This window comes from Triturus cristatus, chromosome 1_2 (assembly GCF_964204655.1).
Source record: "Triturus cristatus chromosome 1_2, aTriCri1.1, whole genome shotgun sequence".
NCBI lineage: Eukaryota > Metazoa > Chordata > Amphibia > Caudata > Salamandridae > Triturus > Triturus cristatus.
Window position 1 is genome coordinate 917,247,509 of NC_140580.1, and position 144,179 is coordinate 917,391,687.

Genomic DNA, 144,179 nt, shown 5'->3' on the forward strand with positions numbered 1-144,179 from the left:
GTCCCCCAGGCTTGCTGCACTGCTTGGGGGACCAAAATAAACTACTGACAGCAGACCTACCATTTCAGACTGCAGGAGCAGTGAAAATTGCTCAAACTCGAATTTACCCTCACCATGTGTGGCAGTCAATGCACTATCTTTGATATATGCCCACCACTCCTAAGGAAGGCCTCTTCAAGCCCAGGAGGCAGGGTGCATTATACCAAAGGTGTGGACATGTAAGTGCAAGCTCATATTGTAGTCAAGACTATCAACTTATTTACCAGTATTTATTATTATTTTTTAGGTCAAGCCTAGCGGCAGCATGCATACATGACTGCTGTAGTAAAGTGTGGGAGAGAAGCCACACCCACTCTCCGTCCATATTTTTCATTGGCTTGTATCATTGTCTTTCGTAAATGCTGCCTTCGGATTCATTAATTTACTTGTTAGTCCCTCCTTAGTACCGCCTTGTCTTCATTTGTAACCTCCCAGGGCTACTGGCCCCTTTACTTCAGTTATTACACGGGACCTGTTATTTAGTCTGAAAGCACTATTTACTTTATTGAGTTTCTCTTACTGCAGGCTGGACATGCGCTGCATCCGCTGAAACAGCTTGTGTTTTTTTTTTAGCAGCATGGCCACCCGCTTTCAATCACTTTAACCTGGCATTATCTCTGTCTGTTTCAACCCCCACATTAAAATGGATTTAGAAATGATTAGCAAATAAGTCATGTGAATTCCAGGTAGCACATATTTGTGTGCTAATGGGCTGAAGCTGAGAACAGCACATCTGTGTTACATGCCATCTGCACTAAAGCCACCAGACAGGTTGTTTGCAAAAGCCTGTTTTATTAATAACACCACAACCACCACCAATACCACCACCTCAAATACCACCACCAGCAATAATACCACCACCACCAATACCACCACCACTAATACTACCACCACCAATCCGATACCACCACCACCAATATCAATACCACCACCTATACCAATAGCACCCCCACCAATACCGCCACCACCAATACAACCACCACCAATACTGCCACCAGTACCACAACCAATACTACCACCACCACTAGCTCCACCATCAAAACCACAACCACCAATACCACTGCCAATACCACTACCCCAATATCACCACCAATACCACCACCACTAATACCAATCCCACAACCAATCCCACCACCACCAATACCACAAATGCCCCCACCACTAATACCCCCACCACCAATACCACCACCAATACCACTAATACCACAACCAATACCACTGCCACCACCAATACCACCACCAATACAAATACCACCAATACCACCACAACCAATACCACTTCCACCAATACCACCACCACCAATACCACCACCACGAATACCAATACCACCACCACCAATACCACAATCAATACCACCAATGCCAATGCCACCAGCAATACAAATACCAACACCACGACCAATACCGCCACCATCAATACCACCACCACCAATACCATCACCACCAATACCATCACCAGTACCACCACTAATACCACCACCACCAATACCATCACCAATACCACCACCTCCAATACTCCCACCACCAATACCACTGCCAATACCACCACCAGTACCAGCACCACCAATACCACAACCACCAATACCACCACCACTGATACCACCACCAATGCCACCACCAATGCCACCACCACGAATACCAATACCACCACCAATACAAATACCACCACCAATACCACCACCAATTCCAGGTAGCACATAATCAAGTGGTAATGGGCTGCAGCGGACAACAGCACATGTGTGTTACATGCCATTTGCACTAAAGCTACCTGATGGGTTGTTTTGAAAAGCATGTTTTATTAATAACACCACCACCACCAATAATACCACCACCAACACCAATAACACCACTACCACCACCACCAATCCAATACCACCACCAATACCACCACCACCAATACCACCACCAATATCACCAATACCACCACCACCAATACCACCACTACCTTCACCACCAATACTACCACCACCAATACTACCACAAGCAATACCACCATCAATAACACCACCAATACTACCACCACCAATACCCCCACCACCAATACCCCCACCAATACAAATACCACCAATACAACCAATACCAATGCCACCAGCAGTACCAATACCACCACCAATACAAATACTGCCACCACCACCAATACCAAAACCACCAATACCATCACCAATTCCAGGTAGCAAATAATTGTGTGGTAATGGGCTGAAGCTGACAACAGCACATCTGTGTTACATGCCATCTGCACTAAAGCCACCTGATGGGTTCTTTTCAAATACCTGTTTTATTAATGCCACAACCACCACCAATACCACCACCACAAATACCAACCAATACCACCAACACAAATACCACCTCCAATACCACCACCACCTCCAATACCACCACCACCAGTACCACCACCAATACCACCACCACCAATCCAATACTACCACCACCAATATCACTACCACCAATACCACCACAAATACCACCACTACCTCCACCACCACCAATATGACCACCACCAATAGCACAACCACCAATACTACTACCACCAATGCCACCACCACCAATACCACCACCACCAATACCACCACCACCAATACCACCACCAATACCACAACCAATACCACCAATGCCACCACCAATACCAATACCACCACCAATACAAATCCCGCCACAACAACCAATTCCACCAATAACCCCACCACCAATACCACCAATGCTACCACCAATACCACCACCAATACAAATACCACCACCACCACCAATACCACCACCAACAATACCACCACCAATACCATCACCAATTCCAGGTAGCACATAATTGTGTGGTAATGGGCTGCAGCTGACAGCATGTGTGTTACATGCCATTTGCACTAAAGCTACCTGATGGGTTGTTTTGAAAAACATGTTTTATTAATAACACCACCACCACCAATACCACCACCACTGCAAATACCCCCACCATCAATAATACCACCACCAATACCACCACCAATAATACCACGACCACCAATACCACCACCAATCCAATACCACCACCACCAATACCACCACCAATATCACCAATACCACCACCACAACCACCACCAATACCACTAAAACTACCACCACCAATAACACCACCAATACTACCACCACCACCAATACCCCCACCACCAATACAAATACCACCAATACAACCAATACCAATGCAACCACCAGTACCAATACCATCACCAATACAAATACCGCCACCAATACCAAAACCACCAATACCATCACCAATTCCAGGTAGCACATAATCGTGTGGTAATGGGCTGAAGCTGACAACAGCACATCTGTGTTACATGCCATCTGCACTAAAGCCAGCTGATGGGTTGTTTTCAAATGCCTGTTTTATTAACACCACAACCGCCACCAATACCACCACAAATACCAACCAATACCACCAACGCAAATACCACCTTCAATACCACCACCACCTCCAATACCACCACCACCACCAGTACCACCACCACCAATACCACCACCACCAATCCAATACCACCCCCACCAATATCACTACCACCAATACCACCACCAATACCACCACTACCTCCACCACCACCAATATGACCGCCTCCAATACTACCACCAATAGCACAACCACCAATACCACCACCAATACTACCACCACCAATGCTTCCACCACCAATACCACCACCAATATCACAACCAATACCGCCAATGCCACCACCAATACCACCACCAATACAAATACTGCCACCACAACCAATTCCACCAATACCACCACCAATACTACCACCACCAGTCCCAAAACCACCAATACCGCCTCCACCAATACCGCCTCCTCCACCAATACCACCACCACCTCCTCCACCAATACCACCACCACCACCACCACCACCAATACCACCACCACCACCACCGATACCACCACCAATACTACCACCACCACCACCAATGCCCCCACCACCACCACCAATGCCCCCACCAATGCCCCCACCAATACCACAACCAATACCAATGCCACCATCAATACCAGCACCAATACAAATACCGCCACCACAACCATTTCCACCACCACCAATACCACCACCACCAAAACCACCACCACCTCCTCCACCAATACCACTACCACCACCACCACCAATACCACCACAACCACCAATACCCCCACCGATACCACCACCAATACTACCACCACCACCACCAATGCCCCCACCACCAATGCCATCACCAATAGCACAACCAATACCAATGCCACCACCAATACCAATACCACCACCAATACAAATATCGCCACAACAACCAATTCCACCAATACCCCCACCACCAATACCTCCAATACCACCACCAATACCACCAATGCCACCACTAATACCAATACCACCACCAATACAAATACCACCACCAATACCACCACCTCCAATACTACTACCACCACTACCTCCACTAACCAATACCACCACCACCAATACCACCACCGATACCATTACCAATACTACCACCACCAATAATACCATCACCACTACTACCAACACCACCAATACAACTACCACCACCAATACACCCACCACCAATACCACCACCAATATCACCACCACCAACGATACCAATACCACCACCAATACTACTACCACCACCAATACCACCACCTCCAATATTACCACCACCAATACCACAACCAATACGCCCACCACCAATACCACCACCAATACCAGTACAACCACCACCAATACCAATACCACCACTGTGACCACCAATACCACCACCACCACCAATACCTTCACCAATACCTTCACCACCAACACAATACCATCACCTCATCACCTCTTGCTCACTAGTAATAGCAGGGGCACCGTATGAGGGCGGAGCCGCAGCCAAGACCATCCTCCCCTCCCTCGATGACTGCCATAAAGCACAGCTCGCCCTGCACCAGTAGGTGAAGCAAGGGCCCTACTACAGATGGAGTGTTTTTTATTAGGCCAAAGATAGCAATGACATTATGCACTGCCACACTGCACACTCGAAACACGGAGAGGGTGGTAAAAAGCCACCCCCCCGCTCTTCCTTCTGAGCTGCGACAGTGTAATCACAGAGCGAAAGGTGTCGGAGCACTTTGTTAGTGTTTATAGTCGGATCGTATGTAACTCTCACTTCATACTTTGTGTCTGTGTAATTTACAACACGTACAAATCTTCTCACTGCACTATTTATCACTACTTCAAAGACGCCGCAGGCCGGTCTCTTCCTCTGATATTTACAACAAGCGGTCGAGAAGGCCCTTTATTGCAATGCAATAGGTCTTGCATTTGCAAGAGTTTAAGCTATTACTATTGTAAATGACAATGCCTTTTATTTATGTTTTAAAACCCAAAACATAATTCAAAGGCATTATCATTTACAATGTCAATACCTCAAACTCGCATGAATGCGAGACCTATTGCATTGCAAATGCTTGTTTTTATATGCGGTTAGTTTAAACCATTAAAATTGTTTACATGTCTCTTAAATAATGTAAAATTTCAGATCGAAATATTTTCTCCAATAACACGTTGTGTATGAAAAACAAGCATTTTGTTAGAGCAAGTTACAGATACAAATTTTACATTTAACAGCAATGAAGAGGATGATGGCAGAAAAATGTATGTTTCAAATTCCATCCGAACATGTTGCTTAACACTAAAAAATAAAACTGTCATACATAAGGAACACACATGGTTTCCAAGAGTTTAAGAATAATAAAATCTCAAGTCGATTCAAAATTCACTCACGAACAGGTGTCTCCCCTCCTGTTTCCTGTCTGCCTCACCAGTGCTAGAGAGCACCTGAAGACCCCCCTCCCACCACCGACTACGCACCTCCTGGCGCAGGATAAAATTCAACTTTGGCCCCTCCATCGCAGCTCGCGGGCGGAGCCCAGGCCAAGGGCAGGCCCATTCGTGCCCGAAGGAGGCTGGGCCACCCCTCTCTAACCTGACCCCTAGCTTAAGGTACTGTATCCCTCTGCCCATGCCCCTGCGCTGCCTGCTACCCTTGCGCTGCCTGCTGTCCTAGCCCCTGTGCTGCCTGCAGTCCTAGCCCCTGTGCTGCCTGATGTTCTTGTCCCCATGTTGCCTGCTGTCTTTGTCCCTGTGTTGCCTGCTGTCTTTGTCCCTGCGCTGCCTGCTGTCCTCGTCCATGTGCTGCCTACTGTTTTTGTCCATGTGCTGCCTGCTGTCCTTGTGCTGCCTGCTGCCGCTTCTGCCCCTGTGCTGCCTGCTGCCGCTTCTGCCCCTGTGCTGCCTGCTGCCCCTGTGCTGCCTGCTGCCCTTGTCCCTGTGCTTCCTGCTGCCTTGCCCCTGCACTGTCTCTACCCCTACGCTATCAGCTGTCTCTGCTCCTGCGCGCTGCCAGCTGTCTCTGTCCATGCGTGCCGCCAGCTGTCCCTGGCCCAGCGCTTCCAGCTGTCCCTCTCCCAGGGCTGCCAGCTGTCCCTGCTCCAGCACTGCCTCCTGTCACTGCCCCAGCGCTGCCTGCTGTCTTGGCTCTTGTACTGCCTGGTGTCCCTGCCCCTGCACTGCCTGGTGTCCCTGCCCCTGCACTGCCTGCTGTCCCTGCGCCGCTTGCTGCCCCTGTGCTGCCTGCTGTCCCAGCCCCTGCTCTGTCTGCCGCCCCTGCGCTGCCTGCTGTCCTTGCTCCTGCTCTGCCTGTTGTGCTGGTCCTTGCCCTGCCTGGACTGCTAATGGAGGCAGCCGCACAACCACGCAACAGACATGCGCAACATGGGTGCTGCCAACGCACTCCTGCTTGGACAGTACCCATCACCAGGACCCCTGGCCCTCCTGCCTATGAGGGATCCTGCACCACTCGGGCCCACAAGACAGAGAACACCCTGCATTCGCTACATTGTATCCTGCTCAACGCCAGCTCACTCTGCATACATGCAAAAGAAATCTGGGATACCATCACTACTCAATCCACGGATGTTGCCTTCATCACTGAAACATGGCTCAACCCCTCCTTGAACCCCGACATCACCATCGCCACTCCTGAAGGCTACAAGTTGCAGAGGCATTGCCATCCTCTTCAAGGAAACCATCAGATACACCATCATCAGCGACGACCCCCACACCTCACATGGAACACCTGAACTTCCTACCACAAACCGACACAAAGACCACAATAAGAGATGCCCTCGCCTACACACCCCCATGACCACGAACAACATTCTGCGACGCCATCTCCAGCATCATCGCCCTAGCAATCGACTTTCCCCACTATGTCCTACTCGGCGACCTCAACTGGAGAGTATGCAACTGTAATAATTGCTCTGTACATCTGGCCCACAGTCTTTAGTTCAAATGTTTATTATCCTAAGTTGGGTCCTGCGTGATCCTTTTGTGGATCATTTGTTTTTTTTTCTCACTTCTCATTACAAAATTCAGTAAAATGTTTTCTAAGCAAAAAATTACACTTTGGCAAAGCTAAAAAATCTCACAGTTTAATTGGCATTATCTTACCTTTTGTCTTTTCCTGTGCCTTTTGCCAAAGCTGCTCCAAATTGGCTAAAAGAAAAAAAATGCTTGTTTGTGGATGGGGAACACGTTAATAAAAACAAACAAAATATCTGACGCAGTATTATATGTGCATGTCTGGTCACCCAAGCACACGTGTATCATAATGCATTAGCCATTCATTAAACTTTTTAACTTACAATTCCAAATTGGAGTATTTCAGTCTTGAAGCGGTAAATGTAAAAAATATTTATTATGGCACATAAAAGAGGAAGGAGCAAATTGCAGTTGCTGGGTCCATCAAAAAAGAAAATAAGTTAACAAAACAAAGCGAGGGGGGAGCGAGTTGGAAATGGATAGACGAGCGGGTTAACAAGTCCACAAAACATTCCAACCATCTGAATAATTCTGTTGGTGCATAACATCACAAGCTAGCTTCTCAGTGTGTAGCATCCCAAGCTATCATCTCCTCTCCATCTTTTCTTTAGTGTGAAATCTCTCAAGCTCTTCTCTTGTCGTAGCATGTTATTGTTCTACAACACCACCTTCCCATTCTTGCATCCCACCTTTTAGGCTAATCTATTCATACTGTCCTTTGTGATTCTCTTAAGAAACAAATAATTGTCATTCACATGGGTGAGAAACAAAAAAGACTAATTACATTGAAATGTAATTTCCATCATTTAACTTACAATATTTCACCTTTATTTAGTTTCAAAGCTTAATCTTTACTTTATAGTATTAAATGAAATCAATTATCTTAACACCCTCCCCTTTTTTCTGGTGAGGGGATAATGCTCACCTCCATGTCTTTAATAGAATCAAGATTTTCCTTATCTGGCCCAAAAGTTCGTCATTCTAAAAAAAACAAATCGCAGACGCTCCTAATATGCTAATTCAAAGCTTATCCAGCGCACCAAAACATTCTCCCTTTATAGGATTAAAATAAAATTATTTAAAGACTTAATCCCTCCACCATCTGTAGCATTCATATCTTGTAAATGTGTAACATCAAACAAAATGTGCACCAAATTGAGATGTCCATTCCTGCTTGTTGCATCACCTATCTCACCCAGTGAGCTAAGGTGGATGAAATCACTTCTTGATGAGGTAGTCTCAAGTTCTGTCCTCACACCCCTTTAGAAAATTGATCACAAATAGCTTTGGTTTTGTCAGAAATTAGGGACTGTATAATGTATTTTAATCCTCAAAATATTCACAAAGTTGACTCCTTCTGGGTAAAGAGACCGATCTATCACAATTGAAGCACAGACATTGAATGCTATTCAAAAAGGAATCCAGCACATTAGGATAACTAATTTTGCTAAGAGTTCTTTGAGGGTGAAAGCCTCATAACGCTCATTTAAAAAAATAGTTGCAACACCTAATGTCCAACATGTATACAATATGTGTTTGTCTTAGGAGTCGGTATCCTTCCTCCCTTCAATAATATACAAAGTAAATGATGCTTACTCACTCGAGCTCCATCCACTTAACTATGGCCTGCCAGAATTGGTGACTGGAAGGAGTTTATAGTCCTCATAGTTGTTTTTGTGGGCTACCTCCGGGAGAAAAGATAATATGTTTACCACAGCGTCTGAGGAGGGATTTGAACTCCACTCCAGGCACAAGCTATAACATCTAGACCAGGCTATCCTGTAACGTTTAAGAGTTTCCGGTGCCCATGACTCTACATTTCACAGGAGTTTCCCAGCATGTCCCTTTTTCTGTTTTTCCCTGAAATCTTCCATGCCATGAGACTCAGGAGAACCTCCTCTAGAAAATGGTTGTCTCCTAATGAATTCTTTAGAATTGTCACTCCACGGGGCAATAAGACCTGTATTGCCATGGGAAACACCAGCAGATACAGGTACCAGACCTGAATCGTCCAAAATGATGTGAGTAGGATTAAATCTACATATTGTATCCTGGCCTGTGCCACTTTCCTTGGAGTCATTCGAAATAGAGGAAAGGCATATTTTAATTACGGGCCCCCAGTCTTGAAAAAAAGTGTATATTGCTGAGGCTTCTGCCTTGGATTTCCTACTGAAGAATTAACTTACTTGCCAGTTCTATCTGTAGGCAAATAGATCTATTTTACATCAGTGCTCAGGCCTTTCAGCATTTGTACTATAGTTGTATCCATCTTCTATTTGTTATGATCCATTAATAGCATAACTCCCAATCTACCATGCTGTTAAAAAGACCCACTAGAATTTACACGACCACTGAAATTTGCAGATCCATGTAAGCACCAGAACCCTTTTGCCAGGCTGGTCAGTATCCTTAACTTCTTTCTCCCCCGGTCATGATCAATCTTAACAAAGCTTGGACAAAATCCACAGAGAATCTGTAAATTCTTTTTTTTTTTTCCAGTGTGGGGGTCAGTAATGATTTTTTCCAGTTTATCAAAAAACCCTGATATTGTAGCAAGGATTTTGCCAATGACCCCTGGATTTTCACAATGACCTTTTTTCCGGTGCCAATGAAGAGCATATCATTTGGATGCCAGATCATTCTAATACGCCGGCTCCTCAAAACGGCGTCTAACGGTTTGAAATGTTTTACAAAACACTGTGAGATGGAGGACAATCCAAATGGTAGACTGGAAAATTCCCATGTCTATTCGGCCCATCAGGATCAAATAAATTGATGGTGAGTTTCCCATATGGGAATTGTGAGATAGCACCCTTTAAAATTAGTCTCTCCATCCAGTCTTCCTGCCTTGGAACATCCCTTAAGAGGTGAATGTTCTCCATTTTGAAATGGTGATATACCAACAAATGATTTTATTCTCTCAGGTTTATGTTCAGGTGCATGTCCGCATGGTCCTTCCTGGACACCAACTGTATACTCAAAAAGTCTGCTGCTGCCAAATCCGTAGCTTAGGTTCTATTTTGTCTGTGTAGGTTCCCTGTGTGTGTGGATGTAGGCTCTCTTTCTGATATAGGCTTTCTTTCTCTTTCTGGTGCAGGTTCTCTTTCTGTCTCTTAGCCAACATGGCACAATTCATGTTACCAAGAAGAATACTGCTTATATGGACCGAGCTCATTAGAATTTCTGGATTGATACGAGTATGGAATCTTAGGATTCTTCCGCCAGGTCTAAGATTTTTGCCAGTGGGGCGCTGATACCCAGCAGTCAGTCTTGACCAGAGTTACATATGATTGAACAATTGAACTAAACTACTGACTTTGAAAATTGTTGCAGTAGTGGCTATATTAACCCTTTCCGCGCTGCGTGTATTTTCACGCTGTGAGGCTGTTTTATTGAGTGGGCGGAGTTCGGATGGCCCCCGGCCTTCCTCCGCACACTTCCACCGTGACGGGGGCCGTCCGAAGCACACAAGGGCTTAAAGGCAATCCGCAGTAATGGCGATATCTTGTTGGATTACTAGTAGTAGTGTACACCCTAATTTATGTCACAACATCTGAGTGATACCAAAATATATGCAGAATATTGACCAATACAATGACCTGAAGGTACATATATAGGTAAGTATAGATTTACTATTCGAGACTCCACATTTTTGTGCATTTAAGATATGTATATCTTCAAGATAAATGGATATGGACTTAAGACAGTTAATAAAACACACTTCATTCACTTAATTTCATGCTATTGTGGTAGTCTGTATTCTGGATGCAATATATTCGCTGCTCGATATTCAAATGTACTATAAGAAGAAAACCAACCCCCCCAACATATAAGACAGGGTTACTAAGAGCACTGTTAGGAAGCCTTGTATCATAATTAAATGCCTCTGCATGCCTAATGAAATAGCAGTAAGTGCCCACTGGCACCACGAAAACACTAAAGGCAAAGAATCACCCCAACTCGGTATAAACTATCATTCAAAGAGCAGGTTAAATATGTTTTGGAATTTTAATCAGTTTGTTTTCAAACATCAACATGTTAGTTTACAAAAATACATGGTTTTCTATCAAATATGCACTTTCCATTTTGGGTTAACACACTCAAAGAAAATATTGTCCTTTTCTTGCAAAGAGACCTTAAATATTACTATAGTTGATCCCCTAAATTAATGACTTTGCTGGGTTACACTTCAGGGAGTTACCTCCAAGGTACTGGCACACTACCAGTAGCCCCTGAGCTACTCGTTGGAAACCCCTGGTCTTGACATTTATGCCATGACCAATAGATTACTCTTGTGGGGTATCTGGCACACTTTGACATAAATGTCAAAAGCTGTGTAACCACTGCTAGGGTGAGCTCCACCTTGCCTACTATATTCAGGTGGGGGCACTTATTACAGGTATCTTTTCCTAGAAGCTTTCTGATCTCCTTGAAAACGTGATGTGCTATCCTGTGCAAGCGAACCCAGTTGAAGGATCTTGGGTGAGAAATTTGATCAGATACCAAGATTCTAATGTATGAGTGTTTTACCTATTTTATGTCATTGGGAAATGTGTTGGGCCAAAGCCCCCCTTCCTCCTCCGAAACCATGTTACTGCCTTCAGGGTTGGCATTCATTTTAGGGAATGAATCATAATTTTGAGGTGCCTTGGCTGAAGGGAAAAGTCCTATCAAGACTCTGTATCTGGCCCTGTGGAGGTTTCAGTATGATAATAATCTGTGCCCTCTGTATCGCCTTGCACATTTTGTCCGCTTCATTGTTGTCTGGCTATAATCTCCTATTTCCTTTGAGTATCTCACTTCCTAGCTCAGGGCTGCATCCCAATAAGATTTCTTTTAGTTTGTCAAAGGGGTCATCATATGATGAAGGTCCCCTTGGCATATCTTTGCCCTCCTATGCCGTGAAAGTTGTATTGAACCTTTTGAACTGTTGACGCAGCTTTTCTCTGTGCAACTCTCTCTCCTCTCTTGCCTCCTTGTATATTCGCCTTATCTCAGCTCAAAATCTTTAAAATGTTCCTTGGAAAGGTTCTGGCTGTGTAGACTTAAAGGTAGGCTCTTCAGGAGTGGCATATGTTGAGAAAGACCATCAAGCATGTGTTTGGCTCTAGATCTTCTGACACCACCCAGCACACTATCATCATCTGAGAACCCGTGACCTCTCAATGAGCACTGTGCTGCAACTCGCACCTATCTGTTTCTTCCGTGACACAGGAGAATGTTTTTTTCGCCCCATGCAATGACCCAAACAAAATGCAGAGCACCAGTTTGTGGGCTTTAGTGATCTTAAGGCAGCTCTGCACAGACACAATCTTGCTGAAGACTTTGGCTGTTAAGTTCTATGAAGCAAACAGCCGTAATGAATGACCAGGAGCACATCCTGAGTTGGTCCTACCCCTTGATACACGTGTTTGGCGGCCCCAGGCCTAACACAGCCTACAAACTTCCCAGCCTAGAGTTCCTCACTCATGATGCAATACACTAGCCCATTAATTACAAGCAATAATTTTGCCAAGCATAAAGTAATGACAAATACAATTCATAATGACAAAAAAGACCAACAGACACTCAGGGGGATGGGAAATTCTTTATTGTTGATTAATAAAAAACATTACAAACAGAAATAAAAAATACTTTGGGGGTTGCGTCAAGAACTTAATTATACCAATTTGTTCTGGCTAATATCATATCTTTAAATGTCAAAACATATATAATACATTGGGTTGAAAATAATATACATTGTGTTACAATTCCATATTTCACGCCAATTACATAAGACATCACTTCAAATTGATAATAAAAATGTTCTCGGTGAAACCACCTGCAATTCCCCAAATTTTAAAATTCATACTTAAAAGTACCATAATTAAAGCGCAATAGTTAAAGTGCCCTTATACAGTGTCTTACATCCAGCAGCAATAGTTAAATACACTTGTTTATACCAATTCGGTCTGTCTAATATCGCATCTTTAGATTACAACTACCTATCTACACTACCCCAATTTTAAATTCAAATGTAAAAAAATACCATAATTAAAGTGCAATAGTTAAAGCGTACCGGTGTAATGTTTTCCATCGAGCATCAATTATTAAAGTGCACTTATGCATTAACTTACAACTAGCAGCAATAATTAAAGTGCACTTGTGCAATTTCCAACATCTAGCAGCAAAAAATAATAATTTCTCCCTGTTTAAAACAGACCTACAGTAAACTAATAATTAATTCGATATTGGGATTTACCCAATTACTGCTGGCAATTAAAATCTTTTAAAACGTCTGTTTCAGAGCCATGCAAACTTCAAGAACAATTTATGGGATTACATTTTTCGTTTAGCATTTTTGATATTCAATAAAACCGATCATTACAATTTTTCGTTTAGCATTTGTAAAACTAACAGCATTATCCTGTAAAACCAATCATTAATTATCTAGGCATACATCTAATGTCAGGTATCACACTCTAAGAATAGCTTTTTTTCTGCGATAAGGATGAACTTTGCAAACTGTGTAGTCAGGCAAGGCGAGGTCCCAGAGAGAAGTTATGATAGCTTGATGACATGTTCTCTCCCCTAATTCAATAAAGACGGACTTTAATAAATTTTTCCTTTCTTCTAACAGTTGCGGACAAGTGGATACAAAATGCGTAAAAGATTCATTATAAAAACCACATAACCGACAACTGTTTGTAGGCCAATTTAGTTCCCATATAGGAATTCCATCCTTTGTGGGGTATCTCTCAAATCTTAGCAACATAGATCTGTCTCTTAAAAATGATTTTAAATGGGTTGTGAGGTACGATTGAGGTTCTAATTTAATGAATGAATTAATAACTGACCAAGAGTGTCTCTTTTTAGTGAACTCGTCCTTATCCAAAAGAATCGATAGAAAATTAGCTGAGCAATTTGTCTGTTTAAATACCACTTTACTCCTGGTTACATCTTCAAAGGGCAGAGACTTAACATTGTTTAAACTCTGTTAAATAAGCCCTCCAGCCCTTAGCATGCTCGTACCTCATTATCTCCTACCAACATTGGTTCGCAGGAGAGCCCTGGTCTGAACAGAAAAAAGAATATAACGACTTTAAAAAAGAAGATTCTATGTCAGGACCGGAGGCGAGGATTATTCTCGTCTTTCTTTTATTTCCATTACTCAGCAACTTCAACTTTAAGAACAAAAAACTACAAGTCCCATTATTCTTGTAGCCCACCGGGCAGTTTCTGTCCACCAATCAGCAGTGCTCATGGACCACGAGAGAGTGCAGTTGCCAATACCCTTCCTCTTTCTTTCCTGCTCTCAGCAAAGATAAGTACTGTTTTCTCTCGCTCTTCAGGGCGAGAGGCTTTATGTGTAAATTTAGTAATGCAGCGTAAATTGATATCATTTCTTTGTTATGAATTGGTAGTACAGCTTATTTACTGTTATAATTTTTCATCGGCTTCTTCTGCTTACGCGGTTGTGCGCTGTTAATCTGTCAACTTTGTTGGTCTGTCTCTGTTGACATTCTCTCCAGGTTTATGCGAGTAAGTGCCGATCGTATCATTTTCTCTTTTAGGTTCGAGCCGAGGGAGCATCATTAGCTCCGCTCGTGGCCCCCTCTCTGAGGCACGGTGCTGTGTTGCGCCTTTATTTTAAACTCATTTATATGGCGCACGGATCATCCCCAAGGGGATCTCTCGGCGCCTGAGAAAGAAAGACCCCATGTAAAGTAAGATCTTAGAATAGCCAGGTCGTAAGCATTTTTTTAAATTGAGGCAGGTTAGGGCAGGCACGGATTTGGTCAGCGAGGTCATTCCAATATTTGGGGGCCAGGTAAGAAAAGGCATGACCACCCATTTTAACTTTCCTTAGTATTCGTCTGCAGAGCAAGCTGCGATCACTAGATCTAAGTTGACGTACTGGTTGATACCGCTCAGTTTTATTGGTCAAGTAAGCCGGTCCCGTTCCATGCAGGGACTTGAAGACCAAACCTAGCAACTTGAAGATGGCTCGTTTCCTGACAGGAAGCCAATGTAGTTGGCGTAGGAGAGGGAGAGAGGGGGTTCGTGCCGGTTTATTCAGGGCAAGACAGGCTGCCGTATTTTGCAAGACCTGTAGTTTGGATAACAGATCCTCCCTAATTCCTACCAGCAAGGAGTTGCCATAATCAAGGCGGCTGATTAGGAGCGACTGAATGAGGGCCTTCCTGGCATTAAGCGGGATCCATGGGAAGATCTTTCTAAACATCCGCATGGTCCCGAAGCTGGTACCTGTGAGAGTCTTCACCTGTTCCTCCATCGATAGCTTATTGTCTATTCTGACCACTAGGTTCTTCGCCCAACCTCTAGGGGAGGGAGCTTCTCCTAGCTCTGATGGCCACCAGTCAGAAGTCCGCAGTTCTTCTGCCTTGCCAAACAGCAGTATCTCCGTTTTGGAGGAGTTAAGTTGCAGAAAGTTCTTCCTCATCCAGCTTGCTATGCTAGTCATACAGTTTATGAACTTAGCTTTAGTTACAGCAGGATCATTCTCTATGCGCACTATCCGCTGCGTATCATCAGCGTAGGATATGGTTTCAAACGCACAATTCCTGATGATTGAGGCCAAGGTGGCGACATATAGATTGAATAATGGAGGGCTCAATATTGAGCCTTGTGGGACCCCCTTATCCACCGCAGCTGTATGTGACACATAGGAGTCCAACTGGACACATTATGTTCTGTCTGAGAGATAGTTCTGGATCCATTTAAAGGCCAGACCTCCGACACCAATCTCTCGAAGCCTGTTCAACAGGATACGATGAGAGATGGTGTCGAAGGCTGCCGACAGGTCCAGCTGCACGAACATAACTGGAGAGTCCTTATCCAGTGACATCCTGAGCGTGTCAGTAACCTCTAATATGGCAGCCTCAGTGCTGTAAGATGCACGGAAGCCGGACTGAGATGGATCCATTATCTTGTTCTGTTCTAAATAGTTGGAAAGATGTTGGTTGATTAGTGTCTCCGTGATTTTAGAACAGCAAGGGAGAAGGGAAATAGGCCTGTAATTCTGTAGGTCCGTAGGGTCTGCTAGAGCTTTTTTAAGCAGGGGCTTAATATGTGAATTTGTGGCAGGGGGTGTGTGTCCGCATCTCGCTGATCTGCGACACGCTAGACGTGTCGGGATCAGAGAGCGCTGACTGCCCACCGTTAGATATTACCTCAAGCTCTAGAAGCCGTTACACCTGCATAGCTTGCAGGTCCGTATTGAAACAACTTGAATCTCTCTACGCCCGCGACGCGGGTCAGTATAAACGCCGGTAGGCAAGAGTTCTTGTTTGGTGACGATCTTTGATTTCCTGCTTAGGCGCATTCTCAGCGCTCCTTGGGAGGTTCCTGGGGCAGACCCAGAGCGGAGATAGCCTCTCGAAGAACAAGGGTGAGTCGCCCCTGCGGGTCAGGCTCATCTCACACTTGCTGTGTCCCGAATAGTGCCTGGTCACAAATTAATCTCACCCCCTGCAAAGTCGTTTACTACTAGCGTTTAGAGCGTTGGTGCTGCCAGTCAGTATACTTAGTGCTGTCACTCCTCACTATCTTCTTTTCTATCATTCTGGATGAGTATGCGGAGGAAGAGTCTCTCCAGGTCTTGCCCCTGGACGACGATTTCTGCGACAGTGTATGCTTCTATCCACCAAGCTGTTTCAGAGGCCATGGGGCCGTTTGAAAGGCGCATCATGCAATTTGCAGCCGTCTTTGAGGCGCAGCGCCCCCCGAAGCACAAGAGCACGTTGCATGTAGATTTGGGAGCCTTTGACCGCTTAAAAAAGGTGTTTCTGGCCAAATCCCAAGGGGATCCACCCCCCCCATCCTCCGGTCCTTCCCGACATCCCTCCCTTTCAGGACGAAGATGACGACTCTGTAGAAGAGTCCGCGGATGAAGCCGGCCCGTCCAGGCCTTGGAGCCCCTCAGAGCCCTCAGCCACTGATGCCCCGGAGGGTGAGGAATCTTTGGATATGTTAGTCCCCGAAGACCTCATCCACCCCCGTTCATGGGAATGGATTCCCTCCACTAAGGTTTCCACGTTTGTGGCGGGGCGCCTCTGCAAACCCCTTGAAAAAGGAGTAAGAGCTTGTCTTAAAGCAGAATGCCCTTGCTCTGCACTACCGGGCAAAGTGGCTTTGACCCCAGAGGTGGATCCTCGGATGGCCACCTTCCTCCAAAAATATATCCGGGACCCAAAGAAAGGAATTGACTGATCCTGGCAATCGTGTCAAGACAAACTACTAGATATTGCAGGGCCCCTTACCAAAGTCTTAGAGTTGGCGGAGGAAGCCAAAGCATCTAGCACCCCACTCTCTGCAGAACGCATCTTCAACTGGGCTCAGCGTGCCATTGTATTTTTAGGCAACGCTAATTGCGTCCTTTCAAATGAAAGGAGACGCTCTTTTTTCATAAAGGTCGATCCAAAGTAGGGTGACCTCGCAACTTCGGAGGCGGGAGCGGTGGCGCAAGTTGGTCTCTTCGGCGAGCCCCTTATAAAGGAATCAACGAAATTTGTGACCACCTTTACCTCGCTTGATAAAGCTCAGTCCTCTATAAAACGGGCGTTCCACCCTAAGCCTGTCGTTGGGGTCGGCCGTGGCCGAGGGCGCTCTGCCTGCTGCTTCTTCACACAGAGCCCTCAAAGAGGCACCCGTAGAAAGCAGCAAGACCTGGGCAGACAGGAATTCTTCCAGTCTCGTCGAGATTTCCAGTAGCCGCGGTGGCAGAGGACAAGGCAGAGGCAACAACGTGCCTAACTCAGGTGAGACTTCCTTATCTACCCCCTCTCCTAGTGGGCGGCAGACTAGCGTATTTCGGAGACAACTGGAAAGCTATTACCTCCGACGCTTGGGTGTTACAGACCATCCAGGGCTTCCACATAGAATTCTACGGTTCCCCAAAGGAGGATGTTCGTCCTCGACCGTTGGTTTTTGTACGTAATCAGGTTTCCCTCATAGACCAAGAGGTGACCGATCTGCTGCAAAAAGGAGCGGTACTCCCGGCACTCCTTCATCCCAGGGGTTTCCTGAACAACATCTTCCTAGTCGACAAGACAGACGGTTGGGCAGCGAACCGTTACCAATAAGAAAGATTTCAATCAATGGTTGGTGTATCAACACTTCAAGATGGAGGGCATCCATCTGTTACGGGACCTGCTCCAACCGGAAGACTGGATGGTCCGCCTGGACCTAAAAGATGCATACTTAGTGGTGCCTATTTTACCCCGCATTGTCGCTTCCTGCAGTTCATGTGGAGAAACCAGGTGCTCAAGTTCACCTGGCTCCCCTTCGGGCTGTCTTCGGCCCCATCGTGCTTCACCAAGGTTCTCAAACCGGTGGTGGAAACACTTCGCGCCAGGGGCTTCTGCCTAATAGTCTACCTCGACGACATCCTTCTCTTGAACCAGTCCCCAGTGCAACTCTCGTACCAGTTACAGGAGACGGTTGACCTGCTGCAACGTTTGGGGTTCGTAATCACTACCAAGAAGTCGGTCTTGACTCCTTCCAAACAGATGACTTTTTTGGGGTTCGTAGTGGACTCAGTGTTCCGCACCTTGAGCCTCCCGGCTCGGAAGATCTCCAAGGTATGCAGAGAACTGCGCCGTATGTTAGCCAGACAGACAACCTCACTACGAAAGGTGGCACGCCTAGTGGGACTTTTGAGTTCCTCTATTCAGGCAATCTTTCCGGGACGCTCCATTACAGTGCGTTGCAACGTCTGAAAGCTTCCCATTTTTGCAAGGGCCTCCAGTACTCTGATTAAGTCCCTCTGACCGACGAGATTCGCATGGAAATGACTTGGGGCCATATGTATGAAAATACATTTTTGCGATTCTCAAATTGCGATTTGTTTTTTTTTTTGCGAATCGCTATTTGAGAATCGCAAAATGCTATGTATGTAGGATTTGCAAATAATTTTGAGAATCCTACATATTCCTTAATTGCGAATTGCAAATTGCGATTCACAATTAAGGAACACCGCCCCATTCATTCCTATGGGCCTAGATTCCCATAGGAATGAATGGGAAGACATTCTCAATTTGCGATTCTCAATTAGAGAATTACAAATTGAGAATGCAATTTCGAGGGTGCCAGGGTGTCAAGAGCACACCCTGTTGCACCCCTGAAATGTGCATGTGTGCAAGGGCATGTATGTGCGCCACATGGCACTTTGAAAAATGCAAAAAAGTGAATTTTTCAGATAAATCGCAACTTACCACCAACTTGAAGTTGGTGGTAATTTGGGATTCCTTAAGGCCAAATTGCACTTTTTCTGTGCTTCTTACATTGCATTTAAGGAATAGCAATTTGCGATTCCTTATTTTGCGAGGCAGTTTTTTTTAATACATAACACGATCGCAATTTGGAATGATACACATGGCCCTTGGTGGTTAAACCACATGGAGTCCTGGAATGGACGGGCCATTTTCGGTTGCGAACCAGACCTCATAATAGAATCGGATGCCAGCAAATCCGGCTGGGGGGCCCGTTGCGGGGCCTCCTTTACTGGAGGAAAGTGGTCAGTAGACGAAAGTCAGCTCCACATCAACTGCCTGGAGTTGATGGCGGAGTCATTCGCGATCCAGTGTTGCACAAAGGAAGGCCTCCTGCAGTGTGCTTTGAAAATGGACAACGTGTCAGCTGTCAGGTACTTAGGGGGAACAAAGTCCAAAGCATTGGCGGATCTAGCCAAGGACTTCTGGACCTTTTGCCTGTTACGCAATGTCTCCGTGCTGGCGGAATATCTCCCAGGACAGTCCAACGTGGTAGCAGATAGTTGCTCCAGGAACTGGGCGGACATGAGTCTTTGGCAGTTACACCCTCCGACCTTTCAATGCCTCCACACTCTGTGGGGTCCCTTTTCTGCGGACCTCTTTGCGTCCAGGTTGGACCATCAACTCCCGCGTTTCTTCAGTTGGAAACCTGACCCCTTAGCATAAGCGACGGATGTGTTCCTTCAGGACCGGTCCAAAGACGCGGGGTATGCCTTCCCTCCGTTTGCCATGATAATGCGCCTTACGACTCAAGTCCAGAGGCAGCAGGCGCGGGTAGTCTTAGTCATTCCATATTGGAGGTCTCAAGTGTGGTCTCCAGTTCTTCTGGAACTTTCTTGGGATTCTCCTTATCCTTCTACCCCATGATCTCTTTCTCCTGAGACATCCTCAGGGCAATCCTCACCCGCTGATCCAGAAGGGTCGGATGCCCCTGGTGGCATGGCAGATTTCCGGAATCGCTGGAGAATTTCTGGCTTATCGGAGGCGGCTCGAATGTTACTGGGAGCTGCTTGGCCGACAGCACTAATAAACGGTACAAATCGGTCTGGACTAGATGGGTCTGTTGGTGTGTTCAGAACGACTAAGATCCCATGGGGTGCGATATGGTAGCTGTCATGAACTTCTTGGCCTCTCTGGCAACCCAAGGCCTGGCCTATCGGACTATACAATTCCTATCGGTCGGCAATCTTGGCCGGGCACCTCCCGGTCTCTGGAGCACTGGTGGGGGAGCATCCTATGGTTTGCAAATTAACGCACGGTATCCGTTTTTCGCTTCCCCCGGAACCCAGGTATTCTTCCCTGTGGGATGTTAATAGTGTACTACACTTGTACTGTTCCTGGCAAGCTAATAGATACCTGTCCCGCAAGGAGCTTTCTGCCAAGTTGGCTGTGCTGCTCTGTTTAGTGTCTTGCAGACGTGTATCGGACTTCTGATGGATACATCTGCCAGTGGATTCCTCACCTTGTGAATATCCCCTGTGCCAGCAACATTCGGAAACTTTTGTAGCTCTCCACGCCGACGAGGACGACGTCACAGAAGCACGACTTCGCTTGCAGCTCCGCTGATGTCACTGGATCCATAAGAGGACCTCGTCGGCGTGATGACGTCCGTTCCCTTTTTTCCGCGCCGTCGACGCTAACGGTTTTCTGAGACTCTCTGTAGCTTTGGCTAGTTACTTTGTGTTTCTGCTGGTGTTTCTCTTTCTTCTTGCTTCTTGTTTAAAGATGTCGACAAAGAAGTCCGGATTCAAGCCGTGCAGGGAGTGCGGTAAGCACATGTCCATCACGGATCCGCACGAGGACTGTGTCTGGTGCCTGTCGTCGGATCACGACGTCGAGGGATGCTCTTGCTGTTGAAAGATGAGTACTAAGGCCTTAAAAGAAAGAGAAGCCAAGTTGTTTATAGCAAGGATGAAAAAAGGGAAGAGATGTCGAAGACACTCCAGATCGAGGTCAAGGTCGAGGTCGAAGTTGACGTCCGGGCATGCTTCTAAGTCTAAGAAGCATAAAAAGAAGAGGCCTGGTTCTCGACACCATTCGGATAAGGAAGCGGCTTGTAAGGACTATGTTTCTCCCTCTCCTGTCTCAAATCCTGCTTCTCCTGTTTGCCTGACCTCGCCTGCGGCTTCACCGGAGCACTCTCCGGCTCCATCTCCGACGCCGACACATTCTCCGGCTCCAGTTGAAGAAGCTCGGCTCCTGATGAGTCTTCGACTCCGCTGGCTCCACCGTCTGTGCCGATTGGCCCGAGTCCGGTTATGCCTCAATCTGAGCCATATCCCCCCTTTCCAGGCCCGGGACAAGACCTATCGCATTATTTGAATGCAATGTATGGAGTCTTCACTAGAGCGATGTACCCCTCTGGAGCACCTTCGGGTCCCATGGGTCCCATGGCTTTTAATCTGGGGGTTCCTCAAGCCTACGCTCAGGCTCCATTTATGCCTTTTTTCCCGGTGACGCCGTCTTGGCATTTCCCGGCGCCGAGGACATTGACGCCGCTTCACACTTCACCGGCTCCAAATCGACTTCGTTCGACTCCGGCTGCTCCTCCGGACCTGTGTTCGACGCTGGCTCCGGCGCCGTCGGAGTCGGTTGCTGTATCGCCAACGCCGGTCCTGAGGATTAGGTCCAGGCGAGAAGCTCAAAGAGTCCTGGAACAACAGAGGTACCAGGTTGAAGAGATGGAAGAGGGTGAGCTCATGGAGTCTGATGACTTGTTTGAAGAGTTGAAGGAGGCTAGTGGTCTGGATTTGTCACCAGAGTGGGAGATTACTCCTCCAGCCGATACTCCCTCTAAAGATGTGGCTCCCTACCACACGGTCATTAGAAAAGCAGCGGAGCTTTTGGATCTACAGCTGCCAACTGCTGAATTCAAGCCTAACATCCTCACTGAGGTTTTACATTCTCCCTCCACCGTGACAGAACCCTTACTACCATTTAATGAGGCCATCACTGAACCAGTCTTGGAGGTATGGCGAAAGCCCTTTACAGCTCCTGCGGTTTCTAAAACTGTGGCTAGAAGGTATAGGGTGGCTCCAGGTGATCCAGACTTTCTTACTTCCCATCCTTCTCCGAAAGTCTGGTGGTTCAGGCTGCTTGCTCTAAGAGGTCTTCCGGTGCCTTACCACAGGTCCCTAATGACAGGGACGCTAAAAAACTCGACCAATCAGCCAAGAAAGTCTTCTCCTCGGCTAGTATGGCCTTAAAGTCGACAAATGCCACCTGTCTCTTGGGCTGGTATATCCACGTTCTCATGGATTCTGCTAAACAGCTGGCTCCTAAGTTATCTGAGGAGGACAGGCAGAATTTTAATGAGGTGCTGTCAGAAACTCAGGTGGCTGCGCGTCAGGTTATCCAGAGTGGCCTGGACACTGCGGACTATGTCGCCAGAATTATGGGCTCCTCGGTTGCCACAAGCAGAAGTGCGTGCCTGAAATCATCTGAGTTCTCCCCTGATGTGCAGGCAACGCTTCTGGACCTGCCTTTTGACGGTGTTCTGGGCTATTTGGTAAAAAGGCTGATGCTGCATTGGAGAGATTTAAGGAAAGCAAAGCCACGGCCAAATCTCTGGGTCTGCAGACACAGCCTAGAGGTTCTTTTAGGAGATACAGAGGCTTTGGAGGGTCGTCCTTTCGGACCTACAGGCAGCCCCAGCAACAGCAGTAGCAACAACAGCAACAGAACACCCTGTATAAGAGCTACAGGGGCAGGATCAGAGGTCGTGCTTGAGGTCGGCAGCTCTCCTTCTCCTCTTCCTCTTCCTTCATCCCTCCCACCACTGCAAAGCAGCCCTAGATCCACCATTCTGGATCATGTTTGTCCTGTGGGGGGCCGGCTTACCCATTTTCTACAAGATTGGGAATCGGTCACTTCAGACCTTTGGGTTCTAGATCTTGTAGAAAATGGGTACGCTCTTCTCTTTCGGGAATTTCCTCCAAATTACCCTCCTTGCCAAGGTGCTTGCTCGGAGGACCACCTTCTTCTCCTGCAAGAGGAAGTCATTACGTTACTAAAAAAAGGTGCGATAGAGGTGGTTCTAGAGCAGGAGAGGGGTCAGGGAGGCTACTCCCGGTATTTCCTGATTCCGAAGAAGGATGGCAGGCTACGTCCAATCCTGGACCTCAGGATCTTGAACCTTTTTCTGAAACAGGAGAAGTTCAAGATGCTCACCCTTGCGCAGGTTCTTCAAGCGCTGCAACAGGAGGACTGAATGGTGTCGGTCGACTTGCAGGATGTGTATTTCCACATCCCTATTTTGAAGTCACACAGGAAATATCTCCGTTTTACGGTAGGGTCGCAACATTATCAGTTTGCGGTCCTTCCGTTTGGTCTTACGACTGCACCTCGAGTCTTCACCAAGGTGATGGCAGTGGTGGCAGCCCATCTCAGAAGCTCGGGGATTCCAGTTTTCCCCTATCTGGACGACTGGCTGATCAAAGCGGAGTCGCCAGAGAAGGTGCTTCATCATTTGCAGGATACAACTCAGCTGTTGTACAAATTGGGTTTCTCGATAAACGTGCCCAAATCTCACCTGGTGCCCTCTCAGCGCAACCTGTTCATAGGGGCGGTACTGGACACTACTGTGTGTCGAGCATTCCCTCCCCCTCAAAGGATTCTCGACATACAGGAAATTATTCCCTTGTTTTACAATGGAGCGGTCGTTCCAGTCCTGAAGGTCCTTCGTCTGCTCGGCTGTTTGCTTCCTGCATTCTGTTGGTCAACCATGCACGCTGGCACATGAGGGCGCTCCAGTGGTGCCTCTGCAGGCAGTGGTATCAGCACAACGGAGATCTCAGGGAGTCTGTGAGGATCTCCAGAGAAGCTGCAGCGGATCTGTCTTGGTGGAGCGTGGAGGGCAATCTGTCTCAAGGAAAGCCCTTCCATCGACCTCCATTGGTGGCCACAGTGATAACGGACGCATCCTCTTTAGGGTGGGGTGCTCATCTGGGGGATCTGGAGATCAAGGGTCTTGGTCTCCAGAGGAAAGGTTGCTTCACATCAACCTTCTGAAATTACGGGCGATACGTTTGGCGCTCAAGGCCTTCCTCCCTTCCCTTCGCGGTCAGTCGGTTCAAGTTCTGACGGACAACACTACCGCGATGTGGTATGTCAACAAGCAGGGAGGAGTGGGGTCGCATTGCCTCTGCAGAGAGGCTCTGCGTCTCTGGTCCTGGGTTCAGGATCATCAGATTTGTCTGATGGCAAATCCTCTGGCCGGGGTTCTGAACGTGCGTGCAGACAGTCTCAGTCTGCAGTTCTCGGCCGACCAGGAGTGGAGGCTCCATCCGGAGGTGGTTCGTCACGTCTTTCGGACGTGGGGAACTCCTCGGGTGGACCTTTTTGCCATTCACGAGAATGCTCACTGCCCGTCATTCTGCAATCTCCAGTATCCGATGCAGGGATCTTTGGGGGACACGTTTCAGTTGAGATGGGACTCTCATCACCTTTATGCGTTTCCTCCCATACCCTTGATTCCTCGGGTTCTGAGGGAGATTCGCCAAGACCGGGCCCAAGTCATATTGATCACCCCGGATTGGCCAAGAAGGGTGTGGTATACAGATCTTCTCCACCTCTCCTCGTGCCCTCCGCTCCGTCTCCCTCTAAGGGCAGACCTCCTCTCGCAGTCGGAGGGGCTGGTTCTACACCCCCACCTCCAGAGCTTACACCTTCATGCCTGGAGATTGAACGGGGCGACCTGAATTCTTTTTCTCTCCCGCCAGATGTGGTAGATGTTATTTTGTCTGCTAGACATCATTCTACCAAATCTATCAATTCCTATAGGTGGTCCAAATTTGTTTTCCGGTGCGGAGAGAAGTCTATTGGCTCTTTGAAGGCTCTTTTATCCAACATCCTTCAGTTTGCTCTTTCTCTTGCTCAGCAGGGCTTTGCTGTAGCTACTGTTAAGGGATATTTGTCGGCATTTCTTTGCTTGCCGGATCAGCCGTCCCTGTTTAAGTCGCCTATTGTATTACGATTCCTTAAGGGCCTTACCAACAAGTTTCCGCCTACTCCTTTTATTGTGCCTCAATGGGACTTAAAACTTGTCTTAACTTACTTGATGGGTTCTCCCTTCAAGCCCTTCCACATGTGTCCCTTGAGGCTGTTGTCTTTCAAAACAGTTTTTCTCATTGCTATTACCTCGGCAAGGAGGGTAAGTGAGCTTCAAGCTCTAAGTTCAAAACCCCCGTTCTTGTCCATTCATGCTGAAAGAATGGTACTCAGGACCAGGGCTGCTTTTCTACCTAAGGTGGTAACTCCTTTCCATCTGGGGCAATCCATTACCCTTCCTACCTTCTATCCTCCTCATCACCCTTCCAAGGAGGTGGAGCGGCTTCACCGCTTGGACCCTAAGAGGGCGGTAAGCTTTTACTTCGATAGGACTAAAGACTTTTGAGTGGATGACCAGCTCTTCGTGGGCTTTGTTGGCTGCAGGAAAGGCAGAGCGGTGCACAAGAGCACCCTTTCCAGATGGATTATCTTGTGCATCAAGATATGTTACTCTTTGGCCGGTAAGGAACCTCCAGAGGGTATAAGGGCTCATTCTACCAGGGCAAAGTCTTCTACATCTGCCTTATCTAGAGGTGTTCCTGTGGAGGACATTTGTAGAGCGGCAACTTGGGCCTCCCTCCACACTTTCGCGAAGCATTACTGCTTGGATTCCGAGGTGAGGATGGACGGACACTTTGCTCATTCCGTCCTTCAGGACTTTCTGGTATAGAAGGGTGGACACCCTCTTCCAGGAGTGGGACTGCTATGGGAATCTTTTCACAAGGTGAGGAATCCACTGGCAGATGTATCCATCATCATTCCTCACTGACCCACCCGCCTCCCCGTTGTCCACCCTTGTATACCCACAATAGTGATGATGTTTCAAAATTCATTTATTACTATCAAAGGAAGCGTGCTATTTCTTTTGCCTTCCTGTATTATCTTCACACTGTGTGTGTTGTTTTGTGTATTATGTACTGTGTATACTGTGTATATATATTGCTGTCAGTCCGTCCGTATGCCTCGAAGGCACGGAAAAAAGGGCGGAACTGACGTCATCACGCCGACTAGGTCCTCTTATGGAAACAGTGACGTCAGTGGAGCCGCGAGCGGAGCCGTGCTTCTGTGACGTCGTCCTCGTCGGCGTGGAGAGCTACAAAAGTTTCTGAATGTTGCTGGCGCAAGGGATATTCACAAGGTGAGGAATCCACAGGCAAATTCTGTATCCACCAGAAAAAGTGTTACCGAAGGTAAGTAACTTGTTCATCAAGGCCCTGGACATTACTGGTCGCGTTTTTACCCCAGAAGGAGTTATTTTTCACATATCGCGCAGAACTAAATCTGATTCTAGAATTGTGTCCTATCCAGCTTTCGATTAATCTCCAAAACTGTGTGTTGTCAGATGCATCAAGGAGTACGAGAGCATGACGGAGGAAACTCGTCCCCCGGGTGAACGTCAGCTTCTGATTTCCCTAAGGAAGCCCTTCAAAGCTGTCTCTCCACCAACAATAGCTTGTTGTATCCGATGGGTGATGCAGGAAGCGGGTATAAATATCTCGCAGTTTGGAGCACACTCAGTACGAGGAGCTATGGCCTCTAAGGCTTTTTCATTTGGCACCAGATTAGAAGATATTCTAAATGCGGCAGATTGGTCCTCGGACTCTGTTTAAAAGATTTTATTTTAAACCAGTCATGAATATGGTGGTGGACAAGCTTTGAAAAAGCATAATCCTCGCCTCCGGTCCAGACATAGAATGAAAAATGTCCTAGTAACCATGACGGAAAGATTCAATTCTATTAAGGACGCGGAGGCGAGGATTATTCCCGCCCGAGGCTCAATGAGCACTGTTCCCACCCATATTTGCAGTGATTGTGTGGATCATCTGATCACAGTCATGGTGGATTCCTCAGTGTATGGCATAAGTATTGTCCTTTTGATTTCTCACTGATGTTCCTCTCTTGCTGGTTGTTCTTAAAGTAAACTCTGTTGCATTGTTTGCCTCACGCAGTTTGGAGAATGGTTTCATTTAGTTCTCCTTCTTGGCTTCCTTTAGGCTCGGAAGGTTCCAAAACAGACTGAGGATCTTTGGTGTTGTGATGGTCGCAGTCAAGAAAGAGGAAAGGTATTGGCAACTGCACCCCCTCGTGGTCCATGAGCACTGCTGATTGGTGGACGGAGATTTCCCGGTGGACTACAAGAATAATGGGACTTGTAGTTTTTTGTTGTTAAAGTTGAAGTTGATGAGTAATGGAAATAAAAGAAAGACAAGCATAATCCTCGCCTCTATGTCCTTAATAGAATTGAAGCTTTTCGTCATGGTTACTAGGAAATTTTTCATTGTCTTATCAGTTTGTCTTTTTAGACCAAATTCCAATCTGACCTTGGCGTGCCCGATATACTTTGAAACCCTCAAAACTGATTTAAAAACTTTTATTTTAGGTTATCGAGAGATTTCGAGTCTTCACCTCGGAAAATCACTGAACCATAAGCCAGAGAGGGAATCAGCTTTGCTTTTATTATCTTCAGTAAATGCTCATGGTTTGGACATTCCAACTTATCTCTCAATTTTCTAAAAGCAAAGGACAAGGCTGTAGCTTTTGCTTTTTGGTTGATAAAATGCTGTTTAAAAGACAGTCTGTCATCAAATGTAATCCCCAAATAGTTATAGAATTTCACAGTTTCAATATATAACCCGTTAATCTTCCATACTCTCTTGTCTAGTTTTGTACTAATAGTCATTATTTTTGTCTTCTTGGTATTCATTTGTATACCATTAACAGATATATTGTTAATATAATTGAATCAACTAATCTTCTGAGACCTATAGCAGTATAACTTAACAGTATGGTATTATCTGCATACTGTAAGCATTTAATTTCTTGACCTGAGAAGGTAGGCGAGTGGGCATTGACATCTTTAAAGTGTGACAGTAAATCGGCCATAAAAAGATTAAAAAGACATGGCGCCAAGACGCAACCTTGTTTAACCCCTTCCATGCTCATGACGGAACGATTACGTCATGAGCATCGGTTGAGCTGTGCTCATGACGGAACCGTTCCGTCATGGCCCCGCCCGCGCTCGAACCCTTCAGCGCTGCGCGGATTCCCCCGCGGTGCTGAAGGGGTTAAGACCACTACTATTTTCAAATCGACGAGTTGTGCATCTACCGTCTCTGACTTTAACCTGGACCCACGTATTAGTATATAACAATTTGATCATGTCGAGCAGTTGTGTCGGGATACCCCATGCAGATAACTTAGCCCAGATTAAATTATGGGGCACGGAATCATAAGCGGCCCTAAGGTCGACGGAACAAATGTATAACTTTTGCTTTTTATACTTTGCTCTTTCGGCCAGTAGAGTCAGTACGGTCAAGTTCGTGGACGTTGATTCGCCCCTTCGAAAACCAGTTTGAAATGTTGGAATGAGATCTTTTTTTGCGGCCCATTCTTTCAAGTCATTCAGCAGACAGCTAGAGAAGACTTTTGCTTCTACGTCTGTTAGGGCGATCAGCCTATAATTTGCTGGACCACTTTTGTATATTGGCTGTATTATGCTTCCCTGCCATGACTCGGGGACTATTTTAGTTTTAATAACATCATTAAACAAAGTTGTTAAAATCTCTGTCCAAAGATCTAACTTCGCTTTAAAAATTGAATTCGGAAGTCTGTTGGGGCCTGGCGCACCATTCGATCTTATCCTACTTATTGCCATTCCTACTTGTTCTATTTGCCATATCTCATTGACTTGTGGCTCGGCTTTAATACGATATGGTTCGTTCCTGAGTGCTCCACCTTCTTTAATGTTCAACTGGCTTAATGTTTGAAGAATGATGTTATTGGTAAAAGTTGTATCTGAAGAGGCCCCGAATAGGTGAAAAATAAAAGATGCCCAGCATGATTCGGAGACCTTAGCACTGTTCGCTCTTTTACTACCATTTTCAAGATTATTTATCATGCTCCAAAATTATTTCAATTTTTTTGTTTTGAAGGCAGAGTGCAACGTAGTCCATACGTATGTTTGGCTTTCCCTATTACATTTTTATATGAACTTCTCAGACATTTTAATTTGGGAAATTCTCAAGTCTTTAGAGCTCAATTCATTTTTCTATAGGTGGCTCTTATTGCTTTAAGTTCTCTCTTTTGTTGGAGTAACCTATTTGTATACCATCCTAATCTTTTAGGCCTCGTGATGGACCCTATTGTTGTAGTCGAAGAAGGAAAGCGATCCAAAAGGGAAGCACAAAGACAGGGCCAAATATCCACCATTGACTTCCCTTGTCCTTTCTCAGTTATTTCCATCTGATTTCTCAGGTCCCACACTAGCCTTTTCAGGCTGAAAGCCGTTGGCCCTGTTACCATAGATCTTGAATCGGGCAGGTAGGCAACTGATAAGACCAGAGAAACTGTTTTTGGATTATGGTAACTTTCTATCCTAGGGATCACATGATAATCAGCTCCTTTGAAATGATGGAATAATCAATAATGGAGAGTTGACCTGACTTTTTGAATGTAGGTATACTCTTATTGGAATGTTGTGCGTCTTCAAGTAGTAACATAAGATTATATTTGTTGAGCTGGGAACGGCAAATCTGAGTTAACGCTCTACTGGGTTTATTAGCGCGGTTTTTGATGAGCAAGTGCATGTTTAAGTCTCCTGAAATGATTAGGATAGTGGCTGGATATTACGATATAAGATTTTGACTACTTTCTAAAGTATGGTCAATTGGGATGTTTGACCATGGTTTTTGAACCTAGATAAACATTTATAAAAATTATTGGTTGTTTGAAGTCCATTTTAATACACAGAAGCCATGCTAGCTGAAATTCAATTTCATAATGTTTAATATCCAGGGTTAATGATACATAAGTAGGTAAGCAGCCGTTTGGGCAACCAAAGACAGAAATTTTAATACTCATAATATCCAATGAGAGGTTCATTATTAACCTTCCATGTTTCCTAAAACATTGAAACATCAAAATCCCTTAAAAATGTTACTGTATCTTGATCCTCTATTAAGGTTTTAAGGCCGTTGGTGTTCCAAGAGCAAATATAAAAAGTTTTAATTTTGTTGGTTAAACTTTATAGGCATCATTCCTGCTCTCCAGTATTCCCTTTTGTGAGTATTTTTGGAAGCCAGGGCCAGTCATCATTTAGTGCTGTATTTTTCTTCAACTCCTCACAAACTTGAGCACCCGAGTTGCAGCTTGTAACTTTGATCCCTGATGAGAGAGCCAGATTAAATGCCGGACCTATGGCTCCTTTTAAAATCCTGTTATGACCGCTTGATGTTACATATGTTGTGGCATTACAGCCAAATTGAATATTATGTTTGGTATAGAGGTGACTCCCGATGAAGTTTCAGATTCACTTAGTAGAATAAGCTCTTCTGTCACTTCAATCAATTTGAAATTACAACATCATCGAATCCTTTTTATGTTGTACTACACTCCAAATTTGATTTCTAAATGGGCCACTTCAAGTAATTCTATTAAATGTTACTGCCCCAAATGCAATGAATTCGCTGCAGATTTACGACATATGTTTGTGACATGCCCTAAGCTAGCTGAATTCTGGTGCGGGATTGCCCAGGAACTGAGTAAGTTAACTGGTAAAGTAACGTTCTTATCAGAGAAGGAAATCCTACTAGGGCTACTATTGGATACTGGTAATGTCTCAAATTCTTTTGTGTCAATATTTATGGCTTGTGCTCGTTTGACTATTGCTAGGGTGTGGATAGAAAAATCCAGCCCTACTATTATTGAGTTTTGGTTGCTATTGAGGGGGATCTACGAAATGGAATTAGCATTGGCGAAAGCAAGGCGATTGAGAACATTGGTTTAATTTGGACGGCTCTGGTCTTGCCTTCAGTGGGATTAAAAGTATTATTGTAACTATTTTTGAAACTCGACATTATATGATTTGATATAACATCTATACAAGTGTTCAGTCCATATATCCATCTGTATGTATTTATCTACTTATTTGTAAATGTATTTATGGTAACAGAAGAATGTCTTTTTGAAATGTATTCATTTGTTTGTGAATGACAAAATGATATGCACTTTGCTTTTTTTTGTTTTGTATTGTGACCGTGACCAATAAAGTTAAATATGAATTAAAAAAAAAAAAAAACATGTTGTGGCATTTATTGTAACAGGGCTCTTTGTCGTTTGCTGTGGAATCAATAAAGTTGGATATTGATTTTTGTTACATTTCCGTAGATCGATGCCCCATTTCTCGAATTGTGAGCTGTTTTCTAGGATTTTAAAAACTGTCTCATCACAGTGCCAAGTTGTACAAGACACCTCTTTAGTGGGATTTTTAGGATCTTGTTTGAATTCAACCGAATCTAAGTCATCCGATGTTAAATCCTTAAACTCTGGGATTGGATTAATCCATTTCAGAATATTACCACGATTCAAAATATCGTTAGGGCCCCTTGAAATGTACCATCGAGTGAATATTAATTTCATAGAGGAGACAGGATATTTGTTATTCATTGGTTTTCCCTTTTTAGGTCTCGTGCCCGCGTTGCAGTGCGCAGCACTGCTCGCGCAGCGCGAGACCTTTAGTAGTTGAAAAACGGGGTTTTATCACTGACCTAGGAATCGCACACGCTCGTGCGTGTGCTTTACCTTTTGTGCAACCCCATTGGCCTCTGCGTGCGTCTTTTTATAAAAGACTGCACGCAATTGGCCAAAGGCGGGCGCATTGCTCTGCCCATGGCCTATTGGTGTCTATTACGCGCTTGGTGCGCGCAATAGACACCAATAGGCCATGTGGTTTCAATTATCGTGCCCAGGCACGGGCGCGATAATTGAAATCAGGCTCGCAGTGGCGTGCGCACACCACTCGCGGGCGTGTTTGTTTTTGAAGCGGAAGTGAAAGCGAACACTTTCCCTGCCGCTTGTTGACTTCGTTACAGAAATTTAAGCGAAGAGATTTTGCCTACATCCTTGGACCCATGTTTCACATATGAAGAACAGAAGTACATGTATTTTCTCATTCCATATAATTTCAACATAGCAAAAAACAATCGGGAAATCAGTTTGATCCGTTTTTGGCCTTTTTAAATCATAATGCAACATGGTCCAAGTTCAATTTGGAGCAAAACCTGTTTGTTGCATTCATTACCACGTAAGCCGTAACAATTGTGCAAAATGGATTTTCTCCGTCTCTTCGCACAAATACAACATGTTATATAATATCAGCATGGGAAATGTTGGCCTGAGTAAATGGAGCACAAGTTGGGCAATGTAACTGTGCACCAACATTGGCACCAAACAGCAAACGCAAAAGTGAAAACTGCCCCAATCACCTTGTGCAAAAACAATGCTTTGACCGAAGACTCTCGGCAAAAGGGATGTGTTGCTCCAAGTAAGTTGGTGCAAATCTATTTACACTATGCTGTACCGATTTAGTGTTTTCTAATGGGACTCCTTTATGCACTGCAGCCCCGTCCAGTCTGTCAATGTCTGTGTTCCACCAAACCCCCAGACCTTGAATGGTCGGCAGCTTCCCACGTTATTTTGTCTAAGTATGTCCCTGTGTACATCCCTGTTTAAAGCTTCGGCCTTGTTTTTTTTATTTTATTGCAGCTTTCTACCCCCGCGTGCTTTTCCGCCTGTTGTTGCTTTTATTTCTTCTTTAACCATTAGTTTTCACGAGTGCTGCTCAGGCTCCTCCCAGACTGCAATGCTAACTCCCCCACTTGCTGATGGCCCCGCTTATTTCGTAGTTGGTCTCGTAGGCACGACACGCTCTCCCGCTGTGTGCTCATACTTTCCTACTTTCCTCATGACACTGCACTCTCTTGTAGATTACAGTTTAATTAATTACATGGTTTTGCAGCCCACGTGGCTCAGCGCTGTGCTTCACTTTTTTTTGTTTCTATTAACTATCCTGTTTTCGAAATGTCCGCTGTTTTTCCTCTAAGCGTTTACACATTCCTACTGCTAATACACTTGCAGCATCTGCAGTTGCCTTTCGATTTGTCTTTTTTTTAAACTCGTAATTATGGGACTGTGTTTGTTTTTTATTAGGAATGTATGTATGCAAGCAAGACTCGAACACTGTTCCCCTGTTCTACAGTCAGCAGCTTTAATATGCATGCCACAACCTTACTCTAAATATTCCTGGGCATAGATCGGTGTGTTTGGGTGGGAGTGGCAGTGTTTACGTTATATTTTTTGTTTGTTTCAAATTAAACAAACGATCCGGTCAACAATGTCTGTCCAAAGACAAGACTTGTATCTCCTTTCCAAAGCTCGTACTGTCCCGGACAAATCTCTACGTTCTTTGGGCTGCAGCAAGTCCGTAGGCATGACTCCAAGCTCCACACTGCTTCAGCAAGCGCTCCCAATTAACGTTTCGAGCTCCCTGATGATTTGCAGCTCTCCAGATCTTTCAGGTTCTGCTTTTACAGGTTTCCAATGTGCTTCCAAATTCTTCTAATTACATTTCCGATGAACTGTCCTGTCCACTCCCAAGGTCAAGTGTTTACAGTTTACCAGTATGTCACCACTTCCGGTTTACACTGTTCAGCTACCTTGCAGCCTTAACAATCGGGCTCCTTGGTTCTTAGCTGATTAATTTAGAAAACCTCCATATCTACAGATCTATTTTAGTGCTTGAAGTGATGAGGGCAGACAGCAGCTTGCAAGTATATGTTTATTAGTTATAATGATATCCCCAGCGGAAACGCGTTCTGTAAATGTTTTGTTAAAAATGGTAACCATCGCCTGCATTTGATAACAAGCTCATTGATTCCATAAAATAAATTACTTACGTACATGTTTTTGTATGCTGTTATGAGGCACTGGCCCAGCAGCAGTCAAAACGTGTTTCATTTGAACTGTTATGGGGCTTTTCCATGTTTCCACTTATGCATAATGTTTCTTTACTATTGCCAGATACTTAAACATGGCACACTTCTCAGTGAGAATGCTGTGTGTGCAGTCTTTTGGCTTTTAACGCTGTAGTGGCGTATTCTGCTTTTAGCAGATGTTTTGCAATGAATTCATCAAATTTAGATACTTGTAAAGTGATGTGTTCTTTCTAAATTAAGTTACCGTCATTTTCAACGCCAAGAGCTCCAACTCTTGCAAATGCAAGACCTATTGCATTGCAAATGCTTGTTTATGTTACCATTGCTCTCAAGTGGCAACTGCATGACTTGAGTGTTCCTGTCACCTGGTCCAGTGTCTACCTCATCAAGTGGACCTGAAGATACCGGAGACTTTATGTTGATTAGAATATTTTCTGGTAAGGCAACATTGTTGTCCCGCTTCATTCTGACCACATTTTGTACTGCACTCTGGTGGTCTCAACACCCTCGTTGTACTGGGCCTGATCCTAGCACTTGAGAATTGGATACTTCAGTTAGTTGTGACATTATAGTCTCATGAGCTGCATCAACGGGAAAAGATGACACAGCTAATCCGTTTGTGCAAGGAGTTAGCCCAGCCTTGGTTTCGCACCAACGAGATTCCCAAAATTTTAAGATTGGATAGATTTCTTTTGGATTAGGCTTGGTTTGTGGGCTGACGTTTATAGATTTCTTTAGTTTCTTTGTCTTGTTATGGGCTTTTCTTAATCTTTTTCTTGCTCTTTTGGTTAGTCCTTCTTGTATTGTATTAAAGGTTGGGACCAGGTTAGAGGTAGCTTGGGAAACATTAACATATGAGGCTAGTGATTGCTCAATAGGTTCGTTTCCATCCATCAAATCCTGAAGTTTCTGTGGTATGCTTTGTATAATCTTATCCCTTGCTGCTTGATTTTCACTTTCTTTCTCCTTCCTTATAGATACGAGCATGTTCTGTTGCTGGTCTTTATGGCTATGAGAGCCTTTTGTGTTTTTTATAGATTTTCTTCTGGTTCCATTTTTTTCCTGTGAATTCATAGTTTCACTTGGAGTTCCCACCATTATTAACGCTTTAGGGTCTGGTTGATGACCGTTATCTTGTGGGATTAAGCCTGCTTTGCCATTGTCTTGACCTCCGCCACCATAGACCTTACTATAGTTGGTAGCTCTGAAATTTTATCAGTCATAGGAGTAGCTTGGTATCTATCCCGGCTACATAGAGAGCCAGTGTGTTTAACAGGTCCACCTGAATGTTCAATTTAACTGAATAGTAGTTGGCGTCCATTGTGCTAAGCAGACTACCCCATATTCCGTTTTCTGGCTCTTTTAGCTTCTCCTCTGGAGCACATGCACCATCCTGAATGTTTTCACATATTTGCCTAATAGTAATGTCTGCCAAATTGAGAGGATTAATCAGAGTCGGCTTGCTCAGCCTTGCTATGATCATTTGAAGTAAGCGCATTCTCTATGGAAAGTTTGTTTGGGGGCAGAGTCTGCTTGTGGTCATTATTAGTGAGACCAGTTTCCATGTTTAGGTTAAAAGTATCCATTTTAATTGCTTCCCTACAGATCTTTTGGGCTTGAAGAGGCTTCGGGTATAATATTTTGGCAGCCACCGAAAATGTCTTGAAGGGGAAGGACAAGAGAGGGTATCCGAATAGAAGAAGACGTAAAAACCTTGTCACTTAAATTGTGGTCAGGGCCAGATGATATATTAATCACAGAATTGTTCAGATTTTGACTATTAAACTGATGTATTCCAGAAGGTGTACTTGCATTAGACGCTGTTGCTGACTTTATCTTCAAAATGGATAATGAAAGATCGAGATTTATTGCACCTCCGTGTCCACTGGATGAACTTGTTCGCTGTGATCCACCTATTTTTGCACTGGGGGCGTGAACCTGAACTTTTACCAAGAGTGGGCCATTGATTTTTGCTGTTACTGTTGGAAGGACCACATTGTCGCATGTAGGTAAAATATAGAACTGTTATCAGCTAGTAGGCGGTTACTGTTCACTTCCTTATTCCCTGAGAGAAATGGGTCAGTATCAGGCATACACCCCAGATTGGATCTGAAGCTTTGCGTTATTGCAGCTTTATTTGTAGATGTTTGGCTCCATCTGCTCCACCGGCAATAGTGTCTTTTCCATGGTCTTTGTGTGCGTTTTCAGGTTTCAAAAAGAAATATCCTGTAATAGTTGGTTGGCTACTCCCACTATGGCGTCTTAAATATTGGGCATCCTCAAGAGAAGTTAAGGATTGGGCTGCTAGATTGTCTGACTCTGGTTCTATATCTCCTGCAGGAATACTTAGACTGCTATGTAGGGTTCCTTCTCCATTCTCTCCGTTCTTTCTCTGCCGCTTTATTTGCTGTCGCGGCAATGTCACACGCAGCTGGCCTGACCGCATTGCATTGAGTACGCAGAGGATTTTATGGATTGGAAGGGTATTTCTACTGGACCGATTAGGCTAAGAGCGAGTGCGTTACCACTCCACTACCTTCACTTTAAAAACCCCTTTCCTTTCCTTTCTTCCTCCAGATCTGCAGATTATAAGGGCCAACCTTTTGTGGCTATAAAGATTTGTTGATTTTTTTTACCCGAATCAGGCCAATTGCCTGGAGATTTCAAGTTTTCAGGCTCTTCAGATGGGGCTATAGCACAGAAATTCTACACCACTTATATCGTGCTGTTAAATGCAAAACGGGAGGGAAATAGTGGCAAAGTGATGGTTGTCAACAGCCTCAACCCCTTGAGACAATTCGAGGGTGAAGACAAACAAATCTTCAAACCCCCCAGTGCTCCCCACAATAGCTCCAACACTTCTAAGCCTCACAGTACCCTGCTAGGGATTCTAGGGTACATGCACTCAACTAACTCTGACCAGCTGCCAGGCTTGAGGGAGGCTAAAGGAGGCGGGAAGCGGACAATAAATAATAAATATTAAAAATATAGGAATTATCAAGTAGATATTGCGGGAGGGGGAGTGGTCCAATCTGACCGCACAAGCCTAACAACCACCTCCGCATGAACAGAAAGGACCATGGCTCTAGCCACCACTCCCACGCCGGCTCTCCTGCTGGGCTTGTAGGCTGTAGGCTGTTTTTGCCGTGGTTTTCACTGTGGAGCACCGCACCAAAGCGGTCAGGGCAGCGCTGCACGCCACACTCCTCGTCAAAATCCACGTTGACCGCTCCCTGGTTATGTGCACCACAATCCGCCCGCTGAGCACACTGAGGTTCGGTATTGCTCGGGCTCCCGGGCTCCGAGCTCCAACTCCAAGCTCTGCTGCTGCCTCCGCCTCACACGTCACACGGCAGCACGTCCCACACGTCAGCACGATTCAAACGCCCCAACAGACACTCAATTCACTGACGAGCAACAAATAAAAAGACGAGGTGGAGATAGCTGAGGATTTTATAGACTGAGAGAAGGCTTCTATTGGTAAGAATGTTTTGTTTATTTCCACACCAGTACTCATGGTGGTTGTAGTGTATGTTCAAGGAAATGCTTTACCTTGTTGTTTCTGTGCTGCTGCTGAGTGGTACAGATTAGTGAAACCATAATGGGTGTATCTATGTCTTGTCATAGAATCCTAGATGCATTCATGTGAAACAGATTAAGACATGATTATTGAAAGGCACCACTTATTTGATCCTAACTAAGATACAAAGGTCAGCTGGCTCGCGTTTTTAAGTGTAACCCACTGCATACTCTGATTGTCTTTGCACCATGATGTGTTCTGCCTTTCTCGGTCTGATGATGTTGGAAGTCGGTGGGAAAATAATGTCATTCTCACATGAAAACATTCAGTGTGGGATGGCTACAGAGAGTTGTCTACATAGTTGTGGGGTTAACTCTCAAGACACACCGAAGGTACTGGACTACAACACTGTATGGATTACAGACCTTGGTAGCACAAGAGAATGTTGTGCAGAAGTAAGGGGTTGTGGGAGATAATGGATTAGCTAAATGCTCAATTCTAATGAAGTAGTGGATTATTAGCAGCCGTAACTGTCCTGGAAAGTCTAGTAAGGAGCTAGCATATTCAGGCAGGCACAGGGAAGGTGCCTTGTTGCTATGTTAAGTCTTTCCAGCAAAGTAATACACTTCCTGGGGCACATCTTGGGCATACCTTGTGTATTGCAACAGTTACTCTGACCGTCCAGAGGGGGTTTAACACCTTGTATTAGGTTGTGCACTCTAAATTCAAAGGAGTTCTTGTCAGTTGTAAAGAGGTCTTGCTCATTTTGGTGCAGATCTTAACGGGACCCTGCTGTCCTTGAAAGAAACATATGACTCCAATACTGACGCCCCGGAGCACTACAAGAATGTGGGCAGTACATACATTTCTCACATCACCAAAGGCTAGAATCATTTGGGGTGGAAATTTCGACCTAGCCTTGACATCTAGCATTGATGTAGCAAATGGAGTCCGGTGCTTCCCAATTGGTTCCCCAGCTTAATTATTGGAAGCTATTGAGTAGAGATGTCTGCTAATACATGGCATATCCACCCTGCTGTCCACTATAGCACATCCAGAAGGCACTGTTTATGTCCAGCTGGGTTGCCAAATGTGTTGCCTATAATGGGTCCCCTCAGTGCGAAGGCAATGGTGATTTAAACATTGATCTTTAAGCTCAGAAGCCAATTACAGGAGCACTCCTGTTTCACTCAGTCAGTTTGCTGAGGAAAACCCTGGAAACATGGGATCTTAAAGCCTGGTCACAACCTTCAGGTAAAAGCAGAGCCATTTCAAGTTCAGAAAGGAGCTGAAGACTTTACTGTTCTGCCAGACCTTCGCTTAGCCTACTTCTAAGTTGCCGGGCTACACTATGAATGCTGGTTAACTTGAATACTGAATATTGAAGCCAGATACAAATGTGTTTTAACAATTGCTACTACAGCACAATACAAGACAGCACTCTTGTATGGGCTCTCTCACCTTCCAGTATCACTCACAGTTGACAAGAACTGGAATAAAGTGCAGATTTACATAACTTTTGTTGGCTTTCCTGCGTTTCTCTTCACCCCCAGGTTTGCCCTATGTATCTCTCTTTATGTACATTATGTGTTAGTATTATGTTTGCTCTGTTCTAAACCTCATATTCCTTAAGGCAATATTTAGAAAAAAAAGTTTGCTTCCAACTTAGAATGCTCCACCGGTTGCCAAAATAAATACCATTACTTGCCTGGTATGGTGCTCTGAAGGTGCTTGTGAGAGTTCCAGCACTGATGCCGGCGAGTCTCTCGATGAACCCAACATGGCGGTAGCTTCAGACCAGCCCTGAAGTGAGCGTCACGCTCTAGTCGATCGAGCACGTCATGGGAGTGTCCAGATGCCAGCGATGAAACAAGAAGGCAGGACCGAGAACGTAAAGGAAGCGCTGACTTCAGGAAGCCGAGGAGGGAAGAAGCCGCAAGAGGGGACCGAGCCAGAAGAGAGACTGAGGACCGAGACCTGCATGGCGCAAGAAGCGGGGACACTGGGACCGCTGGACCCTCCGTCGGGAGAAGAGGAGGGCCCAGGAGCCAAAGACCGCTCTCGGAGCAACGCTCTAGAGACCAGTACTCCAGAGGGGAAAGTGGAGGCTGGGACTCCCCTCACCAAGGCCCTGGAGGGTTGTGTGTTCAGACAAGTGCCCAGTGCACGTTCGTTTGCTTTTAAGGGTTGGTGGGCGGGTTTGCGGGCCACACCGCCTTGAATACACTATTGTTCCCTGCACTTAGGCACCACATGGTTAGGGCACTGGTGAGAGTAGCACAACTCTTCCCCCTTTTCTTAAAAATGAGTACAGCAGCCTGACCCTCTTATTTTCTTATTGCTTTATGCTCCCTCCTGAGGAAGACACCCAGATGCTGAAGGGAAAACTTCCCCCTTTTCTTAAACATGAGTACAGCAGCCTGACCCTCTTATTTTCTTATTGCTTTATGCTCCCTCCTGAGGAAGACACCCAGATGCTGAAGGGAAAACTTGGTAACATGGAAAAATAGAGACAACACAGGCTATTCTCTCTTTCTGTTTGTGTTCTGGACTGCCTTTGATCCCCTTTACCACATCAAAGACAATTTATACAAAACCCAGGCTGCAACAAAGAATGTACCAAATAAATAATCCTACAACCAGGAACCCCAAGTATGTGAGGAAGGGAGGGCCCGGGGCACCCAGTGTAGCTACATCCCTACAGGGAATTCAGTGTCTAGCTCTTACATGATCCAGTCCATCACGATGGACGCCATGATTACTCAACTGGCAGAGGGCTAGTGCCATTTACAGTTAATATTTGAACAGCAGACCAAAATGACCCAGAAAGAGTGTGAAGCCCTACACGCAGCCCTGAAGGACCAAGCAACCCTCTTTATCACTAACCAGCAGGTACAGGACACAGCTATTCTGCGGTTAACGGATCCTTTTTCAAGTGCATGGGTCCATCCTAACGTATCGGGGTCTGTGATGCAAAAGTTCCAGGACAGCAAAGACCCTGATAATTTTTTTGTGAACTTCGAGCGGGTCGCCTCCACTGCTGCCTGGCCAGAAGAAAGATGTGGACAATACATAGCCCCTTACTATTGGGAGAATTACAAGCCACATACGAAGCCTCTAACCCCAGCAGGAGCAACCACCGACGCAGATATAAAAAAGGCGATCCTGGAACAACTAGATTGTGCCCAGGAGTATTACCGTAGCTGTTTCCGAAAGGAGAAATGGACAGTAGGGGATAACCCTCGTGCCTTGTACTACCGCATAAGGGACTTAGGAAACCGGTAGCTACATCCATCCTCCTCTTCCATAGATGACCTCCCTGAGAAGATCTACCTTGAACAATATTTAAAAGCCCTCCCCTTAAGACGAGAACATGGATCAAGCAACATCCCAATCTTACTGTCACTATGGCTGTTGACTTAGCCTGTGCCTATCACCGGTCCCCCGAGTCCAAGGCCCCTTCCCACCGTGTCTCTATAGGTCCACCCAAATCCCCAAACAAGACACGGGCAACCCCAGCAGAGAGCAAGGGTCCCGCCTCACTGAAATACCACCCCAGGTCAACCCCTGCTACTAGTCCAGTGCAAGGCCCACGGTGTTGTGCACAGTGGGGACACATTGCCTGACACTGTCCTGCCTGCAACCCCCCTCTTCCCCCCCAGACCCTATGGAAGTAGGGTATACCTGAAGACGGAAAAAAAAGATGTATCCTCTTGCAGAAGTGTTGATTGACATTGATGGGGAGCCCCAGTTAAGGAAGGTGGGAGTAGTGCCCTCTCTACCTGAAACCATCCGGTTAGGAACGGATCTTCCCAGATTCCACGAGTACCTGTCCTCCCTTACTCCCCCTCCCCCCCTGGTGGGCTGATTTAGAAAACGCTCCGTCCTTCAGGGAAGAAATAGGTGAGCCCTCCATCAAAATAATTAAATCCAGTATGGAGAAAAGAGAAAAACGAGCGCTGTACAACAGGTCCTGTTGTACCATACCTACTCATGTCCTTGCTTCCTCAGATGTGCCGCAAACGCCAGGCTGAAGTTTCCGAACAGCACAAAGGTACGATGCTACACTGCAGCATGCCTGGGAACAAGCACAAGAGCATCGCCCAGAGAAGGTAGGCCCTTATTTCTACGTAAGAAAAGGACTCTTGTATAGATTAACACGTGAAAACAGACACACTAAAGAACAGTTGTTGGTCTCCAAGGTGTTTCGTGAACAAGTCTTTTGCTTGGCCCACAGTCAAACAGAGGGTGGGCATTATGGGAAGGAGCATACGCTGCGGTATTTGTTAAACAAATTCTATTGGCCGGACGTATACCAAGAAGTGGCCAGATACTGTGCCTCCTACGCCAGGTGTCAATTGGTTAATACACCTGTGCTTCCACGTGCTCCACTGCATCCTCTCCTGATAATAGACGTTCCTTTTCAGAGGGTAGGGATGGACCTAATAGGCCCTCTAATTCCCTTCGTCCGTGGGCACCAGTATAGTCTCGTGTTGGTGGATTATGTCACCCGGTATCCGGAAGCGACCCCCTTGACCAGCACAACCACCACAGCCGTAGCACAGGCCATGATCTCTTTTTTCCCCCCATGTGGGCTTTCCCCTCTAAATATTGACTGACCAAGGTACCTCGTTTATGTTCTGATTAATGAAACAGGTAGGCGACCTCTTGAGAGTTAAACAGATACGCACATCGGTATATTATCCCCAGACAGATGGATTAATTGAGAGATACAATAAGACAATTAAAACAATGTTGAGAAAATGTGTAGACAAGGCAGGTAGAGACTGGGACCGCCAACTACCTCTCATGTTGTTCACATGAACAAAAATCCGCTGGGCTTCTGCCAGTTGAACTACTGTTTTGCAGAAAGCCCCGTACTCTCCTCTATATGGCAGTGGAACAGTGGACCGAGGAGGAGGACAAAAGTAAACCCTCATTACATTACAGTGCATCCCTAAAGGACAGCCTAGCCACACTATGGGAGGAGGTGCACACAAACATGGAAAAAGGCCAAGCCCAACCAAAACTTCTGTATGATAAAACAATTTAACTAAGGGAATTTTCAGTGGGAGACTATGTACTGATACTCCTACCCACTACTGATAAAAATCTGGTAGTCACCTGATAAGGGCCCTGTTGAGTAATGGATAAGGTCACTCCAGTCACCTATTGAATAGCCGTTCCCCACAAAAACCAGACAGGCCAAACCTATCACGTTAACCTTCTCAAAGCCTGGGACGGTCCTGTATCTTTGTGTAAGGACATTCAAGTGCAACACGTGGTACTAGACAAACCCCTAGAGCTATCCTTTGCCCCCTAAACCCCTAGGGAGACTGCCCGTCCGGTTAGGAGAACAATTAACAGGGTAGCAGAAACAGTTATTGCAAACCCTGTGTAAAGTCTATTCCTCTGTTTTATCTGGGGTCCCAGGGCGAAAGACCCTGGTCGAACACAACATCATCACAGAGAACGTGAGACCGATTAAGTTGAGACCTTAAAGTATCCCAGCCACAAGGAGACAGGCAGTTGACAAAGAGGTAAAAGCCATGCTAGAAGCAGACATCATTGAACCCTCCCATAGCGCCTGCCCCTCCCCAGTCGTCCTTGTCTTCCGTCTGAATGCCATCTCAAAATTCAATGCCTACCCCATGCGTCGGGTTGATGAACTTTATAGAATGATTAGGAGCTGCTAGGATTGTGTCTACCATAGACCTAACAAATGGGTATTGGCAAATTCCTCTTTTTCTTGAGGCCTGCGAAAAGACTGCCTTTTCCACACCTTCTGGCTTATTTCACTTCAAACTCCTTCCATTTGGTTTTCACGGCACCCAGGCCGTGTTTCGAAGATTGATGGACCTTTTTTTGCGTGCTCATCAGACATATGCCGTCGCTTACTTGCGCGACATAGTTATCCACAGTCTGGACTGTAAATCATATCATTCATCTTGAAGAAGTTTTATACACCCTACAACAGGCAGGCCTCACTATTAATCCTTAAAAAATGACTTTTGATACTGACCACATTGAGTATCTCGGATATGACATACAGGCAGGGATCATCAGACTGCAACTGAACAAAGTGGATGCCATCTCGAATATCTCTCGTCCCATCACCTGAAAGGACGTCCGCTCTTTCTTAGGCTTGGTGGGTTATTACGGACGATTCAGCCCTCATTTTTCAAACATGGCTAGTCCTCTCGCATACCTCCTCATCGACGTTGGTAAAACACATCCATTGGTCCTCTCTGCAAGAGCAGAGTTTTTGCCAGTTAAAAGAATCCTTGTGTACTGTCCCAGTCCTTGCGTGTCCCGATTTCAGAAAAACCTTCATTCTCCAGACTGATGCTTCTGGGAGGGGCCTCGGTGCCCCACTATCTCAACCTGATGAAATGGGAGACCTACGCCTCATTCTCTTCCTTTGTAGGAAGCTCTTCCCTAGGGAAACACGTAATACTACAATTGAGAAGGAATGCCTAGCCATTAAATGGGCTATGTAAGCCCTTCAGTATTACCTCTTGGGCCGGTATTTCCTTTTGCTTACTGACCATGCATAAGGACTCCAATCCTAAAGCTCTTAGCTGGTTCCTTGCCATGGAGCCATTTTCCTTTAGCACCCTACATGTTCGGGGGAAGCTTCAGATAAACATTGACTTCCTATCTCATTTCCCCGTTTCAGGATGGCCCACTTGTCCATTTCTAGGGGGAAGGCAGTGTGAGAATTCCTGCACTGATGCTGGCGAGTCTCTCGATGAGCCTAACATGGCGGTGGCTTCAGACCAGCCCCGAAGTGAGCATCCCACTCTAGTCGATTGGGCACGTCGTGGGTGTGTCCGGATGCCAGCGACAAAGCAAGAAGGTGGGACCTAGAACGCAAAGGAAGCGCTGACTTCAGGAAGCCGAGGAGGGAAGAAGTTGCAAGGGAGGACCGAGCCGGAAGAGAGACTGAGGACAGAGACCTGCATGGCACAAGAAATGGAGACACCGGGACCGCTGGACCCTCCATCGGGAGAAGGGGAGGGCCTCTTAGCAATGCTCTAGAGACCAGTACTCCAGAGGTGGAAGTGGAGGCAAGGACTCCCCTCACCATGGCCCTGGAGGGTCGTGGGTTCAGGCAAGTGCCTAGTGCACGTTTGTTTGCTTTTAAGGGTTGGTGGGCGGGTTTGCGGGCCACACCGCCTTTAATACACTATTGTTCCCTGCACTTAGGAACCACATGGTTAGGGCACTGGTGAGAGGAGTACAACCCTTCCCCCATTTTCTTAAACATGAGGACAGCAGCCTGACCCTCTTCTTATTTTCTTTTTGGTTTCAGCTCCCTCCTGAGGAAGACACCCCGACGCTGAAGGGAAAACTTGGGAACATGGATAAAGGGAGACAACACCGGCTATTCTCTCTTCCCGTTAGTGGTCTGGACTGCCTTTGATCCCTTACAACATCAAAGACAATTTATACAAAACCCAGGCCGCAAAAAAGAGTGTACCAAATAAATAATTCTACAACCAGGAAGCCTAAGGGCATTTTAAGTGAGGAAGGGAGGGCCTGGGTCACCCGGTGTAGCCACATCCTTTCAGTAAAAGGCACGTTTAGGTGCCTCAAACTGGCTATAGTACTCTCAAAGTTCTTTTTTGTTGTATTTTATTGCATTTTAAAGGTAGTCATAACATAGCAATATCAAATGGGATTGTAAAATCTGTTGGTTTACAATATAGGTTAACGTGACGCTGAATCCTATTTAACAATATTATTATATTTTCCAATGAATATTACTACTTCATCTTTTCCCAACTTTTACTACTTAGCGGAACTGTTAAGTTGGCCATGTTAGATTTTCATTTTCTATAGAAATGTTCTTCAGTAATAATCAATAAGCAACGCCCAAGCTCTAGCCCCCACAACAATTATTTGAAAAATACCATTGGTTATTGCAAAATATTCATATAAAACAAAATAATACAAAAATACAATATCGCCCTGGTGCTCACAAGGTTGCACAAAACATGCAAAATGAAAATACAAATTACAGTGTAGACAAAAGACAATGGGTTCCTGCTCCAGTCCTAAAGAAATGCATCCATTGCCTTTGCCACTGCATCCGACCTCCAACTGAGGAGAAATCCATCAGGTAGCTGTGCAACCAGGATGTGAAGAGATCGATGCCACATGACCCAGACTTCTTGTGCAGAAGTTGAAACGCCCGCGGATACAACCTCCAATCGCTAGCCTCCTTCAGATGTCTGGAGATCCAGCCTCATTCTTCTGTCCCGGAATGTACTTGGCCTTCACTGAAATCCAATGCTGGAGGCAGAAATTAAAAAAATAATTAGCTATCTCTGTTAAAATTTTGGACTTCTTTCCCCCTACTTTGTTCATGTAATGAGCCCCCAAAAGTTTGTCCATCGAAAGGAGCATACAGCAATTCGTCTTCCGGGGTGACATTTTTTTTTATGGCAAATAAGCCTACCAGAAGCTTTAGACAGTTGATATGAAGGGCCAAATCTGCTTCTGACCTACAACCTCCTGTGGAGGTTGAACCAGATGTGGCTCTCCAGCACCACCTGCTGGTATCTGACTCAATGGCGAGATCTAGCTGGGAGTCAGAAATGGCACTGCAGTTACCAGCCACAATATGTTCTAACCTCCAAGAGCGTTCCTCTCTGGTGTCAGTCGACAGCATGATCTGATCCGTGAATGAAGAAACCCCTGTAAATATATTGATCTTTAGTCTCCGTAATGCACAATCCCTAGAAAAATCACTAGAATTGATAAAGCCAGTAGGCCTGCGATCTGGGCTATAAAACTTGATGACAAAATCCACTTGGTCCACGCTGTTCTCTGCTCCATCTCAATCTAAAAATATAATCTGCATTGGTAATGCCAACTGTGCTCTGATGGAGTTCACCCGGAAAACCCATAAACTCTATACAAGCGCAGTGGGGATAAGACGAAGTTTATGGTGCTGGGCAAAAATGCAAACTTCCAGCTGGTGTTAGGGTGGCCTGAATGTCTAGGCACAGAACCAACTCATAGTACCCCCATTAATACGCTTGGGGATATGGCTTGACAAATCACTAACAATGGAAGCACAAACTCAGAAACTTGCCGCCAACTGTAGGGCCTCCTCAGAACATTCCGAAAAATGTTAGGGCTGCTTCCCATTCTTTCTAGAAGAATTGTTGTCCAGGCTTTAGTGCTATCACACATGGATTATGGGAACTCCCTATACCTGGGGCCTCACGACATGTGACTAAAAGTTACAAGTCATTCAAAACATGGCGGCTTGGCTTCTGCTTAACGTTCCAAGACCTATCTCTGCTTAGAATGCCTTAGTGTTCCCGTTGATCAGTAGGTGAAGTTCCAGGTTCTATGCCTAGCACACAGAGGACTTCATGCAAAACGCCCCTTTGTTACAAGCACTTATGGTGCCTTAAATTCCAAGCAGGGCACTGAGGTCAACTAAAGAACGACTTATGAAGGTGCCCCAAATACATAGGACACAATGAGGTGGACACTCCTTCTCTTATCTCATTCCTAAGCTGTGGAATCTTAAGTTAATCATGACTGGATGCTGTACAAATAAACGCACAAGTGCCTTGTAAAATTGAACCTCTTCACTTGTGGCAGAAGGCGATGCTTTTCTTAGCGGTCCTGAGAATCATCGCCAGAATTCTTAAGTTAATCACGACTGGACACATGTGGATGCTTCTTATGTTGGCTTTATTCCAATCTCAGGACCATTCACACCGACAGTCAGGAGGAGGGGCACAGAACAACCGCCTCCTCGCAGCAAGTCCCAGCTCGAGTGTCCCCACATTCCACCCTCTAGGATTCCGCACCTACGCCTGTGCATTCCAGTAGGCGAGGCGCGGTCACACAATAGAATACTCACGCACATGAACATGAGAACAACCCAACATGGAACTCTATGCCCATTAACCGGTGTATGATGGATAATGAACTTATATTTAGGAAGCATTTAAAAGCATGGCTTTATCCTACTTAGGGCCCGATTCCGATCCAGCTCGGAAAACCCTCCGTACGGCTGGGATCCGGAGGGCTTTCTGACCGACTCGGGCTCCGGGGCTCCGAGCACCCAAGTACGATGCGAGTATGCGCTGACGGACTCGGGTCGCTCGGAGCCCCATTGAAGTCAAAGGGAGCCTGTTGTACATAGGCTGCCATTGACGAAAAAGGTACGTTGCGGAAAAGGGCGCCCCATGTCGCGGGGACGCTTCGGTGCCACCCGCACCGTACATGCATGTGTAGGGGGGACCCTTGGGTCCCCCACTGTGACCGACTCGTAAGGCTACAGGTGAATGGGGGCCCTCTATGGCCCCCCGAAGTCCACTTCCCAGAAGTTTTACGAGTCGGAGGCTTCGACTCGATCCGGCTGTCCGAATCGTGCATCGTACTTGCTCAGTCGGAAATCGGCTCCATTGTACGGCACCGTTTGGCTACGGACAAGACATATGGAGCGGTTCGGTCCCGGATACGATTCGGTCAGCGATTACGCGATTATCGCATCGTACTTGCTTGCTCATACAGATGTACGTGTTGTTCAGAAATTACATGTACGGGTTGGACATTTTCCAGCCGGACCGCGTTCAGAGCCCTTCCGAGCGAGATCGGAATCGGGCCCTTAGTCTTTACCCAAGACTTGTCTCGGTGTAGCTTAGGTTTCAATAATGTGGTGAGGATAGCGCTGGGAAGTCTTCGGGAGCCATGCACTCTAGAAATCCGGATAGAATAGAATAGAGCACACAACACATAAACAAGAAAGTCAGATGGTAGAAAAGTCACTGAGAAAATATGTCTAAGAGCACAAAAAACAATTGACGATGGCTTAACTGAAGATTACTTCGTAACAGAAGTCTTGAAAGGAATAGTTAACGTTTTTTTTGGCACAAGGATAGGCATGTCCACTTAAGACTTCCGCTGTATGGCACACAAAAGTTGGGGGTCAGGTGCTAATGGAGGGTGGGTTACAGGCCCTGCAGCCCAACGCCACTGCTGACAGCTAAAGCTGTGCATGGCAGGGGCCAGATGCCCGTTGAGGGTAGTGAGAGGACCTGACAGAAGCCAGTCTCTGTGTCACACCCCATTGCACAAGACCAAAGCTATATGGGACGGCAGTCGGATGTCCCTGGAGGGTCGGAGTGCGGGGCCTGGCCAGACCCAGTAGCCCCCTACCTCTGCTCATGGATTTCAATGCAGCTTATAGTCAAAGTCTGTGCGCAGCAGGGATTAGCTGTCCTCTGTGGGTGGGAGCAGGCCTGAGCAAAATTCTTGCTGCTTATGGGTTTATTGACACCTTATTTTTTTTTTTTGCAAGTAAGACAATCTGCAGTTCTTGCGCAAAATGATCAAGGGAGCTATGGGAAAACCATGCAGCAATATTGGATCTTGCTTCGGCTTTGTAGAAAAACAGAACTGATTCATATGGTTGAGGTGGCTAAGCGAAGAACCTTTGTGTTTATTGGTGTGCTTTGTACAGATATAGACATCATTTTATAAATTATTTTGGGTTGCTTAGGAAGATCCTAGTGCCTTCTGCTGTCAGATGCACTCAATCTGTTCAGAAAATGTCTGGCATGTCAACCCGGATGTTATTTTTGTAGACCGATCCTGTACCATGGTAACAAATGTAAAAAGAACTATTGATGGACAGAATGCAGAACACTGTCATACATTCACCCCAGTACAGAGATCTGGGCCTAAATCCATCGTTTTTCTCCTCACCATGCCATTCCAGTTTGGACCCAGCCATATGCAAATCAGTCTTGACCCTGTGGTAACAAATGTATGCAGAAATTATTTTATTGACATGTTTAGAGATTTGTCTATTTGTAGACAAAAATAGTCAAACCATTTCTGCTTTTGTCATTGATATGTTTGAATAGTCAAAAGATGAGTGGGAGAAGAGATGCATCAACTTTACAAAGATTAGCATAAAAGATATAGATGAATACATTGAAAATAAATGTGAAAGATAAAGCAACACCAGTTACTGTGCTTAAATCATTCCCTCCTCAATGCACAATTATTACTTCACGTTACTCACTTGCTAAAATGCTTTCTGTAGGAAGCTGGCTCTGTATATGCTATACCAAAATGAGGTTTAGTGTGCACAGAGTCCAGTGGAACCCCAAGGGTAGGCAGAGGTAAAAGTAGATAGCACCTCACTCTCTATTTGTGGTAGTGTGTGCGAGCAGTAAGGCTTTATCAGAGGGTAGTGTTATGCATTTGTTGTACACTCTCAGGCAGCAAACGACATCACACACTCAAAGACTGAACTCAGACCAATTTGTATAAAAAATATTATTTAGTTCTTTTATTTCTAGGACCAAACCAAGCCTGCTGCAGGTAAGTGAAATAATACTTTGCAAAATCGTATGCAATGATTTACAGTTGAATGCAGGTTCAAATGCAGTTGGTTGATTTACAGGTAAGTCAACAGTTTGAAATTACTTTTCAGTTACTTTACAGATTACTGTGCACGTTACTTTTTAGATTACTTTTGCTAATCATTGTGATATGCCTAGCTATCATACTGAGACATTTCCTAGACAAAAGGTAAGTAATTTACTTTTAGTACATTTGCAGTTTTTCCAAGTTTTCACACAAACCAACTCCACACTTAAAACAATTTTCAAGAAAAGCAGTCAATGCAGTCCTATGGGAGGAAATGGAGTTATCGGTTTACAGGTACGTAGTTATTTGTGGGAGTTGGTATTCTGGTGTTAGAACCAGGGTTCCCCCAGGGTGGAGGATGCACTCTCAGAACACCCTCAGCAGCACTAGGGCAACCAGGTGCGGAGTGCTGATGTCCAATGTTATCCAGTGGGGGATAGGGGACCTCCGGTTGGTGTCTGCTCACGAGCAGGCCACAAGATTGTGGGAGCAAAACTCTGGTTAGGCTCAGGGCAAAGGGGGATCCAAGTTATCACCCAAAGTGCACCAGCAGCGGTGCAGCTGGGTGCAGGGTGCTGTTTTGGCGTCGAGTGCCCTGTTGATTTCAATGGGGATTCTCCAGTTGCAACAAGGACTGCAGTCTTGGGGACGAAGATCTTCTGGAGGTGACTACCAGTTGGAGAGGTAAGTTGGAATGCCTGGGGATGCTGTGACACCCGTCTGTTGGGCCACCCAGGGCCGTGGGACGTCGGATACGGGGGTGTCTTTAGGGTCGGGTTTTCTTACCAGCTCTGGTCGCGGTCAGGGTGATCCTCCAGAAAGGGGCTGCAGGCGTCGATTGGATATTCGAGGCAGGTCAGAGATCACCAGATCTCTAGTCAGGATCGCCAAGGAGACCTCCTCGTGGGGTTGGGCCACTCGAACTCAGGCCGTGGGCGTCAGGTGCAGAGTGGTTCAGACTTGCGGTTTTGGCTGGGACCATAGTCTGTGGGTGAGCAAATCCGGAGCTCATAGGAGACAAAGTCTTGGTTTTGTAAGGCAGGGCAGGTCCTTCAGGTTCTTGAGAGCTGGTGGCTGCAGGACATACCGTGATTTCTCTGGAGCAGGTTCGAAGTGCGGACAGACTGGTAGGGCTGGGGCCAAGTCAGTGGGCATCCTCCTCTTCTTAGTTCAGCACGGCTTCTTTGGTCCTTCTTCTTCTCGTCGGTTCTTGTGTAAGGAGGCAAGGTTTGGGGTTGCCCCTAAATACACCCTCTATTATGCCACCCTTTAGTGGGAGGGGGGCATATGCCTCTCTCTGGTTGGCTCGGTCCCCCCCATCTGCAAAATGGCGGGGACTGAGAGTTGTGCGTCACCTCCCCTTCCCCACCTGAGGAGTGGGGTTGGCAAAGGTGGACACACCACCGTTCCTCACTTGGTTTTCCCGCCGATTCTCCCGCCCAAAGTGGGGGCCAGAACCAGTGGGGGCAAGTTGCTGGAAGCAGCAAATGGCTTGGGTAGCTTACAAAGGTGGCAAGCCTTTGAAGCTTTCCCTTCGTGGACCCTGCCCATCCTAGAGGAGGAGGCTTGGCACCCCATCCCAGGATGTGCATTGTTTCAGACCCCGGAGAGCGGCAGGCTCTCGACCCAGGGGTCCAGAAACATGTCTGGTGGTGACAGCTGGCGAGCAGCCACTCAGCCAAGATACTAGAATTAGGTTGTTTTTCAGTGTGCATCTCTAAGATGCCCTCTGAGTGCATTTTTCATTAAATCCCACACTGGCATCAGTGTGGATTTAAGGTGCTGAGAAGTTTGATACCAAACTTCACAGTTTTCAGTAAAGGCATTATGGTGCTGTGGAGTTCGTAATGACAAACTCCCAGACCATATACTCTTTATGGCATTACTGCACTTACAATGTCTAAGAATGGGCTTAGACACTATAGGGGTACAGGGCTCATGCACCTGTACCCTCACCACTGGTATAGTGCCCCCAGCTAGAGGGGTAGCTGACCCATGCCAGGGCAGTGGGTTGTAGGCATGACACACAGGGATGTGTGCCATGTCGACTCTTCACTTTGTTCTGCACCAAAACACGCAGCCTGCAATGACAGTGTGTGTGTGTGTGTGTTTCTAAGGGCCTCTAAGGGTGGCACAATAAATGCTGCAGCCCTTACAGACCTTACCTGGCCACAGTGCCCATGGTGCCTTTGATACCATTTACAAGGGACTGAACTGTGGCCAAAGAGTGACAATTGGGTTTTGTCTTAATGCAGTTTTCGGTAGAGAACATAGGCCCTGGGTACCTGTTTAGCAGGAACCGAGGGCACACTCCGAGTACATCAGCAGTTTGGCAAAAACTGGGGGCAATCATGCAAAAAGAGGGTACTTTCTTACACTTTCCTCACAGGTAAATATTAATGACATTTCGTTCCACAAATGCCAATCCATGGAATGTCCACATTAGGCAATTCCATATCCTTATTAACTACGCAAGATCTAACCTAATCACAAGCCCTGTGGACAAAGGAATGACAAACTACAGTGGCGTACCTAGAGCAGGGCGGCGTGGGCGGACCGCCCCTGGCGGCATGAGTTTTGGGGGAGGCGGGCGGCCCCCCTTCCTCCGCTCTTACCTGCGGCCGCAAGAATCGCGGTAGTGAACCCCCCTCTTACCCGCGGCTGTCACGGCTGCATGAATCACCAGCACCCCCGTACACCCCCCGCTCATCGATCAGGCCATCGCTGGTGGCAATCACGGTGGCCGCCACGGGCAGCCTAAGGACTAGCTACGCCACTGAACAACTATCCACACATTAACCAGGCAGGGCCCTTGTGCTCTGCGGAATCTGAAGTTTGCCCCAAGAAGCAGAGATGTGAATAGAAAAAACATTATTGCTTTAAGGTAGTTGCATTGTGATTGGCTGTTATGTGTCTGTAAAAAAGGACAAAATGCTGGGTCGCAAATAAAGGTATATTGAGAGGTAACCAATACATTGTGGCTCTCCCTTCCAGAACAAAAACAGCTTGACCTTTTTATCTTCGCAAGGGCATACCATGTATTGCAATATATAGTCTATTCAGTAATTGGTTGAAGCTGCTAAGAACCACCAATGATTTTAAAGTTGCAGTCTTCTGAAGAACCAGCATTGTATTGTGCTCTTTGGAACTAATTAGGGAAAATCTTGTTCGGATCTGGTAACCTTGGAAACTGGTGTTCAAAAAATAACCTTACATTTTTGGATAAAGATATCACGGTCCTTCCAAGTTCCACCAATGTTTTTGTTGTAACAAATAATTCAAAAAGGCTTAACTCTAATGAGACATTACAGGCTGACAATGGAGATTTATTCGATGGTAGCATTCTATATCGAACACGAGTTCAGCTAAAGACTCAATGAGGAGATATTCATGTATCAGTGATTGGATGGGCTTCGCAAGGTTTTCAGAAGAATATTTTCATGACTGTCTGCAAAGGGTTGCAAAATCCGTAGTTTGATTACTACTTAATTTTTGTGCAAGTGATTCATTTTCTTACATTACTGTGTGGGATATTTGATGTATTTTTAATTATAAAAGTTCCTTAAGTGACATATTAATGGGATAATAAATGAGTAATAGTAATTAATGGGAAACTGAGTGATTCATTTTCAAACTAACAACTGTAGTGTTACACTATTGTAGTGATAAAGAGAGCAGGAGGTGCTTTAACAATACAACTTCATATTTTATAAAGAATTTCTAGAAACATTTGGGCTGTGCAAGTTTAAGTGGTGTTCATTTATGGTGTTTTCAGACTAAAAGCAGTGCTGATAATGTTAATTCCAACCTCAGTGTCACACAGTTCTAAGGCAAATAAAAATTGTAGTTGAATAGTCAAGAAAGACTAGCACTTAATAGTGCATTGAGAAAGAACAACGAAACTTATGTAGAAATTTGAGATATCCCAGACAGAACTTATCAAAGATGTTCACAGTGTAAATATTCAGTGAGGGGGAGTCGAAGGGTATTACGTCATGGTGTTGTGCTCTAATCATATGGTTAGCTTGTTTCCAAACTTGTGAACAGAACAAAGCTCTACTGCAGGTGTCTTAACCATGGACCTATAACTTCCACACTGATTGACATGAACCAGTGGATTAAACATCCACCCACCCAGCATGGCTGTGGAGCGTTACATGCAGCACCTGGTCAGAGGCTAGGGCCTAAAGCCATCTCCCGCTGCACATGGCTGCAGGCTATGCTTAATGGGCTTGGTGTCAGGACAAAAGTTTTCAGAAGCAGTTCTCTCCAAGGCCCACCTTTCAGCAGCACCGACTCTGTATGTTAACAATAGGAGAGAATCAACAAGGCTGAACGTGGGAAAGGGATGTAGAGAGAGTATTGCAGGGAGGGTGACCTACAGCGATAGGTGGTCAAGAAGTTAATCATGGATACTACTTTCCATATTCTCGGAATTCTACTGCTATGTCCTTTTATATAACTTTACCTGAAAACAAGGAAAGGCTAGTTCCATCGAAACAATAGTCACACCGTGGATCCTTAGGATCCCAAACAACTTTTCTTCTGCCTCAGTTGTGCTTCCAATACAAATAATAGCAAACATTTTATTGATTTAATGATTAACAAAATATCAATACTTGGTTAACAACAAGTAAGATAAATGTAAAAATCTTACCAGGGAAGTCTCCAGTACTCACTTGTCAAATAACACTATGCTGGATAAATCTTCATGTATTTATGAAGGCTGTATAGACTGTCAAATCTGTCCCTGCTCGAAAGATAACTCTCACCTTAATGAACTGAGACCGCCCTGTTTGCCGCCACCGATGACATCCGGTCCCTCCTTGACCAGGGAGAAACAGCAGCTCTCATCCTCCTGGACGACACCATCTCCCACCGCACCCTAAGCACGAGACTCCTCGATGCCGGCATCCACGACAAATCACTAGACTGGATCCGCTCCTTCATCATCAGCAGAACACAGCGAGTCAGACTCCCAAAGTTCCTGTCCGAACCCACGGAGATCAGCTGCGGAGTCCCTCAGGGCTCCTCCCTGTGCCCCACCTTCTTCAACATCTACATGGCCCCGCTAGTCAGAACCACGGACTCCAAATCACCTCCTACGCTAAAGACACTCAGCTGATCCTCTCCCTCACCAACGAACACACAATGGTCAGAAACAACTTCAACGATGGGATTAAGGCCGTCGCTGCCTGGATTGGAGACAGCTGCCTTAAGCTCAACTCAGACAAGACTGAAGTCCTCATCTTGGGGCACAATACCTCTGCTTGGGAAGACTCCTGGTGGCCCGTCGTATTAGGAATCCCCCCACACCCACGTACCACGCACGATACCTCAGCATCATACTACAATCCCGCTCACGATGAACCACCAGATGAACGCTGTCTCCTCATCAGGCTTCCACACTCTTCACCTACTTCAAAAGGCCTTCAGGTGGATCCCCACTGAGGCCAGAAAGACGCTCTCCCACGCACTCATCAGCAGCAGACCTGACTACAGCAACACTCTCTACGTAGGTGTCACCCAGAAACTCCTCAAGAAGCTACAGAACGTTTAGAATGCCGCAGCCAAACTGGTCATCAACATCCCCTGCTGTAGCCACACCTCCGAACACCTGGGAGAGCTCCACTGGCTCCCAGTCATAAAAAGTCACTTTCCAGCCCTCACACATGCCTACAAGGCCCTCCACGACCACGGACCAGCATACCTCAACCACAGCCTCTCATTCCACCTACCTACCAGACACCTCTGCTCCGCTGATCTGGCCCTTGCCACCATCCCTAGGATCCGCAAGACCAGGACCAGAGGAGGATCCTTCGCTTACCTCGCCGCCAAAGCCTGGAACACCCTGGCTCTCCACCTCAGGCTATCCACATAGCTGAGCCAATTCAGGAAGGATCTAAAGACCTGGCTCTTTGACTTAACCTCAGCGCTCATCAGGACCTGCAGCTCCCCCCTCCATCCCCCAGCACCTTGAGACCCACATGGATGAGTAGGCTTACTTAATGAACACTGATTGAATTAATTGTTTATGATGATTCCAGAGGTAGCCCTACATCTATTCTATAGGGAAAATCATTATTCATTAATATCCTATTAGTATGGGCTAAACAGTTTTTCACCAAAACCTTGTCAATGCACACAATTTTCTTGAACTCCAACAGATATGTGCAGTCCTTGGCCAAAACAATGTCACTACACATTAAGAGGGCCACCCCTGAACTGCTGCCAGAATTCTCTGGATTCCATATGATTTTACTAAAAGATTACAGTGTAATCGTTTTTTTAATTAAGATTGCCTTACCACCAACAAAAGTAGAAAAAGCTTTGGAGTCATGAATCCACTTCTATGCTTGCAGCAATGCTACTTGCTTTTTCTCTCTGATCATACCCTCCACTAATGAGAAGGTTAGTTACATCTTGGTTCATAAATGGCATTGTTGGCCAAGAGGCTATAGCCTGTGGAAATTGTATTCTGTCTTACTTCTGTGCCAAATTAGGGATCCCAATGACTCCACGAAAGGGGATAGGACTCTGAACTAGAATTGTGCATTCCTGTTAACCCCGTAGCAGTAGACCAGTATCAAAGGCATTTGCATTACTAAGTAAATAACACTGAACCATCTACTGATATGGTTATGGAAGTTATAAAAACAGTTATTCCAAAAAACATTGCATCAAATATTGGCCAAAAACTTCTCCAACTGTAATTCTGGGCTCAGTAAGTAATTTTTTTGCAAATTGCAAATGAGATTTCTGCTGCACTGAAGAAGTATCAACTGTAACTAGCTGCCACAGAGACCCATTGAAAGTATAAAGACACTGGGCCCGATTCACAGAACTAACTTAAGACAAAATCCTAAACTTACTACCATTTTGGTATTCACAGAAGGCACTTACTCATTTCGGTATTCACAGAAGTTAGGAGTCCTAACTTTCCTACTCGAAACTGAGAACAATCCTAACTTTAAGACTTTTGGTATTCACAGAAGGCATTTAGGAGTCCTAAAGTTAGAACTCCTAACTTCTGTGAATACCGAAATGAGTAAGTGCCTTCTGTGAATACCAAAATGAGTAAGTGCCTTCTGTGAATACCAAAATGGTAGTAAGTTTAGGATTGTGTCTTAAGTTAGTTCTGTGAATCGGGCCCACTGTGAGCAAACCATCATCTCTGAAGCACGTAATAATGGGCACATCACATTTGCATGACATATTATCACAGTGAGTGTCCTAAATGTTGAGTCAGAGAGGTGTGTGGAGCAGTAGTCACTTTGCCATCATTGAACTGGTTGGGGAAGCACAACTGTCAGTGGATTAAGAAACCAAACACAACCATCAGTAAACTAAGAAATCAAGGTAGCAGAATGCCCAACAGTCAGTTGGTTGATTTATCAACCCAGCCGGCCCTTTTCTCAACTCCCTCAATGAAGCGAGTTTGCAGGTCTTACTACGTTTCTCACACTGCATTATACTTTTTTTTTTTTTTTTACAGAATTTTATATAGCGCGAACTTGACCCGAATCGGGTATCAGAGCACTTTACATAGCACCAGTTGCATTACACGAGGACGCATTCATTTTTGTAACTTGGCAATTTTGATATCCACTGAGATTCCACCTCTGATGAAGACCCTCTTAGTATTATCAATGTTATGGGCCTTCTTGGCTTCTCTCAATTGGTCATTAAGACCACACACACCGGGGGACACATTATTGACCTGATCTTTTCAAATAAAAATCCAGCATGTCTGACCCTTTCTCATGGACTGATCACTATCTAACCTGTTTTGGCTGGGAGGTAACCTCACATGGAAGTTGGAAAACATCCGCCATCACTGACCTAACTCGTCCTTTTGCCAGGATTTCTCAGGATAGCTTGTTAACCACTTTGGAAAACACGGCACCAACCTTGTTTGGGCCACTTGATTCAGACATTCAGGTATTTGATAATTGGGTGAAACAGCTAGCCCCTCCTTAGACGTACAATAGGCCGGAAAAGCCCTCTTGCACTGGTTCAATGAACCTCTTAGGCAAAAAACAATTGTAAGAGGGCCGAAAGTGCCTGGCGTAGCCATTACAGGTTGGAGGATAAAATTAAATCCAATTATCACTCAAAAGTTACACCAGTCTAATCAATTCTACGAAAAAGAAGTTTTTTGAGGGAAAGATTGATAAGGCAGATAACAAGCCAGCAGCAATCTTCAAGATAGAAAACAAAATCCTTGATCCAGTATCGGCTAATTGGTGCAAACAACTGGCTTTCTTACTTGAGAATAAAATCACAGAAATCCAAAGTAGTCTCACTACAATAAATCTTCATGCCATTTGCCTGCATCCTCCTGATGCCATCACCTGTGACGTCTCCTCTTTTGACCCGATCTCAATGGAAAATTCGAGTCTCCTTCTGCCCCATCTGTTCTTGCAAAAGGAGTGGATGTTATCAATCCAGTGTTGAATACCCTACTTAATAAATCTCTGGCATCTGGGATTGTCCCCTCCAACTGGAAACAGGCCAAGATTTTCCTCCTTTCATGGTGCTGTGCTCTAATCATATGGTTAGCTGGTTTCCAAAAATGTGAACAGAACAAAGCTCTACTGCAGGTGCCTTAACCATGGACCTATAACTTCCACACTAATTGACAGAAAACAGTGAATTAAACATCCACCCACCCAGCATGGCTGTGGGCCTTTACATGCAGCACCTGGTCAAAGGCCATCTCCCACTGCACATGACTGCAGGCTATGCTTAGTGGGCTTGATATCAGGACAAAGGTTTTCAGGGGCAGTTCTCTCCAAGGCCCACCTTTCAGCAGTACTGACGTTGTATATTATCAATAGGAGAGAATCAACATGGCTGAACGTGAGGAAGGAATGTACGGAGGTTGACCTACAGCGATGGGTGGTCAAGAAGTTAGAGATGGATACTACTTTCTGTATTCTCGGAATTCTACTGCTATGTCCCTTTATATAACCTTTAACAAATCCTTGATCCAGTATCGGCTAATTGGTGTGAACAACTGGCTTTCTTATTTAAGAATAAAATCACAGAAATCCAAAGTAGTCTCACTACAATAAATCTTCATGCCATTTGCCTTTATCCAACTGATGCCATCACCTGTGACGTCTCTTTTGACCCGATCTCGATGGAAGGTTTGAGACTGGCCATTCTGAATCTCAGGTTAGGCTTTCCTTCTGCCCCGTCTGTTCTTGCAAAGGGAGTGGATGTTATCAATCCAGTTTTGAACACCCTACTTAATAAAACTCTGGCATCTGGGATTGTCCCCTCTAACTGGAAACAGGCCAAGATTTTGCCCCTTAAAAAAAAAAAAAAAACAACAACGCAGACCCCAATATTACAAGTATTTACAGACCCATCTCCCTGTTGCAAGCCTTGTCTAAAATCATGGAGAAGTTTGTGAATCGACAGCTCTCCAACTACATAGAGTCCAACAGGAGCCTCCACCTAAGCCAGTCAGGGTTCAGGCCTAAAGTTAGCACTGAAACTGCGCTTCTTGAAGTTTCCGAAAAGATCAGATGCACTTTAGATGCTGGTGCAAGAGCAGTCCTGATTTTGTTGGACTCTTCTGCTGCTTTTGATACAGTCCCACACTCCAGGCTGCATGGCCATCTTCATGATATAGGCATCAGGGGCACAGCTCTAAAGTGGCTAAAATCCTTCCTCGAAAATAGATACCAAGAGGTTTGGTTCCCACCTTTTTCGTCTAGTAAGAATAGTGTCTCTTTGGAAGTGCACCAGGGCTCTAACCCCAGCCCAACTAGGTTCAACATTTATAGACCTCCATTGGTGACACTGATCGAGTCTTTTGAGGCCAAGATAGTCTCCTACGCTGGCGACACTCAGTTACTTTTTTCTTTCAAGAAAGATAAGCCAATTGTCCAAGATGCCATCAAACACTGCTTATATGCGTTTTTTCAGTGGATGGGTTTTAATCACATCGACCCAGCACCCTGGGGGAAGCATCCTGAATACAAAAGAGAAGACTCTGAGGCCTCCGGAACCGCCAAAACTTGACACCCGAAGAGACAAATTGCATCCGTAGCCTCTGGCCCGAGTTGAAGTGGGCCACCGGTGCCAGCAAGGTTCCCCAGCCCTTAAGAGCACGAGTCCATTGTAGTTTCACCCCTCGTGGATTCCCAGACGTCGCCTGCAGCCTCTGCACGCAGGGCCCCTCGACCGCTACTGCTCCCGGTAAGAATACCAAATGCCAAAAGACCCCTCTGCACCTGTCACTCCCCGGGCCGTGGAGAAGAGGACCCCAGGTGTCCCAATGTCCCAGAGCAACACAAGCTTTGAACCCCCCTGTTGGTTCACCACGGCTGGCTTCCTAGCCAGAACCTGTATTCTCTTTTTACAGTGACCTATTGGGCTTTCAATGCTGGTTTGCACCCTGCACCTGGCCACCCTCGTGCCACTGGTGATGAACTGCTGGGTCTGCTTTGGACCTTGCCCACTACTCACCTTAACTCCTGGAGATTAATCCTATAAGTCGATGTACTGTACGCGTGTTTGTAGAACTTGTTCTTCCTTCCACAGGATAACGTTGCAAAAATCAGACATTGCATTGTCTCCTTTTTGAAGTGCAAAGAATTTATATTTAAAAACTACTTACCCGAACAATTTTTTTCTGATGCCTAAGCATATATAAATATACTTTGTCTTTTTATAAATTGGTGTGGATCTCCTTCTTGAGTCATGTTGTCATTTATTAATCATTGTGTGTATCTGCAAATGTCTTGCACTCCTCTGCGTTAAGCCTAAGACTGCTCGACCACACTATCCCCTCATAGAGCACTTTGGGATTGCATAGCAAGTCCCTGTCCACTCATAAGGGAACCCCTGGACTCTTTACACAGTATATCAACTTATTGATATATCACATAAAAAGCCAGCTCCCTACATTGGTGGTGCAGCAGTGGGATAAAAGACTCGAAATGTGCTGTACCACTTGGTTAATAAGTGATTCCACTAAGGAATCCAAAATTGTCTTTAGGTAAAAACATGTTTTTCGATCTTTCAAAATTATTTAAAATGGCTGTTAGGGCCTTGGTTAGGTCCCCCAGTAAAACTGTATAGAATGTAAAAGCCTTTTGAGTAAGTTAGACCTTTTAGAAAGTACTTAGCATTGTTTGTCACTTTTCTAAAAAGGTCCCAACTAAATTAAAACCATGATTGACGCAGCTGGTTCTTCCCAGGAGCTCATCCTGTGGCCCTACAAGAACCTTAAGTTGGACAGTTTTCAGACTCTCTGCAAAGCATGGAACCTCACCATGGGGCCTAGATCCACAAAACACATCTACAAAAATTACTGATAATGCTAGGGCCATGGCTGAGGGAGAAGCCCCCTTGGAGAATGGGCAGTAGATGCTGAAGTAGATTATGATTCCAGCACCTGGGAGCACTACTTGTAGTGCCCCAGAAGAATTTGATACTGAAGATGCAGACCTTCAAAAACTAGCCAAGAGCATAGCATTAGAGGCTAAACTCCTGGCTATAGAAAAGGAAAGTGCCGAGATGGACCTAGGACCCATGTCTGGTGGCAGAAAAACTATAATTAGGGAAGATGGCTTTGACCCTAAAATCCCCAAAGGGATTGTCCCAAAATACACTGAAGGTTATGATATCAATAATTGGTTTTAAGCTTTTGAAAGGGCTTGTCAACTGAAGGAACATAGGAAAAAGTATTTGGGCTCTCTGCTCTGTAGGCTGATCTCAGGAAAGTGTTGGGATAGGCTCCTGACACAGAATGAGGCAGATGATGGGCCTTATGACCTCATGAAGGATACCCTGATTGAGGGCTTTGGACTCACCTCTGAGGAATACAGGATCAGGTTCAGGGAGACTCGAAAAACCCAGTCCGGGTAGGTTTTGTAGACTTTTCAGTAAAACCTAGAAGGTGGCTGGTTCAAAGATAACAATGTGCATGATTATGATGGGCTTTACAATTTATTGATAAAAGAGCATCTGTTAAGTAATTGTTATCAAGAGAAATTACATCAGTACCTGGTAGACTTAGGTCCACTTTTTCCTCAAGAGTTCGGGAAGAAAGCATACCACTGGGTCAAAACAAGGGTGACCAAAACTACCACTGGTGGGGGTGACTGTTATATATGCCATTGTATACTGTGTTTGTTTACCTTCAGTGTGTAGCCACAGTTCCATGGTTGCCAGGGGTGTTCTGGAATGCCTCTGTGAACTGAGTTTTTGAGTGGGCCTGCTTGCATGCAGGTCCATTGTACTGTGCTGCTTTATTAAAGAAGACTTTCCTTGTAATCTGGTGTTAGAATTTTACGAATGGCGATGAGGATGGGAACTGGCACGCAGCTGCTTCGCTTTGTCAGTGTTGTGCCGGCTCCGTCTACAAGACACTGCTGAGAGCGTTAAGTGGTGTGGCAAGATGCACAAGACAATGCACAAAATTCAAAGTTTTGTGTGTGAGTGGTACTGCGCACAGCTTTGTTGCTGCCTTATTTTACCCCATTATACAAGTGTCTGCCCTGCAGTACTGTAGCTTGTCAGCAAGCGGAGGGGGGGGCAGACATTGTTTTTGGGGCCATCGATCTTGCTGATTTATTCTGTCACATGTATAAAGAAAATAACAGGACTAGGTATTGCATGGTTGTTACAACTCTGTAGCTAAGGCGGCATTATATTCAATTTATTTTGTGTTAACATATTGCAATTTTCCCAGCACTTTGGATATTCCTGCAATATTTCTGTAACTGAGGCAGTGCGAGTATATCTATTGTGAATTATTTATATTTATCTGTAGTGGGATTTAACCTACCAGCGACATGCAGTTTGACCCTCCTAAGCTTCTTCAGAATAAAGGTGAGCCACCTATTCCGTGAGTAAGGTGGAAGGAAGAGTTTGTAACGTATCTTAAGGCCATTGATGGGGAAAGAATGGCTGTGGAAAGATAGAACATTCTACTGCATTGTTTGGGTTCAGAGGGTCGGTAATTTTCAGTACTCTACCACCTATGGAAGGCCAAGGTGACAGAAGTGTGTATGAAAAGGCCATGTTGAGGATGGAACATCGGTTCAAGCCTAAGTTGAGTGTTGCGCTAAACAGGTTTGAGTTTTACACCCGAGCACAAGAGGAAGGCGAAAGGTTTGATTAATTTAGTACTGGTCTTCGAGCTCTTTCAACTAACTGCAATTTTGGGCCCATTACTGAAGACATGATTAGAGATCAATGTGCATGTTAAGAGTAAAAAATGTTCAGGAAAAGATGTGGGTTTTAGGTAATCCTAACTTGCAATTGGGTATTAGTACTGCTAAAGCGTTGGATCAGTCAGAGGTGTGGATGAAATCGTTGAACAAAGGTAGTAAGACTGAAGGTGTCTGTAGTGTGAATACTCGCGGTGCTCAAGGGAGCTAGTCAAACTTTCAATGCAGGAGGTGACCGTGATGGAAGTCAGACTATTGATGCTGGCGGTGCCTGTGGGGGTGCTCAAATTTATAGAAGAAGTGACAGGAATCTTCATTATTTTAGGTGTGGTAGCACTGGCCATATAGCGTCATCCTCCCAATGTCCACCTGTAAGTAAAGATTGTAGCAAATGTGGGTGTGTGGGACATTTTTCACCAGTGTTGAGGCATTTCAGGAAGAGGAGTCAAGCCATCAATGCAAAAGGGAAAATATTGTGCGTTAGTGATGAGGGCGGTTTCCATGAAGATGGTGAAGGCAGTGTGGGAATTGTACTGTCCATCAAGGGCACTGGTGAGGGTTTGTAGAAAGTGAGAGGAATAGGATCTCCTAAGTGTGTGGTTCGCATATTGGAGAAGGAATTAGATTTAATGGCAGATTACGGTTCACCTTGGACCATTATTACTAAGGAATATTGTTTGCAGAGGTTTGGTGACAAGGTGTGCCTGGATTCTCTTAGGGAGTCAGATGTAATTGCTGAAAGTTGTAATGGGTTGAGAATAGATATTGTGGGTATGAGGTGGTTGATGATGAATTCAAGGACAGATCTGCTCAGGTTGCGTTGTATGTGGCCACAAAATGTGTCAATGTGTTTGGATGGAAGGACCAGTGGAAGTTGGGTATTTTTCTCAACCTGACAAGAAGCGAACCTGTGTCGGTGGTTAGGGATGTGATTGACAAGGAAGGGGTGGTCCACCAGTTCTCCCAGGTTTTTCTAAGAAGCTGGGGAAGTTAAAAGGGTCATAAAATCAAAGTGAAAGTAAATGCTATGCCCGTAAAGCAGACGTTAAGAGGTGTTCCGTTGAATGTCAGAGAAGAATTGAAAAACATATTGGATGAAATGGTAAAAAATTGAATAATTGGAGAGGTTGAATCTTCTGAGTGGGTGTCCCTCATTGTTTTGGCCCGAAAGGCTGACAAAGTCTTAGGTTGTGTGTGGACTTGATGATTCTTAATGCCAACCTGATGGTGGACTGTCATCCGCTGCCAAACATCAATGAGGTTGTGTGTATGTAGAAGGAGCCGAAGTGTTTTCTACATTAGGTCTTCATTCTGCATACCACCAGTTTGAGTTAACAGAGGAGTCACGGCAGTTTACTGCATCTCTTACCCCACAGGCCTTTTTCAATTTATCTGAATGTCTTTTGGCCTGGTCTCTGTGGCATCAGTTTTTCAATGAGCTATGTACAATATTTTCAGAGATTTGGACAAATTCATAAAATATTTTCAGAATAATATTCTTATTTTCTCTAAGAATGAGAAGGAACACATGGAGTATGTGGGGGAAGTTTGCAGGCATTTGGAGAGTCATGGTCTGACACTTAAAGGGGAGAAGTGCAAGTTTTTTCGTGACTCTGAGTATCTTGGACACACGCTGTGTGGTAATGGGCTGGTTCCTAAGAAATCCTTGGTTGATGCCATTGTATATGCTCCCTCCCCTAACAACAAAGAGAAGTTGTTATAATTTGCTGGGCGGTATGAGTGTTACAGCAAATTCATATGTGGGTTTGCAGCTAAAATGGAACCTCTCAGAGAGCTAACGAGGAACAGAACTGATTTTATTTGGACATAAAGGCAACAGACCGTTTTCTAACTTATCAAGTAGGAAATTGCACAAGCTCGTACACTAAAACCTTTTTGTCTAAAAGCTTGCATTATTACAGTAGATGCCAGTTTATATGGTATTGGAGTAGTTTTGGGGCAAAAGAGTGGTAAGGATGAATGGCATATTGCATTTGCTTCAGAATGCTAAATGAAGCCAAGAGAAGGTATGCAGTCATTGAAAAAGAAGTGCTGGCTTGTGTGTGGGCCATGGAGCATTTCCTAAACGATGTATGGAGTTGCAGGTTTGTTCTTAGGACTGACCATAGGCCCTTGGTGGGTATTTTGTCACCAGAGGGAGAATGGAATGCCACTACACGCATAGCAAGACTTACCTTGAGACTTCGGGAATACGCCTTCAGTTTTGAGTATGTGCCTTGAAAATGCAATGTTCTGGCCGATAGTCTTTTCAGAGTGCCATGTCCAGATGACAGGAGCGAAGAGCACAATGAGATGGAAATGGTTGGTGATTTTGTGAGTGTGGAATTTAACGGTTTGTTGGCGGTGACATGGCTATGAGAACTAGTGATGAAGTTGTGTTGCGCCTTATTAAGAAATATTTGGTGGATGGTTGGCCCAAGGAGAAAGGCTTCAGTTTGGGAGTGCAGCCTTTCTTTAAAGTTTTGGGTGAGTTGGAAATAGATGGTGATTTAATCTTTAAAGGAGGAAAGTGTGTTCCTCTGGGTGCCATGCAAGAGACGTTGGCACATGAGGGGTACCAAGGAATGTAATCTGTGAAGAGGCTTATCAGGGCTAATTTTTGGTGGCCTGGTATGGATGTTATGGTGGACAGGATGGTGAGGGAGTGTACAGTGTATGTGAACAGTGATAGAATGCTTAAGACATATCTTGTTCCTCTCAAACCTGTGTCATTGCCTAATTCACCTTGGTAGAAAGTATTTTTTGATATTTCTGGCCTGTTTAATTGGTTGCCCCGGCAAGCCAGATTTGTGTTAGTTATGATTGCCTGAGGTCAGGTTTGTTCCATTTGCCATGTCTTTTGTGGTGATTGAATTCTTTAGAGATGTTTTGGCTCGTGAAGGGTGTGCAGAAGTCTTGGTTACCAATAATGGTATGCAACTTGAGTCACGGGAGATGGAGGAGTTCCTGTCTGGGTGTGGCTTCAGGCATGTCACCACATCTTTATATTAACTACAGGAGAAATGGTCAGGTCGAGCGCTTCAATTGCGTACTCAAAGACTGTATAGAAGTGGCACGTAGTTCAGGAGGTGCGTGGAAAAGTGTATTGAGAGATAATGAGGAATAATAAGATACATCCACAGTCTGTCATCAGTGAGTCCTTTCGCTTTGATCTTAGAAGGGAGGCCCGAGAAGGTAAAACGGAAGAAGGTGAAAGTGAGGTATGATGAGAGATAGAGAGTGCGAGTACCCACCTTTGAAGTGGGGGATCTGTGAGGTTACTCAAACCTGGTTTTACTGTGAAAGGAGTTTCCAAGTTTGGTTGTGCGCTTAAAGTGATGAAAGTTTATAAAAATAGTTTGGTCACTCAGGATGGTAAAGTGTGGAATGTGAGGAGAGTTGTCAAGTGCAGAGGTATAAAGTAAGATCTGTAGGTTTTGGGGTCTATAGTGTAGGGGTCCTTCTTACTTCCACCTAGGTGGTAATCTTATTGCAGGGTTTAGATAATTATAGATTGGTGTACGTTTCATTTATATAGGTTGGTGTAAGTTTCATTTATATAGGTTTGGTGTAAATTTCATTTGTTTTTGTTTATTTAAGGAGGGAAATGTGTTACCTATGCGCCTTAAACTGTGTTTGTTTACCTTCAGTGTGTAGCTACAGTTCCATGGTTGCCAGGGGTGTTCTGGAATGCCTTTGTGAACTGAGTTGTCCAGTGAGCCTGCTTGCATGTAGACCCATTGTACTGTGCTGCTTTAATTAAGAAGACTTTCCTGATGATTGGGTGTTGTAATTCTACAGAGACCAAATGAAAGAGGTCAAAAGCCCCCCCCCACTCCCCCCAGGAAAAGAGGGCGTTCAAGCAAAAGATAAAAACAAAGTCTTCTAAAGGCCCCAAAAACCTGTTCACAAGGATGGGACCGCCACACAGTCTAAGGGTGGGTACCAGGGTAAGAACTGGGATACCAAAAAGGCTTGGAATCATGATTTTACGGCTATTGGACACCAAAATGGAGGCCTTAGCTGCCCCAACAAAAAATGCAGTGGTAAGTCTCCACATGGGATCAAAGATAATAATAATAATACTGATATTTGTAGAGCGCGAACAGCTACCTCACGAGGAGGTGTCCCGGCGCTAAGTGAGCAGAAATCAGAGAAGCAGGAGGCAGGGAGGAATGCTCAAGTTTTCTGCATAAAGAGCCAGGTCTTTAAAAGCCTCTTAAAGCTAGATTCTGTCGTGGCAGATTGGATGGCAGAAGGCAGGGCGTTCCAAAGTTTCGCCGTGCCGGCAGAGAAAGACCTGCCCCCAAGTCTGGCTTTTTTTGCTCGTGGGACGAGTAGCTGAAGCTGGGAGTTAGAACGCAAGTGCCTCTCCTGATGGTAGCGGGGGAGTCTGATTTTTAAGTAATTGGGGCAGGTCCCTTTTAGTGCTCTAAACGCTAGGGTAAGAACTTTGAATTTTATTCTACTTGCCACTGGGAGCCAATGCAGCTCGCGCAGATGCGGAGAGACATGCTGTCTGAAAGGAATGTGCTTTATCAGTCTCGCAGCCGCATTCTGTACGATCTGAAGGCGTTGCACCAGATATTTAGGCAAGCCAAGATAAAGGCCATTTGCGTAGTCTAATCTGGAAGTAACTGTCGCATGAACTACCGTTTTGCGACACTCTTCTGGTAGAAAAGAAAGGAACCTACGAAGGTTTCTGAGTTTGTGGAGACATCCAGTAGAAACCTGTTGTATGTGAGAGGAAAAAGAGAGATTCTCATCCCATTTTACTTCCAGATTCTTCGCATTGGTTCCAGGGGATGGTGGTGGGCCCATTTCAGGAGGCCACCATAGGTCCGAAGGAGGATGAGTGTTTTTACCAAAGAATATTACCTCCGTTTTGCTTGCATTCAATTTTAATTTGTTTGCATTCATCCAGCTGGCAACATCTCGAAGGCAGCCCCTCATTTTGCTAAAAGCTGCCTCCGACACATCCAAATAGGGGAAGACTAATTGCGTATCATCTGCATACGAAATTGCCTTAACCCCCCAATTGGCAATCAGAGTGAAAAGTGGGGCTAGATAAACATTAAAAAGAAGAGGGCTGAGTGCCGACCCCTGAGGGACGCCGCACCAAAGATGTTTTGGCTTAGAGGAGAAGGTGCCCAATGCCACTTTCTGAGAACGATCTGTGAGATAGGAGTGGAGCCAGCTCAGTGCCTTATCTTCCAGACCTATGTCCTTCAGACGTAGCAGCATTCTGCCGTGATCCACCGTATCAAAAGCGGCTGATAGATCCAGGAGCACCAACATAGCTGATGCTCCTGAATCTAAGGACCACCTGATCGATTCGGCTACCTCAATAAGGGCGGTCTCGGTGCTGAAACCGGACCTGAAACCTGACTGTTTCATGAAGAATCCCTTTATCCTCAATAAAGCTGTTCAATTGTCGTTGTATCAGCTTTTCGAGCATTTTACCTGGGGCTGCTAATAAGGAGATTGGGCGGAGATTACTTAGATCATCGGGAGCACCATTGGGCTTTTTTTTCAGAGGGAGAAGTGTGGCATGTTTCCAACACTCAGGAAACGTACCTGTTTCAATGGATGTATTCCATATATGTAGGAGTGGTACTACAATAGCGTCCGACATCATTTTCCAGAGCTTAGGTGGGCAGGGGTCATCAGGGGCCCCTGATTTGCATTTTTGTATTTCCTTTAATGCTTCAGGGAGGGGGATAGGATGAAATTGAGATAAGGAAAGGGAGGGCAGCTCATTCTTTGTCATGTCTGCCATAACTGTGGGCTCAGGGCTCGTGAAGGTGTTATACACTTTCATAATTTTTTTGTCAAAGAAGTCCGAGATGTCTTCGCAGAGTCTCGCCGACGGGATAACTTCAGTCTCAATAGCCCTAGGTTTAAAAAAAGATTGAACAATCTTAAAGACTTCTTTACTTGATTGCTCCGCTAGATGAATGGAGTTCACAATGAATAGTTTTTTAGCTTTTTTTATGGATTGATGGAGACCGTGTAGAGCTTTTTTATAGCAAGTTTTTGCTGAATCACAATAATTTACTCGCCAAAGGCGCTCCAGCCTTTTACAGTTGCTTTTTTCAGCCATCAGCTCTTTGGAGAACCAGGGGGCGGAAGGGGATTCTCTGCGTGACGTGGCAGTTTTTGCAGGAGCGATAGATTCCACTGTATTGCCTATCCAGTGATTTAATGCCACAGCATCAGAGTTGACGTCTTTCGTCAGGGCTAAGGGGGCAACAGTGAGGGCAGGGCATAGGGTGTTGGCTGATATATTATCCCAATTTCTACGCACATAAGAGCGTTTTCCCCTTGTCTGGCAGTGGGATGGAAAAGAGATTAAAAAGGGAATTAAAAAGTGATCCGTCCATAGCAGTGGTTGCGGAGTCTTAGTTGTCGTATCCAATATGTTGGAAAAAATTAAATCCAGCGTATGGCCTGACCGATGTGTAGGTCCAGAAATGATTTGAGTGAGGTTAGCAGCTTGCAACGTATTAATAAGTTGGGTGGCCTGGGGGCAGTCAGGTCTATCCGCATGGACATTGAAATCACCTACTATAATATAGTGTGGGTGGGCAAGAGAACTTTGGACTATGACGTCCATAAGTTCACACGTATTTGTCGAGGAGCAATCCGGGGGTCTGTAGATAATCAGGCTGGCTAGAGACAGTTGGGGGTTTATTTGAAGGCAGAAGTGTAACCCCTCTATGCCAAAGATAGTGGTAGGTGTAGAGGACGCCAATATGTATTTATCCTTGAAGATTATAGCCACTCCGCCGCCCCTTCTATCCTCCTCTCTGTTCGAAAAGCTAATTTTGAAGCCCGGCGGAATAGCCAGAGTAATGGAGGCCAGATTGTCTTCCTTAAGCCAAGTTTCTGTGAGGAATAAGGCGTCCCACTCAGAATCCGCCATTAGCAGCCAGATATCATAAGCATGCCTAGGGAGGGATCTGCAATTCAGTAGTCCAGCTCTAAAAAGAGTAGCAGAGGATTTCGCTGTGCGGCTTATTTTAGTGTTTAAGAAAACATTATTTAGGGACGAGCCATCACTGAGTGTTTTGCAGCAGAGCAAGCAAGATGGCGGTAAGTCAGAATTGGTCAGGTCAAACCTGGTCGCCTGACAGGGTTTAGCTGTGTTCAGCGCCATTAGTTCCGACTTGGACCAGACTATCCTCTTAGTGTCTAAGCGCTCACCGGCAGCGTAGCTGGCGCTGGCCGCGGACTGGTCGCGGACGGGCACAGACGGGCTTGCCTTAGGCGCGCCCGCTGCGCGTCCGGAAAATGTACATTTTTATATTGTGAGGGGGTGTGGCCTGAGGGTGGTGGGCGTGGCCTCAGTGTTCCCCGGTAATGGCGGCAAAAGTAAACAGTTTCCCTCGTCAGCGCGAAGGTCCGCTGCGCGAGGGTGGATGGGGAGAATGGCAGGTAAGTTTTAAAAACACACAATTATAGCAGCAAATAGTTTAAAATTATAGCAGCAAATAGTTAAAAACCACAGCGTTTCTCCCGGCTTCCGCCTCAGGAGGTTGACAGTGCTCTAATCGCGCTCGTAGTCAGCGCGCCTTAAGAGCTGGAAGCGGGGGGGCGTGGCCTGAGGGTGGTGGGCGTGGCCTCAGTGTTCCCCGGTAATGGCGGCAAAAGTAAACAGTTTCCCTCGTCAGCGCGAAGGTCCGCTGCGCGAGGGTGCACGGGGAGAATGGCAGGTAAGTTTTAAAAACACACAATTATAGCAGCAAATAGTTTAAAATTATAGCAGCAAATAGTTAAAAACCACAGCGTTTCTCCCGGCTTCCGCCTCAGGAGGTTGACAGTGCTCTAATCGCGCTCGTAGTCAGCGCGGCTTAAGAGCTGGATGCGGGGGGCGTGGCCTGAGGGTGGTGGGCATGGCCTCAGTGTTCCCCGGTAATGGCGGCAAAAGTAAACAGTTTCCCTCGTCAGCGCGAAGGTCCGCTGCGCGAGGGTGCACGGGGAGAATGGCAGGTAAGTTTTAAAAACACACAATTATAGCAGCAAATAGTTTAAAATTATAGCAGCAAATAGTTAAAAACCACAGCGTTTCTCCCGGCTTCCGCCTCAGGAGGTTGACAGTGCTCTGATAAGCCTTGACCATTTCAGATAGCTCACTGAGGCAACTCTTGTCTCAGAGGGAGGGGTGGATTTAGCTGCCCTGGATGTCTGACCTATTAATATGGAAAAATAAAGACCGCAGCCACATATAAATGGGATTAGGTTGAGACACTGGAGCGAGTGTCACCATGGTGACTAAACCACCAGTGTCCTCAGAACAATACTTGACTAGTGAGACCTACACAGTCCTCGGTGCTGATAATCAGGCTAAGGTACATCCCATGGCGATGGTATCCATAGAGTGGGAAGGGGTTATTGGCCTCAAGAGAGTGGTGGTATATTCTGCAATTCCTTTACAGTGTCTGTTAGGCAATGGTCTGGAGTCCTCAGCATGGGCAGAGGTCGAAAGAAAAACCAATGCAGCAAAGCTGGGTTTTAACTGAATGGGTGTGTGTGAAAGCGAGAGTACAGTGTAGAGCCCAGGGGGAACACAAAGAGTTGGAGTCTGGGATAATGGCCCAACCTTCCAAGAGAAAGGATAAGAAAACAGTGGAACCAGCTTCTAAACAGATTCCAGATCAGGTCCCCACTCCTCAGGGAGACGACCTGTCAGCCCCAGAGGGAGGGGAGCCCCAGGAGCTTGGGCCTTACACAGCAGGGCTCTTGGGCCCAGGGGGGACCCTCTATGGAATTATCTGTGCCTGGGGCAGAGGACTTGTCCCACTCTTGAAAGCCTGAGACAGCAAGCTGCTGATCAGAAAAAGAGGACCTATTGGGAGGAGGCACTCCTTTACACTGAAGCCAGAGACCCCAAACTTGATGCCACTAGGAGAGTGGAGTGCCTCTGCAGTTTAGAGAGTTTCTCCTCACATTGGCCTGTGACATCCCCCCCCTAGCTGGGCATCCTGGCTAGACCAAAACTTGGAGTAGGTTGGTGAACCACTTCTACTGGCCAGGTATGTCGCAGTAGGTGAAGGAGTATTGTAAGTCCTGTGCCATCTGTCAAGCAAGTGGCAAGACAGGTGGCCTGCTAAATTACCTCTTATTTTCATTTAAAGTGTTTGGGGTTCCCTTTGAAAGGGTCGGGATTGATGTACTCGGTCCCCATGACCCTCAAACAGCCTCAGGACACAGATGCATACTGGTAGTAGTGGACCATGCTAACAGGTATCCTTCAGCAATTCCCCTAAGGACTACTACTGCTCCTGAAGTAGCTAGAGCCCCCATTGTTATCTTTACCAGAGTTGTTTTTCCAAAGGAGGTGGTGTCAGACAGAGGTACAAACTTCATGTCTGGTTACCTGAAACACACGTGGGTAGAATGTGGAGTGACTTACAAGTTCACTACCCCTTATCACCCCCAAACAAATGGCCTTGTTGAAAGATTCAACAAGACCATGAAAGGTATGATTGGTGGACTTCCTAAAAACTCAGAAGGAGATGGGATGTCTTACTACCATGCCTCCTTTTCGCCTACAGAGAAGTGCCACAGAAGGGAGTAGGGATGTCCACCTTTGAACTTATATTTGGTCATCCTGTAAGAGGATCATTGTGTCTTGAGAAGGGAGGATGGGAGAGGCCTCTCAAAGAGCCTAAACAGGAAATTGTGAATTATGTGCTTGGCCTTCGTTCCAGAATGATTTACTACATGAAAAAAGCAACTAAAGACAGTGAGGCCAGCCAAGAGCTTCAGAAGCTCAAACCGCTGCACTGGTGGAGTTCCAACCAGGGCAAAAGGTGTGGGTTTTGGAGCCTGTGGCTTCTAGGGCCCTCCAATAGAAATGGAGTGGACCCTACCCTATCCTAAAAAGAAAACGGGAGGTCACCTAGCTGGTGGACCTTGGCAGTTACAGGTACCCCACGAGGGTCATCCATGTTAACAGCCTTAAACCCTATCATGACAGGGCTGAAGTGACCATGCTGATGGTCACAGATGAGGATCAGAAAGCAAAGAGTGTATCTCTCCCTGACCTCTTCTCAAACAGCCCTAAAGATGGGTCAGTGGAAGGAGTGGTCTTCCCAGACACCCTCACTGCCCAACTGAGGCAAGTCTGTAGGTAAGTCCTACATCAGTATACTGAGCGCTTATCTTTGACCCCTGGTCGTGTACACAGGATGTGGACACTGGTGACAGCCTACCTGTCAAAAACAAAATTGACAGGCAGTCTGATCATGTCAAAGAGAGCACCAAAGCTGAAGTAAGCAAGATGCTGGAATTGGGAGTCATTGAACCCTCTGAGAGCGTCTGGACCAGTCCAGTTGTCTTAGTCCCCAAACCTCACACCCAGGGTGGGAAGAAAGAGTTGAGGTATGGTGTGGACAATAGGGGGCTCAATGCTGTAACCAAGACTGATGCATACCCAATTCCTCGGGCTGATGAACTGATTGACGGGTTAAGGGCAAATCCAAAATCCAGAAAATTCTGGACTGGGTAGCTCCAACCACCCAGACCCAAGTCAGGGCATTCCTTAGCTTGACTCGGTATTTCAGAAGGTTTGTGAGGGGATATGGGTCCATTGTGGCACCACTCACAGAATTGACCTCCAAAAAGATGCCAAAGAAAGTTAACTGGACAGTGAGCTGTCAAAAGACTTTTGACACTCGGAAGGAAGCATTGTGCTCAGCACCCATTCTAAAAGCTCCAGATTACACCACGTTGTTCATTGTGCAGACAGATGCCTCTGAACATGGGATAGGAGCAGTCCTATCCCAAACCAATGATGATGACCATAACCAACCTTTTTCTTTCATCCCCTGCGAGTAGCGTTGGAGTGCCATTGAGAAGGCAGCCTTTGCTGTGGTTTGGTCCCTAAAGCGGAGGTCATACTTGTTTGACTCCCACTTCATTGTTCAAACTGACTACAGGCCTCTCAGATGGCTAATACAAATGAACGGTGAAACCCCCAAACTGTTGAGGTGGTCCATATCTCTACAGGAAATGGACATTACAGTGGAACACAGAACTGGGACTGACCATGCCAATGCTGATGGTCTTTCTAGGTTCTTCCACTTAGAAGATGAAGACTTTCTTGGGAAAGGTTAGTTTCATCCTCATTTGTTTGAGGAGGGGCTTATATAGGAAATTACCTCGTTTTGACATGGCGCTATAATTGCCATGCACCACAATAAGAAATACACTACTTTGGACATGCTTAGTAAACCCTCCATCAATAAAATCTGAACAGCTTTGGGATGCCTCGCCTACAGCGACCTCATACATAGCCACGACTACCCCAGATTCCTTGGAAGAGGCACCTGTCACCCATGCCTTCTTGGATACTCTGTTTGGCACCCTGAAGACGAAATACCCGCCCTCAAGCAAGATATGGTGGCAGATGTCAAGGACATTAAGAAACACCTAGCAGAACTGGGCCAAAGAGTGTTCGCCTTAGAACAAACCAGCGACTTATGCAAAGAGGAACTTGATGACCATTGATGTGAATTACTAGAACTCCACTACAAATACGAAGAATTGTGAGGCCATCTGGAAGATCTTGAAAATAGATCACAGCGCTCTAATATCAGAATCAAAGGGGTTCCGTTGCAGGCGGACTTCGAGAAACTGGATGACTGTCATCTGCTTGTTCCGCCATGTTGCGCCAGACCTTGAAGACAAGGACATTGTTTTGGATCGCACCTATAGAGGGGGTTGACCAGCTAAATTCCCAGGCACGCTGCCATCATGGCGGCGGTACAAGACCAGAATGCTATTACCTTTTTAGGGAGCAAAGGTGTGGTTGTTCCAAGACGTGTCTCCTCTAACGCTGCAGTGCCATAGGACACTTCGACTCACCACTACGTTCCTACGGGAGAAAGGGATCTGGTATAAGTGAGGTCACCCTTTGTGGCTCACCTTTGTTTGGAATAATGAGACTCACACTATCTGCACCCTGGAGGATGCACACTCCGCACTGGGCTTTGAGGCTCCCCAAGGGGAAGAAACCAAACTCCCAAAGCCACAATGCCCACCACACTCCTTGACCAAGTCGCAGCAACCCTCACGATCAGCAAAAAAATACTTTGCTAAACGCACAGAAAGGGAAGGCTGCAAAGAAATAACGGCCTTGCTGTGCCAACTCCAGCACTGGGACAGTATATCAGACCCTAACAAAGATTAACAATAGGATGGACTGCGCCTTACACATCGGACATCTGGCCCAACTCTTGAGATAACCCCCGGCTCAGACTTAGAAGTCCTGGCTGCACTACCATCCCTTAATTGACACCTTAATTTAATGCAGCGGAGCTCCAACCCCACTCTCAATTTTGCGCAGAGATGTCCAGCCACCGATGAAATGGACCTCTCTAACTCTTTCACTTTGTTCATAATGTTCCCAGGAGGGGAAAGTCTCAATTGTATTGTTCTGTACTATATCCACCTGATCCCTTGCTCGACAATTCATGCCCATATACTCACACCACTGCTTGACCCATCACTGCATGCTTGGCTTTATTGTACACTCTTAACACATGATTAAGATACTTAGTTTAAGCATCCGAGGCCTCAATGCTCCAGCAAAGCGACTGGCACTTCTCTCCATGCTTAGAGGTTCCAAATGTGCTATTTGCCTTATCCAAGAAACCCATCTTCTCAAAGCAGAGTGGCAAAACCTGCAGTCTCGTTGGTTTGACTGCCAAGACTTTTGTTCTGGCCCAGGGCAACGGGCTTGGGAGGCAGTCCTGTTGACCACACGCTTCCTTGGCCGGGTCATCCAGACACAAGCTGAGCTACCAGATAGACTTCTTTCATTGCACATTGCGATGAAAGCATACACATTCACACTTGCAAACATCTATGCACCAAATGCCCATGAAGAGGCTTTCCTTCTGGAGGCTATGGGCTAGGTGACGGCCACCCCCGATGCAGACACCTTTACAGGGGGAGATTTTAATCTGGTTCAGGTTGTACTCCTGAACAGATTGGCTCACAGGATGGGGCAGACAGGGGCATTCACAACTGCAGGCCTTCACTGGTTGAGGGACATGGGACTGGTAGATGTGTGGCACTTGCGTCACCCAGCAGTAAAAGATTACACATTCTTCTTGGCAGCCCACCAAACCTATGCCAGAATAAACTTCTTTCTTACCTTGCATCTGCCATACTAGTAGACCTCAGTGTCACCTCTTTCTGACCATTCGCCCCTCTATTTCATACTGCACGTCCCAGACTCCATGCTACAGTCTCGCACCTAGTGCCTCAATCATAAGTTACTGACACACGACTCAACTATATCTGAAATCAGTGGCACTGTTTACACCTTTCTCAGCACCAATGACACATCCGATACTCTCATGGCCTTACTATGGGACAGACTGAAAGCAGTCCTACGAGGCAACTTTATAGCCATTACTGCGTGACTTAATAGAGACAGAACAGACAAACGACTTCACCTGGAGGGAGAGGGGAAATAATTATAAGAGGTCCATAAACAATCTGGATCTCATAAAATACGGTGCCAACTCATGCTAACTCGATAGCAGCTTAAGGCCTTCGGCATAGACAAAGCAGAATATGCTCTCCTTCCTACTAAACAAATTCTACACTGGGGGCAATAAAGCAGGGCTCCTTCTGACATATCGGCTACGTGCCTAAGTACTCAGGGAATAACCGAGATTGAATGGTCACGGGGAATTGATTGTATCGGGATGCACTAATCGCACAAGAATTTGAAAGCTTCTTCTATACACCATATACAGCTGAGACACTTGAACTTGGGTACAATAAAGTATACTTGGCCCGGGTTCATACAGAACGCTTCCCTATAGAAGATGCCTCACAATTAGACAGGGATATCCATCCCAAAGAGGCGCTCATGGCTATAGCTTGCTTGCATCCGGGTGAAGCGCCTGGCCAAGGTGGCTGCACCTCTGATTTTTATAAACTATTTGTAACTACCCTAGCCCCCTATTGGTCTGCCTCTATAACTCTTTTTGCACTTCAGGCTCACTCACAGACACTATGAGAGAAGCTATCATTACGATACTCCTCAAACCTGGGAGGGACCCGGCGCTCTGCGCCTTGCCCCATCTCATTGTTAAACGTGGATGCCAAGATTTTCACCCGCATATTGGTGGCCCGTCTTGCCCCCTACCTGCAGGGACTGGTAAACCCCCATCAGCCCAGGCTCCTTCCAAAAAGGAGCTGCAGTGACAATACCAAATGCCTCTGTCACCTCAGATAAAATTCATTGCTCCTGCACACCAGTGCTCCTGATATCGGTCGATGCCGAGTAGGCATTTGCCCGAGTACATTAGCCGTATCTTCAGTTGGTGCTGCCCAAGGCCAGCCTCAGTGCCAGGTGTTGCTGCTGAATATGGTGTAGTTATACTAACCCCAAAGCTAAGTTCAGAACAAATGTGCTGATGCCACAACCCTTCAGTGTAGTCTGTGGCACTAGATCGGGCTGCCCCTTCTCACCTCTCCTCTTTGTCCTCTACATGGAGCAGTTTGCGGAAAGAGTGCACCGACACCCCCATGTAGCGGAAGTTACCTTAGGGGGCAGGGAACATAACCTAGCCTTAAATGCGGACGATGTTATGATAGCCATTACACAACCCTTCACATCCCCCGCTGATGGGTCACATACCTAGGCCTGCAAATACTTCCCATACAAGAGCATACAGTGGAACACAATTACGCTGCGTTACTTTCCATTTCCAGGTCAGACTTCACTCTTGGAAGGGAAACTCCCTCTCCTGGCTGGGAAGGCTTGCACTTGTTAAATTGACCTTACTCCTCAAGATACTATATGTTATGCAGACATTTCTGCGCAGCCTCCCTATTCCCCCTCACGACATTGGTAATCTGCAGTAGATGATTGAAGTCTCCATATGTGCTGGTAAGAAGGCACTCATGGCAAAGAAACAAATAACTGGCTACAGCAAAGGATGGTTTGTGTATTCCCCACTTGGCATGATACTGTCAGGCGACACACCTCAGATATTTAGTAGTGTGATCTAGGCCTCGCACTGAGTAGAACTAGTGCTTTATAGACCAAGCAGTAGCTGGGGTCCACATCTGGAAAGTACCATGGCTCCCCAAGCCACACCGACCAACAGGGGTTTACATCTCCCCCATAGTTAGGGCGAAGGTGGGAACCTGGAACAAGGTACAGTTGGCATGGAAGCTCTCCAACGGCACATCACCACAGACACCGATTCTGGAGAATCCTGACTTCCCGCTGGCCCTTCAGGGGACCAAATTCTCACAGTGGCAAAAAGCCAATTATAAGAGGGTGGGGGACCTATTTGATCAAAATGGCCTTATGGAATTTGCACAAATCAAGTCTAATTTTGACGTGCCTCTTAGTGCACACTGGCAGTATGTCACCATTAGACACTGGGTTCACAGCAACACATACGACCACATGCCAGCTGACCTCTTACACCTTTTGAGAAATGGCTTCTCACCAGTAACACGGACAAAGGACTCCTCTCTGACATTTATGCCTTCCTTCCTTCATGCCTAGAAGGTTAATACTAAATCCTCGGTACAGTGGCAATGGTAACTACAATGTGAACGCTCCTTCACTCCTAGGGAGTGGTCAGACATCCTGCACCAAGCCGGTATGTCTGCTTCTAGTGCCTCCGGTAAGGAGACCTTACTTAAAATTGCGCATTATTTGTATTACACTCCTGCTAAACAGGTAAATGGAAACAGGGCAGGGGTGAAGGCTGTTTGAGGGAGTGCAGACATCTAGGCACACTGACACACATTCTCTGGCATTGCCCCAAACTACAACAATATTGGACGGATGTACTGGTAGACATTAACGAGATGAAAGACACTGACCTACCCATGTCCTCAACTACAACTTGTTGGGCCACCCCAACGCACTAGCATACCACTTACGTTCAGCGAGGGAGAGGGCTATCACCCTTGCCTTCTGTGCAGCGAAGCAAGTAATACTGTCTGTGGGGAATTGATAATACGCCAACGCGACTGGATTGGCAGAATAAACTATGGTAACTTCTTGGCATGGAGAAGGTGACCGCGGTAATGGTTGGCAAATTACCGCAGTTTGGCAAGACGTGTGGACCCTACATAGGATTGTCCAACCTATCTCAAATAAACGGACCATAGCGTTGACTGATGCGTGGCAGTGACGTTCTAACCTGCGCTCTCTACCCCATGGCCTGGACACTTCGCAGTTTATAACACCAGGAGTTATCGAGTAGACCCTTACCCCTTTCCCCCCGGACATCTCTTTCCTATCCTCTTCTTCAACCCTGCTACCTTGCTCTGTCAATCCCCCCCACCCCAATAGTTTGCTAGGTATTATTATCTGTTTTTAAAATAAGTTAAATAAAACAGATTTCAACCTAAAAAAAAGGATCGTGTTTAAAACCTTGATCCTCGTGCACAGGGCGTTGAGCCAGTCTTGACCTGAACTCTCTCTGTGCTCATCCCTTGGCTACTGTGCTAAAATTCCGAGGGTTAGGTGAGCAAAAACCTGAGGCAGATCCTTCTCCTTTTTGGGCCCTTAAGCTTGGAACAGCATGCCTGTTGAACTGCGCCAAATTGAAAACTAACGGCCTTTTAGAAAGCAACTTAAGACCTGACTTTTCTCTTTTTAAGGCGTCCCTTCGCGCCCTTTTACTTTTCAAATAACGCTGGGACACTCTTGGGAGTATCCACGCGCTCTAGAAATCCCACTATTCATTTATTCATTAGGAGAAGGCAGGGTCTGGTGGCTTAGTGAATAAATGCATCCACTGTAGAGGCCTGTGTTTGACCACATGGTCCCAAGATCAAATCATGACAGGTCCACTCAGCCTTTCATCCTTCTGAGGTCGATAACATGAATACCATTGAGTTGGGTTAGAATAAATAATTATTATTTAACACCAAAATACCCTTCTGGGTGAACATGCACGTTACAAATGCGTGTTGTGTTGTGTTATGTTATTAGGAGTGATAGAAATTGATCCAGGAGAAATAAGTCATAGAAACAGCAATGGTGAGAGTACTGATTGCAACCATGAACACCAAAGGAGAGGCATACTTCAACAGTACATGTGGCCTTGACAAAAGTGTACAGTCTACCAACTTTTGTGATTTCTTCACACACCCTGAAGATATTGGTTCTTCTAGAACCAGTTTTGTGTAATATACAGATTCAGTAAGCTGTGCCATGGACAAGGTTGGGGAGAGGATGTAGCCTTAGGGCTAAACCAGTCGACCTCGAAGCTGGGTTTGAGTCTTGGCAACGACGCTCAACATCCTGTGATTCTGGGCAAATCACTTAATCTCTGTGCCTAACAAAAATGAATGTGTCCATCTGTAATGAAACTGGTGCACATGTAAAGCGCTCTGATACCCAATGTCTCGGGTCTAGATTGCGCTATAAAAAAACTCTATAAAAAAAAAAAAAGGTTGTACGGTAAAGCTCTAAACCGATCATGCAGGAACCAGAGGTGAACATTGATGGAATGTTACATCATCATTCAACAAACCGAATCCCACTGTTCGCAAAAAATTACCACAACAAAAAGATCAATGAAACCTAGAATGGGACTGTTTTTTTTGTAAGGAATCTTAACCGAATCAAAGTATCTCCAGGAGAAACCACTTTTCTGGCTGGAGCTGAAGCAAAATAGTCAGCAGATAGAGAGGGGGCAGCTGAAGAACAGTTTATTCCAGACTGGCCATGAGACCATTCTGTTGAATTCTAAGAGCCATCCCTGTGATCATTCACTAGCAATAACTCCCCTTCAAAATACTGAATTGATCTTTAGCTAGTGGGAGGTCACCTACATGTTGGTTAGAAGACTTCAAGAGTGTAGAATCCATTGAAATCCCAGTGGAATTCACAAGGTACTGTGTTGCAGAATATGGCCTTGGTGAACATTGCTGGATTCTATTAAACAACAAGAGAGAGAGGGTTTTGTTACAAGGAGCACTCTTGGTCCCCCTAAAAAGTAGTCAAAACAACAGAAGAGTGTGCCTCCTTAGGAGAAGTGCGAGCATAAAGAGTCAGATTTGACTCTTTAGAAAGCCCTCACTCACCAACCTAGTTGGTGACCTACTTCATCATCGGGCCCCACCAGGAAGGTCGAATACCTCCCCGGTGTGCTTCAACGCCAGAATTACTGCGAAGCTGGTTGAAATTGTATGTTTTACAAGTGCAAGTGAATGTGAAGTGAGTTAAAAAGTGTCTGGGTTGTGCCCAAAAGTAATTTTATTCGTCAGCCAACCTGGCACGGTTAAAAGTAAAATGAGCGGTATATATGCGGGATAGATGTCTCAGCTATGTCTCACTGTGAGTGGTCAACATGTTTCTGCCTGAATGTTGTGACTAGCTAGGCATTCTTCAGGAACAGTGTGTGGACCCTGGCGGTGTGAGCGCGCTAAGGCTCACCCTAACCAGGAGGTCATGTATGTGAAAAAAACAGGAAAAAATGGTTAAAACCTGTTGTTCCTGCGGGTACCTGATCCTTGTAGGGACCCAGCAGTTATCTGAAAGGAAGAACAGACACACAAAGAAATACACAAATAAAAACGATCAATAATCATGTAGTCACAGGGCGTATGTTGTTCTAAAATTGCTCATGCACTCATGCTCTTCTCAACGTGCACTGCAACTGTATCTCACGGGGCTATGGTGGGATATGGTGAGATATGATTGTGCACATAGTTTTCACATTAAGGTTAGTGGTAGTGGTAGGTTCCACTCTTAATGTGATGGTACCGAATTTGTATAGCGCTATTTCACCTGCTCGCCTACTCGGGCGTTAAGTGGTATGGGTGCGTCAGTGTCACAAACGCTAACGTGTCTTTCATGGGCTCGCCTGGTGCAGTGTGGCGAGTGACTGAAAGCACGATGTAATTCCAGAACGGGTAAGAAGACTCTCTTACATGGGGAGTGTTCATTAATCACTCCATGGGTCTCGGAAGGGGGGGATGATGGCTAGTAGGCACACCCTGTAAAGAAAAGGGAGAGGAACGCGGGAAATCACATTAGTGGACCCGCTCTTGGACATCTGTATTGTCGCGTGGTTGCAGGATTCTACTCACGCCAGCAAAGCCAGGCACCCGCTCGGTACCTGTGCAATCCCTCTGAAACCAGACCCCATCGATAGGAAAGCCCGTGTCCCTGGGTTCTTTATAAGGGCTGTAAAAGCTAATCAGGGGCTCGTCGGAATCGTATTGGCATCCCGGAGGGGCGGGGGGCTGCGTCATAGAGCCTACGTCATTCCGTATGCGGCTAATCGTCAGCCAATCAGAGCAAGGGATTGGGATCATGTGGCACTAAGCGTCACGCGTCGCACTAGAACGCTGGCCTATATTGTCCCAATTGAGTTTTCTCAACAAAGTTTTATTAGCAAACGGATTGCATTTTCGAACATCATGCCTCATCCTTTAGCAATGCATCGTTGTGGGAGAATAGAGGGAGGGTAATATATTTCGTGAATGGAAAAGGGAACTCTCATAACAGGCGTGTGTTCTTGTATACATGGGTAAGCATATATTCTCTCGTCATTGCAATGTTAAAATTCTTAAGTCATATCGATATTTCAAAAGGTCAGAGCGCGCTGGCAGTGGTACTGCGTGGCAATGTTGCTCTGGCACACATGCTTGTCTAAAGTCGCCCTGCGGTTGTGTGTAACTATTTAGCGTGGGCTGGCCGCAGGTGTGTTAATTGGTAAAATTACCGAGGGCGAAGTTAGTCAACCTGGGAGTGCCCATGTAGGGGATCTCATGAGCCTGTTGGGAAAACATGTAGAGAGGGAGTAGACTCATACCTGGAGCATCTTTTGGTCATAGGTAGTCTGTCTGCGCACATGTGCTAAGATTATTTGTCAAGGGTCTATCTATGAGTCCGGGGTGGCTTGTCACTATCTTGTTAATACAGTGCCCCATGGGATGGTGTCGTTGAGCCCATTTTTGTCTGTGCCCAGACGGTAGAACCACCTCTGTTCCTTCCCAAACAGGGACTGCTGGATGGTTCTGCCTGAGTTCACCTGTTCAATGACAGTCCACTTCAAGTCATTCGTGGTGTGATTATGTTGTATGTAGTGTTCACGGAGTTTGGTCATGATCCTCCTACATCTGATGTTACTTCTGTGTTCGCACACGCTTTGCTTAGTTTTCCGTGTGGTCATCCCTACATAACGCAACCCACAAGGGCACGTGATCAGATATACCACGTTTGTGGAGTTACAGTTCTTGTGAGTGCGTTGTGACCATGTTTTGCCTGGTTCTAGATCAAGGGTCTTTGTGTGTGTGTAGTCAAATTGCAGATGCTACAGTTTGCACAAGGATAGTGGCCCAATACTCTAGGTAGGCCCCAGGCTGCAGTAACAGAGGGGGCATCCAAGGTTTCTTGAACTCTTGGTCGTGTGTGTACCGGAGAATCCCTTAGACTGCGGCCCTTTCTAAATGAAAAGAGGAAAAGAGGAAGATTGTCCTCTAAGAGTGCCTCCCTTGGTTGGTTACGTGTTCTCTTGTAGCTTTTGTTCAGGATTCTTTCAGGGTAACCTCGACTTTTCAGTCTGGAGGTAAGGTCAGCTGTCTGGTTACAGAAATCTGCCAATTTACTGCAATTCCTTCTAAGCCGTTGGTATTGCCCGTATGGTAGACTCTCCCGGAGGGGCCTGAGGTAGAAGCTGGAAAATTCCAGTAGATTATTCTTCGCAGACGGTTTATAATGCATCTTGGTAGTGAGTCCACCCTCAGATTTAGAGATGACCACGTCTAGGAAAACCACCTCCTGTTGGTTACAAGTGTGGGTAAATTTAAGGTTTTGGTCGAGGGTATTGCTCCAGAGAAGGAAGGTGGTTAAGACGTCTTCGTGTCCATTCCATATCAGAAGGACATCGTCAATGTACCTCTTCCAAAGTGCTATGGAAGAGGTACATGGGTTGTTGGCAGAAAGGATGAATCTGCGTTCGAAATCGTGGACATACAAGCCGGCCACACTAGGGGCAAACATGCTACCCATTGAAGTTCCAGTTGTTTGGAGGAATAGATTGCCTTTGTATTCAAAGTAATTCCGTTTGAGTGCCAGGGTGGAGCACCTCAAAATGAAATCCTTTGGAGTCTGGTATTCCCAAACAATCTCATCCGGTGCCTCACCCAGTACCCTGATGGTGTCGTCCTGGGGAATGCTGGTGTAACGACTCTCTATGTCAAGGGTCACCAGTAAGGTTGAGGTCTCATCGATGGTCACTTCTTGAAGAAGATGGAGCAGACTCTTGGTGTCTTTTAGGTATGCAGATGTCTGTTGTATGAGCGGTTTTAAAAAGAAGTCACAAACGTGACAATGGCTCAAGAATGGAGCTGATCCCTGAAACGATCGGGCGTCCTGGTGGCGGTATCCTGTTCTTATGCGTGTTACGCAGCGTATAAAAGTAAGGTATGACGCCACCTCCTTCCGTCAGGAAGGCTGCCTCATTTTTAGTGCTATGTCCATTCTCTTCTGCTTCTCTGACCATGGTCTTAATTTCTGTCTTGAGTTCTTGCGAGGAGTCCCTGGTGAGGGGGGGGTGTAATTCTTCCTATCGTCAAGCAGACGTTGGCATTCCAGTTCATTATCCTTGGTATTCTGGATTACCACCCCTCCCCCCTTGCCAGCTGGTTTGATGGTGATTGCAGTGTTGGATTGTAATCCCTGGAGTGCTAGAAATTCATTTTGGCTTAGATTCTTGAATGTGCTACCCTCTTCAAATGTTTCAATTTCGTGGAAAACCACCTGTTCAAACGCTGTGATTTCGGCGGGGACCCCATAAGGGGGAGGGGTAAAAGATGATTTCAACCTAAGCTCTGTGGTGACAGGACTCTCGTGTGTTTCATTGGCTTCTCTACCCTCAATGTAGGCCTTCAATTTGAGCTTTCTAAAAAATTCTGCTAGCTCACAATGCAGTTTTAATTTGTCTAGAAGTGCCGAGGGGACAAAGCCTAGGCCCTTTTCTAGGACCTGTGTCTCTACAGGAGACAGGGTTACATCGGAGAGGTTGGTTATTAAACTCTCCTGGCGCTCGTTCCCGCCTGTTGGTCCTGAGATTTGCTGCGTGTGTGGTTGCCCACTGGGTCCTCTTGTTCCCACCACACTTGGTTCGGCCCATTGCTGGATTCTGCCAAGACAGTATAATTGTTCACTTGGGCTACTATCCTGCTTGTGTCATGCAGAACGCAAGCTTAGTGAAAGAATAGTTGAGCTGTTGGAATTTTCATATTCATTTCTACCAGGGTGGGTCACTGACATTGTCGACTGGATTATGTGGCTCTAAGATCTGGTGCATCTAAATGCCAAAGTGAGTCAGATTCTGACCAGATATGACTACAGCTCAGCTGAAAGACAGCCCTGTCAAAGGGAACTACAAATGGAAGGTCAATTGTTTCATTTTCTAGCATAAAATAGAAAATATTATTCAAAGAGGAGTATTACAAGAGTTTTTTTTATCATCCTGAAAAGAATAATAAGTAAGTGCCAGTCTCCCACCCAGTAGGCTTACAGGATGTCCTAGAAATATGCCCTATAGTGCATGATGTGCATTCAGATACAAGTTAACTGATTTATCACAGAGTGTGTCTGCTTAACAAGAATTCATATCATGTAAAAAGTCACACTGTTATTGAAAATGTACCTTGAACCAAAAAATGAAAGTATTGTATTCACAAAGCTAACCTATGCTCTTAAATATTGACTAAACCAACACCAAACCTCTATTATGCATGCTACAGAGTTCATCGGTTTTATGGTAGCAACATGGTTGGTCTACACCGAAGTGTGGATGTTGTTTGATTGAACCCCAGTACCTTGTTGTGGATCATTTTCCAGTTATTGCTGGCGACCTTTAATGCATTTCATTAAATGTAGAGGGAGTGCCTTTTATTGTCCATCTTTGTTAACGTTAAAGCACAGAACACAATAAAACGTCGGAGCCCAGAGACCGATTGAGTAAGGTTTTCAACAAAAGGAAAAATTCCAGAAGTTTCTTCAACGTAATGGTGAAATAAATGAAACTATCTTAAGTATGGTGATTCTACAGGTGAAAGCCACCAAGTTGGCGAATAGAAATATGTTGTAGTTATTATGTCCTTGTAAAGGTACTTGATTGAGTCCAGAAAAAATAAGAAATGTCCCAGCTTGTTGAATAATTGTAGGAGGTTCCTCTGATGACAATGGTCAAAAGACAAAATATGCTTATATTACCGAACTGGACTGATAGAGCTAAAACATATGAGGTGTGCATTGAACCATTGAAGACCATATTTCCCAAATGGGTAAATGCTTTTACGTCGCAATATCAAAGTCAGAAGTATTAAGCTGTACAGTATCGACAACCACAATCTGGACTTCCAAAATATTGTTAAGGTAAGCATATATTGAGAAGAACTGGTTCACTGTTCCTAACTCTACAGCTATTAACGTTGTCAATAGGTTGGTAGTCGACACTGTGAAGTAGATCTGCGTGCAGGTTAGTATTAAAACTTTAATATTGTGCTGGGACACTCTTCTAAATAGCGACAAAAGAAACCTTTTTCAAAGTAGAAAACCATGTTCTGCATGAAGGTATTTCCTTTTCAGTTCAGACTCACTTGACTTGGAGCACATTGAAAGCCCCATAATTCTATACAACAAGGTATCTTTAATCTAAATACACTTGTATACACCAGAATTCAATGTGTTGATAAGATCAGTAGACTGGCATGCCAGGATATGGAAGTAAGAGGGCGTTACTAGACCCCAGAAGACAACAATACAGTCTGGGAAACAAATCTGAAGGTGCACTTCTAGTAGTAGAGACTCCGGTAACCAGGATGACTTGGAGTATTAGAAGTTACAGCAGGCTTTCCAGAAAAACGGCAAGCAAAGCTAGGTATCTGTGAAAGGTAAGGTTACATTGAGCTACCCAAAAAAGGTGAAGGAAGTACAAAAAACTGCTGTTGTCAGCCACATTTTAATTGTCTAACTGGTGCTTAAATCGTACTAGCTCTTCTTGACCCGGAAGTATCTGGAAACCTCTAGCTTCTTTCAGAATGTTCAGGCTTTTACATTATGTACTTGCTCTTTCCAACTAGTTCAGCAAATGATCTGTGTTACCACATGACTCTACACTCCTTCGTCTCCTTTGCCACCAATAGGCCATCTGCTACAGGCTGCAAGGCCAGTCCATAGCAAGCCTGTATCGTGGAGTCTGAGAAACTGTGGTAACATACTTCATTAGTGTTCCATAGTAAAATGTGAAGGGATTCCATGGTTTGTTCGCTGTACACAAATGCTATAGTTTGGAACTCACTATTACTGTTTGTGTGCGGAGCAAGACCTCTGGCCCCTGGTCGGAGTTGCTGCTCTCCCCCCTGCAGCTCCACCGTTGTGTGACTGCCCTTTATCGCCGCATGAGCCCTCCTTTGCCTTCTCCTGTCCGTTTGTTTAACCCGTTTTCCTGCACTCGGTAGTTCTGTTTTGCCTTCTTCCTCTGTTTTGCCATTTTGCCTCTTTGCCTTGCCTCTTTCTCTGTTTTTGACTTTTGCCTTATTTCCTTGCCTCTTTCTCTGTTTTTGCCTTTGTTTTTGCCTCTTTCTTCTTGCCTACCCCCCCAGCACATCGCTCTCGCCTACCGCCTCCCAGCTGATCGTCCTCCCCTTGACCCCTACTTAATGCCAGCCTCTGCGCAGCAGGAAGAGTAGGTTGAACATGCAAGCAAAGTCGGGTTCCCCCAAAGCAGCTCATGCCATGGTGACAGGATCTTGTTTGGATGAAAATCCACTGCTGTGTTTTTATTTGGCAAACTTTTTTTTTTTTTTGATAAACAAATTTATTGTGTTTTGCAGCATAAAGGACAATATCAAGAAAGATATACAACAGTGCATTGAACATGGCATCAGTACCTGCAATCAGGAAGGTATCGACAAACGAATGTAAACACCCCCCCTTCCTCCCCCAGCCCCCGTCCTCCCCCTCTGCGCCCCCACCCCTCAAAGCAGTCCCCCCAGCCATTTCCCCCATATTTTGCGGAATTTTTTGGGGCAGCCCCGGGCAGCGTACAACGACCGCTCTTGGGCCGCACACCAATCTACCCCTCTACTCCAGGTAGCCCTTCTGGGCGGGTCTGGCTGCGACCATGCGGCTGCTATGTCCCTCTTAGCCACCATTAGGGCAGTAGTGAGGCAGTACTTGTCGTTACGGGACCCATCCATCCCGTCCGTGATGCCCAGCAGGGCCATTCTAGGCTCATGGGGGACCTCCCATCCCAGAACCTCCGCCAGGTCGGCTTCAATCGCTGCCCAGTATTCTGCCAGGCGGGGACAAGACCACACCATATGGAAAAAATCCGCCGGAGCCATCCCACAGCGGGCACAGGAGGCATCCACGCGGAGGCCCGCACGGTATAGGTGGTCCGGAGTCAGATAAGCGGTGTGGAGGTAGTAGAGCTGGATGAGCCGCAACCTAGCGGAGGTGGTAAGCGACCGAGGGGCCATAAGGGCGTCCCTCCAGTCCGCGTCATCTAGGGGTCCCACCCAGGCCTCCCATCGCTGTTTTAGTCCGCTCCAGTCTACCGGGGTATTGTTAATCAGGGATTTGTAAATGCGGGATATGCCCCCCTTCCCCAGACACCCTAACATCACCTGGGCTTCAGGCGGGCTATGGGAAGGCAATCTAGAGTCAAGAGGGACGTGGGTCCGGACCGCATGGCGCAATTGAAGGTAGCGATAAAATTGAGAAGGCTGCAGCGAGAAGCGGGCCTGAAGCTCCTGGAAGGAACACATGTGGCTCCCACGCCATATATCGCCCAGAGTGGAGATCCCGAGAAGATCCCACTGCCGAAAGCCCACCAGTCCCACCACCTCCCGCAACCATGTCCCGTGCCAAAGCGGTGTGAGTTGCGTGTTCGTCCCCGACCACCGGGTGTGCCTCAAAGCCGCGCGCCACGCGAGGAAAGGGGCCCGCACGACGCCGGGGAGCGACAGGGGAACCGCTGCTCCATAGAGCATGTTTTGGATAGAGGAGAACCCGAGGCAATGCACCTCGAGTCGATAAGCCGGATCGCCCCATCCACCCGAGAACCAGTCGTGGATCACCAGTAGCTGGGTGGCCAGATAGTAGAGATATAGGTTTGTCATGCTCAGGCCGCCGTCGTAGGAGGGGACTCTGCAGCGATCTAAGGCCAGCCGGGGCCTGCCGCCGCCCCAGAGAAATTTAGTCACCATCTTATCCAGTTCCCGGAACCACGGGCGCGGAAAGGGGCACGGAGTGTTTTGTAGCATGTATAGAAACTTGGGGAGGACCATCATTTTATAGAGGGCAACTCTCCCCAGCGGATTCAACGGGAGCGATTGCCACCGGAGCATATCTGATCTGCTCTTGTTGACTACAGGAGCCACATTGAGGGCCCAACAGAGTTCCGGAAGGAGGGTGACCCAGATCCCCAAGTATTTAAAGGAGAGTCTCCGGAGGGGAATATCCGATTGCCAGTCGAAGCAGTCCCGGGACGGGTGCAGCGGGACGAGAACGGACTTTTTAGGGTTCAGATGGAGACCCGATGCTTGGCCAAACCGGCGGAGAATCCGGCGGACCTGGGGTCCCGAGGTCGCTGGATCAGAGAGATAGAGGAAGACGTCGTCCGCGTAGAGGGCGATCTTATCAGGGGCCAGGCCTGGCCAATCCCATCCGCGAAGAGCGGGATCCGAGCGAATCAGTACCGCCAGGGGTTCCATGGCCAGAGCGAACAGGAGGGGCGAGAGCGGACATCCCTGACGCGTACCTCGACCGATGGGAAACGGGCGAGACAGAGCTCCATTGACCAAAACACGGGCCCGCGGGCTCGCGTACAGGACCGCAACCATGGCACGGAACCGGGGACCGAAACCCATGTGCTCAAGGACCTTACCCAAGTATGCCAACCCCACTGAGTCGAAGGCCTTTTCAAAGTCGACTAGCAGGAGGGCCAGATAGGGGGAAAGGCGGCCGCGGTGCGCCATCGCGAGGTGCAGGCGCCGCAGGCAGTGCCTGGTCCCCCGGTCCGGCATAAATCCGCATTGATCCGGGTGGACCAGAGAAGCAAGAGATGGGCGCAACCGCTGTGCGAGGACCGTGGCATAGATTTTGATTTCGGTGTTGATGAGGGATATTGGCCGGTAGTCCGAGCAGGACCGCGAGGGGGGCTGCGTCTTGGGGAGGACAACTATGGTCGCTGTGTCCGTTTCAGGCCGGAACGAGCCCGTCTCCACCACGTCCGCGAACAGGTCCCGAAGCCTCGGGGCCAGAGTCTCACGATAGTGAGAGTAGTACTCCTGAGGGAACCCGTCGGGTCCCGGGGTCTTCCCGGGCGCCAGGCAGCCGATCGCCTCCTCAATCTCCTGCAGCTCTATAGGTGAGTCGAGGCTCTCAGAGACCTCAGGCTGCAGCCGCTCAAGCATCGCCCCATTCGTCCCCAGCAACTCCTCTAGGGAGAGCGTGGACTTCCGGAGTCGGTACAGCCGGGAATAGTAGTCGGCGAACGCCTGGGCCATCGCCACCGAGGCTGTGTGGAGGCCCCCCGTCGAGTCCGCGATGGCCGGAATGATCCTACCTGCCCGGGGGTAAGTAGCCAGCCGGTGGAGAAGCGTGCCATTTTTGTCTCCCCAGCCGTATACCCGGGCCACCGAGGAGCGCCACAGAGTCTTTGCTGCCTCCAAGGAGTGTAAGCGAATCTCTTCACGCAGGAAAGCCAGGCGACGAGACCGTGTGTTGTCGTCCAACCCCCCCAGGTTGCGCTCCAGGTCCAAGGCCTGAGCCTCGCAGTCCGTCCGCGAGCTTCTGAGATTGGGCCCGCCGTTGCCGTTGCAGATGCCCCTTAGCGGCGCCCCGAATAGTCGCCTTGCCAGCCTCCCACAGGACGGCAGGGGAGGGGACAGAGCCCTCGTTGTGAGAGTAGTAATCGGCTATCTCGCCCCCGACCACCTTCCGGAAAGCCTTGTCGTGGAGGAACCAGGCGTTCAAACGCCACATCGGACGGGCGGAGAAGGGGGGGGGGGCCAAGAGCAAGGAGTACTGGTGAGTGGTCCTATTTGGCAAACTTTTAATGGAGTGGACTTTATGCTTCCCACGTGACAAAGGGGTTCCTCCCACTCCCCTTTCGCATGGGCAAAGTGGCCATCCCTCACGATCTAAATAGGGCAGAGGTGATTGGACAGAACTTTTGTCCAAAGGCCTTTAGAGTTTGGTAGGTAGGATATTCCGTCCAAAATCAACAGATGTCCTGTCCGCCCACAGGAGAGTAGCAAGGATGCCATGGGCCCTGGTGAGAGCAAAGGAAATGGCCCCTTTCACTGCACCTGCTGACCCTAATGGTACTACGCCCCTATGTACACTTTATTACAAGTGGTATAGGCTAGAATACACTTGTAATATGGTGGAAGGGACATCCGCCACGTTTGTTATGAAGTATCAAAACCTACAAACTCTAATAAAAAAAAAAAGGCTATGTCTCTTTTTTGGAATGAACCTGAATCGTTGAAGATAGTTTAAAGATGTAGATTTATTAGGCAGAGTCACTCTGTCACAGTCCAGATGGATACCCATCCTCGAGCAACTACTGGAACAACCAGCCATCTCCCATGAACAATCCAAGTGATGTAGATATGCTCTCACTAATTCAGCACTGCACTTGGTGCAACCTCCATGGTCTCATTCGGGCTTACAAAGGTGCGCCCTGCGCTTACTACGAGAGTGTGCTGTATTACATTGAATGCGTTGCACCAGAGCAGCAGTGAAGTCATGCTGCCCAGGGTGACGCGCATTCAAGTGAAATACGAAGAAGCTTTGAAGCAGCCGCTCCATGTTTCACTGTGCAGGCGGCAACCTGTCTGCACTTTTAAGGGGGATTAGAGATCCACGTGCAGTGAGTGACTGCAGCTGCCTGCTAAGGGGGTGTCTGGGGGGGATCCATAGGACCCCCTTTCCACCTTCAAGAGTGCTGCCGTCAGGGGGCTCAATGACAGTGCACCATCTTTTAGGTGGTGCACTGTCAGTGGGCCTCCTGACAGCTTCTTTGCCTCTGTCTCTAATACGGCACGGACGCAGAGGCAAAGGGCAAAGGGATTCCCTCATTTGCACGGGGCCACGCCCCCATGCAATCGAAGGAACATCCTCTGATGATAGAATTATGTTGGCTTGATTTGGGATTGTTAGTTCTGGAATTGTATGGCTAGGAATCATGTAGTGGAATTATGTGGATAGTAATTATGTAGTATTGAGTGTACTGGAATTATGTGGAGTGGGGTTGTGTGTTAAGGAGTGTAATTATGTGGAATGGTATTTTGTGTTGTGGAGTGGTATGTAGTGGGGTTTAATTCTATGTTGTGCTATCGAATTTTGTGGCATGATATGGAATTCTGTGGTGGGGATTGGATGTATGTGGTGTGTTGTCTAAATGTGTTGTTGAGTTGAATTATGTGGTTTGATGTAGAATGACATGGTGTGGATTGGAAATGTGTGGAGTTGAATTGTGTGGCATGGAACTGTGTGGATAATTAGCACTAACTTATCAACTTATCAAAAGCAGCACACCACAGAAGCAACCACATACAGAAGTCATGCAAGATGATCAACGCCAAACAGCGAGTATTGAAGAACACACACACACAAAAGCACACATACAACGATACAACTCCACTACCATAACCCTAGCACATTGATCCTCACTTTATTAGCGTGTGCATACCAGAACCATGCAGCAACCCTCAGTCCAGGCAGCACAGAGTAGTTCTACAAAACACATTGCAGACAGTTCAGAGCCAGTGCAGCAATGCAACACAGACCATTTAATTTGAAGCAAAGTGTGACCTGTAGGAGCGTTATTGTCCACTGTTAACCTATGCATGCCACTGGTGCACAGTATACACCCCTGGCCCGCGGTGTATACCTCCACCAGGTACACTAGGAGGGGATACCAGGTCAGCACACACTCCTGCCACTTACATCGCATAGGCACCGCTGCCATCACACACAGTTCCAGCCTTACCCACAAAGAAAGCAGTCTGGCACGGTACGGATCCATCAGGGGGACTCTCCTCTGGCTTCTTTCCTTAGAGCTGCACCGAGCCGCAGAGAACTGACCACATGCAGCCATCCGGCCTGTTCCCAAGGGTGGAGAGAGATGCGGCGCTCAGTGCTCACCTACCCATTCAGTCAAAAGCATGGGGAGTCCTATCAGGGATCCCTCCCGCTCGGATACACTACAGCGCTATGCTGTCTTGTCTGTAGCAACAGAATACCTAGTCTTTGTAGTAGTCCACTAGTCCTCAGTGCCAGGCGCTGAGAACAACGGAAAATGGCAGCTGATGAAAGGCGGCTACTCTTTAAGCAAGCGTGGACGGTGGAGAGGATGTGGTGTGGGGCAGCAAAACAGTTAAAAAACAAAAAAATACTAATTTACCGCGCACGCAGAGGAGAGGTGATGGTGGGTAGCAACACAAAAAAGAAACACGGGCAACATTTGTTTTTAAAAAGTACCTCAAGCGCAGCGTGTGCAGTGGAGTGCCTAATTACGCAGATTCAATCAAAAGGAGGTGGAATTGGATGAAACTGGAAAGAACTGCATTTACGTTGTTGACTGGACTTTTTAATTAGGTGCTGTGATCCAGGCGCAGCGTTTTTTTTAACACAATTAGTCGCCGTGATATTTTTACATTTCAATTGCATTTATGCTTCTCCGACTGGTTGTGTTAAAAGAACGCTGCGTCCGGATCACTGCGACTGCTTGTGTTCGAAACAGATCTTAAAGTTGAATTGCAATAATGAAACGCAGCCAGATGAGAGCTCGGAAAATAACAAGCGAAAGGTCAGCCCAACATACCCATGGAGGAGCAAAGGAAACATTATGGAACCAGTGGCTGGTCGGAAAGCAACTAATAAAAAAAGTCCACTCAACAACAAACATATGTCCAATAGTAAAAGGATCCCTGTAGCAGGGGCAGTCTTCAGGCGGGAACAAAACTGTCAGAAGGTGGGACAAATGTAAACATTCACCAACAAAAGCAAAGGAATTTCGAGGAAAACAATGGGAAATGCTGGGCATGTTCAAGCCCATAGAGTGAATACCGCATGTCTCGAAGACAGTACATGCGTGCTGCTTAAGGTCGACCTAAAAAGGGCTACGTTTCAACTTCTTTGTCGTGCACACAGGGCTTTTCATAATTCAGGCCCTAGGATTCTTCGTGCTAAACTGGATTTTTATACTTCAGTAAATCTGAGATCCTCCACTTTACCCGTGGCTGAGACCACACGGATCAGAAAACCCAGAACTGGTGGCCGCTCTTTTACATATTTGGCAGGTGCTCACTGAAATATGCTACCCGTGGACCTTTGCAGTATAGATTATTATCTCAGCTTCAGAAAAAGGCTCAAAACTTGGCTTTCTCTCTGTTCTCTGCCCCGTAAGATATGTGAATGTGTGGAATTTGACAATGCCTGATATCCCTTTGGGGAGGACTGTTTGTGCTTTATAAATACTGCAAAATAAATACATTTTTACATATTTTAGGGCTACTGGTTTGCTACGGGAGGGAATTGAACAGTAAGATGCAATTCTGGCCCAGCAGCTATTGTGTAATGCCAGGGTGATTACAATGAGCACCACTTGTAACACACACATTTATAGATGTCCTTTGGGAAGTTAGTGGTTTCTCAATCAACAATTCTTGTGCTTTTAAAACCCTACTCATGTTGATGGGCTTCTGTTTCGAGACATGCACCATGAATTAAGACAGAAATGTTGCGACAAAGATGGTCCTAAGCAGCGTGGCTTTCATTTTCATTTAATTAATAATGTTTGAAAGGTTTTATTTAAATTTCACGGGAAGAGTGTTGCCACAATATTTGGAAGACAAGAAACCCAACAGAAATCTTTTACAATAAAGGACTCCACTGACTATGTCAAAATTACTTTATGGAGAGAGTCAACACAATTTCGGATCCAAATTGGACAATATATTAAAATCACATGTGACTGTCCATGAATTTAATGTTAAGAAACTTTTAAATACGACAAGATACAGCATACCTCAGGTAAGTTCAAAACCAATACAAAACATACAATGTTAAAGTCATCACCCCTACTCAAATGTAAAAAATCCTTCTTAGAAAAAAAAAGCAAAATTTACACTAAGTTTCTAAACATTATAAAAGCAATAGCAAATAGTTTAGGCAAGATTACAGTTAGTGACCTTCTAGCCTTTTAAATAGCTTAAACTAAAACATGTAACTCATCTCAACCTCCAGTAGACTATAACCGTCTATTGTGCCTAGTTTCTTACACCATTTACTGACATGTTTTTACAAATCATCCCGCATTAAGAAGCTCAAGTCTTCATAGATTTGGCAAATTGTACACCTAGAGTCATTACCCACAATCTCAATCAAAGTTAGCTTGACAAATCCACTGCGTCCCCCTCCTTTTTAGGTCTCGGCTGGCTATCGCGTAAGCGATCGCTCAGCGAGACTTATGTAGGGGCTTCAGAAAATGCTCCCAAAGGCTTGCCAGGCAGATCGGGTGGCGGTTACGCGCACAACCACGCGCATTCCATTTGCCACCAGCTACTTCCTGTGCGTGCACCGCCTCACGCATTCAGAGAGATTTAGTAAGGGGCACAAGACCTTAGGAATGCGGTTTATGGCCAGTGCATGTGAGGCATTCAAGCGAGAAGCTGGCATCTGGCATCGGACTTGAAAGCAGCAGACTGCTTTCGCCAGCGCGCGCTCGGCCTTACTTCCTGCATCCCCTCTTACAACAATTAACTTTCGTTATAACTCACACCCCATATGCTCGTTCCCTCCCATCCTTCCTTTGATGTCCGCTTTTCTTGTTGTTTACAAACCATGCCACACACTGCTGCACGCCACACACTGCTGCACGCCACACACTGCTGCACGCCGCACACTGCTGCACGCTGCACACTACCGCACGCCACACACTGCTACACGAAACACTGCTGCACGCCTCACACTGCTGCACGCCTCACACTGCTGCACGCCACACACTGCTGCACACCGCACACTGCTACACGCCACACACTGCTACACGAAACACTGCTGCACGCCTCAAACTGCTACACGAAACACTGCTGCACGCCTCACACTGCTGCACGCCTCACACTGCTACACGAAACACTGCTGCACGCCTCACACTGCTGCACGCCTCACACTGCTGCACGCCACACACTGCTGCACGCCACACACTGCTACACGAAACACTGCTGCACGCCTCACACTGCTACACGAAACACTGCTGCACGCCTCACACTGCTGCACGCCTCACACTGCTGCACGCCACACACTGCTGCACGCCACACACTGCTGCATGCCTCACACTGCTGCACGCCTCACACTGCTGCACTCCTCAAACTGCTGCACTCCACACACTGCTGCATGCCTCACACTGCTGCACGCCGCACACTGCTGCACGCCTCACACTGCTACACGAAACACTGCTGCACGCCTCACACTGCTGCACGCCTCACACTGCTGCACGCCGCACACTGCTGCACGCCTCACACTGCTACACGAAACACTGCTGCACGCCTCACACTGCTGCACGCCTCACACTGCTGCATGCCTCACACTGCTGCACGCCACACACTGCTGCACGCCACACACTGCTGCATGCCTCACACTGCTGCACGCCTCACACTGCTGCACTCCACACACTGCTGCATGCCTCACACTGCTGCACGCCGCACACTGCTGCACACCGCACACTGCTACACGCCACACACTGCTGCACGCCACACACTGCTGCACGCCACACTGCTGCATGCCTCTGCACGCCACACACTGCTGCACGCCACACACTGCTGCACGCCGCACACTGCTGCACGCCGCACACTGCTACACGAAACACTGCTGCATGCCACACACTGCTGCTCGCCCCACACTGCTGCATGCCACACACTGCTGCACGCCGCACAATGCTACACGAAACACTGCTGCACGGCACACACTGCTGCACGGCACACACTGCTGCACGCCGCACACTGCTGCACGCCACACACTGCTGCACACTGCTGCACACTGCTGCATTACTCACTGCTGCTTGCTGCACGACACTGCTGCATGCAGCACACTGCTGCACGCCGCACACTGCTGCACGCCGCACACTGCTGCATGCCGCACACTGCTGCACGCCGCTGCACGCCACACAGTGCTGCATGCCTCACACTGCTACACGAAACACTGCTGCACGCCACACACTGCTGCACACTGCTGCACGCCACACACTGCTGCAAGCCTCACACTGCTGCACGCCTCACACTGCTGCACGCTACACACTGCTGCACACCGCACACTGCTGCACGCCGCACACTGCTGCACTCCACACACTGCTTTTATGTGAGTTTATGCTACTGACATTGTAAATGACAATGCCTTTTATTTGTTTTAAAACTAAAACATAAATAAAAGGCATTGTAATTTTACAATGCCAATAGCTCAAACTCTTATAAATGCGAGACCTATTCCATTGCAAATGCTTGTTTTAAGAGCAAATTGCGAATCTGAAGGTATTTAAAAAAAAAAAATTATCCAGCCCTTAATCCTGTTGTAATTCTTCAAATAAAGCCACTGTGTCTCCCAGGTAAGCCCCCTGGCCTACCAACTACGACAACAAGCATCCCGGAAGAGCGAAGGAAGACCTTGAGCTCCCCATATTGGGTATTAGTAGCTAAATCTCCCCATTCCAATTCTATTCCTCATAATTGCTCAGATTTTAAAAGAGAATCTTGAACTTCACTTTCATAAAATAACTTTATTTTCCCATTTTCCCTGATTAGTAATTCGTATATAGGAGGAATGCTCTCTTCAGCACACCAATTTTCCTCATTCCCACCAATGATAGATTGCATGTATAATAAAGCAGCAGCCCACTCATAATATTTCAAATTAACTTTAAACGTTTAGCGAAAATATAGTAAAATTACTAACAAATGCAGAACGCTCAACCAGCAAGCTACCAACATTAGGACTAGAATACACACACTCTAAACAATAACAAACTATAATCACCCTGATAACAGAGTATTAAAATACCATTGGTTTACCATATATAGTGCAGGTCTTGAAAGTAAATTATACACTACTACCAAAGTCCAATTTCTACATACAACTAAGTTATAAACTTACTAAAAAGAGTAAACATAGTTCCAAAATAAAGGCAGCCTAGTATATACAATTATATCACTACCTCAGCAATTTCTTTTAACATGTAATTTATTTATATATAAATATAACACTAATCATTTTCTCACTTTTATTCACAGCCTACAGAAGCACCACCGGAAACATTAACCATTCCCATGTGTGGGGTAGAAAAAAACACACAAGAAACAATCACACTAACGACACAAGTTAAGAAAAATGAAAAGTTACAATCTATGGACATTAATAATGAAAAATTAATGGATTGATTCATTATCAGTCCACAAGTGGAAGACTTGGCTGATTAATTAATGGTACATTTACCATTAACATTCAAAATCATTTACTGCAATGGATGCATCAAATAGCTTCTAAAAGAAATTACCACTGTGTATAAGAATACAAAAAAGGAAATATTTTTTCTTTGTAAAATGTTTTGTCACTGCTAATTACATTTTTTGAACGTTAATTGTGATATTCTATATGTATTAAAAAAACAAGGCGCAATAAAAATCTACATCAAATATAAAAATAGTCTATTTTATTTGCGTACAATTACTAACACCGAATGCAATCAACACCGCTGCAATAAATGCCAAGCTACTCCTCTGCACTACTATGCTTTACACAACTTCACCCCAAACCACTCTACAACACTCCACTCTACAACACTACACCTCAGTCAACAAAACACAAATCTTCAGTATTCCTGTTTAGAAACCAAAAAGTCCATTATTCTATACTCCAACATAACACTCTACCGCAATCTATATCAATTCACTAAATAAACTCAAAAGCGTTCTATACAAATATACACCAATGAAATTCACACTATAACATACTACTACACTCAACAGCATTCTACGCAACTCCCTCTATACTACTCTAGTCCACTCCACAACAAACCCCCCTACACCTCCCCTCAACGCCACTCCGCTATAATCAAAGCCGCTAACTTCACAACACTCTACTCCACTTAATAACATTACACTCTCCTACAATACTCCACTGTATACAATCTACTCTACTCTTAGCCACTCTACTCTGCAACACTCTAGTACAATCTACACAACACTCTTTACAGCACACGCATCTCTGTACCCCTGCACAACACTCTATGCAACTTAACAACACTCAACTGCACTAACAAACTATACTCCACTCTAACAATCTGCTCCACTAAAGACTACACCCTTCCACTATACGTTCTATATTACACAATACGCCACTCCATAACCACTGTACACCACTATACTCCACTGCATAACACTCCACTCTAATTTACAAAACTTCACTTAACAACCCTTTACACCCCAATTTTTTTTTACTCTTTTTATTGATACATATACGATAATGAGATAAACATTGAGAAAGCATATCTGTGCCACATTTTGTTTTACAATTCTGCAATCATGTCATTTTACATTACATTTACTCATGGAGACAACTCTCTGTAATTTCACAGTATCAGTATTACAGTCCTCGGTAAGCCCGCCAGGCCCCCCATATTTTCGTCCCTTTCTGGGGACACCCCTTTGTGTAAATCACACATTCTGCTTGCCAGCACCAGTCTAGGTCTAATGCCCACTCCTCCAGTTTCGGGGCCGTGATTGCCCCCCCCCCCTTTCCTTGCCAAATTCCTTTTTGCTACCATCTGACACCAAAAACTTGTAGTCATACTACATAGCAACCACACAAATATAGTTATACTGCAAGACAAAAAAATATTGCCAAAGCCATCGGCGAGAACTATTGGCTATGCCAATGCTTGTTTCTGGCGCAGCCACAACCCTGTACATCAGGAGTACCGCTCATCTAATCTAACTGGCAGTAAAAGCAGCTGAAACGTAAAAGGCGGAGTCAGAGTCACAATCATCAACTAAAAGTGTTTGGTAGATTTTTTTGTGGCTATTACAGTTTGGGCAGGATAGCGACGTTGGGAAGATGAACACTGCTAAATAAAACATGCCATGCACATCAGTGGCAACCCTCCTTGCTGTACCACAATGGGCCACATGAGAGCGCAAGAAGACTGTAAGAAAAACAACGGGGTCACGATTGAACCCAAATATGCTGCACAGAAGTTAATTTAAAATGTCTGCAATCATTTACATTTATTTGGCCACCGAAAAATGGACTGATACCACCCATCCCCCAAGGCTTTCAGCATGAAATGACCACCTTCAGTTCCAACCCTTGTGGTGCAAGCAGAACATGTTTTCCATTGTGATCGTTTCTTTCTGGTTGCCACAATTTTTAGAGCCATTTAGTCTTGTCATTTTCTCGCATATGAACGCCTGTTCCTCCCTTTAGACTTGGTGAGGCCCTTACCGACTGCAGATCAAGGACCAGAGGCCCTTCGTGGCCCCCATTATTGTCACCGTGGTTTCATCGCAGACCCTCTGGCTTAGTAATTGCTCAAACGCTACTTTACCTCCTCAGTTTGTAGGGCTGCGTTAGGACTGGCCCAGAGTGAGCTCAGCTATGTGCCACCCTCCTGTAGTAGATTATAAAAATCATCAATAAAAGGCCACACAATTACATATACATAGATGAGCTTTGAGCCAGCCCTCTCTGCTGGTGGTCTGTTCAAGTATTTTGCTCCACAGCAGACCGCACAGGGCAATGGGTCCGTTCAGTTGAGCCACTGGCATCTGGCACTCTGAGTGGCAGCATTTTACCTGATCATGTGTGCACAGCCACCAAACAAGCGCACTTCAGAGCCACTGTTTGGCAATGTATTTTCTTTCTAGTCTGTATCTTTAAGTCATTCCTGTGTGATTAAACCATGTCTTCAGGTTGTAGTAGTTCATGGGCAGTCGTACAGTTTCTTACAGGTCAGAGTCATATTTCTTTTGATGTGCATTCAAAATGAAAAGAGTTCTCAAGGTTGTTCTAAGCTTGTTCTATGTTTGCCTGCCTTCTAGGAAGTACCTGTACAGCTCTATTTAAAAACAGGTGGTGATTAATTGTTTTTATTGCAAGCATGTGCCCATGACGTTGAGGTGATGGTGGCGTGTTTTCTTTTGTACATTCTTTTATTTTTGTGGCATATGCTTGCACGGTGCACCAGATCTAAGGACATGACCATGGCAGCCACTCCGGGGGATCTCTGCTTTGACTATTCTCTATAGATGTGTCGTTCGTAGAGACCTGCATTCATCATCGGTGCCACACGTTACCAAAGTGCAAACCGACAGGAAGGCAATCTGGAGAGCAGGCAAATGAACACTGCCTCTGGAAGGTCAGCAGGGGTGGGAGGAGTCAGTCGTGCCTGACTTAAGCTCACAATGGCTGCCTGTTGGGCTCCTCTAGTCCTGTCCTGTGTATTCCTTGAAGCCTCCTCATGGGCCTTCCAGCACATCCCAAAACGTGTCACTCTGGCTCCTGCAGGATTGTTCACTATGTCCACCAAGCCCTACCTGATTCTGAGTTGGGATTTATCTATAGGATCTACCCATAGACTTGTCCATTGGGCTCACCTCTGACATGCCCATGAAATGACCTGGGACATGGAACCACAAACAAAGGCTCCCCAAGGGTATTCTCAGTTCTTACATTTTCACTTATATTTTTTGATCTCTTGTGTTGTAGGTTCAACAGATACTTACATGAAGTACTTTTGTAATGAGTAGCTATGAATCCAATTGCTGTCGACGCTACTTAATAATCAGTGCACATGTTCAACATTAAGTACAGCTATTGTTTCTATTTCTCCATTATACAAACGCAAAACAGTCATCTTGCGAAGTGTGGTGAGATAAGTGAATATGCAGAGCATGGTACTTGACAGTTTTTTCAACAAGTGTTCCGCCCTCCTCCCTACAAGTGCGTGCCAGTGTACATGCAGGAGCTTAACTAGTAGCTGAAGAGCAGTTAAGCCACTTGTTTGAAGGCCTGAGAAGAAGCTAACAATGTTCCTTCTTCATGGTGGAGGATGATGCAAACGCTGATGAGGTAAGTGGCTCTTAGCTGACAGGAGAAGAGCTGTCTCCCTAATGGTTATTCAGGTTTGCATGACAGTCTTTAAGTAGGCCCAGGGGGAATTTTATTTACATCGCGTAATCTTAGAATGGAGATGATGAACATGTCTAGGTCCAACTGAGCGCCAAAATAAATTCCTTGATGTTTATGTAAAATGGGTGCCTGGAAGTGGCAGTGATGATGAGGAAGGGCACTGATGTAGAGGGCACTGTTGGATCTGGAAACTCGAAATTCACATTTATAGGAGAAAGCATCTCCAAGCTGTGACTGGCACTCCTCTGGAGCCTCTGAAGTGCCGAATGGGATCTCTTATCAGAAAGGTGAGTGACCACATGATGAACCTTCTAGGAAATGTTTGTTCATTAGGAATTGTGGAGAAGTAGAAGAGGAGGCAGGAAAGAAAAACTCCCTTAATCTGTCAGTGTTTGGAGGAGTCCATCCCCATTTTAAACATCCTTTGAAAAGTGTACTGGAGAATAAGTTGAATATTCACACCACAAAATCAGAGAGAGGGGGTGACAAGGAGCTACATAAAGGTCCAGTGACTCGTACTCCCGAAAAGTAGACTATATACCACAAGAGTCACTGTTCCTATAAGAGGAAGGTAAAGAAAGAAAACGATTGTCATTCTACTACTGTGATTACTGGGGACAGTGTGTCCTGTTCTTGGTGCGCTCACACACCCCGAAGGATGTCATGCTTAGTTATTGGGCTATTGCTCCTCGTCGGGCCGGCCCTGCAATGCCCTATGGATCCCCTGAAAGGTCACTTTTTCAGAGATCTCTTCAGGATAAAGCCGTAAGAGTGCGTGGGGTGAGTGGCAGTGGTGACCTAATGTGAAGTTATTAAGAAAGAGAGTCCCTCTGTCATTAGTAAAATGGTGGTGCTGCGGTGAGGGATATGATAACCCTCTGTAGCTAGGTTTTTAACACACCCCTAGTGGGTATGTTTTTTCGGTCTACATGTTTTGCGCAATTTAGTGGTCTCAGGAGGAGATCCCATGCGCTTCTTCAGGACCAGCAAATGTGTGGTGATAGATAGGAAAGATATGTGGCCTGTAATAATTAATCTAGTGCCACAAAGGAGGTAAGGAAGTAGTATTCTGGAACGAGTGAGCTATGGAGGTAAAAAAACAATGGAGGTAAAAAGACAATACATGACGAACAAACATATATGCTTACGTGAAAATGTTTTTAGATCCATGGTGTAAATGCCTAAGGATAATCGCAGGACAGACAAACCATATAGTACCCAGTATCGTTGTCAAGGCCACCATGGTCAGTAGGCAGACTACGGTGCATATGACATATAAAGAGTTTACTAGGTCCCACCATTGATAGAAAACCTCAGGTCACTGTGAACAAAAAAGATAGGCAAGTATTGATCGTAATGTGCTCCCCCAAGTTAAGAAATCCCCATGAGAATTGGCTGTGGGTCCCTCGAGATCTGTTGCAAGTAATAGCAAAGTTTAGGCAATGGTAGCGTGAGAGAGAAATGCAAGAATCTGCTGCTCTAAGTGGCCGTATAAACAAACAAAGCGGCAGAATTATTGCTTTACTTACAGTTCCTTGTAGGTATTGGAGGCCTGTGCACCTACCCAACCCCACGCCGTCTCCAACGATGCTTGAATGCTGCTGCTGCTGTGTTTATGCAGTGATCTGGAGACTGGAGTGGGAGCATGGCAGTTCCGGGTCACATGTGTGGCCTCCGAGCAAGGGACGCACTTGGTGGTTGCACACGCGTGCACGAGTGCCATATTGAAGTGGTCAACCCACTTGTTAAAAAATAAAAATGAAATTAATTAAATACAAGTCTAACGGTGTGAGATTGGCTATATGCTCTGTTGTGCCTAAGGGATCACATATAATGACACAACCGGTGAGGAGAGAAAGATAAAAATCGAACCACGTGTGAGGCAACCAAGCAAGAGACGTGCTTGGTGGTTGCACCCGCGTGCGCTGGTGCCATATTGAAGTGGTCAACCCGATCAAAAGATGGGTTGAAGGCTATCAGTGTAAGAGTGGCTATTTGCTGTATTGCACCCATAGGGATCACATTTAATGCCACAACGTGGTGAAATAAGAAAAGTAAAACCACTGGATGGTGTAATTTATAGTGGCATATTTGCTCTAGCATCTGAGGGAATGTTTCTCTTGGGTCGCGGGTCATATTACCGAGCAAGGAGAAATGCTCGGCAGATAAGCACGCATTTGTGGTGAGCCCGGTTCTTGGCTTAAAAAAGGTGTTAGTAAGAATGGTGATTGTATCAGCAGGTACCAATAGGTATTCCTGAGAAAGCCTTGATGCGGTACATTAAACTAATGGCTGGTGTGATAAGTGATACCCCCGAGGCTACTGGTATATGAGGCCCTCTTTTGAGGTGGAAGGAACAAATGTACCTCGTAGGAGTTGAGATATGGAGGGTGTTTTTGAGGCCATGCTGGTTAGCTACTGAGTGCAGTGTTGATATGGTAAGGATTAAGGTATAAACTAGGAAGCTATAGAGTGTCACAAGAGTTCTATCCAAGGGATCTCATCGTTAAGACCCTGTGTGTTCGTCTGTAATCTGTTGACCCATCTCTGTTCTCTCTGGAACAGTGTTGTTGTGTTACAGTGGTCCAGTAGAGTTGTTCAGTCGTGTGTCATTTCCCTATGTAGTTTGTGCTCATTTTTGTAGTTATGCGGCCGCAGCGTACATTGCTTCTGTGGTCATTCATCCTTACCCTGACTTGTTGGTATTGTAGTTAGTGTGTCTGCCTTGTGTCCATTTTATATCGCCCAACTGAAGCTCCTTGGTATGGGAGGTCAGGGTACAGACTTTGCAATTACCACGAGGGTAATGTCCTTTAACTGTCGGGATGCCCCATAGAGTTGTTTGATCCTCAGACTGTTTCGTGGGAGGGCTAGTGTGTACTAGTAGGTCTCTCAAGTTCTGTGTGTGCTTAAAGGCAAATCTGGGTTGCTCCAGGTTGAGGTCTCTTGTGTTGATAATGTGCCAATGTTTAAGCACTATATTTTTCACTTTGTTGGACTTAGGCGTGAATGTGGTCACGCAAGTGACAACATCCTCCTGTGGTTTTTTGTGAGTTTCCAAAAGGGCATCTCGATGGTTGTTACGTGCTCTTTTTCTTGCATTCCTGATGGTTTGTTTGCGATAGCTCCTTTTCTCTAGGTTTGCACTTAGCCTGTTGGCCTGTAGTTCGTAGTCCTGGATGGTACTGAAATTTCTTCTTAGCCTGAGGAATTACCCATAAGGGAGGTTTTCCCTCAGGGCCTTCGGATGGTGGCTGTTGTAAGGCAAGAGACTATTGTGGTTGGTGGGTTTCCGGTATGCCTTTGTGGTAAGGCAGCCGTTATCCAGTGTGATCAATAAGTCCAGAAAGGGGATTTCCTTTGGTGAGGTTGATAGGGTGAATTTCAGTAAGGTATCCTGCTGGTTAATCCACTTGTGGAATTATGTGCAACGTTCCTCCGTACCCATCCAAAATACCAAAATGTCATCAATGTAGTGTTTCCATTCTTTTATCTCCTTGGAAAAGGGATTGTTTTCCGTTAGTATATGTAATGCCTTAAAATGCGCCATAAACAGACATGCCAAGCTCGCCGCAAATGTACTGCCATGCATGTCCCGTGGACCTGGTGGTAAGTCTGATTTTGGAATCTGAAAAAGTTGTTCTTCAAAGCCAGTTCCGTGCATTCCAAGATTGTGGGACCTAGTATAATCTTTACATGTCATATGCACCGTAGTCGGCCTACCGACCATGGTGGACTTGACAACGATACTGGGTACTATATGTTTTGTCTGTCCTGCGATTATAATTTGGCATTTATGCCTTGGATCAAAAAACATTTTCACGTAAGCCTATATGTTTGTTCGTCCTGTATTGTCTTTTTACCTCCATAGCTTACTATAGCCTGACATGCTGTATGCTAACAGTAGACAAATACGACCATGAGCACCTGGTCCAGCAATGGGGGACCCATGCCCCTTTTTTTGCTGTAAATATTCTTGCATTGAGACTCATTCCTATTTATTTTGTGCTTTTTTCGTTCCAGAATACTACTTCCTTACCTCCTTTGTGGCACTAGATTAATTATTGCAGGCCACATACCTTTCCTATCTATCACCACACATTTGCTGGTCCTGAAGAAGCGCATGGGATCTCCTCTTGAGACCACTAAATTGCGCAAAACATGTCGACCTAAAAAACATACCCACTAGGGGTGTGTTAAAAACCTAGCTACAGAGGGCCATCATATCCCTCACAGCAGCACCACCATTTTACTAATGACAGAGGGACTCTCTTAATACATTCTCTAGGCACCCCACCAGTCATTTTTTAAACTTCACATTAGGACACCACTGCCACTCACCCCCACGCACCCTTACGGCTTCATTCTGAAAAGATCTCTGAAAAAGTGGCCCTTCGGGGTTCCCGTAGGGCATTGCTGCGCCGGCCCGACCAGAAGCAATAGCCCAATGATGAAGCATGACATCCTTCGGGGTGTGTGAGGGCACAAAGAACAGGACACTCTGTCTCCAGTAATCACAGAAGTAGAACGACAATTGTTTGCTTTCTTTGACTTCCTCTTATAGGTACAGTGACTCTTGTGAAATATTCACACCAGCCAATCACAATCTTCAGGTAGAACCAACCATACTGCACTACACTCACTGGCTATTTCTTCAAGGAAGACCCACCATGGGTAAACCCACCATAACAGACCCATGATGTGCAGGAATACGTTTTAAAATGACAAATAAATTCTGAATGTGTTCCTTAAAAGACTTAGGATTCCCCATCATGAGGCCCAGAGACCCTGCATCACATAATGCAAATCAGAGGCAGCCATAGTGTGGAAATGAAAATACATAAAAATAAATTAACCTAGCAGGGCTCCTGGACAACTCCTTGACCAGACCAGTTGACCACATGCACCTCCTAAATTGCATTACTGTATCTGCACCAGTCTTTAAAACCTCCTTCGACCTTCCAGCCACGGCACACTACAAATGCATCAGCCTGTCACACAAGAACAAACTTGCTGAATATTTCACACCCTCAACACCTAACTTAACAAGCACCCGAGGACATGTAGCACTCCACAAGGAAATCACTTTACAATGCTGCCTTTACCACGCAATGCCTTTACCAAGCAGGTACGTTTTTGTGCGTTTACCACACATGGTAAATATTGTTAAGGTAATTTGCGGCCTCCGATACCTTCGGAGAACCATGCCAGCTGAAGAGGGGTAATCACAACCACCCTAGATGTAGGCAACAAATTCAGTCACTAAATATATAGTATAGAAAGGCAGCACCCCAACCACATAATGCAGGAATCACAGTAAAGATTTATTCCATGGCAAGCAGTTCAATACTAAAACAAACCAGGTCCGCGTGTGATTTCAGGGGCGCCTTGATCACATGATTTTAGGAGAAGGTGGTGGTAGAAAGTTTAGGTAGTTAGGAAGGTTCATATACATACCTGCATATATATATTTATATATATATATTTTGGGGGGAGTCGCCTCAATTTTTTTTTTTTACTCCTAACCTTCCTTTATCACTATCCACTCCTATATATTGGTTTCACGTACCTTATTATACTTTCCATGCATGGCAAAGGCATATGCGTGATAAAGACATGCATTGTATTGTCACACATCCACTCCGCATACCTCTTACGAGATATAGCAATGTTGCATTTTTGAAGGACAGAGGCCACTGACACAAGACCAAAAGGCACACATAAAAATATGAACTCTCCCATGAGTGTAATATACTCAGTAAGTTCTTGTTATTCTGTGAGGGCAAATTTGATATTAGGTGGAAGTCAAATCAAAAGTGGTGAAAACTTAGGCTCCTAATAACATGGATAGCATCTCCAAAATGTTGGTGCTGTATATGTGCCAACCACCACAAGCTTATTCAGAGTCCTCAAGTCTATGCTTAGACATATATCACCATTGTGCTGCCTGGCTGCCTCTATTGGGGCCAACCATTCTGTTGCATCCACCAGTAGAACCACTCCCAGCCTACTTAATCTCTCTAATTCACACACATCAGCATCAAGCACACCCACAGGCAAACTCTTCAACTTCGATGCTACCCGAAATCAAGGCTTTCTTCAATTTTATTTTATGAATGTGAGATTTGAGGCAACCTAGTTTTTCTGTAAAGATGTCTGTAAGCAATGCTTTACATCAAGGCAGTCATCAGTCAAATAAACCTGGACTGTGGACTGGCAAGAAAAATACCCAACTCCTTCTGATGCGGCCATTGTATGATGTCATCCCCTGTAGAAGATACATAAACTGTTCCCATTGTAATTTTGTTTACAAATTATAATGTACTTTCAATGTATCTCTTCATTCTGATTTTTTGTTCACCATACCCACTCGGCTTGATGTTCATTTAGCCAAGTGGTTTGCCTTCATTAAACAAGAAGCTTTAAAAGTATGCTCCCAAATAATAATTAGTTGAGAACACAAGTTGATCATCATCTCCACGTTCTTTCTATCAATCATCATGCAATCTTTTGGAATGCCTCCAATTATACTACACAAATATAACACTATCTCTTCACACACTTCCTTCAGTCAATCCTTATTAAAAAGCTTTGATCAGCTGATCTTCATGAACATGCTCTTTCATTCACATTTATTACACGTGGCCTCTACGGACGGACAGTTTTACAGATAGCCATTGACCCCTGCAACCACATCTACAACACAGTTCTATAAATTTCCCATTACTCTACTTAATATTGGTAATATAATTATGTGGCAGGGGAGTACCAATTATGCGGCAGGGTCTCCTATATTATGCAAATGATGCAGCTTAATGCAGCACATTTTTTATAGTAATACTTCATTATTTTATCATTTAGACACATGTTAATACTGGCTGGTGGGAGATTTCACCTAATTAGTACCAGCTTAACAACCAAATACATAAATAAGGAACTGAAAGATGTTAACCTTTGAATAGGGCCTTCCACTCTGCGCGAACACGTCACCAAGTTTTTAATACCTTTTGATCTGTTTGAGCTAAAAACATTTTTTGTTAAAATCTACAGATTATGCAGCAGTTGATGGAATATGTGGAAATGCTGCAAATCCATAATTCTTTTTTTTAAAACTGCGGTCAGAAAATCCCATAAGGAGTGTAAGAGTGGCTATTTGCTGTATTGCACCCATAGGGATCACATTTAATGCCACAACGTGGTGAAATAAGAAAAGTAAAACCACTGGATGGTGTAATTTATAGTGGCATATTTGCTCTAGCATGTGAGGGAATGTTTCTCTTGGGTCGCGGGTCATATTACCGAGCAAGGAGAAATGCTCGGCAGATAAGCACGCATTTGTGGTGAGCCCGGTTCTTGGCTTAAAAAAGGTGTTAGTAAGAATGGTGATTGTATCAGCAGGTACCAATAGGTATTCCTGAGAAAGCCTTGATGCGGTACATTAAACTAATGGCTGGTGTGATAAGTGATACCCCCGAGGCTACTGGTATATGAGGCCCTCTTTTGAGGTGGAAGGAACAAATGTACCTCGTAGGAGTTGAGATATGGAGGGTGTTTTTGAGGCCATGCTGGTTAGCTACTGAGTGCAGTGTTGATATGGTAAGGATTAAGGTATAAACTAGGAAGCTATAGAGTGTCACAAGAGTTCTATCCAAGGGATCTCATCGTTAAGACCCTGTGTGTTCGTCTGTAATCTGTTGACCCATCTCTGTTCTCTCTGGAACAGTGTTGATGTGTTACAGTGGTCCAGTAGAGTTGTTCAGTCGTGTGTCATTTCCCTATGTAGTTTGTGCTCATTTTTGTAGTTATGCGGCCGCAGCGTACATTGCTTCTGCGGTCATTCATCCTTACCCTGACTTGTTGGTATTGTAGTTAGTGTGTCTGCCTTGTGTCCATTTTATATCGCCCAACTGAAGCTCCTTGGTATGGGAGGTCAGGGTACAGACTTTGCAATTACCACGAGGGTAATGTCCTTTAACTGTCGGGATGCCCCATAGAGTTGTTTGATCCTCAGACTGTTTCGTGGGAGGGCTAGTGTGTACTAGTAGGTCTCTCAAGTTCTGTGTGCGCTTAAAGGCAAATCTGGGTTGCTCCAGGTTGAGGTCTCTTGTGTTGATAATGTGCCAATGTTTAAGCACTATATTTTTCACTTTGTTGGACTTAGGCGTGAATGTGGTCACGCAAGTGACAACATCCTCCTGTGGTTTTATGTGAGTTTCCAAAAGGGCATCTCGATGGTTGTTACGTGCTCTTTTTCTTGCATTCCTGATGGTTTGTTTGCGATAGCTCCTTTTCTCTAGGTTTGCACTTAGCCTGTTGGCCTGTAGTTCGTAGTCCTGGATGGTACTGAAATTTCTTCTTAGCCTGAGGAATTACCCATAAGGGAGGTTTTCCCTCAGGGCCTTCGGATGGTGGCTGTTGTAAGGCAAGAGACTATTGTGGTTGGTGGGTTTCCGGTATGCCTTTGTGGTAAGGCAGCCGTTATCCAGTGTGATCAATAAGTCCAGAAAGGGGATTTCCTTTGGTGAGGTTGATAGGGTGAATTTCAGTAAGGTATCCTGCTGGTTAATCCACTTGTGGAATTATGTGCAACGTTCCTCCGTACCCATCCAAAATACCAAAATGTCATCAATGTAGTGTTTCCATTCTTTTATCTCCTTGGAAAAGGGATTGTTTTCCGTTAGTATATGTAATGCCTTAAAATGCGCCATAAACAGACATGCCAAGCTCGCCGCAAATGTACTGCCATGCATGTCCCGTGGACCTGGTGGTAAGTCTGATTTTGGAATCTGAAAAAGTTGTTCTTCAAAGCCAGTTCCGTGCATTCCAAGATTGTGGGACCTAGTATAATCTTTACATGTCATATGCACCGTAGTCGGCCTACCGACCATGGTGGACTTGACAACGATACTGGGTACTATATGTTTTGTCTGTCCTGCGATTATAATTTGGCATTTATGCCTTGGATCAAAAAACATTTTCACGTAAGCCTATATGTTTGTTCGTCCTGTATTGTCTTTTTACCTCCATAGCTTACTATAGCCTGACATGCTGTATGCTAACAGTAGACAAATACGACCATGAGCACCTGGTCCAGCAATGGGGGACCCATGCCCCTTTTTTTGCTGTAAATATTCTTGCATTGAGACTCATTCCTATTTATTTTGTGCTTTTTTCGTTCCAGAATACTACTTCCTTACCTCCTTTGTGGCACTAGATTAATTATTGCAGGCCACATATCTTTCCTATCTATCACCACACATTTGCTGGTCCTGAAGAAGCGCATGGGATCTCCTCTTGAGACCACTAAATTGCGCAAAACATGTCGACCTAAAAAACATACCCACTAGGGGTGTGTTAAAAACCTAGCTACAGAGGGCCATCATATCCCTCACAGCAGCACCACCATTTTACTAATGACAGAGGGACTCTCTTAATACATTCTCTAGGCACCCCACCAGTCATTTTTTAAACTTCACATTAGGACACCACTGCCACTCACCCCCACGCACCCTTACGGCTTCATTCTGAAAAGATCTCTGAAAAAGTGGCCCTTCGGGGTTCCCTTAGGGCATTGCTGCGCCGGCCCGACCAGAAGCAATAGCCCAATGATGAAGCATGACATCCTTCGGGGTGTGTGAGGGCACAAAAAACAGGACACTCTGTCTCCAGTAATCACAGAAGTAGAACGACAATTGTTTGCTTTCTTTGACTTCCTCTTATAGGTACAGTGACTCTTGTGAAATATTCACACCAGCCAATCACAATCTTCAGGTAGAACCAACCATACTGCACTACACTCACTGGCTATTTCTTCAAGGAAGACCCACCATGGGTAAACCCACCATAACAGACCCATGATGTGCAGGAATACGTTTTAAAATGACAAATACATTCTGAATGTGTTCCTTAAAAGACTTAGGATTCCCCATCATGAGGCCCAGAGACCCTGCATCACATCATGCAAATCAGAGGCAGCCATAGTGTGGAAATGAAAATACATAAAAATAAATTAACCTAGCAGGGCTCCTGGACAACTCCTTGACCAGACCAGTTGACCACATGCACCTCCTAAATTGCATTACTGTATCTGCACCAGTCTTTAAAACCTCCTTCGACCTTCCAGCCATGGCACACTACAAATGCATCAGCCTGTCACACAAGAACAAACTTGCTGAATATTTCACACCCTCAACACCTAACTTAACAAGCACCCGAGGACATGTAGCACTCCACAAGGAAATCACTTTACAATGCTGCCTTTACCACGCAATGCCTTTACCAAGCAGGTACGTTTTTGTGCGTTTACCACACATGGTAAATATTGTTAAGGTAATTTGCGGCCTCCGATACCTTCGGAGAACCATGCCAGCTGAAGAGGGGTAATCACAACCACCCTAGATGTAGGCAACAAATTCAGTCACTAAATATATAGTATAGAAAGGCAGCACCCCAAACACATAATGCAGGAATCACAGTAAAGATTTATTCCATGGCAAGCAGTTCAATACTAAAACAAACCAGGTCCGCGTGTGATTTCAGGGGCGCCTTGATCACATGATTTTAGGAGAAGGTGGTGGTAGAAAGTTTAGGTAGTTAGGAAGGTTCATATACATACCTGCATATATATATTTATATATATATATTTTGGGGGGAGTCGCCTCAATTTTTTTTTTTTACTCCTAACCTTCCTTTATCACTATCCACTCCTATATATTGGTTTCACGTACCTTATTATACTTTCCATGCATGGCAAAGGCATATGCGTGATAAAGACATGCATTGTATTGTCACACATCCACTCCGCATACCTCTTACGAGATATAGCAATGTTGCATTTTTGAAGGACAGAGGCCACTGACACAAGACCAAAAGGCACACATAAAAATATGAACTCTCCCATGAGTGTAATATACTCAGTAAGTTCTTGTTATTCTGTGAGGGCAAATTTGATATTAGGTGGAAGTCAAATCAAAAGTGGTGAAAACTTAGGCTCCTAATAACATGGATAGCATCTCCAAAATGTTGGTGCTGTATATGTGCCAACCACCACAAGCTTATTCAGAGTCCTCAAGTCTATGCTTAGACATATATCACCATTGTGCTGCCTGGCTGCCTCTATTGGGGCCAACCATTCTGTTGCATCCACCAGTAGAACCACTCCCAGCCTACTTAATCTCTCTAATTCACACACATCAGCATCAAGCACACCCACAGGCAAACTCTTCAACTTCGATGCTACCCGAAATCAAGGCTTTCTTCAATTTTATTTTATGAATGTGAGATTTGAGGCAACCTAGTTTTTCTGTAAAGATGTCTGTAAGCAATGCTTTACATCAAGGCAGTCATCAGTCAAATAAACCTGGACTGTGGACTGGCAAGAAAAATACCCAACTCCTTCTGATGCGGCCATTGTATGATGTCATCCCCTGTAGAAGATACATAAACTGTTCCCATTGTAATTTTGTTTACAAATTATAATGTACTTTCAATGTATCTCTTCATTCTGATTTTTTGTTCACCATACCCACTCGGCTTGATGTTCATTTAGCCAAGTGGTTTGCCTTCATTAAACAAGAAGCTTTAAAAGTATGCTCCCAAATAATAATTAGTTGAGAACACAAGTTGATCATCATCTCCACGTTCTTTCTATCAATCATCATGCAATCTTTTGGAATGCCTCCAATTATACTACACAAATATAACACTATCTCTTCACACACTTCCTTCAGTCAATCCTTATTAAAAAGCTTTGATCAGCTGATCTTCATGAACATGCTCTTTCATTCACATTTATTACACGTGGCCTCTACGGACGGACAGTTTTACAGATAGCCATTGACCCCTGCAACCACATCTACAACACAGTTCTATAAATTTCCCATTACTCTACTTAATATTGGTAATATAATTATGTGGCAGGGGAGTACCAATTATGCGGCAGGGTCTCCTATATTATGCAAATGATGCAGCTTAATGCAGCACATTTTTTATAGTAATACTTCATTATTTTATCATTTAGACACATGTTAATACTGGCTGGTGGGAGATTTCACCTAATTAGTACCAGCTTAACAACCAAATACATAAATAAGGAACTGAAAGATGTTAACCTTTGAATAGGGCCTTCCACTCTGCGCGAACACGTCACCAAGTTTTTAATACCTTTTGATCTGTTTGAGCTAAAAACATTTTTTGTTAAAATCTACAGATTATGCAGCAGTTGATGGAATATGTGGAAATGCTGCAAATCCATAATTCTTTTTTTTTTAAACTGCGGTCAGAAAATCCCATAATTCCAATGGCCCTGACATTACTTTTTCTCTTCTCAAGAGCTATAGTCACAGCAATTTTCTTTTCATTGACCATCTTCATTTTCTCTACATATTACATCATATGTTCTATCCATTCTGCCACAATTAATACTTCACTCATTGGGAGTTCAGCCTTCATCCTTAGTCCATCTCGCAATTTAATAACAATTAATCACTGATACTTTCTTCCGTTATGGCACCAAAGTTTCATGTGGAAGCAGGTTTTCTTTAACAAATGACATTAACCACCAGTGATTCTCTTTCACCTTGTACCCTTTTTTAAATTGATACAGTTCCATTATAGTGCAGACCTTTGGTAAATAGTGCAGGACAAGCTTATTTATACTTCCATCATACTCATTTCAGCATTTTACTGCTTGTTCTAAGTCAGGCAAATTGTCAATCAAATGGGATTTATAAAGTCCTGCTAATCGCCCGGGAGAGTATCCAGGGTCTGAGAACCAGGCTGCTTGGTGGGATCAGTTGAATAACCAGGTCTTGAGTTTCCCCCTGAATTCCTGAAGAGAAGGTGAGGTCCAGAGGTGTCGAGGGAGGTTATTCCAGGACTTTGTGGTGAGGTAGGACAAGGAGCGCCCTCCACTATTGCTTCGTTGGATGCGAGGTAGAGGGAGGCAGAGCGCAGGTGTCTGGAGGGTTGGTGGAAGCTCAGTGTATGTTGGTCCTTGCTTGTGCAGGGCTTTGTAGGCATGGGTTAGCACGTTGAATTGGCATCTCTTGTGGACGTGGAGCCAGTGGAGTGTTTTAGGTGAGGGGTGATGTGGATCTGTTTGTGGAGGTCGAGGATGAGTCTAGATGCTGAATTCAGAATGGCCTGTGGTCTCTTCAGGAGGTGTGTGGTAATTCCTATGTAGAGTGCTTTGTCGTAGTCCAAGTGGCTAGTGATGATGGTTTGAGTGACGATGCGTCTGTTGGTGACTGGGAGCCATTTGGAGATCTTTCGTAGCACGCGAAGAGTGAGGAAGCAGGCAGAGGAGACTGCATTGATCTGGGTTTTCATGGTGAGTTTTTTGTCCAGGATGATGCCGTGGTTCCAGGTGTGGTCTGCAGGAGTGAGTGAGGGTTCCAGTTCCGTAGGCCACCAGGAGTCGTTCAATGGGGAGGTGTTGTTCCCAAGGATCAGTGCTTCTGTCTTTTCTGTGTTGAGTATGAGGCATTTGCTTTGCATCCAGTCAGCAAAGCTGGTCATGCACGGGTGGAAGTTTGCCCTCGTGGTGGATGGGTCTTCGGATAGAGAGAGGATTAGCTGGGTGTCGCCCGCGTAGGAGATGATTTTCAGTCCATGGGTTCTGACGATGTTGTCCGGGGAGGGGTCATGTAGGCTTTGAACACGGTGGAAGGCGGATTCTCCAGCTCTTCCGGTGAAGAGGGATGCAATCCATTTGAAGGCATCCTCTTGGATTCCGATCTGAGGAAGCCTCTTGATCGGGGTGTGGTGGAACACGGTGTCAAAGTCTGCTTAGAGGTGAAGGAGGATCCCCTTGGTCCCGGAGGGTTCTGATGTCGTCAGTTGTTGAGATCAGAGTGGTTTCGGTGCTGTGATTTGTGCGGATACCAGATTGGGATGAGTACAGAAGATTGCTGTTCTCCAGGTATGCCGTGAGTTGGCAGTTGATGGCCTTTTCGAGGACTTTGGTGGTAAGGGGGAGAAGGGAGATAGGCCGTTAGTTCTTGAGCTCGTTGGGGTCAGCGGATAGTTTCTTGAGATTGGGTTTGACTTTAGCGTGTTTCCATTCTTCTGGGAAGGTGGCCGAGGTGATGGATGTGTTGAAGATGGCGGTGATCTCGTTGCTAATAGTCCTGTTTCCAAGGTTGAACATGTGGTGAGGGCAGTGGTCTATGGATGCGCCTGAGTGGACAGAGTGCATGATTGTTGTGGGGTCCTGTGTGGTGAGCTGGTCCCAAGCGGTGATCCGGTGGTCGGAGTATGTGTCTGTTAGAGCGAGGAAGCTGAAAATATCAGCGGTGGCGGGTTGGGGTTAGAAGTGTTTATAGATGGTGGAGATTTTGTTGTGCAAGAAGTCCGCTAGGGTATCACAGAGTTCTTTGGAAAGGGTGATGATGATTTCGGTTGCTATGGGGTTGGAGAACTCCTTGATAATGCTGAAGAGTTCTTTGCTCTGGTTAGAACTGGGTTCAATGTGGTAGTCCATGGCATTTTTTCATCTATTTCAGGAGTTGGTGGTAGTGGTTGAGCAATGTCTAGAATTTGGTATGGTCTGTTGGCTCCTTGCTGGTGCGCCATTTACTCTTTGATAGCTTGCAGTTGCGTTTTGTTGTTCTCAGTTCTGAGGTGTACCAACTGGAATGTTTGGTGGGTCTCTTGAGTGTGGTTGTTTGATGGGGGCGACTCTGTCGGCGCAGTTGGTAACCCCGGTGGTGAAGATCTTGACGGCCTGTTTAAGATTGGTTGTGTTGGCAGGGTAGGAGGTACTGAGTGCGTCAGTCCATTGGCTTTTGGATACTCTGTCCCAGCTGTGGTGTGGGGCTGCTGGGATGGTGAAGTTGATTATTGAGTGGTCTGTCCAGGTGAGCCCGGTGACATGGCTGTACTTGACTCTGTCGCTATCTGTGAAAATAGGGTCAAGCATGTGTCCTGTGTTGTGTGTAGGGTCAGTGACTATTTGGGCGAGGTCAATGTTGTTTATACCTTCTAGGAGGCTGGTTGTGTTGGCATCATTGGGGCCATCATGGTGAAAATTGAGGTTTCCAAGTAAGATGTAGTGTTCAGTGTTGATGGCTTACAATAAATTAGGGGATGGCATTGTAGAAGCAGGGGCGTGACCTAGAGGTCTGTTGTCGAGGGTTCCTCTGATGGTAGTTTTGCTGTCGGTTTTGATTTGGAAGTTGAGGTGTTTCATGAATAGGGTGGTGTTTTCTGCCGCGGTGGTGCTCTGGATGGTTTCCTTGTGGATATTGCCGATTCCACCTTCGTCTTTGTTGACGCGGTCCCTGTGTGCTATCTTGTAGCCATTGTGCATGGTCATGATTTGGGGTGGGGGTGGATGCCGAGTTAAGCCACGTTTTTTGTGTGGTGGTAGTGGTGGTAGTACGTGCGGGTGCTCTGGTGTTGCAGGATAAGAGACAGTGCCAGCAATCAAAGGGTCCTACTGTTGAGCGTGGAGAGGTGCGGCAGCAGTTGTTGTTGTGGAGTCTGGAGTCAAGGGATTGGAGCTTGGTGCTGGTTTATCTGCGGGTGGTTTGAGATGCACGGTTTCTGGCACTGGGCACGGACGGGCACAGATGGGCTTGCCTTTGTTGAGGCTTCAGTGCACTGGCAGGAAAGAGCCTGCTGTGCAGCCTCCATCAAGTAAGTTGTGGGAGGGGCGCTGGGAAGTGGGGAGCGAGTGGCAAGGCGGGCCGATTCACTGGAAAAAGAAAAGTTCCAAATTAACCAGGCACAGCTTAAAAATAGTGGGACTAAAAGAGAAGCACAGTTACAAAATAACTTGACACATTAAAAATAGTGGAACAAAGAGAAAAACACTGGTTAAAAAATGACTAAGCTTCAATCAATCAATCAATCAAGGCATTTATAGAGCGCGCTACTCACCCGGAGGGTCTCAAGGCGCTTGGGGGGGGGGGGGGTAAGGTGCCGCTACTGCTCGAACAGCCAGGTCTTGAGTTTCTTCCTGAAGGAGAGGTGGTCTTGGGTCAGGCAAAGGTCGGGAGGGAGGGTGTTCCAGGTCTTGGCGGCCAGGTAGGAGAAGGACCTTCCTCCTGTTGTCGCTCTTCGGATGCGGGGGACGGCGGCGAAGGCGTGGTTGGTCGATCGAAGGTGGCGTTTGGGAGCGTAGAAGTTGAGGCGGTTGTTGAGGTAGCTCGGGCCTTGGTCGTGTAGGGCTTTGTGTGCGTGGGTGAGGAGACGGAAGGTGATTCTCTTGTTGACGGGGAGCCAGTGCAGGTCTCTCAGATGTCCGGAGATGTGGTTGCGTCGGGGGATGTCGAGGATGAGTCTGGCTGAGGCGTTCTGGATCCACTGGAGTCTCTTCTGGAGCTTGGCGGTGGTTCCGGCGTAGAGGGCGTTGCCGTAGTCCAGTCGGCTGGTGACGAGGGCCTGGGTGACCGTCTTCCTAGTCTCGGTGGGGATCCACCGGAAGATCTTCCGTAGCATGCGCAGGATGTTAAAGCAGGACGCGGAGGCGGCGTTGACTTGTCTGGTCATGGAGAGGGAGGAGTCCAGGATGAAGCCCAGGTTGCGTGCGTGGTCTGTCGGTTTGGGTGCGGTGCCCAGGGCGGGGGGCCACCATGAGTCGTCCCAGGCGGAGGGCGAGGAGCCCAGGATGAGGACTTCCGTCTTGTCTGAGTTCGGTTTCAGGCGGCTGGTCATCATCCACTCGGCTACGTCTTTCATCCCTTCGTGGAGGTTGGTTCTGGCGGCGGCTGGGTCGTTGGTCAGGGAGAGGATCAGCTGGGTGTCGTCGGCATAGGAGATGATGTTGAGGTTGTGTTGGCGTGCGATGGCCGCAAGGGGGCTCATGTAGACGTTGAAGAGGGTGGGGCTGAGCGAGGAGCCCTGGGGAACGCCGCAGATGACTTCTGTGGCTGCAGATCTGAACGGTGGTAGGCGAACTCTCTGTGTCCTTCCAGCGAGGAAGGAGATGATCCATTCCAGTGCCTTCTCCTGGATTCCGATGTTGCTGAGGCGCTGCACCAGGGTGCGGTGGCAAACAGTGTTGAACGCCGCGGAGAGGTCTAGGAGGATGAGGGCCGCTGTCTCACCGTTGTCCAGCAGGGCTCGGATGTCATCGGTGGCAGCGATGAGGGCGGTCTCGGTGCTATGGTTGGCTCGGAAGCCAGACTGTGAGGGGTCGAGGGATCCATTCGTCTCGAGGAAGGCGGCCAGCTGCTTGTTGACGGTCTTCTCGATGACTTTGGCTGGGAACGGGAGGAGCGAGATGGGGCGGTAATTCTTGAGTTCGGTGGGGTCCGCTGTTGGTTTCTTTAGTAGAGCGCTGAGTTCGGCGTGTTTCCAGCTCTACAGGGAAGGTGGCGGCGTCGAAGGAGGTGTTGATGATGTCCCTCAGGTGGGGTGCGATGACAGCGTCGGCCTTGTTGAAGACGTGGTGGGGGCAGGGGTCGGTCGGAGATCCGGAGTGGATAGAGTTCATCGTGCAGATGATGTCTTCTGTGTTGATCTGGGTCCAGGCGCTGAGGGTGGTGGTGGGGGGCGTTGGTGCGGTCGTTGGGAGCGTTGTTTGTGGGCTGAAGCTGTTGTGTATGTCCGCGATCTTGTTGTGGAAGTAGGAGGTGAGGGAGTTGCAGAGGTCTTGCGACGGGGTGATGTCGTTGTTTCCGGCGTTGGGGTTGGAGAGCTCTTTCACGATGTTGAAAAGTTCCTTGCAGTTGTGTGCGTTGTTGTCCAGCCGGTCCTTGAATGCTGTTTTCTTGGTGGCGTGGATCAGTTGATGGTGCTTCCGGGTGGCGAGCTTGAGGTTGGTCATGTTGTCCGGTGTTGGCTCCCTTCTCCAGGCTTTCTCGAGGGCTCGGCAGTTCTTCTTGGAGCTCTTGAGTTCGTCGGTGAACCATGGAGCCTTCTTGCTGCCGGGTCTGCTAGGCGGGGTCCTCAGTGGGGCGAGGTCATCTGCGCAGTTGCTGATCCACTTCGTGAGGTTGTCGGCGGCCTGGCTGGGGTTCGCTGAGCTGGCGGGAGGGTGCTGGCTCAGTGAAGCGGCGAGCTGATATGATATGATATGATAGCAATTTATATCGCGCAAAACAATGACCCGAAGGTATCAAGGCGCCTAAGAATACAATCAGTAATTGAAACAAACATCCTTACATATAGGCCTGCCGAAAGAGGTAAGTTTTAAGCGCGCTACGGAATTTCTGCAGGGAGGGCAAAGATCTGAGGTCAAGAGGAAGATCATTCCACCATTTGGGGGCCAGAGTGGAAAAGGCCCTGCCACCCCATTTAGCTCTTCGAATACGGGGAGCTATCAGAAGCAATTTCCCGGCGGAACGCAAGTTCCTTCCAGGAATGTAATGGGAGATGATAGATCCAACTCCTGAATCGTTATTCTTGGCAAATGCTCTGTATGTCATACATAGGATCTTAAACCGTATACGAAGTTCCACCGGTAGCCAGTGCAGCGTTTTCCTAGCCTCCATGGCCGAAGAGCGTCTGGGGATATCCAGAACAAATCTGGCTGTGGCATTTTGAACTACCTGTAAGCGTTGTAGGAGGCTCCTATTTAGCCCCGCATACAACGCATTACAGTAGTCCAAACGTGAACCAATAAGTGCGACAGCAATTTGCTTTCTGGCCTGCAAGGAAAGGTATTTCCTGATCCTGCGAAGAGTGTGGATCAGACCCCAACAGGTGGAGATGGTCCTACTCACCTGTTTGTTCAAATCAAGAGCAGGGTCTATCAGCACCCCGAGATTCTTAGCAGATGTAGTGGGGGAAGGACAGATTCCCAGCAGGTCAGGCCACCAATTGGCTGACCAGATGTTTTCTTTCCCTCCAAACACCATCACCTCAGTCTTCTCCCCATTCAGTTTAAGGGAGTTCTGGATCATCCAATGACCGACCGCCTCCATACAAGATCTAAACTTGGAGGCGGTTTGCACATCTGAAAGGGGGAGAGAGACGAGTATTTGGGTGTCATCTGCATAAGAGACTACCTCCATCCCGAACGTTCTTATGAGTCTGGCTAGAGGGGTTACATAGATGTTAAATAGGGTCGGGCTAAGCGCCGACCCTTGGGGGACCCCACATAGCACAGGACGGGATGGAGATAGAAACTCCCCCAGCTTGACTCTTTGTTCCCTCCCAACAAGGAAAGAAGTCAATAGATCCAGAGCTGCGTCCTTCACCCCCACATCCCTCAGGCGTGATGTAAGAACTGAGGGGGAGAGGGTATCGAAGGCCGCCGTTAGATCAAGTAGGACCAGGAGGGCGGTCTGGCCCCCATCAACTGTCGTGCGGATCTTGTCAAGCACGATGGTAAGGGCTGACTCGGTACTATGTTCCCTCCTGAATCCATGTTGGGAGGGGTCGAGGCAGCCCGAACTCTCCACAAAGGCAGCGAGATGCTTGTTAAGATGTGCCTCAAGCATCTTTGCTGGAGCCGGGAGCAGTGAGATTGGACGGAAATTTTTTAAGACTTCCGGATCGAGAGAGGCCTTCTTTAGCAGAGGTTTCACCGCTGCCTTCTTCCACTCCAGAGGAAAGATGCCATCAGTGATGGCAAGATTCATTATTTCTAGCAGTGGAGGTAGAAGGATCTCCCTACACTGCTTGATGATCTTCAAAGGGCAAGTATCCAGGGGCGAGCCGGACTTGGTCTTTTCAAGCAAGATCTCCAGATCATGCAGAGCCAGCGGGGGAAAGGAGTCCAGGGTGCACAGTGGAGAGATGTCAGTAGAAATCATGTTCATCTCAGCCAAGGCGGAAGGCACACTGATAGACGCTCTTTGTTCCTCAAGACCCAGATGGATGTCGTGTATTTTAGTGTGAAAGAAAGAGGCAATCTTATCACATAGGTCTTGGGATGGAGTGACGGGATCAGGAGTTTGCAGGTTAACTAAAGAATCCACGATTTTGAAAAGCTCCTTCGGCGAAGAGAGCGAGGTTGTTAAGGCTACATAGTAGTCTTGTTTGGCCTGAGTGATCGCCATCTTGTATTTCTTGACAAGGAGTTTGTGAACTTCCTTGTTCTTAAAGTCCCAGCTGGCATGCCAGAGCCTCTCCTTCCTCCTCACTTCTTGGCGGAGGAGTCTAAGGGAGTCAGAGAACCAGGGGGCAGATGGTCTCTTTCTGGCTCGGCGGCGGGTCTGTACTGGGGCCAATTCATTCAGGGCCTCCCTGGTAACCTGTTCGAAGTGGCCAACTGCGGACTGTACACTACCCAAGTCTAAGTTGGAAAGGCTAGCCGCCCAGGGCGCAAAGGAATCACTGCTAATATTTCTAAAATTCCTAGCAGATTCCATTACGTGATTCCCTGTTTTACAAACACTCACCCTATGGTATTCCAAGCAGAAAGGAACCGCAAGATGGTCCGACCAAGATAGATACACTGGATCTTTGGTGGTCAGACGAAGATCATTAGAAAAGATGCCATCTAATGTGTGGCCTGCGCGATGGGTGGCCCTGCTGACTCGCTGCGTGAGTCCACAGGACGCCAGGGTCTCAATAAGGCTTGATGTATCAGGTAGGTCAGACCGTTCTAAATGAAAATTAAAATCACCCAAAATGGAAAGATTTTCTTGACCAAAATAGGGTTCCAAGGACCGAAAAAGGTTGTGCGCAAAGTCGGCCCTCGAACCTGGAGGTCGATATATTAAAATCCCATTAAGAACAGGACATTGCGCTTCCTTTATAGTAAAATAGAGAGCTTGAAAGCAATCCGGGAAATCAGATATAGGTACCGTGTGACATTGAAGGTGGGCTTTATGGAGGATCGCTACGCCCCCTCCCACTCGACCCTGTCTGTCGAGTCTGACCAGGCAGTACCCTTCCGGGACCGCTTCAATTAAATCTGGACCAGATGAGTCTTTGGCCCATGTTTCCGTGACAAATACTAGGGTAGGCATTCTATCTGATACCATCTCCTTAAACATGATCTTATTTTTCACAAGGGAGCGGGCGTTAATAAGGATACCTTCTACTCTCACTGTACTAAAGCTGGTGGTGGCTGGTTGAGCAGAGGAAGGATGATAATGGACGAAGGTGGGAGGCCTACGTGTGAGATGGCAGCCACAGCGTAGGGGAAGAAGGAGTTCATCAGGCTCGTAAGAGTGCAAACATCTCAGTCCTCGAGGTTTCAGACCTAGCATTTGCCGAGGTGAATAGCTATAGCGAGGTGGTGGGGAATCGGCGGAATCCAGAGTCCAGCCATCCAGCGCTTCCTCAGCGCGGACGGGCGCAGACGGGCTGGACTCTGGCGTGACTCCGGCGTTACTAGGGCGTCCGCGCTGCGCGTACACGCTGCGCGCCATGCCCTGCTAATTATGTAGGGCTCTAGCCAATCCACGTGGCGGCTTCAGCGAATGGCTGAGGAGCGCTTGTGACCCACCCAAGATGGCGTCCCAGAAAAACAAAGCGCGGGGACCGGGCCGCCTGAATGGCAGTGAATATCACCAATTTAAATGCAGCAGTGCGTTCCGGGATCAAGGACGCAGGTAGGGCGGCTGAAAAATCTAATTGTGCATTAAAAACGAGGTATAATAGGCGCAAATATAAATTGAAAGAAATGGACAAAACGGGGTATTTTAAAATTGAATGCAAGCTTTCCAGCGCGTAGCGCTATATGCAAAACGCTATATGCAGAGCGGAGTTCAAACAGGAGTAAAAGACTCTCCTACCTGCCTTATATGCTATCGCCAATATCAGCCTCTAGCCAATCCACGTGGCGGCTTCAGCGAATGGCTGAGGAGCGCTTGTGACCCACCCAAGATGGCGTCCCAGAAAAACAAAGCGCGGGGACCGGGCCGCCTGAATGGCAGTGAATATCACCAATTTAAATGCAGCAGTGCGTTCCGGGATCAAGGACGCAGGTAGGGCGGCTGAAAAATCTAATTGTGCATTAAAAACGAGGTATAATAGGCGCAAATATAAATTGAAAGCAATGGACAAAACGGGGTATTTTAAAATTGAATGCAAGCTTTCCAGCGCGTAGCGCTATATGCAAAACGCTATATGCAGAGCGGAGTTCAAACAGGAGTAAAAGACTCTCCTACCTGCCTTATATGCTATCGCCAATATCAGCCTCTAGCCAATCCACGTGGCGGCTTCAGCGAATGGCTGAGGAGCGCTTGTGACCCACCCAAGATGGCGTCCCAGAAAAACAAAGCGCGGGGACCGGGCCGCCTGAATGGCAGTGAATATCACCAATTTAAATGCAGCAGTGCGTTCCGGGATCAAGGACGCAGGTAGGGCGGCTGAAAAATCTAATTGTGCATAAAAAACGAGGTATAATAGGCGCAAATATAAATTGAAAGCAATGGACAAAACGGGGTATTTTAAAATTGAATGCAAGCTTTCCAGCGCGTAGCGCTATATGCAAAACGCTATATGCAGAGCGGAGTTCAAACAGGAGTAAAAGACTCTCCTACCTGCCTTATATGCTATCGCCAATATCAGCCTCTAGCCAATCCACGTGGCGGCTTCAGCGAATGGCTGAGGAGCGCTTGTGACCCACCCAAGATGGCGTCCCAGAAAAACAAAGCGCGGGGACCGGGCCGCCTGAATGGCAGTGAATATCACCAATTTAAATGCAGCAGTGCGTTCCGGGATCAAGGACGCAGGTAGGGCGGCTGAAAAATCTAATTGTGCATTAAAAACGAGGTATAATAGGCGCAAATATAAATTGAAAGCAATGGACAAAACGGGGTATTTTAAAATTGAATGCAAGCTTTCCAGCGCGTAGCGCTATATGCAAAACGCTATATGCAGAGCGGAGTTCAAACAGGAGTAAAAGACTCTCCTACCTGCCTTATATGCTATCGCCAATATCAGCCTCTAGCCAATCCACGTGGCGGCTTCAGCGAATGGCTGAGGAGCGCTTGTGACCCACCCAAGATGGCGTCCCAGAAAAACAAAGCGCGGGGACCGGGCCGCCTGAATGGCAGTGAATATCACCAATTTAAATGCAGCAGTGCGTTCCGGGATCAAGGACGCAGGTAGGGCGGCTGAAAAATCTAATTGTGCATTAAAAACGAGGTATAATAGGCGCAAATATAAATTGAAAGCAATGGACAAAACGGGGTATTTTAAAATTGAATGCAAGCTTTCCAGCGCGTAGCGCTATATGCAAAACGCTATATGCAGAGCGGAGTTCAAACAGCTGGTCTGCTGTGATCTTGTTCCAGTTTCTACAAGCAACCTGTTGCTGGTGGTGGTGGATCGTGGATCTTCTGAAGGTGAAGTGGATGCAACTGTGGTCCGTCCAGTGGAGTCCGGTGGCGTGGCTGAAGACGATGTCCTTGCTGGATGAGAAGACAGCGTAGAGCGTGTGTCCGGCGAGGTGGGTGGGGGTGGTCACCAGCTGCTTGAGTCCGAGGTTGGCGAGGTTGTCAAGCAGGGTGGTGGTGTTGCGGTCGTTGTTGTTCTCCAGGTGGAAGTTGATGTCCCCCAGGAGGATGTAGTCCGCGGAGGGGAATGCGTGCGGGCTGATGAAGTCGGCGATGTCTTCGCTGAATTGTGTGCGTGGTCCCGGGGGTCGGTAGATGAGGTTGCCTCTGAGGGTGGTTTTGGGGTCCGTGTGGATCTGGAAGTGCAGGTGTTCGGCGGTTGTCAGGGTGTCGTCGGTGTTGGCCGTGAAGCGGATGGTGTCCCTGTAGATGATGGCGATGCCTCCTCCGGTCTGGTTGCCTCGGTCTCTTCGGGCGATCTTGTAGCCGTCTGGGATGGCGATGGCGATGTCGGGCGCTGAGGAGTCGTTCATCCAGGTTTCCGTGAGGAAGGCGACGTCAGGAGCTGTGGTGTCGAGGAGGTTCCAGAGTTCGATGGTGTGTCTGTGGACGGAGCGGGTGTTGAGTAGGATGCACTTGAGGTGGTTGCTGCTGGTGGTCGGCTTGGCGGGTGCTGGTGCGGGGCAGGTCCGGATGCAGGAGAACTTGCAGGCATGACAGCTGAAGGGTCCATGGGTTCGTCTCGGGGTGGCTCGGTAGCATCCCGGGATTCGGCCGGTGTTGAGTGCGTTGAGGGTGGCGGTGTTGTACGTCCGGTGGGTGGGCTGGGGTCTGCGGGGGCCAGAGGTCTTGGCACTGGGCGCGGTCCAGGCGCGGACGGGCGCAGACGGGCTTACCTTTGGCGCACCTTCGGCGCTCATTCAGCGCGCCCGCTGCGCGTGCACGCTGCGCGTTCGCCACTCTGCCATAAGAGGAGAGTGGGGGGGCGGAGCGAGGGAGGGGCAGCTGGGAGGCGGGAGCGGGGCGGCGAATGGGAAGGCTCCAGGTGGAGGGGGGCGGGGCCGCAGGGGATCAGCGGCGGGGAGCGGGGAGGTGGCGGGGGCACGGCGGGAAAACGGCGGGAAAAACGGCGGACTGGGCAAGAGACTGACAAAAAGATAGAAAGGCTGGGCAAAGCAGGGGAAAGCAGCCCCAACACAGGGGGGACAGACGAGAGTGCAGAGGCAGGAGCAACGAGCAAAAGGTCACGCAGGCAGCAGGAGGCGGCGCTGCGATCCAGAAGCTGAGACCACGCCTCGTGGTCAGGGGCACAGCTGCGAGCAGCGGCGGGAACGGGGCAGCTAGGGCACACCCACGGGGAGTGTGCGCAGTGTGTGGAGGTGTGACCGGCCCAGAGGCCACAGAAGCTTAGATTCAAGAATAGCAGGAAAACACTATGGCAGACAAGAAAATGACAGTAACAACAGTGATGGATTAGTGACAACAGAAAGGAAGGGCTGGAAAAAAAAAACACAACGGTTGAAACACGGAAAAGGCACTATGACAGCAAGAGGGGAGCTGGTACATGGACGTGCTCCCAGTATTATCCAGTACTTCCTTGCTCTCAGGTAGTGTACTAACAAACATTTTCACCCCATCACCATGTTTGACCCACACACCCTCCAATAATTATGAAACACCTTCGGACTTTTGGACCACCTCCTTGATGGTTCACCAGCTTGACCGGAGAAGATATGTGTGGGTGTTATAATCTAAACTGTACTTTCCAAGCTATCTCTTAAGCGTCCAGTACCTAACAATTTCCTTTGAGGACCACACGCCCACCTAAGCTCCACACAAACTAAAACCCAATGAATAGAAGTTGCTAAATATAGTGTTAAACAGAAGAAGAAAATGATTAAGCCAACCATGAATGGTTAAGTGCAGAATAAGTTTATGCAGTAATATTTACTTAAGTTGAAATTAATTGCATTATTGTCCTGTGTGATATTAGCAGTGGTTGTGTAATTCACCACACATGGACGCCAAACTAAGACGGCTCTGTCTGCCAACACCAATACCACGATTTATACGTCAATTTTCGATGGCGATATTTTAAAGACTTCTTGTTCATCGTGTTTTGTTCTAAATCATGCCAATAACTACAGCAATTCTGTGGCACAAATCTCTTGTGTCTTGACAGTCTTTGAGGACCAACTACCTCAAAGTATTGATTTAATTCTATTCTTTAAAGGGTCCTTTTTCGACATAAGAAATACTTTTTATCCTGAAGATGGTCTTGTAGATGGACAACGTACCAAGACCTAAATGTCGACCAACAAACCCATTTTCATCAATTAAATTATTTCATTGTATAAGGGATGTCTACCTAATGTATAAGATGATTTCTGTGTAAATCTGTACTGGAAATGGGTAAATGACATGAGTGACAATTAGACATTTGGTTGTAAGATTGTTAGTCTTTGTCACTCATGTTTATGTGAATATTGTTTTGTACCGTTGAACGTATATTTATTGGATTATAAACCGCAACTAAAGAATACACCCGTTCCTTCTTCTTTTTTGATTTAATTTGTTTGTGATTATGTAAATTGATTTCCAGAATTTATGTTTTTGAGACCACTGTTTGGGCATTCATAAGTGATCTTGATAAAGAAAATTATTTTTGAATATTTTAAAAAAATCCCTTGTAGGCACCCTCATTATATAATATTATGTTTGATATAAGCGGCACTACCACCCTAGCAGTGTGTGTTACTGGTTTGTCTTTGCACTGGCCAATAAAAATTTGAAAAATGCCCAGAACGTCTTCCACAACAAGTAAATGTGTACCAGTCATTATAAAACTGCACTGCAGCAAAGACATCTATGTGTGGATTACGTTACCTGTTATTAGGTCTCACGTTACCTGTTATTAGGTCTCGCCTGACCCAGCGCATGCGCTGGTCTGGTGAGACTTATTGAGAGGGCTCCAAAAAGTGCTACCAGGCCAGCCTAGAGCTACAGTGCATGTGCGCGGGCGCGCGCGCCGCACTTTACCGTGATTGCTTTCACTTTCGCGGCCGTATGGCCGCTTTGATGTTTGATCGCGATCACTTTCACTTTCGCAGCCGCTTGGCATAGCCAATAGGTCTCGCTTTTGGGACCTTATAAGTATTTAGTTATGCAACTGTTGTATGGCTAAACACTTATAAGGTCCCAAAGGCGAGACCTATTGGCTATGGCAATGCTTGTTTTTTAAGGTGTTTCTGTTAACCATACTGTCTCATGTGGCTTCTTTACATGCAACTTACTGCACGCCTCCTTTTAGTTCTGTGCTATGATCCGCATTGCTCAGTGTGCTTAGATGTGCGCTGTTACAAAAGATCTTCCCCTGTGCAAAATGTTGTCCTCTTAAGATGGGGGCTACAGCGATTGGTCAGCGTCACTGTTTCCGCATAGCCCCTTGCCATACTAGTTATTTCTCCATTGGTTGACTGTGACTCCAATGTGTCTTCCAGCTGTTTGCAGTCCAGCTAACTATTTCACGAGCCATTACCTTTAGGCCCCTGAAATCATCAGATTTGTCTGCTCACCCTTCAAAAGACCTCCTCTATTCTGCTCTCACAGCGGGCTCCTGGCTCCTTTTAGGCCATTACCAGATGAGCTAGTGCCCTCCAAGCATAGGTCCGGCCCCTGTTACAGTCCAATCATGTGAAGTTGCCGTTTCTTCACAACCTGCTGGCTCAATGTTCTGAATGTCTAGAAGTGCTGTAAGCTTCTTGTCACCAGAATGAAATGCAAAAACGCCCACTCAAAGAAATAAAGTACTAGTGAACTTTAATAGAGACACTTCAGCCACCGCTTCCCAGGTCCATTCAGCAGATGAATGGCCCAAGAGAGGTGTAGAGTTAAAAGGAACAAAGGAAAGGTAACCCATACCCTCTCAAATGCTGCTGCACGGAAACATGGGGACCATTCCCAAGAGGTAGGCAGTTGATAAACTGCTCTCTGCGCTTGAGGATACCCATCGCGAATATATGAAAGTGGCCTGAATGCAACTTTATTGGTTTTCAGGGGAGCTTGAATCCCTCAAACAGACAGTGAGTCAGCTTGAAGTAAGGTGAGTTGAGAAATACAAGAGAAAGATCTATAATAATTACATAACAGCCTACCATTACACTATTACTAAAGCGAAAAAGTCACTTACTTGGTAAACCAAATTAGTAATGTCACAATCTCTTCAAAAGAAATGTTCCATATAGTTAATGCCACTCAGAGTCAAGGACAAGAGCTATTTTGATTCGTTAAAAGATGTGTAATAAGCAGCATCTCCTTTAGTTTGAACTTGACTTCTGTATGGGAAAATGTTATGGGTGATGTAATATGGGGAGTAATTAGCATTAGCAGTGCGTTTTTTTTACACACATATATATATATATATATATATATATAGATATATATATATATATATATCTCCACAAAACCAGGTAGCACCAAAAGAGGGCGGCCACAGGAAGCTTAATCAGTTCAATTTCATTTATTGATCGGCGACTTGCCAGCAGTCACCTCACCAGGATTCAGGCATCAAATTTCTTAGCCAGACGTGTTTCAGGATTTGTTTCCTTTCTTCAGTGGCATTGCAGAAGGAGTGAAAGATCGCGCTGCTCGCGCACAGGTTTTAGTTCCAATCACCCGCCCCGATGGGCGTGGCTGTCACCACAGCCTCATGGTGGTGTAGTTCGCTTAAAGTATTACCACAGTGGGTGCGCTTTCATTCCTCCCTGTTCGCAGCAAAAATAAAAAAACCCATGTGGGTTGGTGCACTGTTCATGGCGCTGTGGCTGCCCTGCTTTGTAGGGGTCGATCTGAACTTCATGCAGGCTGCAGCCCTGAACTGCAACCACACATTTCTTCCTCCCGATAAATCTAGTTCCCGACTGGAGCCAGAATGGACCCGCTAAACAGCAGTGAGACTCACCCAGCGGCTGTGCAAAGCCGTATAAATCCACAAAACCAGGTAGCACCAAAAGAGGGAGGCCACAGGAAGCTTAATCAGTTCAATTTCATTTATTGATCGGCGACTTGCCAGCAGTCACCTCACCAGGATTCAGGCATCAAATTTCTTAGCAAGACGCGTTTCAGGATTTGTTTCCTTTCTTCAGTGGCATTGCAGAAGGAGTGAAAGATAGCGCTGCTCGAGCACAGATTTTAGTTCCAATCATCCGCCCCGATGGGCGTGGCTGTCACCACAGCCTCATGGTGGTATATATATATGCCATCAACTCAATATATATATATAGTAGCCACAATCCTGAAAACAAACCTTTTTCGGATCCAAAGCAGGTACGGACCACAACGTGGGGGTAAATCTTTTTTATTTTGCAGATTCAAACGTGCAAGTGCATAGTAGTTTGCAAGCAAGTGCCCAGCCTGACGCGTTTCGACTGCCCAACGGCAGTCTTGATCACATGACACGCATATATATAGTGACAAAGTTGAGCACATGATACAAATATTCAAAATAGTTCAGAACGGAGTGCAAACACAGAAATAGGCCAGTTTTTTAAAATGAAAACCTAACCAATCAAGTTATATACATGGTTTACAAATCACGTTTTCTTAATGTGCTCATAAGTGCATAATGAAAGCTTAGTGCTTCTAGGCTCATAACACAAGAACAGAAAACAATCAAATTATAATATTTATATAATTTGAATGTAATTAGCTCGAAATAGAATTATAACATAGTGCTAATTTTCGAGCTATACTGACCAATATGTATGGAAATCAGCTCTTTAACGTAATTAGTTTTGTACTCCTTAAATTATCTGCTGATTCACTAACTGATATATGAAAATGTGCAAAGTGTGCAAAAAAGTGCTAGCGTGAAAGTGCTTAGTTTAAAAATAAATATATACATTTAAAAATACACAGCAGTTTGTAGCAGACGTCCCTCGTATCTTCTCATATTCTGATTTTTTTAAACAGTTAGCAGTTGCATACAAAAAAGTCCCACTTATCAGACTATGCTGTTTGTATCATCTATAGAAGAAAATAAGTACATTTAAACATTGGCAACCCGTTAGGTTCTTTTTAGCAGCAAAAACTTGAGATATCAGATATTATTAATTTAGAATTTACATTGTGGACCAGTGTCCCAATTAATTATGTAGAACTGGTGTTATAATGCTAAAAACCGGCAAGAGCTCTATAAAACCCAGTAAAACCGAGGAAAACCTCAGATAAAACCAAGTAAAACCGAAATCCCACCAGATAAAAACATCCTGACACCAGCTCGTGTCAATAATTAAAAAAACATGAATATAGCAGCCATCAGATTAAAGTGCATACAGTAAGGTAAAATTGTGATGTCTAGATAAATAAAATCCAAGAGCTCAAAAACCGGTAATATCCTCCACTAAAAAATTTTAAAACCTAGGAAAACCCAGACTAAAACCCGACTGAAGCAAGAATAAAAACCAATTTAAGGACATTCCTGAAAATCATCATCACTTCCACTGTTATTGACCCCAACATTATTCATAAAAAATTGTGCAAATCATCACTATTGTTGAGGCCATTCGGCATTTTGGTGTCAAGTAGCATAATAAATTCTGATTCCAGTTGTCTCAATCTTTTTTCTCTATTACCCCCTCTGATGTTCTTGGGTACTGAACTAATAACATAATATCTGAGGTCATTGAGATTATTGTTATGCACTAGTTTTAGACGCCGCACCACAGGATAATTGGGATCTGAATTAACCCCCGCTCTAAGATGTTGCAGAATCCTTTTAAAAACTTGGAGTTAAGTGCTACCCACATACAATAAATTGCAGGTGCACTCTAAAATATATACCGCATAATCCATTCTGCAAGTATAATGTCCTTGTATTGTCAGTGGCGTAACGAAACTTGAGGGGGCCCCCCTGCAAAGTACATGGAGGGGGCCCCCCATTCTCCTCGCCAGTCAAGAGCCCTCAGGCCAGCGACCCGCCATACTGCAGGGGCTCACCCCAGCCATAAAAAAAGGATTCTGGTTCCTCTATTGGTCACATCCGCCCTCTCATCAAGCGATTTACATACATCAGTAAATGCTGCTGCGCCCTCCAGCAAAGTTACATAACACTGCCTCCAGCCGGCCCACCAAACACATCCTCCTACTTGATGAGCCACCTTCAAGCGAAGCCCTCTCAGTTAACCACCTCCAAACTCAGATCACTTCCGTCGTGCCTGCTACTAACGCATCCATTACACTCTACCCTCACCCCTATGAAACCCGCAATTATGCTTTTCTGCCCGCCTTTAAAACCACCCCTCGGATGTCACTGCAAACCTGTGACCGCCGCCTACTGCTCCCCTGTCCATCACCCACAGAAAGACTGATGACCGGTCACCATCTAACCACTGCCTACCAGAAAAGACAGAGCCTTTCAGCTGCTGGCCTCCCCAATGCCACTATGGAAGTTTTAAAAATGTTGAACAATCTCTGCAACTGACCACCTCAAAACATTTCTTCCTGGTAGCCTATACGGTATCAAAGCCGTTCCTGCTACTTTTCATCCTCTGCATGATGCACACAATAATATCAAATGTACAAAGGGTCAGATTTTTGTTTCCTCACGCCAACATTAATTTACACTATGTACCCCACTAAACCATACCTGCTGTCAAAGGCAAACCAGATCCCATATGTAGCACCAGTCAACAAGTACCCCAAGGACAAACACCAGAGAGAATGAGCGATTCATGAATTAAACCTACAATGACAACGTAGCATTTCCCCACCAACTGTCAGCCCAGCGAAGTCTGCAACCGCACAGGAGCCATCAATACCGGCAACATCTAAAGCGCATTTCCACTTCCTTTCTTTGGCAGCTCCTGATACATATACGTTTGCCTTCTGGGCGCCATCTACCACAGACCACAGCATTCTTTGTGTCCCTAAGACTAACCGAATGCTGTTGGTGAACGCTTCTCTTCCCCCTTCCTTACTAATAACTAATGGAGGATAACGAAAAAAAATATAGTATTTTCTTATGCAAATAGCGTATCAAGCACTTGCTGCCCGCAGTCCTCGCCAGATCCACCCAAATCAATTTTCTGCTATCGCACCATCCTGTCACCCCTATTATTATCTGAAGATATTTTTTTATCCCTTCCTTGAACTGGGAAAAGCAATACTTTGCACAAAAACAAGTCCCTTTAAAACCTTTGCTACTTACAGACTCGCAAAGCACTTCCTTGTTTTACTAACTGTTGTAAAGCAAACGGATAACTCATTCTAGGATTGGGATTATTGTTTAGAGGTGTGGAAGTTAATACTAAGACATAGGATGATTTTTTGCATACACTCGTTCTTCCCTGCATGCGCACACAAAGCAACATTACAATTTAGCTAAACAAATTGTTCAGAAATGTACCGGAAGGTAAAGAAACAGCCCAAATAATTTTTACAAAGAAAAATAGACAATCGTCAACTTTATACCCCATGACATAAAAGCCTTAGCGTGCACAGCTTGCTCAAATCCACGCTACCTAATTCTACCAAACTCAGCACATTTGAACATCTCATAATTCCATGCCACACAATTCAACTATAAATAATTTAACCCTACATTCCATACCACATAATTACAATCCTAAAAATGAAAAAACATATATTTCTACTTCACTCCATACCACATAAGTCCACATCACATAATAACATTCCACACAACTTAATAGCACTCCAAACCACATAATTACACTCCACACAACAAAATTTAAGTATACATAATTCCACTTCAACCTATAAAATTATACGTCACACAACATATTTACACTCAACTTTAAAACACAGAATTACCCTCCACAAAATACAACTCTGCAAAATGGTACATAATTTCACTCCGCACAATTATACACCACACCATGCCACATAATTCCACACGTCACAATTCCACAATTCATCCCCACACAATTCATCACACATAATTACTCCACATAATACCACTCAGCACCACATAATTAACCTCCACATAATTATGCTCTCATCCATATTGCATAAATACACTCCACATAAATCCAGTCTGTCACGTAGCAACATTCCACATAACTACACTTCACACAATGCTTCATAATACCACTCAACATAATTTTCACCCAGCAGCGAACACTTCCACGTCACACATTTCAACTCTACACATATCCATTCCACACCACATAATTCAACAACAAACTACATAATTCAAACCAACAACAGAATTACATAACACACCACATACATCCAATCTACACCCCAAAATTCCACATCATGCTATAATATTTAACAGCACTCCACATAAGTAAACTCCACTACATACTACTCCACAACGCAAAATACCATTCCAGATAATCTCATCCCAAGACACACAATCCCACTCCATGACACACAATCCCACTCCACATAATTCCAGTACACTCAATACCACACAATTACTATCCACATAATTACATTATTTCGCTACACAGATCCAATCCACACAATACAATTCCACAACTAACAATTCCAATCCAAACCACATATGTCCACTTGACACCACACACATTCACTCCACTCCAAGCAGAAAACACATAGGTAAAATACACTGTCCTTTACAATGTCAATAGCTCTAACTCTCACAAATGCGAGACCAATTGCATTGCAAATGCTTGTTTACCTTCCAATGCGACCGAGCAGATCCTGTTCATTTTTTTTATTTTTATTTATTTTATGGAGTTTTATATAGCTCGAACTTGACCCGTATCGGGTATCATAGCGCTTTACATGAGCACCAGTTGCGTTACATGAGGACACATTCATATTTGTTAGGCACAGGTAGATTAAATGATTTGCTCAGAATCACAGGATGTTCAGCGTCATTGTTGAAACTCGAACCCAGTTCCCCAGATTCGAGGTCGACCGCCCTAGCCGTTAGGCCAACTCCTCTCCCAAGTATGAGTAAGAATAGGCATAAGAAGGGCTAAGCAGAAGAGCTGAAGTATTTAGATGTAAAAGTAGTGGAAGGTAGGTTCAAGTAGGAGTATGCAGGAGTAAGAGTGCAAGTAGGAGTAGGTAGGACTAAGTTAATGGTAATAAGGGCATTGGTAAATACGGTAGCAAAAGTAAGAATAGCAGTTAGAAGACGTAATAGGAGTAAGAGGAGAAATGAGTAAGAGCAGGAGGAAATAGGCGTAATAAATTGTAAGTGGAAGCAAGAGTATGTTGGAATAATAAAACGTAAGAGTGGGAACAAATATGAGGTGTAAGAGAAAGGTAAAATTAAGAGGTTACGTAGCACAGTAAGAGGAAGTATGCAACATATGAGTAGAAACAAAAATCAGCAGTAGGCATAAGTAGGAAAAGTTAGTAAATTAAGTGCAAGATTAATTAAAGTAAGATTGAAAGAGACCAAGATGAGAAAAGAAAGACGAAGACAGCAAATCCTTCCATATTCTTCTACGACTCCAGTGCTAACAAAGCATGACATGCTTTTCATTTTATGTATACATCAGATGAAGAGCAAGGACCTTCCATTAAGCGCTATTGTAACACGCTTCAGTTGGTAACTTGCGTGCAGCTGAAATAGGTACAATTTATGTGTTTTATAGCGCTCACAAACAGCATAAGCGTGTTTCTTGGCCCTATTTCAACAAAAGTTAACACTATGCCACTGGCAGAGGTGCAATTTGTTTTATTAATGGGTTGCACACAGACCGGTCTCTGTGACGTGCTGTTCGACGAAAAAGTGCAAGAAAAGACTTCTTAATACCACGTGAGCAGCACTTCAGAACTGTTTGGATAAAGCTTAGCCGATGCCCGGGAGCCGAATAGTGATTTTTGTGTGTCTCTGGCGCCCAGTAGCAGGGTGTTTACCCCGAGGGCCACATTTGGCATGTTCTGATTTGAACTCACCATTATAGAGAGAATGTAATAGTAGGTCATTTATTGTCACATGCAACAAGGGTTGTCAATCCCGGCCCCCTTTCTCTGTAGTCCCCGGCACCTGTTTAGAGGTGGACAGGAAGGAGCCCTCTCTCCTTCCAGCACAGCAAGCAATACCACAGAACAGCGCCAAGAACACACAAACGGCTCCCGGTAGCTCAGCTCATGTGCCCCGGTAGATGTGAGGCTGTGAGCTGATGAGTAAGAGGTTTAGGAGCAGGGTGAGGAGCTGGCAGCCTACACCAGGGTGGAGCAACAGCACCGAGGCGTCTACAGCAACAGGGGACGGGTCTCCTCAGCTCCGAAGTGTGAGGCCAGCACGTGGGAGCCATGCAGCGGCAGCCAATGCTTGTGAAGCAAGTAATCAAGCATTGGCAAAGGTAAAATAAAACCAAGCTAGTGCCAACTAACACGAAGGGTGGGACGGGGAATGGTAAAATTGGGGGCAGGAGGCAGGCCCGGCTCCAGGAATTTTTATTTGGGTGGGCCAAGGGTACATTCGGGTGGGCCACTGCTGGCCCAATTTATCGCTTATATATCTAGCCAGGCCTGCTTCTGGGACCTCCTTTATCTCTCCTTACTCTTACAAGGCACAGTAAAACGCAATCTTTTCAAAGTCTCTTTCTAAATGTTATCACTCTCAAAAAGTGCTTTTCTTCCATGCAATGTCCCTTTGATGGGAAGAGGAGGTTTCTAAGGTGGGAGTATCAAGCAAGTGACACTACCCGGGCTTCCTCTGTGCGAGCCTTCAGGGAGAAACCCTCTTCATTACTACCTCCACCTGACCTCTGACTCTGCAGCGCACTCTCTTACAGGCTTGATTATCCACTTTTCTACCACCCTTCTCCATCACACCTTATCTCACAACTGACCTTGGGCCCTAGCCCCATATCAGCCACCATTCAGTTCCACTTTCACTATTCCCAGTAAAAAACAATAGTAAAATCACCTTCAAACTTGAAACATTGATTATAGCAGTAAAAATAATTAGCATGCATGATAAAGTATGCTCCACAGTTGTCCTAATCACCTGACTGTTAATTAACTAAATGAAAACAGAAAGGCCATGACAGGGCCGGCTTTATTGCTGGTGCAAACGTCTTTTTGACCTCTTTTTTGACCTCTTTCTCTGTAGATAGTTTAACTACCACCCTCCAACAGTACCCTTCATCTCGCCATAGCCACTCCCCCTCATGGCCTCCTCCTCAGACTCCCTAACTACCACCCTCCACCAGTGTCCCCCATCTTTCTGTAGCTCCCCCACACCCCATGACCTCCTCCTCAGATTCCCTCACTGCCACCCTCCACCAGCGCCCCTCATAGCTTCGTATTTCCCCCCACTCCATGACCTCCTCCTCGGATTCCCTGCCACCCTCCACCAGTGCCCCTCATCTCTCTGTAGTTCCCCCCCCATGACCCCCTCATCAGATTCCTTCACTGCCACCCTCCACTAGTGCCCCTCATCTCTCTATAGTTCCCCCACCCCATGACCTCCTCCTTGGCTTCCCTCACTGCCATCCTTCACTAGTGCCTCTCATTTCTCTGTAGCCCCCCCACCCCATGACCTCCTCCTCAGATTCCCTCACTGCTCCCTCAACCAGCGCCCCTCATCTCTCTGTAATTCCCCCCGAGCCCCATGACCTCCTCCTCGGATTACCTCACTGCCACCCTCCACCAGTGCCCCTCATCTCTCTGTAGTTCCCCCCCCCTGACCTCCTTCTCAGATTCCCTCACTGCCACCCTCCACCAGTGCCCCTCATTTCTCCATAATTCCCCCCACCCCATAACCTCCTCCTCAGATTCCTTCACTGCCACCCTCCACCAGCACCCCTCATCACTCCGTAGATCCCCCCACCCGTGACTGCCACCCCCCACTAGTGCCCCTCAGCTCTCTGTAGTTCCCCCACCTCATGACCTCCTCCTCCGCTTCCCTCACTGCCAACCTCCACTAGTGCCCCTCATTTCTACATAGCCCCCCCACCCCATGACCTCCTCCTCAGATTCCCTCACTGCTCCCTCCACCAGCGCCCCTCATCTCTCTGTAGTTCCCCCCACCCCATGACCTCCTCCTCAGATTTCTTCACTGCCGCCCTCCACCAGTACCCCTCATCTCTCTGTAGTTCCCCTCCACCCTGTGACCTCCTCCTCGGATTCCCTCACTGCCACCCTCCACTAGTGCCCCTCATCTCTCTGCTGTTCCCCCCACCCCGTGACCACCTCCTCTGACTCCCTCACTGCCACCCTCCACCAGTGCTCCTCATCTCACTGTAGCTCCCCACCCCATTACCTCTTCCTCGTTTTCCCTCAATGCCACCCTCCACTAGTGCCCCTCATCTTTCCGCAGCTCCACCCCCACTCCAGGACCTCCTCCTCGGCTTCCCTCACTGCCACTCTCCACTAGTGCCCCTCATCTCTCTGTAGTTCCACCCACCCCGTTGACCTCCTCCTCTGACTCCCTCACTGCCACCCTCCACCAGCGCCCTTCATCTCTCTGTAGCTCCCCACCCCATGACCTCTTCCTCGGATTCCCTCACTGCCACCCTCCACTTGTGCCCCTCATCTCTCCATTGCCCCTCTCTCATATCCATTCCATTTGTTGTACAGCGCTACTCATATGAGTGTAGGGTGTCACAGTACTTTACATAACAGCACGCATTATACAGAGACAATAAATCAGTCTATGGGGAATGTCACATAAGCCAATGAGGATTACAAGGTGTAGAAATCACGTCATCCATACTGGTTGGCAATATATTTTACGGGGGTTTGGACTGGAGAAGCACAAACTCAGGATTTAAAGAGTACTCCAGTGGTTGGGGGTCAGCTTTACTGATTAAAATGTATAACTGCCCAAACAAACTCTTTTTGGCAACATTAGAATAATGAAGGAATGGAGAAGTTTTAACTATATCACAATACAAAAGAGCGAAGTTTGTATGCAGCTCTTTAAAGACAGTTCATAGGTCACTGTCCTATGTTAGGATAGTAACTTCTGAACTGCAAGTAACACAAGGATATCTGTGACAGAGGTAGTAACCCACTGAGCTATTCCCATAAAATTCAGTTTATCAGCACTTAAAAACTACCAACAGACAAATGGTTACTCTGCAGCAGGATCGTAAATCACCAGTTATCTGCACAGTTTTTATTGTAGTTGTACATCGGTGGCAGATTCACTGGGAGGGCCATGGCTCATGTTTGGGTGGGACAGGCTCATGTTTGGGTGGGCCTGGCCCACCCGGCCCACCCCACACTCTAGAACCGGGCCTGGCAGGAGGTAACATATACTGCACTTGTTAGTGGTGTGAGACAAAGAAAAGGGTCAGCGACAGGAGGATATTTACAGCTGGGACTAATTAAAGTCCCAGATAACCTATCTGTAAAAATGTAAATGCTGCATTTTAAAACATATCAGGCATTTGTTATCAACCCACAACATAGCATGTTTTTTGAAGGAGCTCACAATGAAAACTCACAATTAAAACTGCTAGACTTACCGACAACGCTGCAGAATGTTATCTGTCCTACTCTTTACATGTCTAACCTCTCTCCCTGAAAGCCCCGGTGTTTCTGAAGAGTGCGGGGCCCCATCCTTTTCCCGCCGGGCTCTGACTGAAGAGAAACAATGTAACTTGTTACTTTGTTTCTCTTCAGTCCTGCCCTGGGTCAGCGTGAGGAGCTCTGAGCCGGCTGCAGCTGCACCTGCTTTCTAGAGCAAGCATTTCTCTCCCAGCTCTTTACCGAAGAGCTGAGGGGGCCCCCTTCACCTAACCGAAGACTGGGGGCCCCCCGCACCGCGGAGGCTGCGGGGGCGTTTGTTACGCCCCTGTGTATTGTGACAGGTTCAGGGCTAAAAGCAGTGATGTATTCTGACATATTTTTTTCCAAATTTGCAAGCGCGACATTAGCTGCACTTGAAGAAACCTGATCTAAATGACAGCCAGGTATTGGATGCAATGACCTCAGGACTGTTTCTTACAAGTGCATCCCTCATCGAGGGCGCCCTTCTAAATGTTAATGTGGGAAGTTCAGGCAAGATTCGTGACATTGTTATATCTGATTGAATTATCGGCCAATTTTTGTATAGAATCTTGCGAACTTGTCTCTCCTGTCTACAGAAATTAGTTATCAATCTGATGTTATCAACTGATTCAACAGTATTGGTCTCAGTATCATCATTGGTCTGCCTAGATAATGTATGGATCTTAGGTATTGTGGGAGGATCAATGTCATTAATAACACTGTTTGCCCTATCTCGAGCTGTTGTTAAATCTGTGGCCTTGTATCCTCTATTTAAAAATCTTTCAAAAGCTTCAGCCTGGCAATTTTTCAGATCATCATCATGTCTACAGATACGTTTAATTCTTAAGAATTCTCCATAGGGAATACTTCGAATTAGATGTTGGGGATGTGAACTATTCGCATGGAGCACAGAGTTACCAGCCGTTTACTTTCTGTGAAACCTTGTTTGAATCATATTTCCCTTATATAGATTTCAACATCCAAGAATTGTACCTTAGCATTGCTAATGTCAGATGTGAATTTAAGATTCAATGTATTGACATTAAGTACATCTACAAAGGTATTAGCTGTGTCAATAGAACCCTTCCAAATCAGACAAACTTCATCAATAAATCTCCACCAGTGGAGAACATGCTGGTCATAAATCACTTTGTGAGTGGAGAAGCATGCCCCCATTGCCACTCCACGCAACTGTTGGAAAACTTCCTTGTTGAACAAGAAATAATTGTGGGTTAAACCAATATCTATCATTCTAACTAGCATTTTGTTGTGGTCGTACATATGAATACTCCTTTTTTGCAAAAAATAGCGAACTGCGTTTATACCATCACTATGGTGAATGCTGGTATATAACAAAGTAATGTCCATCACTATTAGATAACAGTCATCCTCCCATTTAACTTTATTTAGTTTACTCAGAAAATGTCCAGGATCCCTGATGAATGATGGCAGACTTTCCACAAACATGTGTAGAAAGTGGTCAACATATTTTGACACGGCTTCCAATAAGCTTTTCTATGCTGAAATAATCGGTCTGCCTGGGACTGGTACCACATTTTTAGGCACTTTGGTGATAAAGTATAAAATAGGAGTCATGGGGTGATCATTTTTTAAAAAGCTGTATTCATTTTTAGTTAATAGTCCCACATGTTTCCATTGTGCCAATTCAGTGAAGACGTCATCTTTATTCTGTCTTAGTTCCTGGAAGCTAGCTTTTCTGTAGCAGTTAATATCATTAAGGTGCTGCCATGCTTCTTCCATATACAATGTTCTCGGCCACAACACAATGTTCCCGCCCTTATCAGCCTTATTGATGATTACTTCCGTATGTTTTTCTAGTTTTTGGATGAGCTTTGCGTACTGTATTTCTGAGTGTCTGCGATGTCTATTTTGTTGCATAACAGTACAATTCAACTTTTTTAGATCTTCAACCATACAGTCATTAAAACCATCAATGGCGTCCCTTGGCAGCATTGGGATAAAGGTAGATGAAGGTCTGAATGGGCTAGTGGTTGGAGTGTTACATATAATGCCTGATTCATGTAGGTTTTCCTGTGTAGAGTTTCCTGATATGTCAATATCATTGGCCAATGATTGTGCTGCTAACAGGGTGCCAACATCTGCAACTTGTAGATTGGAACAGAGTCCTTGAGTAGGTCTAATTTGGGATGCAATACTCACTGCATTTCTAAGTTGGAAATGTTTTCTCAATTTTAACTTACGAATAAATTTAAAAACATCTACTCTTGTTTGCATGTATTTAAAGCAATTTGTGGGACAGTACGACAAACCAAGAGCCAGTAATTGTTTCTCTGCGATCGACAAAGTTATTTCAGATAAGTTAATCACTGTATTATCAACACAATCCTTTGATACCTCATTCATTTCTTTTTGTTGAAGCTCTTCTTGCCTCTTCCTCTGTAGTTTGAGTTTTCGCCTCTGTTTTCTCCGTTGGTTCCTTCTGCTCCTTTTTTCTGTGCATGATTGCGCGGTCTTAGAGTTTGCCGGCGGTCCTCTACTAAAAAAGTGAGCTCCTCTCCTGGGGCAAAATTGGTAGGCACCTGAGGTATTTTTTGTCCCACACTCTCATCAGATTCAATGCTGCTATCTACACTGCTGATTTCTGCAGAAGAGAAATTACAATCTGCTTGCACGATTGATATTGATGCGCTGTTTTTATTTTCATCATTTGCTAGCGCTCGACGCTTTATATTGTCAAATTTCTTTGAAAATGTGAAAACGCGTCCTGTCTCATACTCGCGCTTATCTCTGGCGAATTTGTAAATCTTTCTCTCTTTTATAATTTCTTCATGTTTCCTTAGCCTTGTTTCTATTTCTTCCCGTCCTTTCTTTGTTTGTTCTTTTGTAGTGAAGATTGCTATCTATATACGTACAATGCTAAGTTAGCACAACCGCGTTAGATGTTAGAAAGCCATCTTGCCACTTTTGCTGCTTTTGCACACGACACTGTAGTTACATGTTATTAATTGAGAAATGCTTGCTCGACTTTGCTTCACATGAGAACTGTCTGTTGTTCACATCCCGAACAGTGAGCAGCGACCTTGGTCTGAACATTGTGTAAAGAAACAGTCTGGGTCGCTAGACGGTGCATGTTGTTGGGTTCAGGTTGATCGGCCCACTATTTAGCCATAACACGCATGCAGCTGCAAATACCTGAAAGTCGGGTGCTTTTAATATTGCAGTGTTGCATGTTTTTCATGACATTCGGAAGAAGAGCTTTCCCAGGAGCAGAGTCTAGCTGATCCTGTGATGTGATCTCACTGAGCTGATCTTTACGGTATGGGGTTCCCCATTCAAGCCTAGAGGCCTTTTATTAGTCTAATAATATTAGTTTACTAGCGAAAGGAAGGTGGCTGATATCCATTGTCATTTTAGTATGATTACTCCTTTCATTTTCTATGGTATTGTAACTATGCTGATGGTTTTGATCTTAATCATTTGTCTGCTTATGTTAGCCAAAGTACTGCATCTTAGGACACAAGGTTTATAAAATAAACTCTTTAAACTTTACCGTGTCTGTGTTTATTCTGTTGTGGACTGATATGAGAATAATTACGAACAGGTATTTCTGATTCCCACCATTCCTGAGAATACCCTAAGTCGCTTGTTCTGGGTTGTCTATACATTGGGACCGCCAAGATAACACTCGGATAACGAATGGGACACTGATGCTGGTCGGATAAGGGGTTCTGGGTTCTGAGGTGACTTTTTGGTACACCACA

At 45.9% G+C, this 144,179-nt stretch overlaps 1 long non-coding RNA gene across 1 annotated transcript; it reads left to right on the forward strand.

Moving 5' to 3' along the window:
• Positions 1 to 37,869: 37,869 nt before the first annotated feature.
• Positions 37,870 to 99,177, forward strand: LOC146868316 (uncharacterized). The gene is made up of 3 exons (XR_014966200.1): positions 37,870 to 37,944; positions 41,996 to 42,096; positions 98,908 to 99,177. It is a non-coding gene; the product is annotated as an uncharacterized LOC146868316 (long non-coding RNA).
• The last annotated feature ends 45,002 nt before the right edge of the window (positions 99,178 to 144,179 follow it).